The 101,860-nt window shown below is 37.4% G+C and overlaps 3 protein-coding genes and 1 long non-coding RNA gene across 4 annotated transcripts; 2 read left to right on the plus strand and 2 right to left on the minus strand.

Annotated features, from left to right (window-relative positions):
- The first annotated feature begins 259 nt into the window (after positions 1-259).
- On the plus strand, positions 260-26,995 carry LOC149835345 (hydroxyproline O-galactosyltransferase HPGT3-like). Its single transcript, XM_090010505.1, has 12 exons — positions 260-659; positions 755-818; positions 1,113-1,162; positions 1,268-1,458; positions 3,431-3,491; positions 3,671-3,743; positions 11,123-11,246; positions 11,352-11,439; positions 25,279-25,329; positions 25,491-25,562; positions 26,434-26,546; positions 26,730-26,995. Exons 1-12 carry the CDS (start codon positions 514-516, stop codon positions 26,750-26,752), a joined length of 1,056 nt encoding a protein of 351 aa, XP_089866631.1. The 5' UTR covers positions 260-513; the 3' UTR covers positions 26,753-26,995.
- Positions 26,996-29,211: 2,216 nt separating this feature from the next.
- LOC149835346 (glycerol kinase-like) lies at positions 29,212-32,120 on the minus strand. The gene is made up of 4 exons (XM_090008417.1): positions 31,832-32,120; positions 31,233-31,454; positions 30,105-31,095; positions 29,212-29,624 (listed from the first exon to the last, which is right to left on the minus strand). Exons 1-4 carry the CDS (start codon positions 31,975-31,977, stop codon positions 29,379-29,381), a joined length of 1,605 nt encoding a protein of 534 aa, XP_089864543.1. The 5' UTR covers positions 31,978-32,120; the 3' UTR covers positions 29,212-29,378.
- A 4,781-nt stretch (positions 32,121-36,901) lies between these two features.
- Positions 36,902-64,729, minus strand: LOC149835347 (uncharacterized). Its single transcript, XR_016432616.1, has 3 exons — positions 64,504-64,729; positions 63,966-64,386; positions 36,902-37,241 (listed from the first exon to the last, which is right to left on the minus strand). It is a non-coding gene; the product is annotated as an uncharacterized LOC149835347 (long non-coding RNA).
- A 22,791-nt stretch (positions 64,730-87,520) lies between these two features.
- On the plus strand, positions 87,521-93,854 carry LOC149835348 (pyrophosphate-energized vacuolar membrane proton pump-like). The gene is made up of 8 exons (XM_090008418.1): positions 87,521-87,939; positions 89,995-90,569; positions 90,704-91,083; positions 91,186-91,272; positions 91,393-91,723; positions 92,384-92,794; positions 92,893-92,952; positions 93,381-93,854. The coding sequence occupies exons 1-8, from the start codon at positions 87,687-87,689 to the stop codon at positions 93,582-93,584; spliced, it is 2,301 nt and encodes a 766-aa protein (XP_089864544.1). The 5' UTR covers positions 87,521-87,686; the 3' UTR covers positions 93,585-93,854.
- Positions 93,855-101,860: the final 8,006 nt, after the last annotated feature.

Raw genomic sequence — 101,860 nt, forward strand, 5'->3', positions numbered from 1 at the left:
TTTGGGATCTCATTTGGATCTGAATCTTCATTTAGATAGTTCCAGACCCCATCGGTTTGCATCCCTAGATAGAAGTATCTGGTTTGAATCCCACGGCGTTATCTAAAGTTTACCTATAACAAAAAAAAGAAAAAGCTCCACTTCCTTTGGGTCCTTACTTGACCCGACCCGACCCATTTATCAGTTTTGAAAGCCGCTGAATCAACTTCCGCTGTCACATCGCGAGCAGAGTCTTAAGAACTAAGAACGAAATAAACAAATTTTTGTTTTTTTTTCTCCAATCCGTTCCTCTTTCGCTCTTTCTTGCGGATCGTGGAAGAGGAAAAAAAAAAACACCAAAAAAAAGATCGCCTTCGATTTGGGCCTCTTTGCCCTCGCTTCCAATAGCTAGGAATCTTGGGAAAATCCAGGAACTAGGGTTCTGTCGTGTGACGCAGATGATCGATCGAACTTCGGTTCGATCGTTCTTCTTCTTCTTCTTCTTCTGAAAGATCATCTATCAACAAAACAGCGATGGAGGGCAATGCGATGAGTCTGGGGAGTTCGTTGAAGCACGAGAGGAGGTGGCGATCCCACGCCAGATCCTCCTCTCAGAGCAGCATATCAGTCATCCTCATGGCCTTCTTCTCCTGCCTCGCCTCCCTCTACATCGCCGGACGGTCTCTTCCTTCTCCCACGTCCCCGCTTCGTTACGTTTCATGTCGAGTGCTATCGGCCTAACTCGTTCGTTCGTTTGATTGATGTCGTTTGCCAGGTTATGGCAGGACGCCGAGAACAGGATCCTCTTGGTTACCCTTCTTCAGAAGAACAGCGCACAGGTCTCCCTCTTCGTCTTCGTATCTTCCTTAGCTTCCTTGGTTCTTGCTTCTCGTTACCATCGTTGACTCACTCTTAAACGATTTTTTCTAGCGAAAACATCCATCCACGCACAAAAATGGGAGTTTTCGAGGGATCGAAGCTTAAAATGTTTTAGTTCTTTTGACTAGTTCTGGAAATGCTGTTGTCAGGATTGTGTCATTGTGTTTTCGGAATCGTCGTCTTCATGATTTTATGTTTGGTCTTTGTAATTTGACTAGTGATCAGACTCGCATTTTGGGTGTTTTGGATATTAGGTCCCGAAAGTTCTTTCTGTGGAAGATAAACTACTGAGCCTCGGATGCAAGTAAGTTTTATTGGAATGTGGATGCAAAATTCATGTGGGAGAATTTCTTTGTTAGATGCTTTTGGTTTTGACATGTGGTTGATGCATTGGTTTTATGGTTTTCAGGGATTTGGCAAGAAGGATTGTGGAAGCCGAGATGGATTTGACGCTGGCGAGGAGTCAAGGGTACCTTAAGAATCAGTTGGCCAGGGATGGTTCTTCGTCTGGTCGAAAGTATCTTGCTGTTATAGGAATCTATACTGGGTTCAGTAGTCGCCTGAGCAGAAACCGGATTCGGAATACTTGGTTGCCAAAAGGTCAGAACGGTTGAGTAATTGGGTTTCCCTTTCATGATTCACTAATAATTGTGATGTATATGTAGGTTGTAGAACACTTTCTGCTATCATGAGTTTCATCATGGTTACATTCGGTGTGAAATTGTTTTGTCTCTTATGTGGTTCTTGCACAGTTAGTTTTGGTGGAATGTGTTCTCCTGAACCGCCGGTATACTGCCATATGATCGATGAGTTTGCTTGTGATTGGTTCTATTTGGAAATCGTGGTGAGATGTGGGAACTGAGAAGTGTTCAGTTTAACTTATTTGACTAGCAACATTCAAGCAAAGTTATGCGGAGGAAAATATGCATTCCACATTTATATAATTGAGCATATTGTCTTTTATAATGGCAGGTGATGTTGTCAGCATGATGGATAATCATGAGGAAATTTTTTTCTCCTCTGAATCGCAGTGTGTTTTCTTATTGTTTTAGGAGAACACACACACACACATACATGCACAGAGATGAGCATGCACGACGTTGCCACTGCTCGTCGGTGGTGGCTTTTGTGAGACGTTGCCCAAGTTCACAACCTCCATTTCTTGCTTGTTAATGGGCGTCTACTCTAGAACCATGTTCGATCATCGCATGAACGCCTCGAACAGCTGTTCCAGCATACCAAACGGCTGATCGGATGCCTATTGCATGCAATGCTTCAATTGATGTCAACATTAACCACTTTTAGGAACATCACCTCTGCCGGTAAATCCATCACCGAATCTTTGGCCTCGACCATAATTTCTTGAAATTTTTTCTCTTGATCGCCTCCTGACATCGTCACAAGAACAGAATCTTGCTATGATACCAATTGATGAAAACAAGAAGGGCTTGATTTATGAAGTGTCACTCTGATACCAATTGATATAAACCAAGAGGGCTCGATTTACGATAAAACTCTATATTACCCTACTCATATACACGAAAACCAAAGAAAACCAGAAAACTGGGAAAGAACTGGAAAAACAGGAAATAACTCAATTAAGATTCTCAAATCAACTTCAACTCTCAAGTGTCAACTGGCCTTTACAGAAACCACATAACAATTATTTATAGCAAAACATGAAACTCTACCCTACGTAGGATCTTAGATAAGATCTGAATACAAAAACAAACCCAAAACAAAAATATAAATCCTAAATACTCTGGATCCAATTGGATCCTGGATCACTTGTGAACCCGGCTTGCACGCAACTCTGCTCCTGCATCACTTAGCCAACAAAGCCAGTCAAGCCCCGCTTTCTAATTTGGCGGGCCATCCTAGGGTCCAAAAACTGAGCCCAAGGCCAGCTCATATTGGATTGGACTCTAGTGCCCAGGATTTTGACATTCGGCTGGCCCGTGGAGGTTACAAATACCTTAGACCCTGTTTGGATGACATGGGGCAAAACCAGCTTTCTAAGAAACCTGGTTTGTCTCAAAACCAGTAGTTTGCCAAAAACCTGATATACCAAAGTGTTTGGATAATCAAAAACCTTGTTTTGGTCTCAAAAAATAAATAAAAAAATAAAGCAGGTCATTTTTTGGCGGCCACCGACCAAAAAATGGCCAGGTCAGTGTTGTCTTCACCAGGTGACACTGACCTGACCATTTTCCAGACAGTGGCTGGTCGGAAAATGGCCAGCTAAATAAAAAAAAGACCATGCAGAATCATGATCCATATTTAACTTTGGAAAACCGTTTCACTAGATATTGGAATCAAGAAGTCTTTTCTTCTCATGCAGATATGTTTCCATGTTAGATTGATTGGAAGCGGAAGGTTCCTGTTTCCCATGCGAATGATCCTTGGATCAGCATGATATAATTAGACGAATTTGTTACCACTCCATAGCTGGCTTAGAAACCTTGCTGATTCTTAAGTGATATTTTTATTTAAGTTTTTTAGTTGTTAAAAATGATCACATTATTATTTTTTAATCGAATAAAATGTTGAATGTCATTTTTCATGATCTCAGGTGATGCCTTGAGGGAACTTGAGGAAAAGGGTGTCATCATTCGGTTTGTGATTGGAAGAAGGTCTGGTTCCTGAATTCATGAATTTGAACCCAAAATGGTTGTAGTGATGAATTGTTCTTCTTGAATTTTGTCAATGTATAGTTTGTGACTTCTGCAATTTCTTTTATACATCACGGAGGGAATCCTCTTTAATGTCCTTGATCGAATGAGTATACCATTTTTTCATTGATAACTGGCAGTGCAAATCGTGGTGATAGCCTAGACCGTAACATTGATGAGGAGTCTCGTCGAACAAAGGATTTCTTGATTCTAGTAAGCTATTTACTCTTTTTAATAATCTTTTCCTTTATACTATATGTTATGTGGCTTTGTGCACAATCACTTCATGGTGTTAAGAAATTTATTATGTATTGCTGATTGGCAAATGCTTGTCCTCCTGAACTCTGTATGATTTTAGGAGTTTGGAGCTGTCAACTTAGGGTTGATTTTTAGCTTAAAGTTTGAGGAGTACATTGAATCCCTATATTACTTGGCAAGCATAAAACTAGGCTACAATTAAACATCTTGAATCCCTCATGAATGATATAATTGTACTATGAAGTTAACGCAGAATCCTAAATGTTCTTTGAAACCATTCTTTCTTCTCTTGAGGTTTTTTTTCTGAGCAAAAGAGAAAATTTTCCTCGAGTTTGAATAGTCAAGTTTGTTAAAATGTATCTCCAAAAACATGTTGTAAGTATAAATATATATACTTATATACTTAGAGATACATATACATATAATATATTATATGTATATGTATCTCTACATATATAAATATATATATTTATTCATATTTTTATTTTCCTACCCTAAAAGGGTATTCTTGTAATCTTGCGCATATTCCATTTTGGAATATGTTGTAATTTATTTTTGTATTTTATATTTCTTTATTTTTTGTTTTTTTATTTTTAATATTTTTTCATAAAGTGCATTGGGGGTCCCCCAATAGAGTCGTTGGGCCCCCCCCTTTGCACTCCTTTCATTTTGTATAAATAGAGGTGTTCCCCCTTGTAAATTCTCAAGCTTGAGAGTCTCAAGCATTTGCTCCTTCTATAAAATACATGCATCATTGCATGCTCATTATTTTTATGCTTTTTGCGTATTTTGTTCAAGTGTTGTGAGAGTGCTTTCCTGCACTTCTTTTATAAAGTATTTATGCTTGTATGCGTATTGTCTCTTCATAGACAATTTCACATGGTATCAGAGCTCGGTTGGTGATTGAGGATCGTGGGATTCTTCTTTTTTCGAGTGCCTCGAAAATCGTGCCTTCGGATTCTTAGAAGTTGAAGTGGTGGATCTTGCTTTTCAAATATTTTGGAAGGATCTTGTGCAAGCTAGAAGTTGAAGCATTGTGTTGGTACGCCCTTCTTTCCTTTTCTTAACTCCTTAATGGGTGAAAAAGAGTCTCACTTGGCTCTTGGCTTCAAGTTGAATGTGTCCAACTATCATATTTGGGCCGAGAACATGGAGGCTCACATAAAAGGTAAAGGATTATGGGGTTATGTGCAAGGCACAATTCCGGAACCGGAACCCAAAATAACCATAATGGACGAAAGTGAAATCAAGATTCTTGAGGGAGAAGAAAGGATCAAAGTTCTTGAAGAATACTCCAAAAAGCACGACGAATGGGAAATGAAGAACTTCAAGATTCTTTCATGGTTCTTCGCATCCGTTGAAACAAAGATTAATGCTAATATTGTCAAATTCAAAAGAGCATCGGAAGCTTGGCGTTATCTCGAGAAAATGTATACATCAAGAGATCTATCCCACAAGTATTACCTTCAAAAGAAGGCTCTCTCCCTTACTCAAGGTGAAATGTCTATTAGGGAATATTTTGCCGACCTCTCCTCCATTTGGGATGAACTTTCCATGCTTGAACCAAAATGGAGTGGCGAGGCAATTGAACTCCACCACAAGCAACTTGAAGAAGATCGGTTCTTCAATTTTGTGAAAGGGTTAAGACCGGAATTTGAGCAAATAAGGTCATCACTTCTATCCTCATTTACTCCTCCTTCTCTTGAAGATGTTCTCACCAAATTAAGTGGTGAGGAGACTCGTATGAGTCTATGTAAACAAGGATCAAATGTTCTTGCGGTTCCTTGTAATTATGAAGAAAATAATGAGGTCAATGCCGTATCAAGGCCCGAAAATAATGTAAAGACCTATCGTCCTCCTCATTTCAAATCACAAAATCAAGGAAATGATGGTGGACAAAGAGGAAAGAGAGACTATAGCAAGATCATTTGTCATTTTTGTAAAGAACCGGGGCATATCAAGCCTATATGTCCCAAATGGAAGAAACTTCTCGCCATGGCTACCACCGGTGTACCACAAAAGGAAGAGACATCATCAAGTGGGTCACTCTCTTTAAATCAAATAGTGGAAGCCCTTCAACCTCTCCTCAAGGGAGCTACCTCCGGTGCCGCCGTGTCCTCTTCTTCCTTTCCAGGTAAAGTCTCTTGGCTTTTGGACTCAGGTGCATCTTTTCATATGTCCCAAACATGTTTTCGCTTTCGACTATTCAAAAAATGTTTCTCCATCCTTTGTTTCCACTGCGGATGGAACCTCTCTTGAAATTAAAGAAATAGGTAATTTTGAAACTCAAGATTTTTTCATTCCAAAAATTAGATTCATACCTAAACTAAACTTAAACCTTCTCTCTGTTTCTCAACTCTCGGACCATGGTTGCGATATTAAATTTTCGTGTGATAAATGCTTAATACAGGATCGCCGGTCTGGGAAATTGATTGGGGAAGGCTTTAGAAAAGGAGACTTATACTATATGGAATCTCTTTAAGTTCCAAAATCTTTTTGTAATGTTGCCCGAAACAAAGATATAAATATGTGGCACAAAAGACTTGGTCATCCTAATATCACCAAGTTATCTTATTTACATTTTGCGAAGGACCTATGTAAAAGTTCATTTTCTTGTAATGATTGTATTCTCGGAAAAATGCAAAGTTTACCTTTTGAGCAAAGAACTATGTCCTCATCTAAAACCTTTGAAATTGTTCATTCCGATGTTTGGGGACCCACACCTGTTGTCTTAAAAGGAGGTTTTTCTTATTATGTTATTTTTGTGGATGATTTCTCTAGATATTCATGGATCTTTTTTCTTAAGTTCAAACATGAAGTTTTTTCGTGCTTTAAAACCTTCCATTCAATGATCAAGAATCAATTCAACAGTAATATAAAGATTTTTAGAAGTGATTCTGGAGGAAAATATCTCTCCAACCAATTTAAAATATATCTTGAAGATCACAGAATCATTCACCAAAGATCTTGTCCTAAAACCCCTCAACAGAATGGGTTGGCCGAAAGAAAACATAGGCATATCATTGAGACCACTAGAACCCTTCTTATTTCTCAAAACATCCCTAAAAATTTTTGGGCTGAAGCAGCTCTTGCTTCTGTTTATCTGATAAATCTCTTACCTTCTAGGATATTAGGGAAAATATCCCCTTTTGAGATTTTATATAAGCTCGAATCTGATTATAATAGGTTACGAGTCTTCGGGTGTAAGTGTTTCATACTTACGGATAAAAATGACAAGCTCTCTCCCAAAGCTATCCTCTGCGCTTTTCTTGGATATTCTGAAACTCAAAAAGGATTTCGTTGTTATGATCTTCGAGATGATAAGTTATATGTCTCTAGAAATGTAACCTTTTTGGAAAATGAAAGTGGATTTGAAAAAAATGTTTCTCAACAAGAAAATTTTGATTACTCCTTCCTTTTTGACTTATTGTCTAGTAATGATGATATATCTAGTGATGATGATGTATCATCAAACCATGATGTGGAAATTGATGGTGATGTTGAAGAACATAACTCACTCAATGAACAAGAAAACAGAATTTCAAGTGATCCAATAACCTACTCACGCAGAAACCAAGACACCTTTAGAAGTGCTATTGATCAATATAGTGAACTTGTTCCTGCTCTCGATCATCGAAGATCTGAGAGGAATAGGAGACCTCCAACTCGTTTTGTCTCTTTTGATTTCTTTTCACCCCGATATAGGGCTTGTCTTAGTGCCATTCATTCTTATTTTGAACCAAGAAATTTTGAAGAAGCTAAAAAATGTATAGAATGGCAAGAAGCTATGCAAAATGAACTTAATGCTCTTAAAAAGGCTGAAACTTGGGATTTCCAAACTCTACCCATAGGAAAGAAAACTATAGGTTGTCGATGGGTTTTTAAGGTTAAAACTAAAAGCGACGGATCCCTTGAAAGGTATAAAGCTTGCTTAGTTGCAAAAGGGTATGGGCAAGAGTATAAAATTGATTATGAAGAAACTTTTGCTCCTGTAGCCCGAATGGTTACAGTTAGATGTCTTATCACTATTGCATCTATTAAAAATTGGAATATTTTTCAAATGGATGTGAAAAATGCTTTTTTAAATGGTGATCTTAATGAAGAAGTGTATATGGATGCTCTGCCAGGCATGAAGATTCCTAAAGATAAAGTTCTTCGTCTTCGAAAGGCCCTCTATGGTTTGAAACAGGCCCCCAAAGCCTGATATGACAAATTTACCAGTGTAATGCTGGAAAATGGTTTCTCCTCATGTTATACTGACACTGCTCTATTTACTAGAAAATCTAAGGCAGGGATTGTGATATTATTACTATATGTTGATGACATGTTAATTACAGGTAATGATGTTCAAGGAGTCAAGGGTATTAAGTCCGTCTTGACTTCAAAATTTGATATGTCAGGCTTGGATTTTCTGACATATTTTCTTGGAATTGAGGTTGCTTATTCGCTACGTGGTTATTTTGTATCTCAGTCTAAACTTGCTTGCGAGATTATTGACAGGTCAGGAATTTCTGATGACAAAGTATGCGAAACTCCTGAAGTTGTGGGAGCAAAAATGAAGATTGACTACAGTGTTCCTCTAACCGAACCTACTCCTTACAGGCAGTTGGTAGGTTCTTTAATGTATCTTAGCATTACCCGACCTGATTTGTCACATGCTATACACATCGCCAGTCAGTTTCAGCACGCTCCTACAACCGTTCATATGAGTGCTGTGCTTCGCATCATCAGATATTTGAAGGGAACTGTGAATAAGGGAGTATTTCTATCTTCTTCTTTTGAATTGAAATTACTTGCTTATACTGACTCAGATTGGGGAGGTGACCCTAGTAACCGTCACTCCACCACTGGCTTTTGTGTTTTCTTAGGTGAGTCCTTGATCTCATGGCGATGTAAAAAACAACAGAAGGTCTCTCTGTCATCCACCGAATCCGAATATAGAGCCATGACATCCACTACCATGAAAATTGTATGGTTTCGACGCCTTTTGGAAGATATGGGAGTACTTATCAAAGAACCAACAAAGCTATGCTGTGACAATAAAAGCGCAATTTATATTGCCAAGAATCACACCTTTCACGAGCGAACAAAGCATATAGAAATGGACTGCCACTATGTCAGAGAAAAATATTTGAAGAAGATCATTGATCTACCATACGTGACGTCTGAGTATCAACTTGCAGACTTCTTCACAAAAGCACTATGTTCGCCCAGATTTCATTTCCTTCTTGACAAACTTGCGGTTATCGCACCGTAAGTTTGAGGGGGGGTGTTAAAATGTATCTCCAAAAACATGTTGTAAGTATAAATATATATACTTATATACTTAGAGATACATATACATATAATATATTATATGTATATGTATCTCTACATATATAAATATATATATTTATTCATATTTTTATTTTCCTACCCTAAAAGGGTATTCTTGTAATCTTGCGCATATTCCATTTTGGAATATGTTGTAATTTATTTTTGTATTTTACATTTCTTTATTTTTTGTTTTTTTATTTTTAATATTTTTTCATAAAGTGCATTGGGGGTCCCCCAATAGAGTCGTTGGGGGCCCCCAACGGTCACAAATGTGACCGTTGGGGGTTCCCCAACGACTCCTTTGGGAGCCCCCCTTTGCACTCCTTTCATTTTGTATAAATAGGGGTGTTCCCCCTTGTAAATTCTCAAGCTTGAGAGTCTCAAGCATTTGCTCCTTCTATAAAATACATGCATTATTGCATGTTCATTATTTTTATGCTTTTTGCGTATTTTGTTCAAGTGTTGTGAGAGTGCTTTCGTGCACTTCTTTTATAAAGTATTTATGCTTGTATGTGTATTGTCTCTTCATAGACAATTTCACAAAGTTCTCGTTTTCATGAGTCCTAACTTCAAGGCTTTTCCCCTTTGATTTGTCACCTGCGCATTATCGTTGATGTGAAACTCTAGTGCTAGTTCCCATGAAAATGTTCCAAGATTGCAAGTGATGTAACTCATGTGTTGATTGACATGCGTGCTTGATTGCTATGCATGCCGGGTATTGTATGCATTTGTTTGTGTGCCAGATAACTCTAATGCAAAACTTAATGCTGATTCACATGAGAACATATACTTTTATAAGTGTAGAGAGAGATTGTAACAGCACATGAATGCATGACGATATGAATCTTGAAAGGAAGAACTGAAGAATACTAGTAAGAGAGTGAGAGAGGAAAGGAGAGGAGACGATGGAAAAGAATAGTTCAAGAAGAAGAAAGTCATTGGTTCTTTATTAATCTTAAACTACACATTATACATATATTATTATAAGATAGAACAACAAGAAACTCAAATTCCTAGAATTTAAAATCTAATGCAGTTACAATGACTACATAAGGAAACAAAGACCAGGATGCCCAATATGAGCAACATTTCCCCTCAAGTTGTGGCACACTGCAAAGAGGTTGATGATGCCAAATTGCTCAATGTATTAGAGGCTAGCTTTTTATCTTCCACTTTGTTTTAGATGTTGGAAAAAATAATTCCTTTTAGACAAAGAAATATAAATTCATTAAGAAAAAAAAATGGAAAGATGATGTGAGAGGACATTGGATGATTTTATCACTTGGAAAAAGCAGTTACTTCAAGATGATGATAGAAAGGGAAGACACCAATCTGCAAATGGTTGAGCAAGATATGGTGCATGTAGCTGTTCCCAATATGATATTCCTTGTCAACATGAGGAACAAATAACATCCTTATCTGCTTATAGATAAATTTTCTTATCTATTTGATTTGTTTTTGTCCTCTTGTGATGTATGAAAATATGGCCATTGCCTTGCATATCACAAAATTAAAGTCATATGCCACTCTTTGACGAGAAAATTGAATTTGCGTAAACATATGATTTGATGTGATTTTATCATGTTCAAACATAACACATTATTTTCTCTATATACTTGAGACATAGACATTGGTTCCACTTTCTCTTTGTATATAGATTGCAATGTTTCATTTCTTCTAGAGTGATGTTGGTACTGATTGTCTCCTTTCTAACTCTTTCCATCATGGAAGTAAAACTCCCTCTTGTCCATTTGTTCATGTGGGATATCTGCATGTCACACTATTTATCAGTGCTTTATTCAATGCTTTCCCATAATCCTTGAATGCAAGTTAGGTGAATATTTGTTTACTTGTAGAGGCTACTTGTTTCCGTATCACGGACTTCAGATGCTTCTTTCTTCATGTTTTATATGCAAAATATTATATCAAATTTATTATGTGATTCTTTTGATTTATGCTTTAATGTCGTTCCTGGAACCTGGACTGTTATAGTGATCAACTGCTCTTCTTTCCTTTAGGAAGGCCATGAGGAAGCTGAAGAAGAATTGCCTAAAAAAGCTAAATTCTTCTTTAGTTCGGCAGTTGAAATGTGGGATGCTGATTTCTATGTTAAGCTTGATGACAATGTTAATATTGACCTTGGTAAAGTATTTCAGTAATTTAACCTATTATAATTTACTACCTCCAACTCTTGATTTGTCCATCCTTTTGAGTAAATCATTAAGATTTCTTGCCTTTCTCCATCAGATGGACTGATTGGGATTCTTCAAAGTTTTCGTGGTCAGGATAGTGCTTATGTAGGGTGCATGAAGTCTGGGGATGTCATAAGCGAAGAGTAATTCACTTCTTAACTAAGCTTGATTCATCTGATGCCAACCTTTTGTTTTCTTTATTATGCCAATTTCTTTTCCTTTACATAGGCTCGTATTAAATCTATATTTTTGGCTTACTATGTTTGTCATGTAATGCTAATTGCAGCTGTACTATTGCTTCCCTATTGTTCTCAAGCAGAATATATTAATGTTTTTCCTGGTTTCATCCAATACTTCTGAAGTTTGATATTTTATTCAAAGTTCACACTGTTGGATAGTTGGAATCTTTACGCTACTTGAAAGTTTTGTGAATTTTATAATCAGAATCTAACTAACCTATCTTTGTCCAACGTATATGCATTATGATATTGAATCAAATGGTGATTAGATCTTTAATGGCAGAGAAATACAAAAAAAGAAAAACAGAAAACATGATACCTGTAAATACAGTTTGTTGCAATAAACATCTCATTCTATGAGGTACACTTCAGCAAAAGCTAGATGGAAGTGGAGATGAGTGATGGCCTCGAAGGGCAAAAAGTTTGCAAGTTTGCATCTTGTTAGAAAGATGAAAGACTTAAGGAATCATTATCAACATGGTGCACTGGTTGCTCCAATTTCATTTTCTTGAGAATGTGGAGGTTGATAATATGCGTCTTGATTAAAGGTTCACATGCATCTTCTGTGACTTTTTTGTCAACATCTTCACTTTCTATTCACTTAGTGGTGTTTTTTCTCTTTGAGGTTCTTATGGTATTTAGTTCATGTACTTCTCTATCCTCTTCCCTAGTTTTGCAAGTTTCTCAATATACTCATGTTTTACCTTAGAGAGGTTTTAAAAGGGGTTATAATTTACTTGTGAAAAAATAAGCTTTACATGAGTCAAATTTCCTGATTTTATAGGATAAAATTAATAATTTTATTTGACATGCTTATCATAAAAATAGCAACCGTAGATATGGAAAATTTCTACTATTCCATGTTCATAGAGTAAGCATCACCAAGTCACATATGATCTTGGAAATCTTTTGGAACATGGGGAACCAAGTGCTGCACCACACCTCAACCAACACAAAATACAAACACTTCGTTCTCCACCTCTAAATGATCCATCTATTTCTGTTGAATAGTGTAATATAGTAGCATCTTGTGTATCACTAGCTATTTGTGCTACCCTCCCTTTAGTGTAAGTGTACATATCTTTATTCTTTTGGGGTATTTATGTAATCTGTCAATAAGTTATACTTTCAATTTTGAAGGTAATGAAGCATCTTCTTCATTCCTTTCTTTGTGTGTGTGTCTCTCTCTCTTTCATCTTCTTCCTCTTTGTATGCAACTCTAATATGGTATCGGGGCCTTGAAGAAGGAGATTAGAGAGTGCTGGTGAAGGTGAATGGGGCTCTATTGTGGTTCTCACAGAAGCTTGTTCAGGGGTATGCGTCAAGGAAACAAGTTAGTTGAGGAATTCTATTCTGACATGCAAAGAGTTTGGAATGCACTTGCACTCATGGAGGGCCAAACCAAATGCGATTTGTGTACAAAGTCTGAGAAGTGCACCTCATGCCAAACTTGTCTGGGTCCTTAATCAACACAAGGAAACAACTAGGGTTATTGAGTTTCTTATGGCACTTTGATCAGAGTTTGACGAGGTGAGGAGTGCCATACTACATCGCCCATTTTTTCCTTCGGTCACCAATGTCTTAGCTGAATTGATTGCAGAAGAGACTAAGATAAGGACTCTTAGAACCTATTCATCTAGTGACAACGTTATGGCAGTTCCTCGGTAGGCTTATGGCGGATTTGGTGTTGGAGGTAGTGGAAGAGCTAGAGGAAGAGGTGACAAGCTCTATTCAGCAGCACTACTGTAAGGGCTTTGGCCACATTAAAAGCTCTTGCTCAACTCTCAATAAAAAGAAAGGTGGAGCTTATGCAGTTGCTTCTGATGGTTAGGGCACTAAGCCCAAGGATGATCACATTGATATTGGTGTTCAACCTATTGGTTCTTAAGTTGAGAGATCTTCAACAGAGTCAGGTGGTGGTCAGCTTCAGCTGTTAGAAAAGATTTAGCAAATGGAACAATAGATTCTTCCGTTGCAACTCCTTGCTCAGTCAACTGTTGCCCTTCTTCCTTTGCTCCTTCCTCTTCTTCTGGTATTGCTTTTGCAGGTATCTCAGATTTTACTTTCGGGTGTTTGATAGACTAAGGTTCCTCGTGTTATATGACAGTTCATGAGTCTATTTTGATCATTTGTCAACCTTTCAGTGGTGCTTTTCGCATTGCAGATGTTTTTTCGATGTTGGTTTCCAAATTAGGTTGCATTTCTTTTAACTCTTATCCTAGTTGCAAATCAAACATTTATTAAGCCTACCATGTACCTTCTTTAGCCATGAATATTATTTATGTTGGCCAAGTCACCAAGTATAATTGCAATGTCACCTTTTCTCCTGTTGACTGTGTTGTGCAATGTTAGCTATCCGGGAAGAGAATTAGGATTGGCCATAGAAGAGATTTGTATTGCTTGAATTGGTTGGACATGAGCAAACAGAGGAATTATGGAGCCAGTCTAAGTGGAGTTGTAGTAAATGAGCTAGTTTTGTGGCATCAGAGACTAAGGCATATTTTCAACTCTAGGTTGCAACATTTGGTTACCTTAGCGAGTTTGGGTAAATAAGAGTTAGTAGTGTCCAAATATGTTCAAGAGTGTAAAACTTGTAGGTTGTCCAAGGGTCATGCCTTGCCATTTGGGTTGAGAGCAGTGTTATTAAAAATGCGCCTCAAGGCGCAAAAAGCATGCCTCGCCTCAAGGCGAGGGGCTTTATGCCTTGAGGTGCATGTACAAAGCGCAATAGCCCTGAGGCGTGTGCCTCATACGCCTTGAGGCGCACGCCTCAAGCCGAGGCATACACACCTTGAATTTTTTAGTCAAATGAGGGTCAAAGTCCTCATTTGACTAAAAATTAGGGTTTTTTTATGCAATTTTAACTAAGCTGCTAGTAAAAAGGGCATTTACTACCCTGTTCAAGCCCGCTGACCGTAAGTACGTCTGGCAAAGCCAACACGGCTAGGTCTCTGATCCTAGGGGTGGTTTCTATATGTAAATATAAAAAAAAGGGCATGATAAATGCACAAGCAGTGCCAGGTAGGGGTGTCAATGGGTTGGTGCAGAGTTACCAGTCGAGGAAGCGGGAGCGGGAAGCGATACGGAAAGCGGAAAGCGGAAAGCGAGGCACTTTCAAAAATTTAGGAAGCGGGGAAGCATGGGACCACTTAGAAGAAAATTATGAACAGTCTCGGAAGTGACCTAGGAAGCGAACTGGAAGCGACCTAGGAAGCGAAGAATATGGGAAAAATGGGGAAGCGAGGGGGAAGCGTGCTTACCATAAAAGGGAAGCACGCTTCCCAAAAAAGGGGGACGCTTCCCCCACGCGTTTCGGAAGTGTGATGTTTCGCGCTTTTGAAGCACGTATCGGGGAAGCGCGCTTCCCCATACACCTAGGCACTTCCGGTAACTCTGGGTTGGTGTTACGAAAACCGCGAGCAAGAAACAACCGAAGGAAACAAAACACAACAAGAATACACCGATTTACGTGGAAAAACCTTTCTTCAAATCCGAGAGGGAGTAAAAAACCATGGCCGCCCAGAGGAAAAAACTTTATTGCTCTTTCTCGACAGATACAAGAGAGAAAGAAAAGAAAGAATTTATACAAGGCAAGGGCGAAAACCCTAAAACTAAACAAATCAGGTATGATCCATAAGACACCGAGTCTCAAACATAAGACCAAGAGAAAAAAATCTTCTGGGGGGCGCTGCCCCCCTAAGACCCCCGCCAGGCCCCCCGAACCCCCCTTACTGCAAGGGCAAAAACTCTGAATCAGGCTCCACAACTCATCAATTGGATCTATGTTAAAATGAGTGGGTCCAAACCTGAATCCGACTAAGTAATGTAGGTATCAAATCAAGATTCGGGTTTAACTGGATTTTTATAAGAAAAACTATACCCAGATTCGATAAAAATTACATAAACTAGACCCATTCCATGCCTGGCAAAATAATATTTTTAATTATTTTACATTGAAAATTCGAGAATCTTAACCGAAACTCCGATCAGACCTGGTTTGGTATAAAATTTTATAAACCATACCTAACCCATATAATAATCGAACCTGATAGGTCCAACCTGAATAATTAATCAGAATCCCTTCTTTGCAACCAAACCCTAGCCCTATAAGATCCAATGTGTGTCAGGATCGGGTCATACGACTCATACCCAATCCATTGACACCCTTAGTAGCAGGTTCACCAATTTGCAGTCTAATAGACACTCAAAGCAACCACGTTAATGAAGTCATTGAGATTAGTTGCTTCGTTTCACAGAAAATTAATATAACCGTGTCAACTTGTTCAATGTATTCAATTTCGTAGGAGCAATAATCTCTTCTAGAATGTGACGTTAAACCCTTTGAGTGGCAAAATCAAGTCATGCAATTACATGCAGTCACAACCCTATATATATGGAAATGAAAACATGCATTTTCTAATATATATATATATATATATATATATTAACATTTGGTTGTTAATGCTAAAATGCATTTTCTAATTATGACATGATATTGTTAATGCTAATATGCATTTCGTTGTTAATGTTAATTTTTTATTTAATGAATGCTCATGTTTTATTTCTTAGATACTTACATAGATCGAGTTGTTGCATTAATATTATTTTTACATGTTAATCTCATATTTTTCCAGTATTTATTTGAGATTTTTTATTTCTTGTTGGTTGTTGCTTCATTAATAAAGAATTTTTTATTTATTTATAATTTTAGATATTTTTTTATAGTTTTTTTAAGTTAAAAAAAAACTTTGAGGCTTACGCTTTACGCCTCGAGGCTTACGCCTCGCCTCAGATTTTGGTGGAGCGTCTCGCTACGCCGCGATGCTTTTCACAACACTAGTTGAGAGATAGAGAGTCTGAGAGTCCTTTTCAGCTTGTACATTAAGATGTGTGGGGTCCTTCACCCTTTTTGTCTAAGGATGGGTCTTTATATTTTATCACTTTTATAGATGATTGTACGAGGTTTACTTGGATTTATTTTATGAAGAATATGAGTGAACTTTTTGTTATTTTCAAGAAATTTTGTGTAATGATTGAGATTTAGTTTTCTGTTAAAATTAAAGTGCATATTGATTCAAGTGGAGAGTATGTTAGTGGTGTGTTTGAAAACTTTTTATAGGAAAAAGGAATTGAACATCAGAAAAATTGTTCATATACCCCTGAGCAAAATGGTGTAGCAGAAAGGAAAAACATTCACATTTTATAGACTACAAAAGCACGCCTTTTTGGTGGATCTGTGCCTAGAGATTTTTCGGCAAATGCAATGTGGATGACAATATATCAGATTAATCAGATGCTATCAGGGATGCTTAAAGGTATATCTCTATTCCAAAAGTTGTATGGAACTACTCCAAACTATGAGGTGAGGAAAGTCTTTTGTTGTACTTGTTTTGTACTATTGCCTGGCAGATATAGGGACAAGCTCTCACCAAGATTTGTGAAGTGTTGTTTATTGGGTTTCTCATGGACAAAAAGGGTATAAATGCTATGATCCAATTAAGTGAAGGGTTTGGGTATCAAGGCATGTTATCTTTCATCAGGGCACACCTTTGATAAAGGAGAGCATGAAGGAAAGGACGTTATCGACTTTTCTTTCTTGGTTCCATTTTTAGAAGTAGTAGTCAAGAAGGGGGAGAAACTTGTTGATAGGAGTAATAGTTTTGGGCAGACTTATGTTAGGATGTAGGAAAATGTAGTGGAAATACCTTTCTTGGATTAGATGGAGTTAGAGGAGATAGGGAACTTAGAGGCCAATTCTGATTCTCCCCTAGCTGATCCAGACCACATGAGTTTAGAGTCAACATCACCTCCCTCATCTCCTCAAGTACGTAGAAGTTCCAGAGTATTCCCCCCCCCCCTCCCCCCCCACTTGTTTTGTATCCTATGATTTTTTCTCTTTTCAGCATTGTGCTTATTTAGCTCTAATCTTCTCTTATGTCGACCCTAACTCTTATGCAGAGGCCTCCTATAAATAGGAGCGACAACATGCTATGGTTGAGGAGTTCATTGCACTAGGGAGGATGCATACTTGAGATCTTGTAGAACTTCTATCGAGAAAAATGTTGTTGGGTGCAAATAGGTCTATAAGATCAAGACTAATGCAGATGGGTCCATTGAAAGGTATAAAGCCATATTGGTAGCCAAGGGATATAGCTAGCAATTCGATATTGATTTTGCTGAAATGTTTGCTCCCGCTGCTCACATGACTACTGTTAAAATGCATGTATATATATATATATATATGTAAAATACCCGATAAGAGTATTCTTGTCTTTTTACATAGTTCTTTTATACAAACGACTATTTACTAATCACCGAGGACATGGCGTTGGATAGAAATGATTGGAGGAAAAGGATTCATGTGGAAGACCCAAAATGAATTTCTTTTTTGGTTCATATCGCCGACCCCAATTGTTTTGGGATGAAGGCGTAGTTGTTGTTGTTGTTGTATAACTTTTGTATTTTCTTTTCTTTTTTTAATTCTTTTTATTCACGCATAAGGGGGCCCCACATAGAGTCGTTGGGACCCCCAATGGTCACAAATGTGACCGTAGGAGGCTCCCAATGTCTCTATGGGGAGACCCCAATGGCTCTCCTTTTTTTTACTTCTTTTTGTGTATAAATAGGGGTGACTCCCCCTTGTATTCTTTAAGCCTTAGAGCTCCTCTCTAATAAACTTATTATTTTTTATGTATTGCCTTTTAAAGGCTTGTTGTATAGTCTCATAAGTGGACTTCTCTCTTATCTCTCTCTCTCTCTTGTAGTTGTCCATTGTAGGACGTTGTGAATGCATTAAGCATTCTTTATGTTTCTGCATACTTCATTACATGGTATCAAAGCCGTACGATTCTTGAAAGTTGAAATCACGACATTCCTCTTCATTCTTCCTCTCATACTTTGTTGGTGCAATGAAATTCAAAATCGACCTATCCTTCAAGCTCAATGGCAAGAACTATATGATGTGGGCATCCGCAATGGAGAATAATCTCAAATGAAAGAAACTTTGGGGTTATGTAATGGGTTCTATTCGAGAACCCCAACTAAAGCTCACCATGATCGAAGGAGATCAAGAAAAGGCTCTTGAGAGAGATGCCCGCCTCAAAGCAATTGAAAAACATCAAAGAAAAGTGGAGGGTTGGGAGAGCAATCACGCAAAAATCCTTGTGTGGTTTATGAATAACATTGAACTCAAGGTATGTGCAAATATAGCTAAATTTCGTCGAGCCAATGAGGTTTGGTTCTTTATGAAGGGTATGTATACCCAAAAAGACCTTGCAAGAGCCTATTTTTTGCAAGAAAAAGTAAGAACCACTAAGCAAGGGGATTTGAGCATTCAAGACAATTATAGTGATCTAAATCTTTTATTGGATGACTTGGCTTTTTTGGAGCCTAAGTGGTGGCTATGGAGGATGTTGAACTTAGACAAAAGCAAATGGAATAAGAAAGACTGTTTCAATTTTTATATGGGCTTCGTCTCGAATTTGAACAAGTAAGATCCTCACTCCTTCATAGTTCATTTTTCTTTTTTTTTTGGAGATACCATTGCTGAAATTACTTAAGAAGAAACTCGGCTTGGTATGAGAAAAAATGTAGATGAAGTCCTTACTGTGTCTAAACTCGGCAACAATGTCAAAACATACAAACCATCATATTTTGGAAAACAAGGAAACTATAATGGAGGTAGAAAGATGATTGTGTGTCATCATTGCTATGAGCCAGGTCATATTAAACCCGCTTGCTCAAAATTAAGTGGAACTTTCAAGCGTAAGGTGGCTTCCGTTGAAGAATCCACCACCAAAAAGGAAGATGAAGGCAAGAGCGAGGATCTCAAAGAAACTCTTGGACAAATATCCATGGCTTTTCAACAAATACTCAAGGCTACCTCCTCTACATCGGGTGTCGCCATTGCCCCTATATCACCACCTTGTACGTATTCTTGGATTTTAGATTCTGAAGCATCTTTTCATATGACTTCTCATGAAAATGCTTTAACCGATGTATGCACCAATTCAAAAATATTTTGTGTCTCTATGGCTGATGAAACTTTTCTAAAAATAAAAGGTATAGGAACACTAGATTCTAAAAATTTTCAAAACTTTTTCGTTCCAAAAGTAAGAGTGGTTCCAAAATTAAACCTAAATCTTTTTTCAGTTTTTTAAATTGCCGACCATGAATATAAAATATCTTTCTTATCTAATGGTTGCTTTGTGCAGGATCTCCAGTCCGAGAAGCGGATTGAGCAAGGCCATAGGAAGGGAGACCTCTACTATATGGATTATTTAACTCTTCCTACAAACTCTTTTTGTACTTATGTCCAAGATAAAAGCATTGAAACTTTGTATAAAAGACTTGGACATGCAAGTTACTCTAAAATGTATCTTTTTTCTGTTGGAAACAAATTTTGTAAACAAAAAGATATAAATTGCAAAGATTGCATTTTTGAAAAAATGAAGTCTATTCTATTTCCAAGTAGAACATTCATCTCAACAAGACCTAAGGTGGTTATTCTTATTATGTAACATTCATTGATGACTTTACTAGATATGTGTAGATTTATTTCCTTAATCTTAAATCGGAAATCTTTTCTTTCTTTAAAGAATTTTGCATGAAAGTTCAAAATCAATTTCAAAGTAGCATATCCATTCTTAGATCCGATTCGGGTGTAAAATACCTATCCAATGATTTTCAAGATTACTTAAAGCAAAATGAAATTTGTTATCAAAGATCATGTCCTAGAACTCCATAACAAAACGAGCTAACAAAAAGAAAACATAGGCATATTATAGAAACCGCTAGAACATTGCTTATTTCTAAAAATATTCCTAAGAATTTTTTGACCAAAGCTGTTTTAACTTCCACCTATTTAATAAATCGTATGCCATCATCAAATTTGAAAAATCTCTCTTCTTATGAAAACTTTTTTAATTTACACCCGATTTCAATCGCCTTCGTATTTTTTGTTACAAGTGCTTTGTCCTCTTTCATAAAAGAGATAAGTTGTCTCCAAAAGCGATTGAATGTGTTTTTCTTGGATATGACGAAAATAAAAAAGGATATAGATGCTTTGATTACAAAAATAATAAACTTTATCTTCTTAGAAGATGAAAATGGTTTTGAAAAACTTGATAAGAAAGATGAAATTGACTATATGTTCTTATATGATCTTTCCCTAACGGAAGATATGTATGATGATTCTTTGAATCATTTTGAAATAATAGATGATACACATCATGAAGTATCTAATATTGAAACATCACCAAGTAAGGATGACATCATTGATAAAAATCTCAATGTTTATACCCGACGTGAACAAGGATAAACCTATTAGTGATTTAGAGAAATATTCTCAAAATAATGAATCTATAGAAGAAACCTCTCTTAGGCGATCTTCTAGAGAATCCATTCCACCAAATAGATTTGTGTCATATGAATTACTTACACCGAATTATAAGGTTTGCCTAATAACTTTGCATTCATATAATGAGCCTGCACATTATAATCAAGCAAAAAATACACCTCATTGAATTGAATCCATGAAGAGTGAACTAGATGCTCTAAAAAAGGTTAACACTTGAGAAATAGTTAAACTTCCTAAAAAAAAACTTATTGGATGCCGGTGGGTTTTTAAAGTTAAAACTAAGAGTGATGTATATTTAGAACAATAAAAAGCAAGATTGATAGCTAAAGGATATTCACAAAAATATGATATTGATTATGAGGAAACATTTGCGTCCGTAGCAAGAATGACTAATGTTAGAACCTTAATAACTGTAGCATCAACTAAAAAATGACCTATATATCAATTAGATGTGAAAAATGCTTTTCTTAATGAAAAACTAAATGAAGAAGTCTATATGGATCCTCTGCCGGGATTTTACGTTGAACAAGGTCAAACTCTTAAACTTTTAAAAGCATTTTATGGTCTTAAGCAAGCCCCCAAGGCTTGGTATAATAGATTTAGTGATGTCATGATTAAGCTGGGTTTTCGTTCATGTTATACTGACACTGCTCTCTTTGTGAAAAATGTAGGAACTAGTATTGTTGTTCTTTACTTTATGTCAATGATATGATTATTACAGGCAATAATCAAGTTGATATTTGTAATATTAAAAACATGTTAAAAGATAACTTTGATATGTCTTACTTAGGATTCTTAAGATATTTCTTAGGAATTGAAGTTGCATACTCTCCTCGAGGATATATATACTCTCACAAATGAAGCTTGATGCAGATATATGTTTTAAATCTGGAATTTCAGATGACAAGAAGGTAGAGACTCTTGAAGTAATCAATGCTAAATTAAGACTGGGGGATGGGGTTCTTTTAAAAGATCTCACTTCCTACAGACAACTCATTGGTTCTCTCACTTATTTGTCCATTACCAGACCAGATATTGCGCATGTCGTTCACTCTTCCAGCCAGTTTCAGCATGCTCCTACAACTGTGCATGAGTGTTGTGCTATAAATTGTCAGATACATAAAAAATATTATCACTAAAGGGCTATTTTTATCCTCATCCTCATTAAATTTACTTGCTTATACTGATGTTGATTGGGGAGGTAACCCTAATGATAGAATCTCATCTACTGGTTTTTGTGTCTTTTTAAGAGATTATTTAATTGCCTAGAGATGCAAGAAGCAACAGAAAGTCTCGTTGTCTTCCATTGAAGCTGAATACAGGGATATGACAACCACCACAATGGCACTTGTGTGGATATGAAGTCTTCTCAAAGATATGGGTGTAGACATCTATGGACCTTCGAAGCTGTGCTGCGACAACAAAAGTGCAATTTATATTGCCAGCAATCACACCTTTCATGAGCGCACTAAAAATATAGAGATGGACTGTCACTATGTTCGTGATGAATATCTGAGAGGCACAATTACCCTACCATATGTCACATCACAGTATCAATTAGCAGACTTCTTCACTAAAGCTCTCCTTACTCCCCGTTTTATTTTTTTCTTAGCAAACTTTCGGTCATCTCCCCGTAAAGTTTGACGGGAGGTGTTAATATATATATATATATATATATATATATATATATATATATATGTGTGTGTGTGTGTGTGTGTGTGTGTGTGTAAAATACCCAATAGGGGTATTCTTGTTTTTTACATAATTGTTTATAGAAACACCTATTTATTAATTAGGATATTTTTATTTATTATAACTTTTGTATATTTTTTTTAAATCCTTTTTATTCACACATAAGGGAGTCCAACATAGAGTCGTTGGGACCCCCAACGGATTTGTGACCGATGGGGGCTCCCAACGTCTCTATGGGGAGCCCCCAATGACTCCTTTTTTTTGACTTCTTTTTGTGTATAAATAGGGGTGACTCCCCCTTGTATTCTTCAAGCCTTAGAGCTCTTCTCTAATAAACTTATTATTTTTTATGTGTTGCCTTTTAAAGGCTTGTTGTATTGTTTCATAAGTGGACTTCTCTCTTATCTCTCTCTCTTGTATTTGTCCATTGTAGGACATTGTGAATGCATTAAGCATTCTTTATATTTTCGCATACTTCATTACAACTACCATAAGAATATTACTTGTTGTGGTTGCAATAAGCAATAGAGTCTTTGGCAGTTGGATGTCAAGAATGCATTCTTGAATGAGGATTTGGAAGAGAAAGTGTATTATGGAGCTTTTGCCTGCTTATTCAGATTCTCAAGGCAGGGTATGCACGTTAAGACGAGTTCTGTATGAACTCAAGCAGACACCTCGTGCTTGGTTTGAGAAGTTCATCACTGTAGTGAAATCTCTTGGATTTGAGCAAAGTCATCATGATCCTACTTTGTTTGTGGCTTCTTCTGCCCAAGGAAAGTGTATATTGCTCATGTATGTAAATGGCATGATTATCAAAGGAGATGATGTGCAGAAAATAATTGATATCAAGAGCAGACTAGCTGGTATCTTTGAGATGAAAGACGTAGGATATTTGAAGTATTTTCTAGGACTTGAGGTTGCCTACTCTAGAAGAGGGCTCTTTTTGTCACAACACAAATATGCAGCAGATCTTGTATCTAAAGCAATGTTGGTAGGTTACTGCAGAAAGGTTTTCACTCCTATGGAAACAAATATCAAGTTGAGAAGTTCAGATGGTGAGAAGCTTGCAAATCTTGTGATATATAGGCAACTAGTGGACAACTTGATAAATTTGACCATCATTAGGCCAAACATTACTCATGCAATACATGTGGTCAATCAGTTCATGAGCTCACCTACATCAGTGCATATAGTTGTTGTGCTTAGGATTATCCGATATATGAGAGGCACTATGTGTTTCAGGATGTTTTCTCTTCTTTATCCTCCACAAATATTAGAGCCTTGTGTGATTCGAACATTGGAGGATCGACCAAAGATCACCTCTCTACTACTGGTTTTTGCATGTTTATTGGGAGCTCTTCGATATCATGGAAGAGTAAGAAGCAACAACGGGTTGCATTGTCTACTGTAGAGGCAGAATATAGGACTATGACTCAGGCTACCATTGAGGTAATATGGATTAGATGGCTCTTGAAGGAGCTTGGAGTGACTGTTTCTGAGAAGACACCCTTATATTGTGACAATATGAGTTCTATTCATATTCCCAAGAATCTCGAGTTTCATAAGAAATGAAACATATTGAGATTGATTGTCACTTTACCAGAAGAGCCTATGACGATGTAGTCATAGCTCTAGAGCATTTTGGGACAAAAAGAGAAAATTGTAGATGTTTTCACTAAGAGTTTAGCCTCATTATACTTTCAATCCTTCATTTCTAAACTTGGGATGATTCCTCCTGCATCATCTCAAGTTTGAAGGGGAGTGTTGAATAATGTAATATAGTAGTAAGTGTACATATCTTTATTCTTTGGGGGTATTTATGTATTCTGTCAATAGGTTATAGTCATTTGTTTTTGTCGTTTAGTGGGATAGGGGGGGTCGACCCTTTTATGTTGTATCATTCTTTCAGTTTTGAAGCTAATGAAGCATCTTCATTTTTTCTTTATTTCTTTCTCTCTCTCTCTCTATCATCTTCTTCCTCTTTATATGCAACTCTGATAGTTTCCACAGTTTTTGGTTGCAGTGAGATTGCATAACTTGATAGATCACAATATCATTGGTTGATCTCAAAAAAGAAGTTTTAGGGCTTACACTTCCCAACAGCATTTTACACCTGATGTGTTAATAGATAGCAAATGTCAGTGCTATAGAGGAGAGAGGGGCTCTAGGTCTTTCGTTTTTATATGAAAACCATTAAATGGGTACTTACAAGAAAGTTATAAATGTGACAATATAATCACAATGTGCCATGAGTAAGTGACTGACACAAAATTACAGTTATGACCTTGCATGCGTATCTTAGCAGTTAGTGCTTGAGCTCAAGGCACTGTGCATTTGTGTGTGTGCATGTTTGTGCGTGCACGTGTCATGGACATAAATATCAGCTTTTTCTCATGGATTTGTAGCAGTATCATCGGTATTAAAACTATTTTTCCATTATGTGTGTTGGGGGGGTTGGGGGGAGCTATTTCCCAGAGCCTAGGGAAAATCTGTGCTAGTGTCTGATAGAGAATCCATTCCCAGTATGTACGCAACATAGCCTCTGAAATGGTTAATCTTTGTAATGGTTTCATAATTGGTGTGTACGCAACATAGCTTCTGAAATGGTTAATCTTTGTAATGGTTTCATAATTGGTATTATGTTGATTAGCCTTTTTTTTCCTGCTTTTATTGTGTTTGTTTTTGGTCTACAGGGGAAAACAGTGGTATGAACCTAACTGGTGGAAATTTGGTGATGAGAAGTCGTGAGTATCTGATTACTAATTAAACTTTTGATTTCTTTTGAATGTCTTTAATGTTATTTAATCTTTAGCAATGTCTCTTATTTATGTTTCATTTTCTTGTCCATTCTTGTGGCTATTTGCTACTGATCTTGCTGTTTGGTGGCATAATTTGTTAAATGCAGGTATTTTCGTCATGCCTCTGGGTCAGTATATTTTCTCTCGAAAAATTTGGCCCGTTATATCAACATAAACAGGTCTGGTATTGAGGCTCTTAGTCTTGTCTATGTTTGGTTTCTTATGTTTTAGTTTGCATGTGGATCAAAAAGGATTTAGTGGAAATAGCATGAATTTTGGAGTTGTAGAGAAAAATATAATATGAAAATAAAGCATTTTTTTTCATTTAGCGTATCATTAGTGAACCAATGTATATGACAGGTCTTAAATAACTTCTCAATTTTTTCATAACAAGACCTTAATTAACTTAATTTTACTGAAAACTAAAAGTAGTTTGGTTTTCTCTATCGATCATTGTCCATTTTCTCAAGCAATTGTTTAGACTGTTCAAAGTTCAAACCATGAAAGCTATGCGCTTCCAAAACCTTAAGGGAAGTAAACATTGGAAAAGATGGAAGATGGCTAACCTTCATATGGCGATCAAACTTCCACGATATTTGAATTGTATTCCTCTACTAGAATAACCTGAACTTGGGATGAGTTATTTTCATGGTAAAACTAAAAAGATGTATTTAGATAAAACACATTCCTGTCACTTTCACTATCTACCTGCTTCCTACTTTCTGCTTCCAGTGCTTCTTAAATGTGTCATTGCATCTTCTAGACACTTGGTTTTCTAATTAATTCTTTCCCCCACTTGCTCTGGCAACTATGCGTCACAGGCTACACTACACAGATTATACTAGTAGATCCGTGTTCATTTGGCTCATAAAGCAGCTGTCTAAGTAGCATTTCATGTTACATCAGTACTTGTTCTTGACCAAACAACTTCATAAAACAGCTTTGTGCTTTGCAATTATGGAACTATAATACTTGTGGGTTGATGCCCGTCTGAAACACACAAATTTTCCTTACTGTAACTAACCAGTTCTGCTTAATTTCTCTTGGCAGTGCTTCATTGCAGATGTATGCTCATGAGGATATTTCAGTAGGCTCATGGATGATGGGCCTGACAGCAAATTTTGTTGACGATACTCATCTCTGCTGCAGCAATTCATCACAAGGTCTCTCTCTCTCTCTCTCTCTCTCTCTCTCTTGTTCAATGTGCAATTATTCTTGCCCATTGATGGATGTTGGTCCTGATCCACCTTTAAAATTATGGCAATCCATAGGTTTGAGATTCTATTCTTTACCAAGTAATAAGAAAAAGTTCTATAGTTATGACTGGTTTATGGTTTGTGCTGCAGACAAGATATGCTCATTGGTTTAAAGGCGTGTTGATGGGCTCTTTTTGAGTCTTGTGAGTTCATCCACTGCGCTACTATTGTGAATATTCACATTGCTCACACAGGCAGGTACACTTATCGAAAAAAGCAGAACGACCTGGTAACGGAGCGTGCATAATATTCTGTCTAACATGTGAAAGTGAAAACCATTACATACAATTCATGTAGCGGTTACTGTTTTTTTTAACAGATTCAATTAATGAAAACCATATACAATTTGCCTAGCAGTTTTAGTTTCTTGTATTCTTGTCTTGTTATTGATTCATTATTACAAGGCTTATTTACTGAAAACAAAGTGGCATAAAAGTTGGAATTCATATCATATACTGGGAATAAAGATTTAGTTGTAAAGTAATAAACATCGATTGATTGCAAGTTTGACCGTTACGAGTAGGAAGGTATTTTGTTGGAAACTCATAAAAATAATTGTCCACCATATTTTACAGTAAATGTTCCTGTTTAAGCATTTTTTTTTCGCACTTTGTTTTGCTTACAAAAGCAGTGTCTCTTGTTCACCACATCAAAATAAATTTAGAAACGGGACATAACCAAGATATAACACGGGATAATATTTAGTATGCAAGTGAAGGACCTCAAAGCCTAATTAACAGTGTACCTAAATTTATGAGAATTACAATGTAGTTCACTAGTCTTAAGGAGAGAAAGTGTCGTAGCTATTGAATTTTCTTATTTGGGACCGATATGGGTTGGCCTTTAGAATTTATCCCATAAGATTTTCCCCACCTGGGGTTTACCTCGCATGTGTTCCCCATCATCAAAAAAAGATTTCCTCTAACCCCTAACAAACTATGGTCGCCATCCCAGTCTACAGTTAATTTTCGGGAAATTTTCAAATATCCACCAAACCTTTTGGTCTAATTCATTTGCACACCAACCTTTTGAGGATTTTCAATTATCCCCCAGACGTTTTACTTGGGTTAAGCAATTTACATCTAAATTAGTTACTGTCAAGGGGCTTTGTTGGTTATTTATTAAAATGATCGATTTGTCCATATAATTTTTTAGACAAACCTTTCTCGGATAAAAGATCCTTGTTACTAGGAAATTTGCCCGCATTTAACCACGTCTCTAATTTTCCCTAATCCATTGGTCTCTCTCTCTCTCTCTCTCTCTCTCTCTCTCTCTCCACAGCTTTATTTTTTGGGCCTTACCTTAAGAGATAGATTGTTCATGGTGGTCCTATTGCGGGGATTGAACAATAGAACCACCTTTCTCTTGGTTTTGTGCAGAACATGGCCAATCGACGAGCAATATTTGTCCCAATCGATGGTAATGTGAAAGAGTTGTTCATGGTGATTGTTTGACAGCAACAAGCCATCTCTCAATGATCATTAAGATGATCCCATTAATCTTACTCTTACTACTTAAAGACGAATGAGAGGTAGGAATGTGTCAAAATATTGTGCTTCATAATCTTTCAGAAAATGACATAAAAGCCATGTGGGTTCATGTGTTATTTTTTATTTGTTTGAAATGTTAACTTCCCCCGTCACCCACAGGACGGGAGAGTAATTCTGTCCATTTTAGCCATTTTAGTGAAGTATGCTCACGTGGCAAATCTCTCTCTCTCTCCCCGCCCTTTTAGAAACGGCAGGTTTCTTTTTACGTTTATAGGGATTCGGGAATAAATGGCAGGTTGTTAGTTTTTAGTTGTTGCAAATTCTGCCACTCATCTTCGGGCCTGTTTAGGTCATGCGATCACTTATATTTCCTTCAGATTTAACTCACCAATCTTTTTCACTCATTTTTTCGCAAATAGTTGATTTTTCTGGTTTTTCTCCTCTGCATTTCCAAGAATTAGGGTTTCCAAGAAGTGTTGGGATTTGTGAACAGATTTTCGGTGTTTTGATCGGGAGAAGCGGTCCCTGCGCACATGGATTCGGTCGGGCAGGCATTGGGTGGCCTAGGTGGCACTTGAAAAAGTTGCCTTGTTTGCAGGTTGGACGAATCTGTTGGTACAATTATTTGGCTCGTAATATTGTTTGTTTTATTTGGCGAATTTGGTGATTCCTTTTGGGATGTGAAGATTCTTTGTAGTGATCTTGGGCCTCTTGGCATAACGTTACAATTTTTGGATTTCTTGAGTGGATTTTCCCTTCATAACTTTTATTCCTACATCGATGTTGCAGCAAGATTGCTTAAAGAGGAATTGTAACTTAAATTTTTCCGGATGTGCATGGGAATGCATAATATTTTTTTAACAATCAGAATGTAGATTGCTTCTGTTTTATTATTTGTTTACTTATTTGATTGCAATCACGTCTGTTTTACAGTTTTGCTTGCACTCCTGCATTTACTAGCTGCATATATGTGAGGAACAGATTATTTTTATTTTTCTACTCATTGAATGATTTATATCTCTCAGTCCTTTTTTAAGATAAATTTCTTATTTATAGAAGGCAATCCTTTAGACTAGATACCGTTTTGTTTTAAAAGATCTTGTTCCATTGACGTACCAAGTTTTTCATTTTTTTCAGAGAGAGAGAGAGAGAGAGAGAGCAGTCACCATGAACCAAAGGCTAAATATAAAGTTTTTATTTGTAAGACGATATCTTGGAATCACAAGAAATGAAGCCAAATAGAATTCACTTAGAATGAAAGGTCGGCAAGGCCGAATGCTCTTGACACAGCCTTGCACCATGAATCAAACCGCTTTCTTCTGTGCTCCTCCTCCAAGAGAGGGTAAAAAATTGCAGGTTTTTCCCTCTTGTCAATACCAGAAAATATGTCATCTTCCGTCCAAATTCCCACTGCTAATCCAGCTGCATAAGCTGCCCCGAGTGCAGTAGTCTCTATGTCTGCTGGCCTCAATACTGGACTCCCCAACAAATCTGCCTGTGTACACTCGAGCATGATGTTTGTCAAAGTGTTAGCTCAACATCCTAAAGCCAATTAAATTAGAATAAATGAAAGCCTAGTGGGATTTATATCAACCTATGCAGTTGAGATGAACGTTTCACTCAAAGTAATTGCAGAACAAAAAAAAAATGGATGGCATTCACTGCAATTACCTACATTGTCTGCACAAGTTTTACCAGAAAGTATAATGCAATTACTTCGGAAATTGGATTCAAACAGACAGGTGACTCCATAAACTTCAGAGTTCAGTTCAGACCCTCAAATATGGATAATTAATAAGTCATAAAGTTCGTGCATTAATTTAAGCATTGATCTTATCGATTTCAAAGACTAGAGCTCATATTTAGTAAAACTAGGCTCTGAATATACAGGCAGACAGATGTAAGTCCTAAGTTTTAGGAGCCTTCAAATGCAACATGCACATTTATATCCAGAAATTCAGAAGAAGCAAGTTACCTGAATCTGCATGAGTAGATTATTTACAGTAGCTCCGCCATCAACCCTCAGCAAAAACTCACCCTTCTCGTTTTTTGCTTCCCCTTCCCCTGCATCCTTGTGCATTGAGTTGAGCACATCCTTCACCTGAAAACACATGCTCTCAAGCACTGCACGTGCTATATGTGCTTTGGTGGTAAATCTCGTTATGCCTATACACACACCACGTGCATCGTCACGCCACCATGGTGCAAACAAGCCATTGAATGCAGGAACAAAGTATACACCACCCGTGTTCTCAACCGAGTCCGCCAACAGCTCGATGTCAGCAGCAGTCCTAATGATTCCAAGGCCGTCTCTCAGCCACTGAACTGCTGCACCAGCAATAGCAATTGATCCCTCCAGTGCATAATTTGTTGGAGAATTAGGCCCCAACTTGAAGGCTACAGTACTAAGCAGCCCATGTGAAGATGGCACAATATCCTCACCGGTGTTCAAAAGAATGAAAGCACCTGTGCCATAGGTGCTCTTAGCCTCCCCTTTCCTACATGCTTGTCCCAGCATGGCTGCATGCTGATCACCCAGGCAACCGGCAATTGGCACACCAGAGATTGGCCAACCATTAGCAATTTCTCCAATCACCTCAGCATTGCTGATAATACGCGGCAAGATCTCTCGAGGAATGCCGAGGATCTCGAGGGTCGGGAGGTGCCAATCTAATGTTTTGAGATCCATCAAAAGGGTTCTAGCAGCATTAGAACAGTCAGTAACATGGACGCCGTGAACTTTATTCTGATGCTTGTCTTCACCTTCACACCCACCAGTTAGATTCCAAATTAACCAAGAATCAATGGTACCAAACAGAGCATCCCCTGTTTTCACTGCAGTTTTGACTGTGTCGACAGATTCGAGCAGCCACAACAGCTTAACTGCACTAAAGTAAGTACTTATGGGCAAACCAGCTGTCTCCACAAAGTGGGTCCTTCCCCCTGGTAATTGCTCTTCTAACCTTCTGCAAGACATTAAACAAAAGATAATTAATCTACCATTAGACAAAACAGAGTACTGAAAAGAGAGAGAGAGAGAGAGAGAGAGAGAGAGAGAGAGAGAGAGAGAGAGAGAGAGAGAGAGAGAGAGAGAGAGAGAGACCTACAAATTGAGCTCGTCCTAACATCCATCCAGACGATTGCTTTATAAAGAGGCAATCCAGATGACCTACTCCAAACAACAGTAGTCTCTCTTTGATTAGTCAAGCCAATGGCCTTGAGTCCCTTATCAACATTGTACCCATCCGCGGTAGCCTTGTCTACTGCTTTCTCCATACAAAACCTCACAGTTTCAAGTATCTCCATCGGATCATGCTCCACCCATCTTTTAATAGATTGAAGAAAAAAAACATTAAAAAGTAACTGATCAAACACACATCCAGAAAACAAGAAGAATACACCATCAACCTTCGAAATAATTCGGGGATCCTCAGATAAACATTTTTCATCATAATTTCATAAAAAGTCTGTTTCGAGGGTACCCACAAAGAGATTAAGAGAATTTCATCATCCAGACCCATGAAATGACAATATTACTGCAAGAAACAGCACCCACCCTTTTGTGGGTAAGAGTGAATTCACCCCTAAAACAACCATTTGAAACACTGCAACTCTTAACAATTAGTCCCTGATACAAGAAGCTAAGAGGACAACAAGAGCCCAAAAAGAGGAAAGAAAGATGGAGATGAATTATCAACCTACCCTGCTTCAGGATAAATCTGAGTGAACTCCACTTGGTGAGAAGCGATGGGCTTCCCATGGCGATCGTATATGAAGAACCTCGTGCTTGTCGTCCCTTGATCAATAGAACCAATGAATACCTCTTCTTCTCTTCTCTCTTCAGCCATCGTCTCTTAGCACTCAGAGAAACAAGTGTTTCTCTCTCCTTGATTATTGGAAGAGAAGGATGAGGAGGAGGAGAAACTATGCTGCTATAAAGATCCAGGCAGACTTCCTTCTTGGAGCATATTTGGCTGCAGATGGATTATATTGAATTTCAACGTTCACTTATGGAACAGTTTTTCTTTGGTCTCATCCAACCCTTTTTCTAGTTTCCCATTTGGTAGAAATTGTGTTGTCGTCCTTATCTAAAAAATAATAATTAAAATTTATTGATCCCGGAATGGGATAGGGTCATAGGATGCAGCAGTAGGAACCTTCCCACCGCAGCAATTCCCACATTCACAGTTGACCATTGGCTTTGTTCCTCGTTATTTCCTTGGGTGATTTCAAATGCCCAACAAACTTTTGGTCCTAATTAAAATATCCATCCAAGTCTCATTTTTCAAGTATTCCCCGAACTTGTAGCCTGATTTAAGCAAATAATCTTATGAGTTGACCCCCATTAGAGTTATATGTCAAAGTGACTATTTATCCACGCAAAAATAGCTAAACAGCATTTCAGTTTGGACCTTTTTACTCATCCTTGTCCTGACTTTTTTCATCTCGAGCAATAAAAATGATAAAAGAAAATGTTAACTTTGCTTGGAGGCTCAACAATATTGAAAATATACTATGTTTTAAGGATAGAAAAATAAATTTATATGCAACATAAGAAAAAAATGTAAATACATTGCCATAGGGGTAAAATGACAATTTCAACTTTACAATCAACATTGACCCAAGATTAATATAATGGTGGTAGAGAAATGGGGATATTTGCTTAAGACTGGCAAAATTTTGGAGGGTTGTTCTGATAAATGTGAAAACTGTGGTACAGGCATTTGAAAATTACCCTATTTTTTTTAAAGGCGCCCTATTTATTTCGCTAAGAATGTTGCCAGCCCAGATTTACTTTTAGTAATAACCAAAATGAGAGAGTTCCCTACGTGTTTACTACTCCGGGATTTATTGCTGTGATTATCTTATTGCCTATTTTATTTACTTGCTCTCATTATTTTATTTCATGTTTTATTATTATCATTATTTACATTGACATAAATGTTAAAAACTACAATGATAATCCCAAACTTATGGTATTTCCTGCCTGCCAACTACTTCACCAAAATTCCCAATACTTCGAAAACACGTGTCCATCGTTGGTTGGTCAAACGTGGCTAACTCAACGGCCATCTTAAATTTTAGTTTTTTGAGATAAGAACGGTATCTTTGTGGCGTCGTTTACAAGCTCCAATTTGAATCGAACAGTCTCTTATATTTAGGGCGCTGTTATATTTGGGGCTTGTTTGATGCACCTTCCGAACGGGTTTTTGGGACGGCGTATGAAACAGTCATTGAACTCGATGAACGCACGTCTGTTGCGTTCAGGAACGGTATTTCACCGTTCCACCCTTGTTACGAAAAAAAACAAGGAACAAAAGGTTTAATTCAACCCCAGACATTTCTCACTCGCTGCCTCTCTCCCTTAACCCAGATCTCTCCTTTTGTTCTCGCTGTCTTCCGACTCCGAAACTCCACCTTCGGCAAGCGACGACCACCATCCCTCCGGCAAGTGACGACCACCATCCCTCCGGCGTCTTTACGGAGGAACATTGACAAACACGTATCTCTCTTTCTCTCTGATTATTGTAGGATTAGATTTTAACAAGGGATATTAGTGTATGCTAACAATGGACAATAAGAAGTAACACAGCTTCAATAGACACTCCAAACAAAAATTAGATTTGGTACAGTTGTCAAAACGTGTGTTATGTTCCTTCGTTCCGTCCAATCCAAAAACATCAAACAAGCCCTTCGATTGCACTTTTTCCTGCCTTGAGGTCAATCTCCAATTTCTAGATGGGTGGGACCCACGTAAGAGTAAATTGGTCTTTTGAGTTTATCACTAAGAGTCTCCTCTTAAGTTGGGGATTGGAATCAAATCTTGTAGAAATAAAAGTGGATCTTTAAGGTCATTTCATCATCAATATTAAATTCTTTTGAAACCCATATAGAAGTTTTTTCTTAAACCAGATATGACAAAATATTCATCATCTTTCTATGAATAATTAAAAAAAAAAAACCATGTGGTCAGCCGAGTCCCTTGTCAAGCTGAAGACTCGGATCGAATCTCACTGGCACATAGCGGCTGCTGCTGCTGCTGCTGCTGCTGCTTTAACAAGGTTTGGTCAAGTAAGGCTGCATGGTCGTATCCTCAACCCGGACTTTTCCCAAATATTAGCAGAAACCACACCAAGATGGACCACCCATGTGGCTGGGGCTGGGGAAAGAGAAAATCCAGCAGGCAGAGAACCCTGAAATGAATTTGACTAAGTAAGAAAATTGTAACCAATGAGACATGTTGCTTGTTGCTCCCCGAAGCCCGAGATCCTGTATCCTTTAAAACTGAATCGAAGGGCAACTGTGAAGCAGATACACCTGCGGTATCTCAGGGAAGCAGGAGTTGAGGCACAGCCAAGTAGGTGGGGGTCGCGGGGGGAGGACCCCTGTGACTCAGTCAACAAAAGAAAGCATGAGTTTTGGACACAAGGCATTTTTGGAAAAGATTAAATAAGATTTAATCTTATCTAAAAAGTTTTTACCCTATGAAAACATGCCAACTCACACATGTGAGACGCCCAAAACACACCAAACGGGGAAACTTGCATGTCATGGTAATTTCTATATTTGTTTCATCTACTAACCAAACACCTCCCAAGAATTCCATTCTACGTTTTCTGTGAGAATGGATCCACACGTCAGAGCAAAACTTGACCGGATTTTCAGCCTCTCAAAACACCATATTAGCCCAAATCAACTCTCGAAAAGAAAAATCCCACAAGGGCTCCACACACCTGGCTAGGCGGGTCCAATAAGACTTTCAAGTTGAAGAATACCCAGAGTGTTTATCCTTTGCCGCAAGGCCTTAGGGCTGAGAAACGAGTCAAGCCCGGGCTCAGCTCATGTTCACCTCAAAGAGCCTGTTCAAACGCATAAAACAGGCTCAGCAAGCTGAATATGAACAATAGGTACTAGCCTTGGCTTGACCTGTATGAGCTCAGTTGAGTAGTAAAAGATACATTTTCAATATACTTTACATCATATAAGATGAACTATTTGGTTTGCAAAAAAAAAAGTTTAATGGTAAAATCTTATTACTTCCGGCTCTGAAACGATGCACTTTTTTTGTAAACGTAATTCTTCCAAAATCAATGTATTGTTTTTGTAAACAAGCTAGCTCGCTTAACTTTGGCTCATTATGAGCTTGAACTTGTGTTGGCTCGCCACAAGAATGCGTCAAGTTTGAACACTTCAGGCTAGGCTAGTTTGGCTTGTTTACCAGCACTACCAGGCCTAAGCAAAATGAAAAACTATTTTCGGTGAGGAGGGAGCACTCATAGGGCACGTTTGGAAGAGAGAAAAACTCTCGTAGGAAAATAAAGTTTGGCCTATAAGAGTTTTTTATATGAGAAGTTAAAAAAAAAGGTTTTTCATTTGTTTGTGTAGCATGAGAAAAACAGAGTGGGAAAATGTAAAAAAATGAGAGAGAAGGATGGTGGTGGTGGTGAGATGGGTGGTGGGGAGTGTAAAAATAAGTTTTCTCTTGGTAGGAAACATTCTTCCACCCCCCTCCTCCCCATGGAAAAATGTTTTCTATCAAAAAGTATACTTTTTAGAAAAAAGTCTCATTTGGAAGAGTCAGAAAATCTGTACGAATTTTCTATTTTGCATCACTTTTCCTACATCTTTCTCACTTTCAAACATGCCCATAGAGTTTTACAGTGGATGCAGCCTCAAAGTCTATGGTGGAGGCGACACAGTCTGTAATGAGACGTCCAAACTAGAGCTTTGATTTTCCCACGCCAAGTTGAAAAAACTCCCCAAAAAAAAGAATCAAGGTTCACTTTACGTGTACCATTGCCTTGGACATGAGAAACTACATGATAATTTCTCATAGAACTACAGCAGAGTAATGTGTAAAGTAGTTCTAATGCAACTACAGGAACTACCATATCTCATCTCCATCGTTAATTAATTGGCATTTTGAATGAGAGCTACAACATAATCAGCCGTTCATAATGCGTGTAGAAAACAGTCGCTTAAGACAGATTAAAATATGACCAAAAAGCTTTCTAAATCCCTAACCCAAAAGTTTCAAGCCTAAAGGCTGAGAAAGGCAAAAATTGCAGTGTCATTGGTTTTTCATCTGTTATAATATTGAAAAATGCATAATTCAAGCCCGCGAGTGCTCTGCTCATCTGGTAGGAGACACTTGTGAATGCCACCAAAGTTGACAGATGTTAAGAGTTTGAAACCCAAATGTGTCCTTTGCCATGATGTCAAATCTGTTTGCACGCGAGGTGGTTTTTCTCCGGTTATCCCCCAAAAAAAAGGAACATATTCAAACAGGAGCACCCAGAGAAAAAATAGGAGAGCTATTTTATTATTAAACTGGAGAAGACAGTTTCCTTGCTTGGCCTAACCCCAGTAAGTCAATCGTGTCTAAACATGCAAAACATGGTTTATATTTTACGGTAATGCAATCTGAAATATAATGGGGCTGCAACCATACAGCAAAACAAAAAGAGAGAAAGAAAACATCTACATTGTTAGCACTTCAGCTCTCTGGATTTGGCACTGTTCTTTCTGGAGAAATACTACATCAATCATGTGAAATGAACTGTCAACTGAAAACGTATATACCTGAGTTAACGGAAGCTTCTTAGGTAGGTGGGAAAAGCGCTTCCCGGAAACTTGCTTCGGAAGGGCGATACTCCTTGCTTCCAAAACTTTATGAGAATCTTGATTCCCCCACGCTTCTTTTATGCTTCCCACACACATGGCATATGTTTACTATATGTTTTTCTTACGTTTATTTTCATGTTTTTCATGTATTTCCTCTCACGCTTTCACTCACTTGTCATGTACTTTCTCTAAATTAGTAACCATCATTGTTAGATTTTAACAAAAATTTAACTCTTTAATTGAAAATTCATGAAATATAAGAATAATCACTTTTATTTTAGGTTTTATTTGCTTCTTGTTCGATTCCTATTCAGTTACCATATTGCTTCATTTTTTATTTATATTTCGCTTTCAAATTGATACTTCGCTTCCTGCTTCTTATAAATTTCAAAATGCCTCGCTTCTCGCTTCCCATATCGTTAACCGCTTCCGCTTCCTAGTTTGGCAACCATGGTATATACAGAGCTCCAATGGGATTGATGATGATCTGCAGGAACACAATAAGCAACAAAACTTGTCATAGGAATTATTTGGAAGGGAGACTTAAAACAGAGATAAAGGATTTACATCACATATCTGTAAGTAAAAATTAGAGAAGCACCATGGTCACAAATGCATCACATAACATCACCATACGCATAACTGTTACGGTAATTGGTGTTTTATCAATGCACAGTCCGGGCGTGTATTGATGTCTATAATTATAGTTCAAGAACGATAGTAGAAAATTGCAACAAAAACTAATTTGTTAAACAGCGTAGCTGTTTTAGTAAGATAAAATTAGTTTAAGAGTACATTTCAAACAAGAAGAAAGCATAAATGAAAAGCTTATATCAGTCTCTAGAATTCATGATTGAAAATAGAAAAATTGGAAGCAATCTAATTTGAACAATCAGGATAATACAATAACATGGCTGCTTGTACAAGAAAATTGAATCAATCTAAAGAATCTCTCAAACAAATCAACGAAAGAGCTCTTAAAAACACCTCATGAGTGCTCGCAAGTTGCATCAAGAATATCAATTTCCCTGGAAGTAAAGCAAGTTAATGTTCTGGGTATGTGCACTAACAGCTATTTGGAGTCAATCAATAAGTAACATGCGCTTTAGAACAATCACAAATTAGGGCCCTCTCTGACGAGGGATTTTCTTCCTTGATAGAAAAAAAGAGAGCATATAAGTGGATCGGGAAAATGAATACTCAAGACTAGATAATAGTCACCAGTTTGAGCTTCAGCTGAGGTTACAAAACTTGTCACCATCACACAATATTTTAATAAATAATTGCTTTTAATATCTTGAATTAATATTTTTATATACGAAAAACCTAACCATGATGCATCTGTGGCAATATGCTACCTGACCTGGTTACATTTTTTGACAATATCATTGTGACTGGTGGGTGTACACTACCATTTTTGACAATTTCCTTCCTTTTTCATCTCTTATATTCTCTCTTCACCCTTTCTCTTTTTCCCTTCCGCTTTCATTATTTCTATTTACTTTTCTCCTTATTTCTCCTCCCTCTTGTCTTTCTTCCTTTTGTTGTTTCCTGAGGAAATAAGCTGATAAAACACCTAAACCAAACTTAAGAAACATTGTTTTAGTGCTGAAATGTTTTTTCCACAAATACCACCTTTAGAATAGTTTAGCACAAATTGGAGTGAGAATCTTCCAGAATCAAATCACTTCCTGGTCTCTAGAATTACTACATAGTACACACAACACAAACCCTAAATCCTAAAACAATTGAACTGGATTGTCCATAGTAAAAGTTGGTTAATTCACTATGTGGACTGACCACATCAATTGTGGTCAACAAACTTATTTGCATACTAACCAATCGCCAAATCTAAAAAGTTAATCAAAGTATGTGACCAAACTTCTTGGTGACACTATCACAAGTCACAGATTCCGCTTTTAAGAATTAATTTTAACCTACATTTAGATTTGTGTTGAGATGAGAACCTCTTTAGGTGGTTTGATCATGCCCTGAGGAACCAACTTTTCAGGCTGTTTAGCATCAAGTTTGCTGTCTTGAATTGGCAGAATTGGTTAGCAAACAAGCACATAGAATCGCCATTTTCAGTTGCATGCATGCGTGCATCAACACATACAACCCACTTCCCAACGAGCAGCATCCTACGGTTCTTAGGACAGAGTCGACAAACACACTATCAAAGCAAGAAGAAGGGCTCAAAGAGGAAGATGACAGGAAGCACAAGAAAACTTCATTGATTCTAAACAAGAGAGAGTTACAACAATGTGGGAGCCAACTCCCCTACTCCTCACTAACAGACAAATTGTTGACTTTACAACAAAGAATGGAAAAGTACAAGAATACCCCTATAAAATAATAAAATGTACAAGAGAGAAGGATAGCACACAGGATAGTGATACATGTATTACATTTCTCAACACATACCATGATTCATGTCATTAATAACCAATTGACGATAAAGAAACAGCATTTGAAGCACCTACGAAGAAGTGGAAAAGGAGCAGATCTTATTTTGTTCTTCTGCAATAGCAAAGGTAAAGTTTAACTTCCTATTTCACTTCAGCATGTTAATCCAGGCAGGTAATGCATAATAAATGGAAACCAATGGATCTGTCACAAGTACTGTTACTGTATTATCTAGTTTTAAAAGACCATACATATGCATAGCCAGTTAACTACACGTATAGATACACATACAAAGGGACATGGGTTTTTGTAGAATTTGAAAGGCAAAGTATCATGTGAGGATAGGAAACAGAGAAAGATATTTGAACCCTCTTTATGAATAACCCATACAATAAACTAGCAATATAGATCTAAGGGTTCTGGAAAACCAATATCTCAAAAGCTTTTTTACCAGCATCACTTTAGTAATGAACTTAAATTTAGGAAACCACATTGGAATTCAATAAATCCACAGTAAAAAGGGTAAAAGGAAAAACAATTCTAAAAACTACCACCTCATTGTTAAGACATGATATGGCTCTGGATCCACATCTGGTCCAGATCCATACGTTATGCTTTGTATATTTTGTACACGTTCTGTTCTGTCTTGTATTTTGTATTCTTATTCAGGGACATAGGTCACATATTTTGATGTGACTCTTCTGCAGCCTCTTTGTCTCCTCTCTATCTTCCTGCTGGAAAAGATTGATGCGGCTGGAACTCGAACTCTAACATGGTATCAGAGCAAGGTTGAATCGATCTGCGCTCATTGGGATTGGCCTGAAGGTTAGCTATGTGCCCTTTCTTCTCTTCCTCTGTTCTTCTTCTTTCTTTCTCTCCTCTTCTGTTTCCACGTCAAATCGAGTTATATCAGATCTGGGTTTCCCTAATCTCAATCCCTCTCTCTCTCTATTCTTCTCATTTTCTTCATTACTTTTAAGAAAGATCTGATCACGTCAGATTTGATATATCGTTCTTCTTGAGATTTAATCTGCTCTCTGTCCTCGCCGATTTCTTTTAGATCTGATCTCCTTTGATCTAGATCTGCGTCACTTACCCTGTTTAATTAAAAGGTCATCCCAAAATCAGATCATGTTAGACCTGATCTGTTTTTCTTGATTATCTTGGTTGATTAATACCTATTTTTCTGACTCTTTTAAACCCACATTCACATCTCGTCTCTGATCTGATTTTCTTTTCAGATTGTTTTCATTCTTCACTTTTATTCCTCTTTTATTCCTTTTCTCTAGATCGTTATATCATCTCTCAGTTTCTCTCAAAAATAATCTTTTTCCTGTACCTTATTGCTGTTGGGTCGATTTTTTTTTCTTGTTTTGACGTCACTTTCTTGGGAATCGCACCATACATTATTTTGGCATTTTGGACTTCTATAAAAATCTGTGCTGCGGTTCTGGTGCATAACCAGGACTAATATTTTCCAAAAAAAAAAAAGGGTCGATCCCTCCTCAGCACGATTGGATCTTCATTGCTTCTTTGTTGTCTTACTGTTTTATTGGCATCTGAAAGTTTTTTTTCTCTTGAAATCCATAATTAAAGTCATGGATTCGTCTTCCACTCATTCAGGTCTTTCCTCTAGTTTTTCGAGTTAACTCGTGTCCGAAAAACTTAATCATTCAATTTTTCTGACTTGAAAAAGACAAATAATTCCTTTCATACGAAACCAAGATCTTTTTGGGCATCTAGAGGGATCAACTCCAACCCCGCCTCAATTTATCAAGCAGGAAGCGCAAGATGATAAAGGGGTTGTCTCATCTAGGGTTGTTCAAGATCATGATTTCATGGCATGGATGAAAAAAGACCAAGCATTAGTCGCATACATCACTTCTACCTTATCTCAGGAGGTATTGATTGTGATCCCAGATGATTGTTCAGCCGCAGAACTATGGAATATGTTGGCTCAGACTTATTCTCAAATGTCGAAAGCAAGGGTTTTATATCTCAAGCAGGAATTTCAGTCATTAAAGAAGGGAACCATGTCCGTCGTGAAATATCTGAACAAGGTAAAGAGCATCTCAGTGGCTCTTGTTGGATGTGCGGTCTACGACAAAGATAAAGTGCAGCAAGTTTTGAATGGATTGGGGGCAGACTATCATGTTCTTGCCACGTCCCTAACATGCTTACCCGTTTTACCCACTTTTGAAGATTTACGGGTCAAACTTTTACACTATGAGATCAGTTTGAAGAGCCTCTTTAATGATGATAATGGCCAGTCAGACTCACAAAATGTTTTGGCTACCGGGGCGACTCGTTTACAGGAGGAACCTTACAGATAATGAAGCTCATAAAATCCTTATTTATACAGATGCGGACTGGGCAGGGGATCCAGATGAGAGGAGGTCAATTTCAGGTTATTGTATATTTCTTGGCGGCAACATTGTGTCTTGGAGTAGTAGAAAACAAAAGGAGATTGTTAGATCAAGTACTGAGGTTGAATATCGTTCAATGGCAGCTGCCACAGCAGAAGCTACATGGGTTAGACACTTGTTAAGAGAACTGGGAGAATCTATCTCGAGATCATTGTTACTATGTAACAATCAGAGTGCCATAAATATTTCCTTTAATCCCATTCATCATAGTCGCACTAAACATATTGAGATAGATCAACATTTCGTCAGGCAAAAGGTTGAATAGAAAGAAATTGAGCCATACTATGTTCGCATTGAAAATCAAGTAGCTGATTTATTTACAAAGGGGCTGACCAAACATAATTTTTGGTTCTTAAAGGGCAAGTTACCCATGATTCAAGATCATGTACAACTTGAGAGAGGCTGTTAAGACATGATATGGTTCTGGATCCACATCTGGTCGAGATCCATACGTTATGCTTTGTATATTTTGTACATGTTCTGTTCTGTCTTGTATTTTGTCTTCTCTCTATCTTCCTGCTGGAAAAGATTGATGCGGCTGGAACTCGAACTCTGACAGTTATCTCCCTTTTAATCAATCATTTCTAATCCCATTAAAAACCATTTAATCTAAATAATCAAACGGCTTAAAACAACAAGTAAGTGCTCCAAGAGCACCCTGTCATTATTTTATAGAGATAAACACTAAGTGACCAAGAGTCGCACAAAATAAAGCAAACAAGAAGCGGTTAGAAATGGTAGCCTTAAACTCGATCCTTTTGAGTCCATCCCAGACCACTAGGATTTGACACTTATATAAGAAAATTTGTGTGAAAACCTTCCACAAATAAGGATGCCAATAGAATAGGTTAGGGTTTCTGCTAATCCAATTAGTTGGGTTTGGCAAAGCAGGTGCCATCCAATTAATAATCAGATTCAGATTCAGTAAGAAGCTTTGCATCCCATCTGAATCCAATGGATAATCTGACCTGATTACATATAAAACATATTCGATTAAATAATTGCATCCAGATTGGGCATTACCCTTTTCCATCCAACTCCAAATCTGAATCTAAACCTAAATAGGACAGATCCAAGTACATTGGACTCAGTCGAGACCCAAACCAAGTCTGACCCATTTACATCCCTATCCACAAGGTTAGAAGTGAAGGGGATTGGTGCCAGACTGGAAGGAAACCTCCACTTTTAAGTATCCAGTGTTCGAAAAAATGTTTTGACTCTTCCATGACCCAGTGGTTTGACTTGACCCAACCCAAGTTGAGATAAGGTCAGGTATGGGCTTGAAATAAAGATCTCCAGTAAGTTTTGGGTGAGATGCAGACTTAGGTACTCCCAACCAAACCTGTACCCAACATAACGTGACCTGATACCCAATATGAACATGTAAAGTTGTCTAAGTACATCTACAATTTTACATACTATATAAGAAACAATGTATAATCTTTATGGAAAGGAAGAAACAATATTATATATCAAGTTATTATCATAGAATTATAAGATAATAGAATGCTAACTGACTGTTAATATAATCACAAATTAGAAAAGTTATTTATTAGTTTTTTCTTCTAAATAAGAGATTTTCATACCTACTGGCATAATAACACAATCTAATAGGCTCGACCCAATCTGAACCAGATTTTTGTCCTGAACCCAACTAACATTGGCCACAGATCTAGCTTTCTAAAACACACTCTAAAGCACAAATAAGTTAACTTCAATCCTACCTGAATAAAACCATTGCCAGCCTAGTTGTAGCTGGCAACCCTGGGGGTATATTGGCAATCCATGTGGAAGAGTATGGTCAAGATGATACACAAAATCATATATACACGGATACACCTTGTAACGAAACAAGAGACAAGTACAAGAGAATGCATCCAAGGGCTTACAAGAGCATAAACACAAACTGCTACTTATGGATAAAATACAAAACCAGACAAAACACAAGACACTAAGGGCCACAACATAAAAATATAGAAGCTTTATTAGTGAGAAAATGCTTGGAAAAGCATTGCATTTACAATGGGGAAGTCCCCTGTATATAGGCACAAAAGAGAGCAAAAGGGGGCAGTCCAACTAGGCGTTGGACTAGCCCCCAACGGTCAGAAATATGACTGTTGGGATCAGCCCAACGACTCGTTGTTCCAACAGACATGATATAAAAAATAAAAAATTACAAAAACAACCCCTACTAGGATGGCCCTATAAAAAAAGAGAAAAAAACAAAAATACCTTTGATATATATACAAAAATTCATATTTTAACACTCCTCAAACTTACGGTGTAAACACCGAAAGTTTGTCAAGAAGAAAGTGAAATCGAGGTGACGGAAGCGCCTTGGTAAAGAAATCAGTTAGTTGATACTCGGAGGTAACGTAGGGCAAAGTGAGTCTTCTTTAAAAATTCTTCACATACATAGTGACAATCCATTTCGACATGTTTAGTCTTTTCATGAAATGTATAGTTATTAGCTATGTATATGACACTCTTATTGTCACAACATAATCTAGAGGGTGTCTGAACATGCACCCTCATATCCTTAAGCAATTTTCATAGCCAAACAATCTCTGAAGTTGTAGTAGTCATCACACGGTACTCAGCTTCAGTAGATAATGATACTTTTTGCACTTTCATGATATCAGAGAATCACCTAAAAAGACATAAAAAACAATAGTTGATCGTCTATCATTTGGGTCACCTCCCCAATCTGAGCCAGAATAATCAATTAACTCAATAGAGGAAGAAGAAGACAAAAAAATATCCCTAAAAGTAAAATTTTATAAATATTTAACTATCTGCATCTACTTTGAAATTATTGATCTTGGATTTTTCAATTTTTTTAGGAATCAAGGTTGCTTATTCTCCTCGAAGGTACTTATTTACTAAAACTAAGTTTGCTAATGATATTATTGATGGGTTCGAGATTAATGATGAGAAAATGGCGGATACTCCAAAAGCTATAAATGCTAAAATTAATACAGATGATGGAACACCTCTACAAGATCTAACTCCGACCTGATATTGCAGATGCAGTTCATATTGCAAGCCAGTTTCAACACTCTTCCACCATAGTTAACATAAGTACTGTTTTTAGAATAACTTTAATACGATTAACTCCCTGTTTGTCTTCACCTGTGATGATCATATCATCAACATAAAGGAGGATGACTATCCCTTCATCGAATTTCTTAATAAATATAGCAATATCAGTATAGCAAGATTTAAATCCAAGAGTAAGCATAACAAAGCTAAATTTATCATACCAGGCTTTAGGTGCCCGTTTTAAACCATATAAGGTTTTTCTTAATTGAAGTACCTTTCTAGGAAGAACCTCATATCTAGGAGGTGAATCCACATAGATTTCTTCTTTTAAATCCTCATTAAAGAAAGTATTTGTTACATTCATTTGGTAAATAACGTAACCCTTAATAATAACTACAACTATAAGAGTCCTAACAAAAGTCATCCTAGTTATAGGTGCAAAAGTTTCATCATAGTCTATACCATATTCTTGAGTCTTAAGTATAACCTTTTTCAACTAATCTAGCCTTATACATTTCTAAGGTCTCATCAATCTTAGTTTTAACTCTAGAAACCCACATGAAACCTATAGTTTTTTTCCTTTAGGCAAATAAGTTACTTTTCAATTCTTAGATTTTTCAAGTGCCCTTAATTCATCATTCATGGCTTCTATCCATTCTGAGTAATTTTTAGCTTGGTTATAACTTATAAGTCGCTGGTTTAAAATAGAATAGGATTTTAGCTATGCAAGCTTTATATTGGGGAGAAAAAGATTCATATGAAACAAATACGTCAAGAAGTCTGGAGATCATATCTTCTAGCTTCCCCTACATGTTGTCTTTCTAAGTTGGAGAAATTTTCCAATGCACTAGGTTGTCTATCATTTCCTCGTCTACTATATTGAATTACTATAGGTTCAATTTGATCAAAATTTTCACCATACGGGATACTGGATTGAGGTTCTTCATTACTAACATTATCAATCAAACAATCATTATTGTACTTAAGCAATAACTCAATCAAGAAAGAGTATTCAATACTTTTCTTAAGCACACTTTGATAAAAAAAACTTTCTTTTCTAGGAAATAAACATTTCTAGAAACATATAGTTTGTCTTTTTCAAAACCATAACACCTAAAATCCTTTTGGTTTTCTTCATACCCAAAAATACACAAGGTATGGCTTTTGGAGGAAGTTTGTTATTTTTGCTAGTAAGCAAAAATAACATTTGCATCCAAAAGGACTTAATCTAGAATAGTCGGGAGAGATTTTAAAAAGCTTTTCATATGGAGAAATGTTTTGGAGTTTGGTGGAAGGAAGTCTATTGATAAGATACACGACAATAAATAAAGCTTTGGCCCAAAACTCTTTTGGAACATGTTTTGAAATTAAGAGGGTTCTAGTAGTTTCAACTATGTGCCTATGTTTCCTTTCAGCCAAACCATTTTGTTGAGGTGTATAAGAACAAGATCTTTGATGTAAAATCTCATTTGATTTAAGATATTTTTTTAAATCATTTGACGTAAATTCTCTCCCATTAAGTGGAGCAGAAGATAGAAATATCAGTTTTAAAATGATTTTTGACATGGTTATGAATTTTTTTGTGTTGAGAATAGGTGGTTTTAAGTGAAGTCCTTTTATATTAGATGCTATTTGTAATTTTGCTTTTATAATGGGGCTTGGTTGTAATTATGCTTTTAAGCCTCTCTCTATTTAACATAGAGAGAGGCCCTAATAACGATTATCGAGTTCTCTCTTCCTGTGCAGTCGTCTCTCTCTCTCTCTATCTAGGGTTCGGTGCATCTTCTACATGGTATCAAAGCCTAGCCGACGATCGTGGGAGCGTGATCGATTGTGATCAAAGCACAGTCGATCGTGGAAGTTTTCTTGATCGTGATCAAACTTCGATCCAATGAAAATATTTTTCCAATCAGTTCAGCGATTATAATTTTTTTTTAAGATCTGATGACAGATTTGGGCGTGTTGCTGGTCGTGGATGCTTGTTGTGGGTTTCGTAGCTCCTCGATGCTGTTTTTTTTTTCTCGTGACTACCTGCTGTCGAGTTTTTTTTTTCGCTGTGAGTTCCTGCCATGATTCTCTGTTGCCGAGTCTTATTTCATTCCCGGTTGATTCTGCTGTTGGTAAGTGTTGACGAATGTTGGTTAGTGGTGATTCTGTTGTTGGTTATTTCATTCCCTGGTGATTCTGCAAATGTTTGGGCCCTGTTTTTTTTTATCGCGTGAGATCTTGATATCGTGGACATGGGTACAGTTTGCACTGAACTACGTTAGCTCCTGTGTGTTAATCTCTTTGCTTTCTGATCTGCCGTGAATGTGTGAAAGATATCAGTGCTTTTATTTCAGCCGTGATACCCTGATATTTGGGCCCTGAGTTTTTTTTATCGTGATTTCATGCCGCGCTTCCTGGTTTTTTGGAGAAACAACAATCAAACTCGTAGTGGTGTTGCTCGTGAGCAGCCCCTGTTATGAAACGACAATTTGGTTGTATATGTCTGGGGAGCAGCCCCTGTTATGAAACAGGTTCTGTGTATGCAGAGTTATGTTGGTCGTGATTCACTGACGTGCTGAATTTATTTTTTCATGTTTGTGGGCTGTTGTTCGCTATTGTCGTGGAAACTGCAGGCTAGATTCCCTGCTGTGCTGGGAAAGTACTCTTGTTGTGGGCTGCTATTCCTTATTGTTGTGGTTTTTTGTTCGTGTGTGAACAACTGCTGATTGTCATATCGGTTGGTGTGTGAGTGTAACACGCTTTTCCCTGTGTTGATTGGAGTGTGTCCAGTTTTTTGTTTGTTGAACCAGAAGTATGGCTGAAACTTCGAAATGTGATTCAAAATTGAAAAATATTGGAGAATATAAGGCATTTGCCAATCCATTTTCGTACGGCTCGTCTGTAAGGTTGAATGAAACTAACTATGCCAGGTGGTCCAGAACATTTATGATGTCGGTATCTGGACATCGTAGAAAACATGTCTTGTTGGAAGACGAATCCACTGAAAAGGTGGGAAAATATGTTACCTGGGATGAAGATAATGACATAGTTATGTCATGGATTATGAATAGTGTCGAACCCCATATTGCAGATGGTTTAATTTACTATAATACAACCAAACAGATGTGGGACAATCTTTGAGATACGTACTCACAAGAGACTAAGGTGAGTCGTATCCTGCAAGTTGAACAAGAAATATATAATTTACAGCAGGGAGATCAAACCTTGGCCCAGTACTATGCCTCCGTAAAACCTGCCTTTGAAAGACTTAATGCTCACAGACCCCTCTGTTGTTCGAAACAAAAGGATCATCAAGAAAAAACTATGGTTGCTCGGTTTCTTACAGGTTTATCTTCAGAATTCTCTGTTGCAAAAGTCCAAATGTTGATTGGTTCAGATGTACCTACTCTTGCTGAGGCATATAATCGTCTGAGTAGACTTGCGATCTCTCTTCCACATTCTCAGCCCGTGACTCAGTCATCTGCTTTAGTTGTCTCATCTGGTTATGGGCGTGGAAATCTTCAGAACATCAGAGGACGAGGTCGCGGACGAGGTATGGGAGGCAGAGGAAAGCTTCAATATACATTCTGTGGAAAATCTGGATATTTAAAAGATCGTTGTTGGGATAAGCATGGCCGGCCAACCTCCTCTTCATCAAAGTCATATGCTCCTAAATCAAATGTTACTACTCTCGAGGCAACAAAGGCACATGAAAATATCTCTGCAAGTGACAGTAGTATCACCCTCAGTCGTGCTGAATATGATGAGCTGATAGTTCTTCGTCCTTTGAATTTCACTCCTCCTGTAGCTGGTGTTGCCTATTCAACCGGAAATCATCTTCATCCGACTGACAGTAAGTGGATTATTGACTCTGGTGCATCCAGACATTTGTGTGGAAATTCACTTGTTTTTTCAGATCTAAAGGATATTAAGGCTCAACTTGGAGTCTCATTAGCCGATGGGAGCTCCTCCCCGGTTGTCGATCAGGGAAATATTTCTATATCCTCCTCATTACAGTTGAAAAATGCTCTTCATGCTCCAAAATTTCCTCAAAGTTTACTCTCTGTTAGTTGCCTTATAAAAGAACAAAATTGTAGAGTAATATTTGATCCAATGGGTTGTCATTTTCAGGATTTGCTGACGGGGAAGAAGATTGGTGGAGGCTATGAAGAAAATGGAATTTACTACCTACATCATCCAATGGGTACTGTTCATGCTGCAGTGGAACATTCATTCAGTCCTGTTCAGTGGCATCGTCGTCTTGGTCATCCTTCATTGTCAAAGCTCTGTTCGGTCTTTCCTCAGATTCCTTCCACCACATCATTTCAGTGTGAAGCATGTCAGCTGGGCAAGCATCATCGAAGTTCGTTCCCTTCGAGTCAGAGTCAGTCTAGTAATAAAGTCTTTGAACTTCTTCATGCAGATGTATGGGGTCCTAGTAAGATTCCTACTAGGACTCAGTGTCTATACTATCTAGTTATTGTTGATGATTTCTCTAAGTGCTTTTAATAAAGGAACGATCTGACGTTCCAAGTATTATCAAATCTTTAATTCTTGAAATAAAAGCTCAGTTTGAATCTATTGTCAAGATTGTTCGCACTGATAATGCTCTCGAGTTTAAATCAAAAGGTCTGTTACAATTTTACCAAGATAATGGCATCCAACCCCAAACTTCTTGTGCCTATTCATCTCAACAAAATGGGGTGGCTGAGCGAAAACATCGTCACCTGCTTGATGTTGCCAGGACCATTATGATTCAATCCAATGTTCCTGCGTTATACTGGGGTGATGCGATTATAACTGCTTGCTATCTGATCAACCGCATGCCTTCATCTTCTGTGGGTGATCAAATTCCAATTCATATCCTAAAACCCAATACCCCCCCTCTTCTCCCTCTCGCCCAAAGTATTTGGATGTGTTTGTTTTGTACACAAACTTGGCCGTGACTGTGATAAATTAGCTGCTCAAGCTACAAAATGCATATTTATAGGTTATCCCAAAAATCAAAAGGGATATCGATGTTATGATCCTACTTCTCGCCGAGAGTATGTCAGTGCGGATGTATCTTTCTTGGAATCCACTCCATATTACTCTAGTACCGGTTCCCCGCTGCAGGTTGATCCAGCTGAGTCTTGTCCATTACCTATACTTCCTTTTCCTTTGGAATCCGTGCACTCATTCCCGAAACAAACTTCATCCTCTTCCAGATTTCATAATCCTCCATTGGTATATGTGCGTAGAGATCCACCTCCGCAAGTGCCTTCATCTTCTTCTTCCCCTGAGGTAAGTTCTACTGACAATAGTGATCTTCATGATAATGATAACAGGCCTATTGCTCTACGAAAGGGGATACAACAATGTACCTTATATCCCATATCTCATTTTGTCTCCGATGCCAGAATTGGAAATCAGATGAAATCTTTTATTTCAGCCTTATCTGCTGAAACTATTCCTCTGAACTATCAGCAGGCAGAGCTTGATACTCGCTGGAAGCTGGCTATGCAAGAAGAAATAGATGCTTTAATATCTCAGCATACATGGGATCTAGTTGATTCCCCAGCAGATGCAGACATTGTTGGATGTAAATGGGTATATACCATAAAGTACAAATCTGATGGTTCTATTGAAAGGTACAAGGCCAGATTAGTAGCCAAAGGGTATACTCAGACATATGGTATTGATTTCTTTGAAACTTTTTCTCCTGTTGCATGGATGGGTATCATTCGTCTTGTTCTCTCAGTAACTGTTCAACATGGTTGGAGCTTGTACCAATTAGATGTGAAAAATGCATTTCTATATGGGGACTTATCTGAGACCGTTTACATGCAACAACCTCCAGGATTCGAGGTTGAGGGGGAGTGTCAGAAGGTGTGTAGATTGAACAAGGCGATTTATGGCTTGAAACAAAGTCCTCGTGCAAGGTTTCAAAAGTTGTTTGAAGTGATGTCACGCTTTGGCTTTAATAAGTCAGCAGCAGATCATACACTATTTATAAAGAAAACTAGCTCTGACATAGTTGTTATGGTGGTATATGTGGATGACATCATTCTTACATGAGATGATGTGAAAGCTATTGAAGCCACAAAGGCTCATCTTCAAAAACACTTTGTTACAAAAGACCTTGGTTCACTCAGGTATTTTCTGGGTATAGAAGTTGTCAGGAGCCGTGAAGGGATGGTTTTGTCTCAATGGAAGTATGTTCTTGACTTATTAAAGGAAACGAGAATGTTGGGAGCTAAACCAGCAAATATTCTCATGGACCATAAAGTTCAGTTGTCTGAAGAAGGGTCAAAACTGGTTGATAGCAAAAGCTATCGCTCCCTAGTAGGGAAGCTACTGTATGTAACTGTGACCAGGCCGGATATTGCTTTAGCAGTAAGCAAAGTTAGTCAGTTTATGGACAAACCAACTGAGGTACACTGGAATGCAGCTATTATGATTCTCAGATATCTAAAATCTTCTCCTGGAAAGGGGTTATTGTTCAGGAAAGGTGGAACTCTGGAGATAGTGGCCTATTCTGATGCTGACTATGCAGGATCTGTAGTGGATACAAAATCTACCACAGGATTCTGTGTGTTCCTGGGAGACAACTTGATCTCTTGGAGAAGTAAGAAACAAAATGTGGTTTCTAGGTTGAGTGCGGAATCAGAATATCGGGCTATGGCCCAAATAGCTGCTGAATTGATGTGGGTTTGTACTGTTCTTCATGATCTTCAGGTGAAGGTTTCCACTCCCATGACCATGATGTGCGATAACAAAGCTGCAACATATATAGCGAACAATCCTGTATTTCATGAGAGAACAAAGCACATTGAGGTTGATTGCCACTATGTAAGGGATATGGTTCAAGCTGGTCATATCACTACCAAATATCTAAAGTCGGAAGACCAAGTTGCAGATATGTTTACAAAACCTCTTGCTAGACCAAATTTCTCAAAATGTTGTGACAAGCTGAGCATGATTGATATCTATGCTCCAGCTTGAGGGGGAGTGTTGAGAATAGGTGGTTTTAAGTGAAGTCCTTTTATATTAGATGCTATTTGTAATTTTGCTTTTATAATGGGGCTTGGTTGTAATTATGCTTTTAAGCCTCTCTCTATTTAACATAGAGAGAGGCCCTAATAACGATTATCGAGTTCTCTCTTCCTGTGCAGTCGTCTCTCTCTCTCTCTCTCTCTCTCTCTCTCTCTCTCTCTCTCTCTCTCTTCTCTCTCTCTCTATCTAGGGTTCGGTGCATCTTCTACATTTTGAATATTTCAAAAACTTCATATTCGTGCCTAAGAAAATAAATCCAAGTGAATCTACAGTAATCATCAACAAATATCACATAGTAAGTTTAACCACCTTTTGAAAGAATAGGAGTGGAACCCCATACATCTGAGTGCAATAATTCAAAAGGTTTTAATGAGAAAAATGTTTGACATTGCTTAATATCTTCGGAACAATGCCACTTTGGTTCAAGAATATCCAAATTTTCTCAAAGTTCAGACAACTCATTTTAGTATTCCCTAATGCTTTTGTTGCCTTGGGTCATGATTCAAACTTTGTCTTGTAAGTTGCACACGTGTGCAATATCCTTAAGGGAATACATATTTTTGAGGTATTCCGAAACATTGTTAACATACTCAAATTTCGCAAGGTTAGAGCATTTTTTAATATCTACACTATTGATAAGCCAAGACATAATCTTGGCATGTCTCATTCTCCACTCTTTCTATTTTTTTTTCATAATTAGCTATGGCCTTAGTTTTTTCACCATCCAAAAGAGGAATTTCCTTCTTGTTCTCTACCTTAGTGAGAACTCGTTTAGGTTTCGGGTCGGATCCATCTACTAATCCCCACAACCATTTTCCCAAGTATGATACTTTATAATTGAAGACCACATTACAGAGTTGGTATCGTTAAGTTTAATGGGGATGATGGTGACACTTTCTTTGTCATCCATTCTTACAAGAGGGAAGAGAGATAGAGAGAGGGAGAAATAGATGAGATGAGAAAGAGAGATAGATGTAGAGGAGCGGGAGCACAAACACCACACCACGAACTTTAAATAAGATCAATGAGCACCCGAACCAAAGAACCAAGTCAATCTTTAAGAGAGCAATACACAATCACATTACACTCGAATGTGAATCACCAATGAGTAAGCACCACCAAGCTCTGATACCATGTAAAGAACCAAAGAGCCCTTGATCACAAGCAAACGTCTACCAAGAACCAAAATGGAAAAGCACAAAAGTGGTCTCTATGGACATACTCACAAGTCCCACAAAGGGGGCACAAACAAAGAAGGCTCAAGTATAAAAATAAAATTTTATTGTGCTCACATAAATGCAAGAAGCATTGTCACAAATAAGGGGATTCACCCCCTTTATATGCAAACAAGAGAGGCCCCATACAGTCATTGGAGCTAGTCCAACTGATATATTTGTAGCCGTTGGACTAGACCCAACGGCTAGTCAAACCTAGTCAACTCTAGGTTGACTAAATAAAAGAAATAAAATTTAAAAAATAAAAATATTTACAAGGTATAAAATATATATATACAATACATATATATACATATGTATATACATATACAATACGTATACATAATAGATATGCACACACACACACATATATATATATATATATACATTATATGTATATACAATTTAACAGAAAAGGGAAAAAGACAGAGAAAGAAAGAGGGAGAGAATAGAAGATAGAAGTTGATGAAGATCCACCAAAAAGCGTGTATAACCTTCAACACGACTCGATCTTGAATCCACAAGTCTCCAAGAGTGTCAAGCTCTGATACCATCTAATGAAACAAGAGACAAGTACAAGAGAATGCCTCCAAGGGCTTACAAGAGCATAAACACCAAGTGCCACTTATGGGCACTAAAGGCCACAACATAAAAATATAAAAGCTTTATTAGTGAGAAAATGCTTAGAGAAATATTGCATTTAAAATGGGGAAGTCCCCTATATATAGGCACAAAAGAGATCAAAAGGGGGCAGTCCAACTAGTCGTTGGACTAGCCTCCAACGGTCAGAAATATGACCGTTGGGATCAGCTCGATGACTAGTTGGGCTGTCCCAACAGTCATATGATATAAAAAATACAAAAAACAGAAAAGAAAAATAAAAAATAAAAATTACAGAAACAACCCCTACTAGGCTGACCCTATTACAAAAAGGAAAAGACAAAAATACCTTGATATATATCCAATTATCCATACAAAAATCCATATTTTAACACACCCATAGTACAAGCAGGATGTTTTCTATGTTTTTAAAGAGTGCAGTAGGCATGTGGATCTTTCTTTCCAATTCATAAGAGGTGCACCTGAGTGCTATTGCTAGAGGCATAGTCATTCTTTCTGGTGTATAGTTCTTTTTCTACTTCAAGAAAAAATCTCAATTCTCACAACCAAGACTGTTCTATAGCAGGAGGCAGATCATATGAAGTCAAGGTAAGTGTTTCTATATTCAGTGCAATATTGATGTCTTGTCCTTTTTCTATAAGAAAGAAAAAGAAAAAATACATTTTTTACCAATAAAAAAGAAGTTTTAAGTAGGTTCTATGTGGGTGCACATGGTTTAGGTGTAATGAAGTCAAGGTAAGTGTTTCTATATTCAGTGCAATATTGATGTCATGTCCTTTTTCTATAAGAAAGAAAAAGAAAAAATACATTTTTTTACCAATAAAAAAGAAGTTTTAAGTAGGTTCTATGTGGGTGCACATGGTTTAGGTGTGCACACCCTAAGTGCACTGATGAAAGCCATAGCTTTCTGGCAATCTGACCACATGGATGTGTCTCGATGGTCATTTGCTAGGAACCACCATTCAGACCTTCAACCATATTTTTTCAATGAAAAAACATGATGTTTTAAGTCTTGAAAGTTATGGGTTATTGATTTTTCAAACCTTCAAAAACCTTGTTTACATGTCAGAATCAAATGATCCAAAAGTTGATTCCCACTAAATCGGCCATTTAGAGCACAAATGTATGGCCAAATTTTAAAAAAAAAATGGTGGAAAATTGCACACCCACTCCTTTCCATATGTGTTTGTGTATCGCTTGGAGATGGCTTGTTGGGTCTTGATATATCAAAGTTTGTTTAGGTGACTGTTCTTTGGAACTTCTTATGGATCTCTAACTACTAACTTCTTTGTTACCAAGCATTCCTGAGCTGGCCTGAGGGTGATGTTTGATCCAGATGGAAAATTGGAAATGAGTTAGCAAGGTAAATAGGAGTTACTGGAGAAACTATAATATTGGTTGACGATAATGATCTTCTAACCTCTTTTTCTCACAAAGCTCAAGTGCAGATGTTGCTCCCTTTTAAGATCCTTTTGGAGGATCTAGGGAGTTATTGGAGAAGATATTAACTATCTACTGATGATAAGGAACTTCTGACCTATTTTCCTCACAAAGCTTGAGTGCAGAGATTGCTCCCATTTGGTATCCTTCTAAAGGAGCTAGGGAGTCTGGTTAGAGTCCTGTTGAGAAGATCTTTTTTGGGGGGTGTTTGGTTTTGAAGGGAGCTTGGCTGCAACAAAAGGACCAGGCTCCAAATCCTTGGCTGGAATATTATTAGCTCCAATTGACCATCCTATCCTGAGTAGAAAAGCTATTTGACCTTATATATATATATATATATGAAAGTGGGACCATCCAACCAAAGGAAGGTTCAAAATCTACAACCAACAACGATTGGATGACTCCCCTTCTCCAATGTTTGAGCATCTCATCGATCGGACCTCATATATTAGTTCTTTATAATTTATTTAGTAAAAAATATGCTTTACACGAAGACTTTACGACATATAGGCATGTTTTTCAAAACGTGAAAAATGGATGCTCACAATGCATTTAAAACTTTACAATACAAAGTATTGTGGGCCGTTGATGTTTAGTGCTTTCAAAAACATATCTAATCATTGAAAATTCATAATCCAAAACATGTCACTCACTAAATGAACGATAAAAATCCAATATGTAAAGTCTGATCGATGAAAAACTGATCATTAGAGAAGGAACACTGTCAATTATCATTGGTTGTAGATTTTGTACCTTCCTTTAGTTGGATGGTTCCCCTTCCCTATATATATATATATATATATATATATATATATATATATATATATATATAGAGAGAGAGAGAGAGAGAGAGAGAGATGTCACCTCATCAATCATCTCCAAAATAGTATAATCTGAAATGAAATGGAGATCTTCGAAACACGAGCTTAGATTAACAAGGGCAAGTGTCAAGAATGACACTAAAGCATAACCCTTAAAAAGGGTATAACTGGAAAGAAAATAAAAATAAAAATGTATTCTTTATTGATATGAAAAACCAATTGCTTAAGAAGCATTGGAATAAAATACAAGAGGGGTTGCACCCCTTTATATACACAGCTGAAAGAGGACTCAATAGAGCTGTTGGACACAGTCCAACAGCTCTATTTAGAGTTGTTGGATTGTGTCAGTCCAACAGCTCTATTAAGAGTTGTTAGACTGTGTCAGTCCAACAGCTCTATTGCTAGTCAAGTCTGGACAGGACTTGACTAGCAACAGTCATTCTAGTTCAAACTGAACTAGATGACATAAAGACAAAAAATAAAAATAAAGGAAAAAAATTACAGAAAAGAAAGAAATGAAAAATGTATTTATATATATATAATAATATAATATTATTATATATACATATATGTACAGTTTTATATTTTAACACTCCCCCTCAAACTTACGGTACAATGAGCGAAAGTGAAATCGGGGAGCAGCGAGAGGCTTTGTAAAGAAGTCTGCTAACTGATATTCTGAAGTGACATATGGCAGATCAATTATCCCGTGTAGATATTCCTCTCTGACGTAGTGACAATCCATTTCGATGTGTTTGGTGCGTTCGTGAAATGTTCTGTTACTGGTAATGTAGATCGCACTTTTGTTGTCACAACACATTTGTGAAGTCTTTGTTGCTTCAGCTCCCATGTCAGCAAGCAGTCGTCAGAGCCAAACTACTTCCATGGTCGTGGTTGCCATGGCTCTGTATTCAGCTTCGGTGGATGAGAGAGATACCTTCTGCTGCTTTTTACACCTCCACGAGATCAATGATTCCCCTAAAAAGACACAAAAGCCAGTGGTTGAGTGTCTGTTATTGGGATCACCTCCCCAATCAGCATCAGTATATGCAATTAAATCAAGAGAAGAGGAGGAAGATAAGAAAAGTCCTCGTGAAAGAGAGGACTTGATGTATCTGATAATACGCATGACTGCTCCCATATGAATAGAAGTAGGAGCATGTTGAAATTGACTTGCTGTATGAACAACATGTGCTATATCTGGTCGGGTAATGGATAGATAGGAAAGTGCCTCGACAAGCTGTCTGTAAGGAATAGGGTCTGCAAGAAGTTCTCCATCATCAATCTTCATTTTAACATTAACAACTTCTGGAGTGTCAACTTTCTTATCATCAGTAATACCAGACCTGAAAACAATATCAAAAGCAAATTTAGTCTGAGATAATAAATATCCTCTAGGAGAATAAGCAACTTCAATGACTAAAAAATATCTCAACAAGCCCAAATCAGTCATTTCAAAATGAGATTTAAGAAGTGTTTTGATTGTTTCAACTCCCTGTTTATCGCTTCTGGTGATGATCATATCATCCACATAGAGAAGAAGCATAATGATCCCTGCATCAGAATTCTTAATAAACAAAGCAGTGTCAGTTAAACAGAATTGAAAACCAATATCAATCATAACACGACTAAACCTATCATACCAAGCTTTTGGTGCTTGTTTAAGTCCATAAAGAGTTTTTTCTAAGCGAAGGACTTTACCCTTAGGAATACTTAGACCAGGTGGGGGTTCCATATATACTTCTTCAACTAGCTTTCTATTTAAAAAAACATTTTTGACATCTATTTGAAAAATAGACCATTTTTTGATAGAAGCTAAGGCAATTAAGGTTCAGACAGTAGTCATACGAGCCACCGAAGCAAAGGTTTCTTCATAATCAATCTCATATTCTTGGGCATAACCTTTGGCTACTAAACAGGCTTTATATCTTTCAAGAGTACCATCACTCTTGGTTTTAATTTTATAAACCCATCGACATCCTATAGTTTTCTTCCCTGGAGGAAGATCTTGAATATTCCATGTAGAAGCCTTTTCAAGTGCATCTAATTCAGCTTTCATGGCTTCTACCCATTTGATATCATTTTTTGCTTGAAAATATGTGGATGGTTCTTCATATGAGTGAATTAATGCAATAACTGCCCTATATGTGGGTGAGAAAGACTCATATGATACAAACTTTCCTGGAGGCCTCGAGATTCGGGATGATTGTCTAGTTGGAATGTTAGAATATTTCTCAAGTGCACATGGAGGATTAGACTCTTGTCGCCTGGAATATTGAATACTAGTATCTCTATGAACTTCTTCATTTTCAACATTAAGATCAATAATTCTTTGATCATCATCAAAGTTAGAGTCAAGGTCATATTCATCAGATGTTGATGTTAGATCTAGCAAAAAGGAGTACTCAGTGACGTCTTTTAATTTTCTAAAATCAAAGAAGCTCTTCTTTTCAAGAAAGGAAACATTTTTAGACACATATAGTTTATTATTTTTGAAGTCAAAACATCTATAACCTTTCTGGTTTTCAGCATATCCTAAAAAGGCACAGGGAATCGCACGAGAGAAAAGTTTATCATTTTTGTCAGTAAATATGAAACATTTGCACCCAAATATTCTTAGTCTAGAGTAGTCCGGAGAAATGTTCATAAGTTTTTCAATGGGAGTGATATTTTGTAACGAAGAAGATGGCATCCTATTAATGAGATAGGTGGCAGTTAAGGCAGCTTCTGCCCAAAAGTCTTTCGGGACTTGATTTGCTATTAATAAAGTCCTAGTGGTTTCTATAATATGGCGATGTTTTCGTTCTGCCAGTCCATTTTGTTGAGGTGTATAAGGACAAGATCTTTGATGTGTGATGCCATGCAATTTAAGATAATTTTGAAAATCTGTGGATAAAAACTCTCCCCCTGAATCTGTGCGAAAAATAGTAATATCATTTTGAAACTTGTTTTTAACCATATTATGAAAAGTTTGAAAGTATGAAAATACTTCAGACTTATGTTTGAGAAAGTACATCCACGTATGTCGGGAGAAATCATCGACAAAAATAATATAGTAAACAAATCCTCCTTTAGAAATTACTGGTGCAGGACCCCAAACATCCGAGTGTATTAATTCAAGTGGTCTTGAAGAGAAAAAGGTTCTGTTCTGAAATGGTAATCTTTTCATTTTGCCGAGAATACAATCTTTACAATCAAATGATTCAGAGTTACAAAATTTCCCTAGATTTGGAAAATGTTAGATTTTGGCTATATGTGGGTGACCAAGTCTCTTATGCCACAGTTCCAACTCTATTTTTTGAATATTATAACAAAAAGCTTTCTTCGGCATTTCCAAAAAATCCATGTAATAGAGTCCTCCTTCTCTATGGCCTTCCCCAATCAGCTTGCCTGACTGGCGATCCTGTACCCAACAACCATGAGAAGAAAAAGAAATATTACACCCATAATCAGAAATTTGAGATACAGATAAAAGATTTAAATTTAATTTGGGAACATGTCTAATTTCTGGAATAAAATTTTTTTTTGTTTTATAAATTTTTTCAAAATTTCCTATTCCTTCTATTTCAAGAGAAGTCCCATCAACAGTAAAGACCTTTGACACACTTGTTTTATTTTTAACACATTTGGATAGACTTTGATTATTTGGGGTCATATGAAAAGATGCACCAGAGTCAAGAAGCCAAGAAATTTTACCTAGATCAGAAAAAGATGAGGCTGCTGCGCCGGTTGAAGCTTCAAGTGAGGAAGAGGCACCTTTGATGAGAGGCTGAAGAATCTCCATTAGTTGGGCCAGAGAAACTGGTGCATCCTGATCTTTAGGCTCCGATCCAGCAATTGCAGCTCTTTTTTCTCTCAGCTCCTTAAGTTTGGGACATTGTGGCCTGTAGTGTCCCGGTTCATGACAGTGATGGCAAATAACTTTCTTCTTATCATAGTCACCATTTTGTCAGTTAAAGTGAGGAGGCCTATATGATCGAACATGATTCCCTAGTCTAGACACGGCTAAAACGGAATCATCTTCAATTTTTAAAGAACCTTTCCGGAGACGATTTTCTTCCATTGTTAACTTTTCAATAGTTTCAACAATAGAAGGAATTTTTCCCCGGTGAAGTAGGGTCAATTTAGTGGTTTCAAATTCCGGCCTTAATCCAGTGATAAACTGGTAAAAATGTTCAGCATCGAGTTGTTTCTGACGAAGCTCGATGTCTTCGGCACAATGCCACTTTGGTTCTAAAAGGGAAAGTTCTTCCCAAAGTTCGGACAACCAATTGTAATATTCACGAATAGCTTTGTCTCCTTGTGTCATCATTCGAACTTTTTCTTGGAGGTTGCACACGTGTGCAATATCTTTAAAGGAATACATATTCTTAAGGTATTCCCATGCCTTATCGGCATGATCAAATTTGGCAAGACTTGAGCATTTTTTAATGTCAACGCTATTGATAAGCCATGACATTATCTTCGCATGAGATATTCTCCATTCTTTCCATTTCTTCTCGTATGAGGCAATAGCCTTGATTTTCTCTTCTTCCGATAGAGGGACCTCTTTATCTCCCTCCTTTTTAGTAAGAGATAGCTTAGGTTCCGAATCGGAACCATCCACAATCCCCCATAAGCCTTTTCCCCATATATGGTGCTTCATGATTGAAGCCCATGTTACATAGTTCGTATCGCTTAGTTTCATAGGCATGATGGTGACTTTATCATTGTCATCCATCGATTACAAGGAGAGAAAGAATAAGGATAGAAGAGAAACACGAAGGAAAATGAAAAAGAAAGAAAAAAAAAACAATACAACAAGATGTGAAATCTTCTCCAATGAAGTGATAAAACACTTCTCTTCAAGTGGCGAACACTTTTGCAAATGGGCACGGAAACCGAGGCAGCTTTTCCTCAAGATTTAGTACTTCCGCGGCTTTGATACCATGAAATGAAATGGGGATCTTCGAAACACGAGCTTAGATTAACAAGGGAAAGTGTCAAGAATGACACTAAAGCATAACCCTTAAAAAGGGTATAACTGGAAAGAAAATAAAAATAAAAATGTATTCTTTATTGATATGAAAAACCAATTGCTTAATAAGCATTGGAATAAAATACAAGAGGGGCTGCACCCCTTTATATACACAGCTGAAAGAGGACTCAATAGAGCTGTTGGACACAGTCCAACAGCTCTATTTAGAGCTGTTGGAATGTGTCAGTCCAACAGCTCTATTAAGAGTTGTTGGACTGTGACAGTCCAACAGCTCTATTGCTAGTCAAGTCTGGACAGGACTTGACTAGCAACCGTCATTCTAGTTCAAACTGAACTAGATGACATAAAGACAAAAAATAAAAATAAAGGAAAAAATTACAGAAAAGAAAGAAATGAAAAATGTATTTATATATATATATATAATAATATAATATTATTATATATACATATATGTACAGTTTTACATTTTAACACAATCTAGTCGAGATATTTGTCACAATCACGTAACCCAGCAAGATCTTGAATTTCTTATATATTAAATTGGTATCTTGTAAAGTTAGGAACTCCAAAATCCAGAAAGGAACTTATGATCTTGGCACATTTGACATTATTGTAATAGTTTTATGATAATTGTGAAAATATTATGAAACTAAACATGTAAACTCCAAGCATTCTGGGATTTTAAAACCCCAAACTTTTGGGATAATAAAAATGCCAAAAGATAAATTGTTAGGAATTTCTGTTTGTAAATTTTGTAATTAATATTCCTAAGAAAAAGAAATGGCATTTCATCAATTTTACATGACTGATACAAATGACCACAATATTGTTCTTTTCATCCTCAGAAAGAATGCCTAGACAAAGATAAAGAATTAAATGACTTTCTTAATGAACCATTTATATCTGGAAAAATGTACCCAAAATGATCCTCGGTTTTGAATCAAATGGTCAAAAAAGAGGTGACACTTTGGAAATTCCAAACACCATGAATCTAACAGCAATTCAGAAATAAGGAGGATGGAGATTTTGCTAATCTCCACATCTCTCTCCAATTATCTTGAGTCTCCGAAAAATGATCATTGGTTTTGAATCAAATGGTCAAAAAAGAGGTGACACTTGGGAAATTCCAAACACCATGCATCTAACAGCAATTCAGAAATAAGGATGGGGATTTTGCTAATCTCCACATCTCTCTCCAATTATCTTGAGTCTCCGAAAAATGTGGCCTGGGAAATTTGAAATCCACTAGGCTTCCAATAATCTCTAACAGTTTAGAACCAAAAGGGCCCTGGGAAAAAATGGAAGACAATGTACTAAATATTTTTAGATTGAAATGTAGAATCTTAGAAAATTTTGGGGTTACTAGTGTGTGCAAAGAAAGCATGAGAAAGTTACTACTACTAACTGTTGGAAACATATACCGCATGTCTATAACTCCAGCACAGATCAACTCAACAGACTCCCAGAGAAGAGTGATATCAAGGAAATCACATGGTTTCCATTTTTAAGTTTCACCTAGTAAATTATTCCCTCAAAGATTGTTCTTGAACATCAAGTACAAAAATTTGTTCATTTAAACCATGTACAAGTGATCAGCTCCAACTTTTGTACATATAAACTTTATTCAGCATACCATCTGAAGCTGAAATGTGCACTTTATGAATCAAACAGCAGATTATTGCTCCGGTTAATCCCCTTACTCACAACATTTAAGGTAAACTATAAATAGAAAAGCATCATTCAAGACCAATGTAAGGTGATTAGATTAAATCAACCTATTTTTATTGCCAATTTCATACAACTCTTCATAATGTGCATTATTTTCCTAGCCTATATCTTGTTCAACTTTCCATTTGTTTTCCTATTACTTCCTTAATTTGTGTAGCTTTAAATTATTTAGTGAGGATTACGTGTAGTGAGACATTGACACATCACATTCCCTCATGACTTCTATGCACATGAAAAGCATTTTGCAGCTTCCAGCTCATCCTGTGCAGGACCCTGTTTATGCGATACTATGCATAACCAAGAGATCGAGTAAGATACAGGTTACAATTCAAGCATGCCTTTTCTGAATTCTCACAGATATTTTTCTCATTCACTCGTATCTCTGTCTTCTAAATCTATATGCTCTCTTGTCGATTGTCCAGAACACTTTTTTGGCATCATTTTTCTTCAAACTTGACTCCATTATATAAGTCCAGTACAAGGTAGCAATAATAAATTTTTTTTTGCTTTATAAGTTTTATAGGACGACTATTAGGCCCGCTTTACTATATGGTACGGAATGTTGGGCTGCCAAGAGACATGATATTCAAAAAATGAGTGTAGCTGAGATGCGTATGCTTAGATGGATGTGTGAAAATACAATAAAAGATAAGATTCAGAACGAGGAGATACGTAAAAAGGTAGGCGTTGCACCCATTGAAAATAAGATGAGAGAGAATCGTTTACGGTGGTTTGGACATATTCGGCGAAGGCCTAATGATGCTCCAGTTAGAAGGATGGAGAAATGGGAAAATATATTAGTTAAAAGAGGTCGGGGTAGGCCTAGGAAGACTTGGATGGAGATGATAGGAAAGGATATGAATGCTTTGAACCTCACCGAGGACATGGCATTGGATAGAAATGATTGGAGGAGAAGGATTCATGTGGAAGACCCAGAATGATTTTCTTTGTTGGTTCATATCGCCAACCCCAATTGTTTTGGGATGAAGGCGTAGTTGTTGTTGTTGTTGTTATAAGGAGAAAATTGAGGCTTAGGTCCTGATGAAGACAATGCTGAAGAGCTGTGTGCAGGGAGAGGACGAAATTACAAGTCTTTCCTTTCAGCACATGCATGGGAGCTGAGGTCTGCAATAGAGAAAGGAGGTAACCACTTCAAGCAGGAGCTTCATTTGGTAGTAAGGGATATACATTCACAAATTAAAATTAAAATATATGCTAAAGATGGAACAGTAGAGCTTCTTGTAAGAGTGTCTATGTATGGCTTAGGACCTCTGCAAGATTTTCATCCTATTACTTTGGTATGCATACATGAAAGTAGCAGGACTCTACTCTCAAAGCAAAAAGAAAAATACTAATCAGCTGTGCAGTGGGCACTAAAGGCATATAAATCCAAAAAATATAGTTTCACTATTACAACACAAAAGAAATAAAAAGACTAACGTGTATTGACGAAAAGAAAAAGTAAATGTCCAAATAAAGGGCACAACTTCAGCTACATGCTATATAAATTACCATATTAAATTTGAGGACACAATTGATTGTCATAGCCTGTCAAGCGCTTCAATATTTTCTTCCTTCTTCTCTAAACAGACTCCATCATCCTTGCAGGATAATCACATTTTATCTTGGTAGTCAAACCATTACATAGCATCGGTTTTCTTCAAGCAGCATAATGGACAGAGAGGATCCAGCTTATATGCCTCAGAGGTTTTCTCCTCTAAACAGTCTGCATGATAGAGATGACCACAAACTAAAATAGCTACAACAGAAACATCACTGGAGGTCAGCAACTCCTGGCCAAGTGGTGACTTGCTCATTAGAAGCTTCTGGCATAACCCACAAGTGCTCATCGCCATGCTGGATGGAGGTGGATCAACTACGAAGTTGGTAGCCTTGATTCTTTCAGGTCTATAAGAAGATCCATGCTTATCCACTGTACAAAATTTGGAAGTATGAAAAGGGTTCAACCACAACAATAAATCTAGAAAAACCTTCTACAAGGTAAAATTTTATAAATAACAGAAAAGGTTCAATCCCAAATAAAGAATACCTTGATGAAATGCAGACATTGGGATGGAGCTGTTTCTGGTATGCATTAGAGAAAGCCTATCATCAAGCAAGGGACGAGTACTCTTGTGCAGCGAGTTTATACCATAACTACTGTCCGACATTCGTCTTGATAACCACCATCCATGATCATGGTGTGAATGCCTTGTGAAGATTGGATAGTTGCCTCTTTGATGATAATGTGAAGGATAATAATTTGGAAGCATTATATGATTGCTAATCTGATTTTTGATAAAAGGAAGATGTCCTAATATATCAGAGTCAACTGATGAAGAAAATGTTACAAATCTCTGCATACAAAAACAACATATTAACATAAAAAGGCCCTAGACCCTAGCAATTTCCTAGTACAATAAATGGATTATGCAAGCATATCTTAAAAATATTGTTTCCAAGAATTTCTATGCAGGGAAATAACTTGGGGTTTGCGGGAGAAAAGACAGTTTGAAAAAAAACTGAAACATATATTAGCTAATTATATTGAAATTTTTGAAAAATAAGTTAATGTCTAACTTTTTATTTCATTTTTCAGAAAATATTGGGAAAAATCACATGGTAATATTGCAATCATATTGTGATGATTTTCATTTGGTGATAATCTAAAATATCACAAGATTTTGCACATTTATTTTTAAAATTGACTGCAAAAGTATTAAAGATGTTTCCAGGGCATTGAAGATATTCGTGAGAAAGGAAAACACCAGCAAAGAAACAAACCTCTTGTGATGGCATGCCCATTCTCAAAGAGCTCAGCAATAAATCTACAGTTTTCAGTACACACAGTCAGTTTATTATGATTTGATACAATCCTCTCAATCTGTTAATGATCACGTTGAGTTTATTGGACTCGAAAAGTAAAGAAGTACATGAATCATATCATTAAGATAGATAAGCAAAGACTTGACAGTCAAAATGATGTCATACAAAGAATTATGATCTTGAAAGATAATTAGCAGGTAGACCTAGGAAGACTCATCTTGCATTAGCAACTCTATTAACCTATTCTTACAACAGGTTACATGAAACTAGCACGCTAGCATATCTCACATTTTCCACGTTGTACTCACTTCCAAAGAAACAACATAAAAAACATTGAACAACAATAAAACAGAAGCGTCAATAAATAAACAAATAAATATGAGAACATTCACTACAGCTTCTGGTTGATAATATTTTGAAGTTTGGTGTCTTTCCAACTACGGAGTGATATAATTGCCAACACAAATGACAAATTCACCAGTGATATTAATACCAAAGTGTTTGACCAGGTTTGTTCAAAATTGCAGCCATGTAACTGTATAGAAAATGAATATGCATGTGCAACTCAAAATATACAAGATAATTCACAAGTCAATATAAAGGGCCCACTTTCAATAACGAAATTATTGTACTTCTTTTTAATCTTCTAGCCCAAATCAAAACTTGTAAATCACATGGCTCAAATTGAAGATAAATGGAAACTGTAGGTCTGGATCAACATCAGGAATAAATATATTTTCAAAATGAAACTGTTGCTTTCCAATGGAAATATATTTTCAATTTTATAACGAACAAAACATCTAATCCAAAACAAAGCAATTTTCCAATGGAAAAAAATATCATAATACTCCTTAATAACTAAAGAGAGACCAATATATCAGAAAAAAAAAAGGACAAGCAATATTCAGCAAGTAGGCCTATATATTTCCAAGTTAAAATCTTAACTTTCTGATAATCTAACCCTTGTTTTTTATAACTATAGTTTAAGAAAATCATCTCTTCATGTGCTATAAAGGAAGGAAAGGAATGCATAGGCGCTACAAAATTGTTATACCAAATAAAAGATTAGCATAGTGAAACCAAATAGATTCCTCTAAAGAGATTTTGAGGCAAAGTTTTTTCATCAATGTTCATCATGAGAATAACGAGCAGAAATAATTGCAAGTGGCTCTTCCATATCTTGTCCAGCTGGGATGTCTCAACAATTTTAATGATTCAGTTCAGATTCACTTCCTTTGTTTCCTTGGTCAAATCATCATTTGTTTCCACTCATGGCCCTATTCTTGATAACTCCAAAGTTTTATAGCATGTTTGAGGCACACTCTCCACTGCCTTTCAGTACACCAATCGTGTAATGCTTTTCTCCAAATAGCTGTATTCCCTTTCTATATCTTACATCTTTCTTCATCATGTAATAATTTTCTGCAAGTAGCTGCATTCCCTTTCCATATCTTACATCTTTCTTCATCATGAAATGCTTTCTCCAAGTAGCATACAGAGCGATGAACTCAGATGAACCATCCGAGTGACAAATTTTCTCGGTCAACCTATCAGCTCACCAATCACCATCCTAGCTGAGGTTTAGGGTGCCATATGATCAATCCAAATGCTTGATGCATGCAATTCCCTCCAAGACTTCCTTGCTGATTTCCAGTTATTTCACTTGAGACTCGATCATGCACATGATTAGCCGTATAGGCACAATGCACTTGATCTACTTCTATCCCTCAACTCTGTAAGATGGGATCCCTTGTACAAATAACTGCAGAGAATGAATAGAAGTGTACCCACTTAGTACCTTCATCGATGCTTGTTTTTAAACGAGATGGCGGGCATTCTTACATAACACAAATCCACATATCTATTATTCAAGAATTCACATTTCTGACTATACTACACAATGAAACAGATTTACGTGGAGACGAGAAATCAATGTAATGAATGGTGTACCCCAAGCTTCACCCAGATGGTATGCCCCTGCAATTTACAGAAAGAGACCACTTCGAAAGATGGGCAGTATTATGTTTCTTGAATGAGCATTCCTCTTTGCTTTAAGAGTGGGAACAAGACCACCAAACAATACAACAAAAGTAATCCAAAATTTTCTCGTGCAAAAACAGGGGAATTTCACCCATTTTTACTTCGAATCTGAACCCTCGATTTGCTAGTGCTGCCAAAACCATGAAATACCAAAATTTTGGTGCATCTCCTGCACCTGAAGGCGCACCTCATTATGTAGAGGGTAGCATCTAACACCCCCGTCTTCAAGTTCTGAAAACAGCCATCCAAATGCAATACATGCAGACGCCTCTTGTGATCTCATGAGAAAACAAGAATTCTTGGGTTTCCTTCACTTTAGAGATAGAGAGGGAGAGATATATACCTGAACCTACAGGAGGAGAGGAGGAAGGGGGGCGGAGCGGCGAGGGGAGACGATCGGAAGGGGAGGAGAAGTAGGATATAGGCATCGGAGGAGGGGCGTGGTGGAGGGAAGGACGGAGGGGAGAGCCGAGGCCAAAGGGAGGGGAGGCCGCCACGCTCGGCCCTTCCCCACACCCCTCCGCGTCTCCTGGCCCGCCGGCCCTACAGCACGCTGACCCCGTCTTTCACCTCAGAATCTCTCCCTCTCTCTGTCTCTCTCTCTCTCTCTCTCACCTCCTCCACCACCACCATCACCACTCGGAGGAGGAGGAGGAGAAGCGTTTTTGGGTATTTCTGGGAGGGCGGGAAAGCCGTTGCCAGCGTCCACGTCACGACTGTCGAGCACTGTGCTGGACCCTCCAAATATGGCCAAGTCCACGTTGATGGCGCGCGTCGGCTGCGGGCCCCGCGTGCCAGCCGGTGCATTTGCATTCGTTCACTTCACCTATACCAACGGGCGTCGGATATGGATCGGATCATGCTCCAGTGGACGCTAGATCCGACTTTAGAAATGCGAGTCCGGTTAAGGTTACGGATACGATCCTGATAGAGTTCCGGATCTGGTTATTACACGGTACTTGATCCATTGAAAATGGGTAAGACATTTTGATTTTTCATATAGAAAATATGGAGCGACTTGGGTTAGACCTGATTCTGACTTGAGAGTGACTGTATTTGTTTACCCGGTTCCAACCCGGGCCAAAAAAATATGGGTCGGATCTTTTTTGGATTCAAGTAAGAACTGTAACCGATTTGCATTCTTAACGCCTACTCAAATGCGATTTTTTTTCCAACTAAATCCCAATGTCACAAATCTCGGTAAAATCTTTCTTGATAATTTGAGAATGTTGGTTTTCCCACAAAATGAGAAGACTCAATCATCCAACTCATTTTACAGTCTAGGTAAGAGCTAATGAAACCACAGTTTGTGCAAGACATTTTCCATTAGTGTCTCGATTAAGGATGGCAGTGAACCAGGGTATAATGGGTCCCCACCCTGCCCCGCCCCATTTGAACCGGGGATGAAGGGCATGAATCCATCCCCGTGCCGGGATAGGAGGCGGAGTTCTCCCACCCCACCCTGATCCCCACCTTGCCCTGCCTCACCTCATTCCCAATCCTTCTAAGGAATGACAATAGATCAAGGGAAAACGGCGCCCCGCCCCGCCTCACCCCCGTTTGGACCGGGGATGGAGGCAGGGGTGGAGGTTAAAATTCATCCCCGTGCGAGGATGGAGGCAACGGAGATTCGGATTTTGAGACGGGGTGGGGGTGGAGACCTTGTCCCCAGTCCCGCCCTGTCCACTGCCATCCTTAGTCTCAATCTACCTAGGGATTGCCTGATTGTGTATAATCCAGTCTCCTACTCAGATTTAATGTCCTTTGTGAGTATTTGGATGTACCCACATACCAAAAAACCTAGATAGGTGTGGATATTATATTGTGGATCTGAGCCCACACAGCATAATATCATGCATTGTCTCTTCCATTTATGTAGAGAAAACTAGTATGAGTAGGTCAATTTGACCAACTGACCCCTTCGTCCCAAGTTCGACTCTCACTGGGTGTGCAGGTGTCTTTCATTGGTGGGCTCGATTAGGACTTGGATGCCAGTGACCCCACCCGAAAATTACATGTTTTGCAAGGAAACTTTTTCATTAAAAAAAAAAAACTTCGATTCTCACTTAGAGATCTTTCAAGATGAAAGTTTGCAAAATGAAAAAAAAAATCATGATTTTTTTGGTGCTAATTGACTAATTTATTTCTACATAAATGAACTCATCTTTTTTTAGAAGAGAAATAAAACTTAATCTTTATTAAAAGCTGTAAGAGCTGCAAAGTCAGGGCAACGAGTTATCAACCCCTTGGTTGGGCACTTAGCAAAGAGAGGACGAAATCCAATCAAGATCCATACTAGGGCACCTTATAGCCACCATATGAAAAGCATCAGATAGGATGGGGTGTCAACGGGTCGGGTTTGGTTCAGATACAGGTGTAACCAGACTTAGGTTAGATTTTCAAGTATGGTATCGAGTCCGGACCCAGGTCACTATAAGAAAAATCATACTTGAACCCGATAAGAACTACATGAACCAAACCCGATAAAACAATATTTTTTATCATTTTTACAATGAAAATTTGCGGGTCTTAATCAAAATATAAAATTTTACAAACTATACCCGGGTTCATGTATTAATCAGACCTTCGGGTCCGGACCTGAGTCTTAATCTGAACCTTATAGGGTTTGGTTCAGGTCCGGTCCTGGTAAACCAGGCCCCTTGACACCTCTATCCAGCATGAAGTAAACAACCAACACCTCACACATACTAAGGGTAGAAGATCATGCACGAAGAATAAGTCATAAATGGAAAGGTCCTTCTGAATATATAGAACTTGAAAATAAGGGTAGAAGCATAGCAAAATGTGGGGTGGATTCAACTACCGAGCCACACATGCAACAAGCGCTGACAACGTAGAAACCTCGCCTTCACAGGTTTTCCCAAGTTAACACCTTACCCATAATGACCAGCCAGGCAAAACCGATTCACCCAGTGATAAGTAGAAAGAGGTCACCTTGAAAGATCTCTTGAGATGGGTGTCTTTCACGGGTGGGCTCCATAAGGACTTATGGGTGACATTAAGAAAAAAATAACCTTAACCGACAAACATCACAGATACTTAAGTTACCTTGCATAAAAATGTAATAACATCACATAAAAAATCTGTAATTTTTTTTTAACTCGAACTGACAAACATCGTAAATACTTGAGTTACCTAGCATAAAAAATCTATGAATTTTTTTAGCTCTAACTGACAAACATCACAAATACTTGAGTTACCTCACATAAAAAATGTAATGTCGCATAAAAAAATTTGAATTTTTTTTTAACTCAAATTGACAAACATCGTAAATACTTGAGTTACCTTGCATAAAAAATGTAATAACGTCGCATAAAAAATTTGCAAATTTTTTTTTAACTCTAACCAACAAACATCACAAATAATAGAGTTACCTCGCATAAAAAATATATAATTTTTTTCTTAACTCGAACCGATAAGCATAGCAAATACTTGAGTTACCTCGCATAAAAAATGTAACAACGTTACATAAAAAAATCTATAGATTTTTTTTAACTCGAACCGACAAACCTCGCAAATACTTGAGTTACCTCGCATAAAAAAATGAAATTCGCATAAAATAAGTGAGATAGAACTTTTTTTTTTAACTCTTGAACCTCTAAACATCGCAAACACCTGAGTTACTTCACATAAAAAATTCTTAAATTTCCATAAAAAAATTATGAAATTTCTTTAAAACTCGAACCGACAAACTGTGCTAAAAAATGTAATAACTTCACAAAAAAAACTATGAATTTTCTTTTAAACTCGAACCTCAAAACCTTATAAATACTTGAGTTACTTTGCATAAAAAAATTATAATTTTTCTTTTAAACTCGAAACACAAAACATCGCAAATACTTGAGTTACTTCGCATAAAAAATATAATAACTTTGCATAATAAATATGTCAACTTTCTTTTAAACTCAAACTGACAAACTATGCAAATACCTAAGTTACTTCGCATAAAAATGTAATAACTTTGCATAAAAATCTATGATTTTTTTTAAACTCGAACTTCAAAACATTGCAAATACTTGAGTTACTTCAGATAAAAAATATAATAACTTCGCATAAAAAAACTATGACTTTTTTTTACTCGAACCTCAAAACATCTAAATACTTGAGTCGCTTCACATAAAAAATGTAATAAATTTGTAAACTTTCTTTTAAGCTGGAACCGGCAAACTATGCAAATACCTGAGTTACTTCGCATACAAAATGTAATAACTTTGCATAAAAAATCTGCGAATTTTTTTTAAACTCGAACCTCACAACCTCACAAATACTTGAGTTATTTCGCATAAAAATATAATAACTTCGAATAAAAAATGTGAATTTTTTTTTTAATTCGAACCTCAAAACCTCACAAATACTTAAGTTACTTAGCATAAAAAATGTAATAACTTCAAATAATAAATCTGTGAACTTTCTTTTAAACTCAAACTGACAAACTATGCAAATACTTGAGTTACTTCACATAAAAAATGTAATAACTTTGCATAAAAAATCTTTGATTTTTTTTTAAACTCTAACCTCAAAACCTCACAAATACTTTACTTCACATGAAAAATATAATAACTTTGCATAAACAAACTGCAAATTTTTTTCTAAACTCAAACCTAAAAACCTCATAAATACTTGAGTTACTTTGCATAAAAATGTAATAACTTCGCATAATAAATCTGTAAACTTTCTTTTAATCTCGAAACTGACAAAGTACGCAAATACCTAAGTTACTTCACATAAAAAACATAATAAGTTTGCATAAAAAAATTATAATTTTTTTTAAACTCGAACCTCAAATACTTGAGTTACTTCGCTAACTTCGCATAAAAAAACTGTAAAATTTCTTTGAAACTTGAATCTCAAAACCTTGCAAATACTTGATTTACTTCGCATAAAAATATAATAACTTCGCATAATAAATCTGTAAACTTTTTTTTAAACTCTAACCGATAAACTGTGTAAATACCCGAGTTACTTCACATAAAAAATGTAATAACTTCACATAAAAAACTTGCATTTTTTTTTAAACTCCAACTTCAAAACCTCGCAAATGCTTGAGTTACTTCATATAAAAAATGTAATAACTTCGCATAAACAAACTGTAAAATTTCTTTTTAACTCAAACCTCAAACCGATACATGTGAGGGCTAAAAACTTGGTATACAAACTAGTTAAACTTTTAAACACATAATCAATTACAACTTCATTTCAATGGTTTACAAAACAATCGAAAATAGAAATCACTGTGTTAAATCCCTCAATCGTGCTTGTAGTTGCTCGTTCACCTTAGCATAGTTTTCTATGATCGCAGCTTGATATTGTATAATGATCGAAGACATTGCAGCAAGTGTTTCCTTCAACACACTGATTTTGGCTTCCTTTGCAACAAGTGTATTATTCAGTTTTATGATCTTTGCCAGCACAAGAGCTAACTAAATATCTGCTCTACTTGAATTTTTTTTACACTTTTGGTCACACTCCTCCTTCTCCTCCTCTTCCTTCTCCTCTTCCTCTTTCTTCTCATCCTCGTCTTCCTTGTTTCTTCTTTCGAAGAGACTACCTACATCATTATGAGAAGCTACAGGATCGTCATCATCGACAACTAGCATGGAGGACAAGTAGATGTCTTGGCCACCCTCACACCAGTCAACAAGTTCTAATTGGAATAAGGTGAGGTAATCCTTTGACTTATCCTTGATTGTCATCGGGACAATTTTGCTAATTACGCTAGGGCGATTGGTTCGTTGTTGAATATAGCCAAATTGCCTGACCACTCGGTTGGACATTTGGCGCTCCACTTTATTCATGTTATGCAACCAAATGTCCTTCCTCACCATGTCCTTTGCTTGCACAATGACATCTCAGTTCCCCTCCTCTTCACCAGCATCTTAATAAGAGCACCACTTTATCTATGTAATGAAGTTTCATTCATGGTTAGTCCTATATTATAATACTTCAAAATATGTATGACATATTAACAAAAAAATATACTTATATCTGTCCTGGTTAGCTTTTGCAATTTCTTGAAGTACTTGTCACAACTCATATGATGATGAGACTTCATTCCATGAGGTGCATCTTTGTTGATATTTCATCTCCATATTGCTAGACGTGAAAATTTAGACAACCTGACCTCTCAGGGGCCTTCCAACAGATATGCACTCCCATAACCAAAGCTATAGGGATTCATACAAGGATTAACACATAACAACATGATAAATTACATAAAAAAATATAAAACATGATCAACATAGCAAATTATATAAAAAATATTTGAGCATAAATCAATAATTTAAGTATAATAAAAGAGTAACTACCTCCAACAAGACCAACATACTGGTCAAGTTTACTTTTTTGACATTTATGCTATTCAAAGAGGCACAAAGGTGTGCAAGTGCAGCTACCCCCCATATGTATTCGTCGATGCGATCGAAGATTACCACCAGATTACCATAGGAATTATGGACCGACTTCCCATCAATATCAATAAATAGGCATGTAGCGAAGAAGTAGAGCAATAATGCTCTTAGATCCTTCTCTCAGGTACTATCGACCTTCCCTCCAGTACACAGTAGTTTATACTTCATTCTCCTCATCATTGTGGGGTCATGGTAATTCCTCAACCATGCTAACTTCAACCCTTCTCCTTTGAAGGTACCATCCATTGCTCTCAAAACCATAGTAGCCAATTGCTTGTGATTTTTCTACTATTGACCACTCACTGGCACCCCGTGACACTTAAATCCGGTGATTCATGCCACATCCTTCAACGTGATGGTCATCTCCATATCTCTAAGTCGAAAGGTATTGGTTTTTATATCTCAAAACTTCACCACTACCTCTAAAAGTGGGTAATTGATATTTTATGGTGAAATCTCAAAAAAACTTCAAAAATGCATACCATCAAGTATTTTCTTCCTATCCTCCGAGAGAACTTAGAACCAATAGAAGTTGTGCATGCAACCGTCATCGGCTTGTGACTCCTGTCCTAGAGCATCAGACCTTCTTCCACTTTTTAAAGAAATCCGCAGAGCTTACACTTTCTTCTCGGCATCTGCCCCTTGCTATGAATTCTCTGGCCCTTGCTGAGTTGCCTTCTCTCCTTATTGAGAAGTGTCTTCTCATTGCACAACTACCTCCAATCCTGGCTGAGAAGCATTTGGCCGTTGTGCAACTTGGTCCTCCCCTTGCTGAGCTACCTTCTCCCTTTGTTAAGAAGAGTCCTTCCGTTGCACAAGTGCTTTCAACCTTGGCTAAGACGCATTTGACTGTTGTGCAACTCGGTGCTCCCATTATTAAGGTTCACCCTCTACTCTTCTATTATTCACATTCGCAACAAGGGGAGGAGGCAACTCAAGTACATCTCCAATAACCTCCAAGTGAGCGTATGGCTCAAACAAATGCTCCTTCACTGAGTTCTCCTCCACCTCCCCCTCCTTAGATGCTTCGAGAATAGGAGACATCATTATGACAACAACCCCTTCATCTATTTTTTGGTTGGTATTTATGACTACTTCTTACAGAGTGACAAAAAATTTATCTTCTATTTTTTGTAGTAAACGTCTATAAACTTTTGTTTCGGCCATTGTTGAGGCAAAGATGATGAGGGTGTGGTCCTCTCTCTCTAAGTTTCAAGACGTTCACATACTTTCCGGTATAATGGTTGAAGGATGACATAGTTAACAGACACAAGGTTCTTATTCGTCATAACATCAAAAAAGGTCACCGAGACGTCATAAATAACTTTCGAATTATTTTGGTAGGAACCACAAAGAAAACCCTAGATTATACAAGAATAACGCTTGAATGCAAGCACTAGAATATGTGATGTCTTGACTACTATTATTTATATAACATGAAGGAGCCCAAGAGTCTGTTCAAGTTTAAAAGACAATTCACATACTTTTTATGTGAATTACCTATATTTTTATGCGAAGTAAGTCAGGTATGTGCGATGTTTGGAGATTAGAGTTTAAAAGAAAGTTCGCTCATACATATTTTATGCGAATTTAGTAATTTTTTTATGTAAGGTAACTCAACTATTTGCAAGGTTTGGAAGTTCGAGTTTAAAAGAAATTTCATAGTTTTTTATGTGCATTTTTGAATTTTTTATGCAAAGTAACTTAGGTATTTGCGCACTTTGTCGGTTTGAGTTTAAAAGAAAGCTTGCAAATACTTGAGTTACTTTGCATACAATTTTTTTAAATTTGCATAAAAAATCTATGAAATTTTTTTAAACTCGAATCAACAAACTATGCAAATACCTGAGTTACTTCATATAAAAAATGTAATAACTTTGTGTAAAAAAACTAAGAAATTTCTTTTAAACTTGAACCTCAAAACTCTGCAAATACTCGAGTTACTTCACATAAAAAAAATCAAAAAAATATGAAATTTCTTTCAAATTTGAATCGACAAACTGCTCAAATATCAAACTTACTTCTCATAAAAAACTATGATTTTTTTTTTTAAACATCAACCTCAAAACATCGCATATGGAGGAAATTCACACAAAAACGATAGGTATGAGGTCTAAAAAGATTATAAAAATAGTAGTATTTGCAATTTTGAACAACAGATGGATTTGAAAGTTTTTAAGACATTTCAGGAAACATGTCATTTTTGTCTTACAGTACAATCATTTTTCGAACATTAATATTGTGTAATACTTCTGAAGCAAGAACGACAATCCTTAAAAGACCATTGTGATGAGTTAACCACATCAGGCATAACAACCTGCATCTTATTTACCCTGACTTTGGACAACACACTATAAGTCACCCCAAGAATACATATGGGCCTAAAAGATGTGATATCATGAGCACCATGCAATTTAGTGATAAGCACAATCTCTGATCAGGTTAATGCCTTAAAAAGATTGGCATTGTGGTCAAATTCGGTGAAGCACAACTGCAAGTCATAATTTATATTAGTTCTCTTAAAACTTTGACCTACACGTATGGATGAGCCAAAGCTCATGTTTTTAACATTACTTCATTGTATCAAAATCACACACACACACACAAAAAGGAAACCCCTAGTTGGAACTAGGGGTGGGCATCGGCCCGGCCCCCTAATGGACCGGGTTGGCACGGTCAACAGCCCGGCTCATCAATGATGGGCCGGGCCAAAGCTCATTAGGAAAAACCCTGTCCCTACGGCCCGCCTGTTAGGCCCACGGGCCTAATCGGGCTGGGTTGGGCCTAGCCTGACCGATTATATAATATATATAACATAACGTATATTATTTATATAATGTATTATATTATATAGTATGTTATATATAATGTATTATAATATATATTATGTTATATATAATGTATATATATATATATATATATATATATAAAATAGCGGGCTGGACAGGACCGACCATGTAGGCCTGCGGCCTGGCTCGTGTCGGCCCAGTTTGGGCCGACCTAGGGCCAAATATACTGGCCCAGGCATGGCCCAGTGCCTACCTCTAGTTGAAACTTGTAAGAGGAGATTGTTTTGACCAAATCTGACCCATGGATGTGTTAGGTATGGTTAACATAGTAGGATTTGTCTCTTGAATCATATTTTTCTAACCTAATCATGTTTTTTTATAGCTAAAAATTTGTTACATTGTAGGTTACTGGTTTTTCAACCCTAAAAAATCCAACAAACATATTAAAACAACATGATCGAAAAGCTGGTTTCTACTAAACATGTAGATCACATATGAGAAAAAAACTGTTTTTAAACCGGTTATATTAACGTTAACTACAAACACCCTCGAAAGCAATATGACTTTTGAAAACACATTTTCACTATTTCAGTAAATGATTTTTTTTGTTTTAAAGCAAAACAAAATTAAGCACGTTTTTACAAACAAAAAAGAAGTTTAACTCAACAAATTTTTTTTTTCATAGCAGAGTTGGGGGAATCAAGGCTCACTCCTTTTACAAGTCATTTAACCACCTAGTGGGTTTCGAACTTGAAATGTCCCAACACATGACAGTGACGTGCACTAACTGCTTCTATAGACGAGCATAGCCCTTTTAGTAAATCCTATAAATTTGACTTTTAGAAAAAGTGATCTTTGGATCCTAAAAAGCAAGCAATTAATAAGTCAAAAAAATATCTTCCCTTTTGAGGTTGTTTTTGTTATTCTAATCAGTTGAAAACAACTAATACAAATATAATTAGATTAGAGTTTAACTGAAATGTTTTCCCTTCCCTAAAAAAAAGAACGTTAAATAGATTCATATACATATGTGCATGTGTGGGAAATTATTAGCTAACCCAGCTAAATTATGCTTTCTAATAAAAATCATCCAGTTTTGCATCTTTTGAGTTTCTTAGTATTTAAATTTGAGTGTTTCAATTAAACTTTAAAGTGTAGATCCTAATACATAAACCATGCTGAACACATCCATGTGGTCCAGTTGATCAAAATGAACCTTGCACATGCGTTTTTTTCCTACTGAATGCAGTTCAGTTGAGTGTGGTCAATCTTTACATGTTTGCGTGTTTGCGCCATATATAGTGAAAAATATTGTGAGATTTATAAAAATCTCGCAATAATATCACGAGAAATTGCCTGAAAGTTTAAAACAGCAATTTCTCGCAAGATTTTTCAAAATATCATGAGATTTATGGAAAAACCATAAATACCATAATTTAAACGTGATATTTACATTTTAAACAGTTATTTATAGTGAAAAAACTATGTATTTTTTAAAATAATTTTTATTAATATTTTATTATAAAATTTATTTTTAAAATTTTAAAATTATTTTTTATTGCCAAGATTTTGCTGAAAAAAATGCGAGATTTATGAAAAAAATTTCAAATTCTTGTGAGTTTTTGAAAAATGAAATTTTGCCATTTTTAACGTTTGTCACCATGTTACTATAACTTTGTGCGCATTTTAGATTTTTTTTTTTTTATCATGACCACCACCATCATTGCTATCATGATCATTGACAACATTGGTGACAAACCTCCAAATTGTAACCTTAAAAGGGCGTTTTGTTTGTCACCGAAACAGTGTGATTTCTGTGGGGGCGCACCATTGTGATGCAAACACGGGCTCCTCTTTTTCGTCTTATCGTCCCCGCTTTATGCAGTAATGGGGCGGTCAGACTCCTGTTAATTTCCCGGAAGAGAACTCCACGCAAAGGCTGCCATGAAGCTCTCTTCCACGGCAATCAAACACACCCTAAAGTGTAATGATACATCAATGATATTGGAACCCACCCCAGCAATCTTTATAGGCAAAAAAAAAAGGATCATATTTTTTGGATTTTCTTGGGATGTTAGTGTTTTAGTAGTATTCACAGGTTAATACATCTCAGATCTAATCCATATTGACATACCAAGTATCTGTTAATAAGAAGTATTTTTTATGATCCCCATGACATGATTCTGAGCTGTTGGAATAGGTTCGGTTTTCAACCGTGGATCATGAAATCTTTGTGATCTTCTCTATCTAATAAATGAAGGAGCTCATTTTGAAATCATACACCCTGCTCCCACCCGGATTGCCAAAAAAAACAATCACAAGAAATAATAACAAAAATGAGTTCTACATATTGAGTTAAACTCTGTATCGTTCTTCAACCATTAAATGAAGAAATTTCCACACACACATCATTGGTTTTATCTTTCATAATGTGATATCATAGCCATGGTGCGTAAGAAACAATATCCTAAAGAATGCCAGTAAACAGAAGCATGCATTCGGCAACTACTTACAGAAAGCAGATTAGGTAAAATACTATTTCACCAAGCTATTTTAAAACACCAACTAGAACTCTATATATACCTGCCCTGTTTGCATATGAAGTAGGTAATGGCTTTAATTACAAAAAGACAGGGTGTCACTTTCATGCTGATTGTTTTACTTTAAACGTTTTGCTCCATCCGCTCTCAGTATCTAGCAACTTCATGCTGATTGGTAGGTGTCTGCCTAATCCCAGCTTTATGCCTTTCAAATTGGCGAATGCAGGATTTAACTCAGGACAAGGTGGGATTGGGGCCTAAACTGTTTGACGGTCTGTCTAGGTTTAAATCCCATGAGAAAAGGGGTAGAGGTGGGGGTAAGTTTATGCAATCAATGTTTCATGCTAAATGCAGGTATCAAAGAACCAACTCTCTCTCTCTCTCTCTCTCTCTCTCACACACACACACACACACACACACACATGCATTATGTTTCCAAGATTAATCTTCTTAGTTTATTTTGAAATCTAACACGAGTTGTGTATTGGTGAATGTTGTATGTTATTATATAGATACAGACACCAACCAGAATTTGATGCGTGCATTTTCAAAATATTCAAAAAAATGATACAAGTGAAATTTTTTTTTTAATTATATTCAAATGAGTAAAAATATTAAAAAAAAATTGTTATTCAAAATATAATAAAAAATACGAAAAAATCCATAAATGCGATAGCGTGTTACAAAGTGTGTCCAGTGTTGATCCATAATGGCATCTCCTGAAACATAGGTACTATGACAGTTCCAATCAAAGATTTAGCAACTACACTCGGTTGCAGGGTCTAAGATTGCAATAGCAGACACTTTGAAGAGGCAACGTGTTTATTTCTTTAACAAATTCACCCTCAAAATCATTTTTAAAAAAACCACCTTCTTCAAAATATTATTCAAACAGGCCTAACTTTGTGCAAGGTGAAATTTATTGAGAGAGTGAATCCACAAAGAGCAGATTACAGGCAAACCATCCAAGCAAGCAGCGGGGATATATATATATATATATATATATATACAGAGAGAGAGAGAGAGAGAGAGAGAGAGAGAGAGAGAGAGAGAGAGTTGGGGGAACTTATAAGTCAGGTCTGGGTAGGCACTGCCACCTTGCCCCCAACATTTCATAGGGTCAGGGTAACCTTAATGTGGCTTGGCCTGCCGCAACTCCATCTCCAATACCACATTTTGGCAATTCCATATTTTTGCTACATCACATTTTCGCAAAATGATAAAATTAAATGGTGTTCCTAAAGGCTTTCAAACAAAGCCTTCGATTCACTCGTTCATCACTGTGACATGTTGTCACATATTGTTACGGACACTTTTTTGATAGGCAAGTTGGGGTTAAGCAGACCCCACCAGTTATACAACATATATACCATTGGGTTTTGAACTTGCAACGTCCCAACACATGGTGACATGCACTACCAGCTCCTACCAAACAAGCTGAGCACCCCCCAACACTGGTATTACTCTAATGAAGTAAGGTGGACACTATGTCCAATGGATATGTTAAACTTGGTTGCCGTGAGCACTTTGAGGGGAGTGTTTGGTGTTTAGGTGACACTCATAACCAGGTTATTAAGAAAAAAAAAACTGATTTTCAGCAATTATAATAGTTTATCACATAAACCTAGGTTGAAGTGTTGTTTGGGTGATACTAATTAATGAACTCGTGACGGGTCAAGGAGTTATTTTAAGCTCTGACCCAATGGCTCCACAAAAGTTGGTTCCTCAAACGTAGATTCATGTATGCTGCAGACCCAGCAAGCATGTGCTTAGGTGAAGCTTGTGCCGCAAATCGCGCATTGGAGAATTATTAATCATGCGTTTGCCTCACTGTGATCATGTTTATGTGTAAATAATCATGTGGAATATTTTCCCCTCGTCCCCAACAGGAGGAATACTTTTACTAATTGGGAAACAATATTTTGTTTAATGGTTAAGAGAAAGGCCAGAGATTCATTACATTCATAAACAATGTAATACCGTGCCACAGAATTAAGATGCAGCCAATTTCTCCTTTAAGTTTATGCTTTCTCCTTTTGGCGTGCACAAAGGAGAAGCCAATGAACATATGAACACTTGGTGTCCCTGACCATGTGCCATTTTTTTACTCAGAGAAACCGCCCTAGGATCATGGACCTAATCGCGCTGGCTCTACCTGTCATACTTATGATTGTTGTCCTGACAGCATAAAACTCCGAGAGCTTACGCGTCGCCCCCACGCCATGTGCCCTTCACCACTACCAATTGCACATGAATAGCACGACAACAACCAGGGAAGATTCTTAACATGTGTTGTCTTCATAATCTTAATTACCTGTAAGTGATAGAGAGTTTTCTCTTGTCCCAGATAATTTTCCATTTTTTTTTAATAATCCTCATGTAGCAAATTTTCAATAAAAAATCACTTAAACAATTCAAGGATTTTCATAGGAAAATCACCATAGGGGGTTATGAGGTTCAGGGTTTTGATTACCTGGATCTTACAATAGGTCCCACCATTGCATCCGATCCACAAACCCAAGTAAACAAATGCAATCCTAGAAAATCTTACTAGTTGACTTACAGAATATAGAAATTCACCCTCCATCGCTTGTCACTCTTGAGGCTCAAGAAACGATAGAGGGACATCAGGTACAGCGGTGCACTAATGTAGCATCACATTGTACTTGATCCTTCCTCTATCAACAATAATGCATCAGATTCATTTTGAAGTTAAATGTGTTTGTGTGAGAATGGTACTGAAAGGAAAGATCTCTTTGTAAGTTCTTCTGTTGCACCTTTTTAAGATTGTCCTTCTCTTTTAAACTCTTTGTATGCTGACCACTCATCGATCTTTGACATTGTATGGCTTGTTCTAATGTTCTAATGAAATATTTTCCTTATTTAAGAAAAAAAAAACTAGTTAGTACATGGTTAGCATGACCAGAAATGCGACCCAGTACATGAACTATGTAGTGCTTTCTACCACTTAGATTCAGTAGAACCTCTTCTGCATATTGTACCGCAGAGAAGAGCCATGGATTCACCTCTTGCTCTTTGGGGGTGACGATATTTTGAAATGGATTACTAGAAAAGGCCAATTTGAGGTTCATTTATCATCTACACTTTTTTTTTTTTGATATTTACACAGAGAAACCACCCTCAAGATCAGAGACCTAGATGCGCTGATTTTGTACTTACTATCACTGTCCTGGCAGCTTAAAATTCTGCGGCTTACCTTTACCCGCAAAAAAGTCATCACACTTTGGCTTGTTCGAGGAGTGACGCTCATAAAATTTATACCTAAACTGATAGACTAGCAACCTAAGGCTCATCCCACAACGTCAAACCCCTTTGGGGGACCCTATCCCCTTTACTTAAAATCAGATGAGAACATCCAAGATGGCAAAGTGCCAATCTTGTGAGTCCTGACTTTCAGAGATACCTATTTCCCTATGGTTATGATTGTCTCAAAAGTAAATAATTGAGACAACTCAGACGGTGTAGAAATGCCTGCAGATTTGGAAATAGGATTCATGTGCACAAGAGTACCATTTAAAAGCATATAATTGCATCAGCAGGTTAACAGCCAAATGACCAGGGGGGAAGCAGCAGATCAGGTCATGCTGAACATTAGCGTTTTTGCTCATGCCGACATCGTGACCATCCAATTTGCATTTTAAAAAGCTCAAAAGTCGGCAAAACTACGTGGCATTCATCCAAAATGCAAACATACGACCACGATGTCGGCATGAACAAAAACACTCGTGTTCAGCATGACCTGGTCTGCTTCCGGTGAGGGTTGGTGTAATGGGGTAGGGGTCTTTGCCTGTAATGTGGGCAGTCAGGGGCGTAGCTAGGATTCATGTGAGGGGGGGGGGGGGCAAACAGGGGTGTAGCAAAAAAAAATTATTTGTGCAATAGTCGGGGGTTCGGGGGGCAGCGCCCCCGAAATTTTTTTTTTTTGAGATAAAATAAAAAATGGCTACAATTATTAATAAAATTCTATTTCATATGGACAAATCAAACTATTTGCTGCAGTCAGGGCTGGGTTAGGACTGGACTGGGCTACAAAAATAGATAAAAATCTATTTCATATGGAATCAGGGCTGGGCTTTTAAAAAAAAAAAATTAACTGTTTCGGGAGGCAGGACTGGGCTACGCTCTTGCGGGCAGTCAAGGTAAGGTTATTAGATTATGGATATCGCGCTTCTGTGCAAGTCAATGCGTAGCATAGGCCCTGAGGGTGGGGGTCTTAGTTTCGGAGATTTACGTTACCGGCACGACGACCGTAAGTATATAAGGATGAGCCAGCACGATCAAGTTTTCGTGCCGAGTGCGGTTTCTTCGGTTATAAATCTAAAAAAAAAAAAAAGGTTGACAGCAAAAAATCGATGGTGGACAAGGGATACATGGCACAAAAAAAAAAAAAAATAGAGACTAAGCCGTTGGTTTTTTCACAGGCCAAGCGTCAAATGGTAGACTTGGCTGTATCACATAGATGGGGCCACACAATATAAGGTTTGTCGGATGGGTCTGGATCTAGGCATGTGGGAGCCCGACCTTTAGGTGTAAGACATGTGACCCACCTGGACTGGCATTAGGGCTGACATCAGCATAGTGTCTTTTATTCAGTCGGTGGCATGCCTTTGCCACCTGTATATGCATAGTGACAAAAGTAAAAATATCGGCAGTAAAAAACTCGCAAGAATTTGTTTTTTGTTTTAAATCTCGTGTTTTTTGACAAAAAACTCAGCAATAAAAAAATGTATAAATATCAAAAACATTTTTTTATAACAAAATATAAATAAAAAATATTTAAAAATAAAAACCACATGATTTTCAAGATAAATAGCTGTAAAAATATAAATATTATATTTAAATCATGATATTTATATTTTGATGAAAAATCATGATATTTTAAATATATCATGAGAAATTACTGTTTAAAACTTTCAAGTAATTTCTCGTGTGCCCCAAAGGGATTGGCGTATTGGGGTGGAGCCCTGGCTGCTAGATGGGCAGTCAAGGTTCAATTTCCTGTGGACATCACCCCCTCTCCACAAGCCAATCCTTAGCATAGGCCCGGGCACAGGGGTTTCTAGCTTCGGAGTTTTATGCAGCCGGCAAGATGACCATAGGTATGGCAAGCTGAGCCAGCACATGTGCAGCTTCTTCGAGTTATAAAATTAAAAAAAGTATAATTCTTATTGATATTATCACAATATCTCTCATAAATCTCTTGATATTTGCCATTGTGCTCTAAATGGCATTAGAGAGAACATTCACCGTTCAACATTACCAAAATACATCCAACAAAATATTGGATGAAAAAAACATAAGAGTAAGACAGCCACAATCTAGATGGTGACTGGGCACAGTTTAGAGTATAAGCCGATCAACCCCCCTCTCTACTATGTAATTGAAGAGCCAATTACACATCAGACATGACCATTGGCGAAGCCTTCCGAAATCGAATTTGATGCCCCAAAAGAAAATGTTGTTTCTTTTGGTCCAGATCACCCACCGTGCTTAAAACAACCATACAGAGAGCACCGGACCAAATAGCGGGCCAAACACCAAAATCCCAAACAAGAATTAGACAACATGTTCACCTGCCCGCAATCCAAATCACTGTTTCCATTGATCCCTTTGTAATCACAAGACAAATTCATCTTACTTCATGCTTAAATAGTATCCAACCATCCCTATTAGTAAAACTATTGTTGACGTTAGCAATTTTCCAAAAGTCCCTAAAGTTGGATTCCATAGAGACTATTCTTTTTGTTCTTAGTGCTACTTTTAGGTGGCATCCTATGCCAAAAAGTTTACAATATATCAAGCCTTTAAAAAAAAAAAGTTTAATACGTTTAAGCATGAAGTAAGTTGTCAGTGCACTTCTTCTTGTGGTGAGACGTTGCAGGTTCAAAACCCAATGCTACCTTGAATTATTAATTAGTAGGTCTGCCTAACCTTAGCTTGCATTAAAAAACAAAGTTTATTATCTTAAAAAAATTGCTAGAATGTCTCACCCACTGCAAGCAAGATAACAAACACTCTCTCTCAAGTCAAAGGCTAATTTGGTAAATGCTAAAGAGCCACTTGATGTTCATGGGTTGCACTATCAAAAAATTGGTTCAATGTTTTTTTAGCTTACCTTCAGAGGCCTCGCTTCAGCTTGATTGACCGGGCTTTTGGGTCTGGGTCTGGGATTTTTTGTCGACCCAGTCACAGGAGTTCTTCTCCTGTGACCCCCATCTACTTGGTTGCACCTCAACTTTTGCTTTCCCAAGGATACAGCAGATGTATCGGCTCCGCAGTTGCCCTTCGATCCAGTTTTTAGGGATACAGGATCTCGGGTCACGGGTTGCAACAAGCAACAATCCACAAACAATTAACACTGTGAAGGCCTAAAAACCATGGGCACGCAACACAAAGGTTTGTGATGCCTGCGGTGAGAAACGAGTCAGACACAGAGTTGGAATTTTTAATACAGATGCACAGAGTTGCATGTTGGGCCCCATATCGTCAAAACACTTGAACATTTATATTTTTTAAAGAAGACAAGCCAGCTTGTGATCTGATCGCCAAGCTCGGGCTCAGCTCGGCTGGTGACAAGCTTACCAGCTGAGCTCGAGTTGGGGTGTACCCTTAACAAGCCGAGCCCGAACAGCCTAAGCTCAGTTCGTTTACCAGCCCTACCCACGGGTGTTCGTCCTGTGCGGTGAGACAAACAACCAAAGCTTGTTTGTTTCATGCCAGCTTAGTAAAAAAAAATGTTCATCTGGCACCCCTTCCCCCATTTTCATCAAGAGTGAAACAAACATTCAAGCAAGAAAGTGCTACCCTAACACAAAAAGGGACTTTAGTTTTTCTCACTACTTTTCTCTTTTTAAGTATAAATTCTTCCGCATCTTTTCTCCCACTAGAGTTCCACAAGAAAGTTGAGTTGGCACGTTTGGATCAAGAGAGAAAAAAACTCTCATAAAAAAAGAAAGTTTTACCTACTAGAGTTTTTTTATATAAGAAGTTTTTCAAAAGAAAGTTTTTGTTTGTATAACATGAGAAAAACAGTAAGAAAATATAAAAAAATGAGAGAGAGGAGGAGGTGGGTGATGGTGACGGTGGTGGTGAGATGATGGGTGACGGACAATATAAAAATAAATTTTCCCTTGGTAGGAAACATTCCTTTAAGTAGAGGAATATTTTTAGATAGAGGAATATTTCTTATCAAAAAATGTATTTTTTAAAAAGTCTCTATCGTTTTAAAGGGTAAACAAAAATTGTACAAAATTTTCATTTTTCATCACTTTTCCTATCTCTTTCTTACTTCCAAACATGGATTCTTTCTCGAAAAGGCCTCTTTCCTTGTACGGTGCTAAAACAAACGAGTTTTTTTTTTTGCTAGGCAAGCTGGGTCAATGTAACAAATATAGCGAGATTTATAAAAATCTTGCGATAATATCGCAAGAAATTGCCTGAAAGTTTAAAATGACAATTTCTTACGAGATTTTTAAACAACAACAAATATCACAACATTTACCATTTTAGCATATACTTATCATGAGATTTTTATTTATAAATAAATTTTATTTATATTTTCTTATAAAAAATAATTTTTATTATTCTTAATTAATTCTTTATTACCGAGATTTTGCTAAAAAAATACAAGATTTATGAAAAATTTCAAAATCTCCAGAGTTTTTTAGATTTTGCCGTTTTTAGCTTTCGTCACTATGGCTGGGGTTAGGTAGACTCCTACCAGATATCCTTAAGCCCCATGTGTCAAAGGGATTGGAACCTGAGCGTTCAGCTTGGCCCAGGACCCCGCTTACCACATGCGATAACCAAACGGTTTTTTCTTGTCTAAAGAATGACTAAGACCTTGTGAGTCATTCTAACCAAAGCGAAGGTTAATCTTTTACCACTTCACGTTACGTCGCTATAAATAATTGCACAGTAAGTCTGAATGGTTTTGGGGTGTCCACTCTTTCCTTTTCATTCAAGGCTGCCACGACGTTGCTCATCAATGCAATACCAACAAAAAACCCATCATGAAAAAAAAAAAAAAACCCAAACGAGAAAAATAAAACGTAAAAGATAAATAATAAAAAAAAGGAAAGGGTAATCTAACAATGATCCACTTCCTATGGGTTGCACGTCCCCCCATTCAACAAAGAGGCTTTGACACGTCACCATTCTGTCTCATTATCCCATTAAATTAACAAGGGAAGAAATAAATACAGGTTAGTGGTTATGCCTTTTGGTCAGATAGTACGGTGATGTCAACAGTAGATAACGTTTTTCCAACAGTGAAATCTAGAAAAATGAAAAGGATCTAAGCAAGGTGGAAGCCTAGAAGGATCTCAAAAGAAAAAAAATAAAAATTCAATCCGGACGCCAAAGGCCGTCTAAAACGCGCCCTATAGAAAACGAATAAAGCCCGCGAGGCCCCCCTCTTCCTCCGGCTACAAAAGCGAAAGCAGGGTTGCTTCGAAGTTTCACTCTCAAGTACAGACTCTCTCTGGTTCTTCTCTCTTCTGTTTGGGATTTTCATTCCGGTGGGTAGTTGAGGAGGAATCCGGCGACGTTGAAGGGGAGAGGGGAGGCGCTTGAGCAAGGAGGGAGGAAATGGATGGTGGGACTATTCTTTCGGATACGGTGACGGAGATATTGATCCCGGCGGCGTGTGTCGTGGGGGTCGCGTACGCTCTGGTGCAGTGGTACCTGGTGTCGAGGGTTAAGATGTCGGCGGAGCCATCCTCCTCCACCAGCAACAACAAGAAGAACGGGCTCTCCGAGCACCTCGTCGAGGAGGAGGATGGCCTCAGCGACCACAACGTCGTCAGCAAGTGCGCCGAAATCCAGTGCGCCATCTCCGAAGGTATACGCCTCTCCCTCTCTCTAGACGTTTTGGGTACTCTTTCTTTTTCTCTTTTTTTTGTTGTTGTTGTTTTACATTGCTTTGGCCTCCTTTTTAATGGAGTGGGAGAGAGAACGATCGTAGGTGTTCGTTCTTTTTTATTTGATCTCGTTGGTGTTGATTGGAAACGTTGGTTTAGTTTTTCTTCTTGAGAGTTGTTTTGTTTTTTTTGGTATGTTTGGTAACACTGTTATGAATATCAACTCTTTTTGTGGTTGTTGGGGGAGATGATATTGATTTTTTTTATAGCATTTCTCGTTTAAGGTTTTAAGAGAAAAAGTGTGTTGGATTTGCTGCGTGGCTTTGAGTCACGACTTCACTCTATCTGTAGTTCAGTCATCACTGTCTACTATTTTTTTTGAAGTATTTGTAAATAATAATACTGTTGTGAATATTAGTATATGGGTATGTCGGTCGATTGATATTTGTTATTTCCACCTCTTGTTTATTAGTTTAATCTCATTCTTCATCACATACTTATTATATTATTTGATTTTGCGCACCAATATTGGCCAAGTTCCTCTTCTAATCACCATCTTCTTCAGCATCATAGTGATGTGTTTGTAATTCGTAGTTGGTGATGTGGTGATCATCAACTCATCATCAGTGTGGGGTTTGTTTGTCATGATCAATGTGTCACTGTGGTTGTTGGAATTGCTGTTTGCCTCATTGGGGGAGAGCGATTATGCGTCCACCGACAACCCCCAATTACCTATTTTTGTTGAAGTTGATGGGATCTGTAATGACTCCAGTGGGGTACCACAGGTGGTTCATCTGCCGTTGCGTTCTAAGAATCGACGGCCGGTGAGCTGTATATGTCCCCGTTTCCGGAGTGCTCGCCATCGTTCTGAGCAAAGCTTTCTTTTTGTTCGGGTGACCATGCGTGGTATCCTGTTACAAGCGAAGTGGGTCTCAGTGTCCATCTCTTCTGTACCTAGTGTTGACCCATTCCTTCTATCGTCTCCTCTTCCGGTGCCTCTAAATTTGATCTTTGGTATTCCTAAAACGTGAGTCATGTCATCTTTCTTCCATCCCATTCTATTTTAATTTAAGTTTCCTTTCTTTGTTTCCAGAAATCAGAAAAGAATTGATCATGAATATGATGTCAATTTCACTTTTAAAGATATATTTTATTTGCTTAATATTGGTAAATGACACCAATACACCATCGGTGCTCTGTTCTGTCTTTCCTATTCTCCTAGCTTAGGAACTGAGATATCTTCACTTTTCACCTTTCAGTTATTACTTTCAAGTGCTGTTATAATTTATGAATGTGGCCCCTCCTTGCTCAGAGATAACTTTTAATTTGTTGGGGCCCTTTACTCCGTACCTCTTTCTTTATCTTCTTTGTGAACTATTGTAGGAAGAAGAGAAAGGAAAAATAGCTGATCGTGTAGTCATTCGTGTTATTTTTTTACCATTAATTATTTTCTTTCCCCGATTAATGAATGCACATCTGGTTCAGTAGAGTCGTGTTATCCTAGCTGAGATGTCTTCCATTCAAATCCCACTGAGGTCATAACCCCAGCTTGTTTATCAATAGGAGAGAAAGAAGACTACGAAAAAAATAGTTTATGTACAATTCAACGTGGTGATAAACATGCCTCTCTAGAGGCATTCTTGTAAATAACCAAGGTGCTGGTTTTATCTCATCCATCTCTTGCATGATGCCTATGCCTCCTGTTTCTTACCACCATATACCTGGCACTCTGCAGACTTCTGGATCAGTCCCCATCATGATTTGTGATCTAAGTTAGGTCATTAATTTACTGAAGACTTGTTTCTTGATTGCTGGAGTCCGTTCTTTTTCTCTACTGATGATTATGGTTACTGATGCAGTGTTTGTCAGTCATATTGTTGGCAATGATGAATGAACACTTTCACTGATTCCATCTTTTTTCTTGATCTCCTTACCACATGTCCCCCTTTTGTCTTTGCCGTGATTGTGCATGCAAGCGAGAACCACCCAACCCCATTTCTGAGCAACTGAAACAAATATTTCTGTGTTTATTGCAGGTGCCACTTCATTCCTTTTCACTGAATATCGATATGTGGGGTTTTTCATGGTTGCCTTTGCTATCTTGATCTTTCTGTTCCTTGGATCTGTGGAGGGATTCAGTACAAAAAGCCGACCATGTACCTACAGCAAAGAAAAGATGTGCAAACCTGCTCTTGCGAATGCCATTTTCAGCACAGTCTCCTTCGTGCTAGGTGCCGTCACGTCTGTGGTGTCTGGTTTCCTTGGAATGAAAATTGCAACGTACGCAAATGCACGAACAACTCTTGAGGCAAGGAAAGGTGTTGGAAAAGCTTTTATTACTGCATTCAGGTCTGGTGCAGTTATGGGATTTCTTGTTGCTGCAAATGGTCTGCTTGTGCTCTATATTGCCATCAACCTCTTCAAGCTGTATTATGGTGATGACTGGGAAGGTCTTTTTGAATCCATCACTGGTTATGGGCTTGGTGGTTCTTCCATGGCTCTCTTTGGAAGAGTTGGTGGAGGCATTTACACTAAAGCTGCAGATGTTGGTGCAGATCTTGTAGGAAAACTTGAGAGGAACATTCCTGAGGATGACCCACGTAATCCTGCTGTAAGACTTTTTGACCCTTTGGTCATTGGCATTATCGTTCTTATTGCTGCGACCACCATCTTTTTTGCTAATGCTCTCTGTGTGTATTTTTCTTTCTTGTGTCTTTCTAATGCGAAAACATCTGTTTGTTTCAGGTGATTGCGGATAATGTGGGTGACAATGTTGGAGATATTGCTGGAATGGGGTCTGATCTTTTTGGTTCATATGCTGAGTCTACCTGTGCAGCACTTGTTGTGGGCTCTATTTCTTCATTTGGAATCTACCATGAGCTGACCCCTATGCTTTTCCCCTTGCTTGTTAGCTCCATGGGTATTTTGGTGTGCTTGATTACCACGCTTTTTGCGACTGACTTCTTTGAGATCAAGACAGTGAAGGAAATTGAACCAGCACTAAAGAGGCAGCTTGTCATCTCCACGGCTTTGATGACTGCTGGAGTTGCCATTATTTGCTGGCTTGCTCTCCCACCATCCTTCACAATTTTCAATTTCGGAGTTCAGAAGACTGTGAAGAACTGGCAAGTGATACTTTGTTTTACTATTAACAGAAGACAGTAGGATGGTACATTTATGTTATTAATTGTTCATTTGTTCTGACTTGAATCCTTTATGTGTGGCAGGCAACTTTTCTTCTGTGTTGCCATCGGTTTATGGTCTGGTCTTGTTATTGGATTCGTAACTGAATATTTCACCAGCAATGCATATGGGTAATTGTTATTGTTTATTATTTATTATTATTGTTCTTGTTGTATGGATGCTGTATTTTGATTCTTACATCTTCGCAGAAACTGAAGCATTAATTTTGTATTATCCTATTTCATATGCAGTCCCGTGCAGGATGTTGCAGATGCTTGCAGGACTGGTGCTGCAACCAATGTTATTTTTGGCCTGGCCTTGGGATACAAGTCCGTTATTATCCCAATTTTTGCTATTGCTGTGAGCATCTATGTTAGTTTCAGCCTTGGTGCGATGTACGGGATTGCCATGGCTGCCCTTGGAATGCTCAGCACAATTGCCACTGGGCTGGCCATTGATGCTTATGGCCCTGTTTGTGACAATGCTGGTGGTATTGCTGAGATGGCCGGAATGAGCCACAAGATCCGTGAGAGAACTGACGCCCTTGATGCTGCTGGAAACACCACAGCTGCAATTGGCAAGGTATGATCCTAACTGGTGCTTCCCTGTTATGTAATGATTTTGAACGGTCTACCTTTTTCCATGCAACAATTGATGCAAAAAACTAATTTAACTTTCTTTGAGTGAGGTAGAATTATTGGTAGCTGTTGAGCAACTTTGTTTTCATTATGCCATACCAGTCAAAATCTGTGCTTAAAACATGAAGTGAGGTGCTTTGGTAGCTTCACTGGTCATATTTGTTTAACTTCATTCCATTATCATATTGACATACTGTGAACATCCTTCGACTTTAAAGGACATTGGAAGAAGTTTTTATATGCATTGGACATTACTGTTACTCGTAGCCCTGTAAGTTGTAAAGCTGTCACATGGATCATCATGTAAAATTTATTACATTGAGGACTTTAATGTACATTTCACTTGACATTCTTTTACATTTTTAAATGTTTGTATTTGGACCATGACATGCAACATCTTCTATGTTCTGCAGCCAGTTATTACTAATTTTTTATTAGGGTGCTTTTTGAGGAATGTATTGAACTATTTGAAGTTGGGAAAACATTATTCTGGTTATTTCTTCGATTGTAGAGTGCACCATTCATGGTTCTTGGTTTGGCCCCAAATTTATATAAATTACCTTCTTGGTGCGTGCTTGACTGTTAGCTGCTGTTTGCACTATAGGGTTTTGCAATTGGATCGGCCGCTCTGGTCTCACTGGCACTCTTTGGAGCTTTTGTTAGCCGGGCTGGAATTTCTATTGTAAATGTCTTGTCCCCCAAGGTTTTCATTGGGCTGATTGTGGGTGCAATGCTTCCTTACTGGTTCTCAGCCATGACAATGAAGAGCGTCGGCAGTGCAGCACTGAAGATGGTGGAGGAAGTGCGTAGGCAGTTCAATACCATTCCTGGTCTCATGGAGGGCCTTGCAAAGCCAGACTACGCCACCTGTGTCAAGATATCCACAGATGCATCAATCAGGGAGATGATTCCTCCTGGTGCTCTCGTTATGCTCACTCCCCTCATTGTGGGGACGCTCTTTGGTGTGGAAACTCTGTCTGGAGTGCTCGCTGGTGCTCTTGTTTCTGGGGTACAAGTAAGTATTCAGTTTATAAGTTGATATTTGCTTTGTTCTGTTGCTTTTCAGATTCTTTCTCTTGCGCTGTTGTTCATTTCTTTATCTTTCTGGGACAGATTGCCATATCAGCATCAAACACTGGTGGTGCATGGGACAATGCCAAGAAATATATCGAGGTACTGATACGAAATATCTCTTTGTTCCTTGGTTGATTAGGACTTTGTTCAAGCTTTTTGGTTTTACCATTACCCATTACCCAAAGACAACTTAAACGGAACAATGCAAAAGGAGAGTTTCCTTTTTTATGATGCTTTGTATGCGCTCTTTTTTTATTTTCCCTTAAATCTTCTTTTAATGTTTGTTTCTTATAAGATAATCTAGCCAAAAATTTTTGTTATTAAAAATCTGTCCTTGATGTCATGGCTGTTATAATCTGTCAGTAACATCTGAAGCTTGTAAGGCTTGAATTTTTTGGGTTTGTCAAGAGTGGTTCAGATGATTGTTTTGGTTCTCCATTTATTGTACTGTCGGTCTCGAAATCATTTAGTAGGTTTCCACCAACAATGGTTTACTAACTTGGACTGCACTCTGTATTCTACAACAGGCCGGCGTCTCTGACCACGCTAAGTCCCTTGGGCCGAAAGGATCAGATCCACACAAGGCTGCCGTGATAGGTGACACCATTGGAGACCCGCTCAAGGACACATCTGGTCCATCCCTCAACATTTTGATCAAGCTGATGGCAGTTGAATCGCTGGTCTTCGCACCGTTCTTTGCCACTCATGGAGGTATCCTCTTCAAGATCTAAAAAAGACACGAGCAAGGGCAATGGTCTCCCCGGTCCCATAGTTTCCCTACCTTTTTTTCCCCACTTCGTAGTGATATATTTTACCTGATCTGGTCGATATTCCCTCGGATCACCCACTGTTCTTAAAAGAGAGGATGGTTTGTCGCTTTCCGTCGTTTTCCTTTTTTTTTTGCTTTGGCTACTAGGCTTAGTAGTACGTCGTCATGTGTAAGGAAGGATCAGCAATTTTCCAGGGAATACAGGTAAGAGACTTTTTCGTGGATTTTGGAATATCTGAGCTCTACTTTCTTTTTTGGCCGTTCGTATTTTTTTTTTCTCTGCAGAACTGTTATGCATGGGGGTTCCGCATGTCTGGCAGGATCCGTTAGTTCACGTCACCTTGTGTTGGGACGTTGAGAGTTCGAATCACAGTGGTATATGGTTGTATGACTGGTATATGGTTGTCTGCCTAACCCCCAGCTTTCTCCATCCAAAAAATGAGTTGTCCGTTGCAAGATGTGGATGTGATGTGCGTGAGTCATGTGACTTCCATGCTCTGCATCTTTCGTCGACTTGTGATGGACGGTTCTCACTGTGCATGAGAAAATGAGGGGACGTGTGCGGTGGGTGGGCCTGTGGGTTTGTTTTTATCAACGCGATGATGTTGGTGACTAGGCTTTTGGCATTTCGGTGTGCCGAAAAGTCACCATTGCTTAAAAGGTGGCGCACTTCATTTTTCTTCTAAAAGACAAAAGACTAATGGAATGGGACGGGGGGTCCTTTGTCTGACATTTGATTCCTGAAGTTGCTGTTTCTAAACCTTCCTGTTTGGGAATAATTTCCTACCGTTTATTTTTAGGGCACTTTTATGTGATTTTTTTGCTTGATATGATGGCATGCATATCTAGTTGGATGGTGGAGCGACGCTGATAGGTTGCATGGCCTTTGGGCTTTTCTCCCGTAAAATAGCGTTATTATAATGAGATGAGATCAACCACCGAGGTCGTATCAGCGGGGTTCTGTGTCAAGCTGAAGGCCCAGGTTCGAATCCCTCTGCTACATGGGGCTTAAGAGATGTCTGGTAGGGGTCTGCCTAAGCCTAGCTTGCCTTTGAAAAAAAAATTTAATGAGATGGGATCGGGTCTAATTGTGCCATTACCGTCTTTATTTTTTCCCGCTGTATGGATGACATCTGAATGGTTTAAAAGCCTTGTTTTCACTGTTTGATGGGTGTCGTTCATTTTTTAAGATGAACAGCATCCAAAGCGCCTCTGATCCAATCTTCTTTTCTTATAATTACTGTAAGTTATGCATGTCTTTTTATTATCGTCAAAAAAGTGTGATTTCATTTTTTTTTTCAAAAAATAGTTTAGAGGGTAAATCATTAACTTTGTTTTTATTAACTCAACTTAAATTGACAGAAGTGTGTTTTTTTTTTTATCAACTAGACGAGGAGTTAGGTGTGTTTTCAACAATATCAATACAATAGGTGCATCGTTAGCAACATTCGCCAAAGCGAGGAAAGCCCTGGGTGGATCCCTACGACCATCCTGCCTTATCTGGCTCACCTTTAAAAGCTATGGGCACACTTGTGCGGCATGTGCCGAATTTTATTTGTCACCGGCCAAAAGTGGCACGTGTGTAGCAGCGGGGCTTATGGTGACATGCGTTTTTTAAGTGAAAATCTCATGTCTTTGCTATGACATGAGGCAATGACGTGAGGCAATACAACATTGTTCGTAAGCAAGCCTTAATGTACGTGTTACTTTTCAAGTGCATCTGCTCAGTTGCCATGGGGGGTTTCTCAGGTCAACCGTAGCTCGTTTCAACTTCATGTCTGTAAATGTGAGACTTTCATGCAGATTTCACGTGTCACGGTCAAGTATTATTTTGCACAATCATACGTAGGGGACACATCTATGAAGTCAAAACACAGAAAGTAGCTACTTCATTCAGAGGTGCCAATGCGGGCCCACTTGAACTTCGAGGCCACATATCTCTATGCACGTTGAAAATTACCGTTCATATATGAGAAAAAACTATGGTGCAGTCATTTTGGCAAAATACGAAGTCTACATTCAAGAACACCATTGAGGACAAAATCATTGTATTCTTATAGTGCATATCCCATGCACGCTTAACCCAACAAAATTATCTTAAACAGTAGTGTCAAACGAGTCAGAAGTAGGGCAATGTCAAAGCCTTTGGCGTATAAGCATCCAAGCCAATGAGGGACAAGTGTGTCACCTTTATGTGACAAGCGCATGAGCAATCGAGGGTCGTAGAGTCTGCTACGTGTTCAAATAAGTATCACGAACATTAGAACGAGTATCGAGTTTAAGAGATGCACTGAACGAGGGGCATATTGTATTTTGAGACATGCAGGCCCTGCAGAGCACAACACGCCCCCCCACGAGAAACCCCTCGTTATGATGAAAAAAGTCTTTCAACCTCTAGCCGAAGACAATTACTAGTATAACTTAGTGAAACTCTCTAATAAAGAGGAATCATCGTTGCTCAACATGTATTCCTCGAGCCACTCGCAAAGGTGCGAGATTGGGTGAAAAGACGGGTGACAAGAGCGGGCCTCACACATGCCTGAGATGTCCATGAAGAATTTACATACTCGTGAGCACCCTTGAGCACTCTGACATGCTACTCACAGAATATAAGGGTTGCCCACTGCAAACCGCATGGTGGTGCACTTCACTTCCATTAGGCTTACATATATTTCTCCATTAAGGTAAGTTGTATGCCACATGACCCAAACAACCCGCCAAACTCCCTTTTTGTGTGAGACAGTAAGTATGGAAAAAAAGGTTGTAACAACTTGTATTAGAGTATACCATACTAGTATAGTCTCATAGCTGTCCCAAGCTATCGTCAGTGTCTGCTTGTCAGTTTTGGTTGTCGTTAGAGTTACCAAGACTGTTATCGAAACATAAACTATATTGGTTCACATCTCTGTTGGGTATTTATTTTTGGATGATATCATTTGTGCGAACACTTCAAGTTCTCTGCATTGTCCTTCACCAGTCAATTCGTGACAAACTGATTGAAACACAACACACAAGTGTGAGTTGTGATAAAGTTTACACTAAAAAATCTATCATCTATGTCAAAGGTACTTACAATATTGTTGGAGGTAGACTTTTGCATGATCCTTCTTTTTATTTTGTTTTTATTGATTGTTTCATATTTAGTCCTTATTTTCAATAATATCATGTTGTGAGACCTCTCTTATTTTCAGAACAGAGGTTGTATTTCTATAAATTTCAGAATAGACCTATTCTCTGAAAAATATCAAAGACATGGATGAAGTTTGAGGTTTTTCTCAGAACTACTCTTAAACTTTTTTAAAATTATAGAAAACCACTTCAAATTTTTTGTTTAATTCAAAAAGTTTTAAAATTTTATTTTTAATGTTTTGGTTTGTTGATTTTACCCATAACTATTTTTGACTTTTCTGATTTTACAGAAAAGTGCTTCTGGTTTGCGAAATACCTCCTAGAGTGTTATCCAAACACATTTGAATATGAATTGGGTTAAGTTGTGCAAGTAGTTTTTTATAAACTTTGTTGGATCCAATAAAACTTTTTAGACACAGTTTTGATTTGCTTTGGATTTCTACCTTGGTATGAGAGAGTAGTTTTTAGCATGCATATATAATTTTTTAGATCTTGAAATATTGTGTTTGTATATTTTTTTTATATATACTTTAATATTATGTTCATATTTTAGATCATGTTAATATATGGATCCGGTATGATTTGTATTGATTCAGTTTTTTTATGGTGTATCAAGTTTAACTGAATTAGGATCTATTAGATCTAATGTTTACATTAAGATTGGATCTGATCAACATTGGATTAGATATTTTGGATCTAGATTTGATCCAGGTTTTGTCTTAGATCTGGACAAGTATAATGCCCGAATAAAGGATATGGATCTAGATTTGATCAAGTTCTTATGATGGATCCAAAAAAGTATAATCCCCGAATATGGGATATGGATCCATATTTAATCCAAAGTTTATAGTGGATATGGATAGTAACAAGCCAAATATTGAACCTAATAATATATTTTTTTTGCGGGTCCTAGTATGACTTAGATCCAGATAAGTGTAATATTGGATGTGTGATGTGGATCCATTTGCATTTGGAACATATGGTTATGGATATGAACTTAGATTGTGGTTAAATTCTGTGTGATCTATGATTTTATTTAAGCTTGTATGGAGATCCATTTATTAATTTGAATTGTGTTGGACTTAAAAATAACATCTCAAGTTGGTTTGGAATATGGACTCATTCAAATTCAATGAATTTAGATATATATTTTTATTTGAGTGGATCCGATAATGGATCTAAACTTATATGTTAACAAACTTGTGATTTGATTAAAGTTATGAAATTAACTTATCATGTTTAGCATATCCAAATGATAATGTGATAACTCTCATTGGATATAGTGTATATCCAAATTAGATTTGAATATGAGGATTTATGCTTTACATCATGACAAAAAATCAATATAGCACGTGAATATCCTTATGATGGTGATATATCATGAAGGGAAAGTTCATCATGTGCACGCAAAACCTCAATATGTCATGACTTAATGTGTGTATTGCTTAAATGCAATGCAATGAAAAAGTGAAAGCTATAATTTTACACATGTACGTGAATATACTTATTTGATGATAAATAATATCATAAGTTATACTCCTATATAGTTTATAAATGTAAAAAATGATATTTTTCATGCTTTAGAAGCTTATGCATGCAATATAACATGGTGTTAGCAACATTTATGATTATTTGGACTTGGATATATTGATTCAAGATATTCAGGTGGTACTAATGAGAATTTAAAAATATTGCATGTGATAAGGTACATGAATAGTGAGAGTACAAAGTATGATGAAAGTTTAAAAAATGAGAATATTTGTTATATTTGGCAAATCATGGATCCATAAATTAATAAATTTTATAGTACTCTACTAGTGTGAATGTGAATATGATGATGTCCTATGGTATGTTCATGGAAGAGCCGTAAGAACCCCATGACTATGTGAGACCCACAATACGATGTATTCATTTTTTTTGAACTATGAACTACATGACTCAGTATGCAGTGAATGATAATATTAAAAATAAATTATTGCACATTAAGGGTTATGATAAAAACCATGACATGAAAGAAAAATAACCTAGTTTGTGAATAGACTCATGATAGGGATATATCATAAAGGAAAAATTCAACTAGTGTATGTAAAACCTTTTAATGTCATGAATAAACTCATACTATATGTAAAAAAAATATCATGGTTCATATTATGATGAAAAAATTACATGACTATATAAGAAATAACCCATAGTATGTATGAAAAATATCATACTTGAAAATGAAGAAATATTTACATAGTTATAGTTATGTGGGAAATAACCCATAACATGTGTGAAAACCTCATACTTAAATAAAAATGATTAAAAGTTCATATGATTATGCGAGAAATAACCCATAACATGTGAAAAAATATCATCAATATAACCCAATGAATCGTACATGTTTATTTGGTGCAAGTTTTATCTTGAAGTGTTATATGCGATACATGATGCACCAATTGTGATATAATATAAATGTTCAAGTGAGAGATGTTAGATCCTGGTACGAATCCAATGTGACCTGAGTCTCACACATGAAACCCATAAGTGAAATATGAATCCATGTATTGGATTTGAAATATGAATCTAGTTATTGAATTGAGAGTAGTGGGCAAGGAATCCAATGACATACTTAGTGAGCCATTAAATTATGAACCACTGAGATAGTGGTGGGTCACTCAGCACATTGGATTCCCAACATATTTAGAAATCTAATTGGATAGTTATGGCAAAGTAATGAACATCCGGGAAAGGATAAGTAAACCAGCCTCTACCTCTTGTAGATGAGAGTTCGATAATTTTTATCGAGGAATCTCCTATGAAGCAAGCCGTTAATCACAACCCAATTCTCTTCTCCTCTATCACATAGAGCTCTCTCACTGTGCACACCATGGTCACGGTCCGAGCATGATACGATAGACCTGTCTAGGATGAAACACCAAATACAAAAAGGGTGTTGCTGAGGAAGACCCAGTTGATCCTATCACATGCTTTTTACAAGATCTTCAAACAAACTGATGCTTTAATGCTAACCTCCGAGGAGTCAACTAGTTCATGGGCCAATAAGATGCTCTCTTGAATGTTCCAACCCTGCAAAAAAGCAATCTGATTGGAAAAGATAACTCTCGACAAAATAGGTCTCATGTGATTGACCATCACTTTGGAGAGGATCTTAAATATGAAATTGCATAAAGAAATCAGTAAAAAATTGGCTATGTTAGTTGCACCCTCCATCTTCGGGATCAGTACTATATCCATAGCATTGATGCGCAAAAGATCTAAACTTTGATGATGAAGTCCCGAACCGCATTGGACACATCATTTCCCAAGAGTTCTAGATCCACAGGTGCTGCAAGGTCGTGGCTGGATGTACTCCCCAGCAGGTAAGGTGATCCTCAAAGGATTTACCAACGGGAGGCTTGTTAATGTGCAGTATGTGATGGCAGGGTTTTCCCAATGATAACGATGATGAAACTGGAATGTCAAGCATCCCTCAGTTCTAACTTAGTGGAATAGATTTCAAGCTACTTTGGACTAAACAGAAGAGTTGGATGATTTTTTTTGAAAAAAAAAAACATTACAATAACACGGCATCGATTAACTTCCACCCATAACCACCCAAGCTCGATTCAAGGCAGAAAAAAAGAGGAAAAAAAAAAAACAAAAAAATTGAGAGAGAGAGAGAGAGAGAGAGAGAGAGAGAGAGAGAGAGAGAGAGAGAGAGAGAGAGAGAGAGGTGGCATCAGCTCGGGCAGTCTTCGCTCAATGGGCTTAAGAGCTGCGGATGGGCCAGGCTTGACAAGACGTGGTCTGGGAATAGCTAGTTGGACTGTCCAACAAAACCAGGCTGGGCAGGCAGGCCCGGCCTAACCTGTTGCCCAGACCTACAGACCATCCTTTATCTAACCCAAAACTTTTCTTTCTGAAACCCTTTTCAGAAATTTCGTCAACATCTTTTTCCACCAGAAAATTTCGATGCACATAAAAGGATCTCACTAACAAAAATACTTACACACTATCTCACATGAAACGCCGTTTAGGCAGCGTGTCCCTTGTCACAGGATCGTACAGGCTATGAAACATATTTTCCATCGTTTTATTATGTTAAATATTTTTCAATAATTTTATTGATTAAAAAATCAGTATTCTCATGTCTTTTTTTCAGCCGGTGGGAGCGAGGAAGTGTTTGATGTGTCTGCGGTTTCTCTCATCAATTACGAACCAAAGACTCGAACTCGTATCATGTGTGGGTTCATCTGCGAGACTATGGAAAAGATATCTTAGTGACAAGTCTCAGCAAAATTGAAGAGAAAATCTCGAGATTTGTAATCACAACAAAATCTAAAAAAAGATCGGTGTATACCGTAGTAAATATTTAAATAATACAAAAATTTGCAAAAACATTTTAACATGTTAGTATTACAATAAGATCACACCACAGCTATGGTTACCCATATGGTCAAGGCAGGATCGAATTCTGCTAGCGCATTGGGGCTGCCATTGCTGTATCTTGGTTGGGGTATGTAAAGCTTGATGGATGTGTTATCAACCAAAAGTTTTAGCTCACAAGAAGGCGAGCTCATTGAGTGACCAGCTTCTCAGTGAGGGTTTTTCTTACCATAACAAAAAAGAAAAGAAAACTACAGAGTCTATTTTGCTTTAGTCTATTTTGCTTTAGTTGAGTCTTGATATAAGTGTCAAGTCACTTGGAACTTTCTCCGAGCCACTTATGTAATTTGGTTCAAGTTGAACAATACCTTCAAGGGTTAGCCCATAGATCTGAACTATAATGAGCCTTCGGGCAAAAAATGTGAATGAATAAAAATGCGAAGAGCTTTTTTTTGTTCACCTTTGTTGTAATTGCTTTCGAGTGATTGCGATTTTTCTTTTTTTCTATTCTCTCACTTTTCAGTTATCAAAGCTTAGCTTCTGCATCGGCAAGTGAGTGATCGAAAGGCTTGCGACAGTAAGAAAAGACCGTCGCGTCGCATTGGACTATTGAAGAAGTAAACCCATGACAGGTGGTACCAAAGCCCGTTTTTTATTTGAAAAAAGGACTCAGGAGTCTGTGTCGAAAGACACACCAGCAAGCTGCAATTTATGAGCAAAACATCGCAGTGCATCATTATA

Source organism: Nuphar pumila, chromosome 6 (genome assembly GCF_984573655.1).
Source record: "Nuphar pumila chromosome 6, dmNupPumi1.hap1.1, whole genome shotgun sequence".
Taxonomy (NCBI): domain Eukaryota; kingdom Viridiplantae; phylum Streptophyta; class Magnoliopsida; order Nymphaeales; family Nymphaeaceae; genus Nuphar; species Nuphar pumila.

Excerpts from the sequence above, each read along its gene's own strand:
- LOC149835348 (XM_090008418.1), top strand. The coding sequence starts at position 87,687 with ATGGATGGTGGGACTATTCTTTCGGATACGGTGACGGAGATATTGATC. Across the intron at positions 91,273-91,392 it reads TTCACCAGCAATGCATATGG|TCCCGTGCAGGATGTTGCAG; the intron begins GTAATTGTTATT and ends TTTCATATGCAG. Across the intron at positions 92,795-92,892 it reads CTCTTGTTTCTGGGGTACAA|ATTGCCATATCAGCATCAAA; the intron begins GTAAGTATTCAG and ends TTTCTGGGACAG.
- LOC149835345 (XM_090010505.1), top strand. The coding sequence starts at position 514 with ATGGAGGGCAATGCGATGAGTCTGGGGAGTTCGTTGAAGCACGAGAGG. Across the intron at positions 1,459-3,430 it reads GAATACTTGGTTGCCAAAAG|GTGATGCCTTGAGGGAACTT; the intron begins GTCAGAACGGTT and ends TCATGATCTCAG. Across the intron at positions 11,440-25,278 it reads GGGGATGTCATAAGCGAAGA|GGGAAAACAGTGGTATGAAC; the intron begins GTAATTCACTTC and ends TTTGGTCTACAG.
- LOC149835346 (XM_090008417.1), bottom strand. The coding sequence starts at position 31,977 with ATGGCTGAAGAGAGAAGAGAAGAAGAGGTATTCATTGGTTCTATTGAT. Across the intron at positions 31,455-31,831 it reads CAGATTTATCCTGAAGCAGG|ATGGGTGGAGCATGATCCGA; the intron begins GTAGGTTGATAA and ends ATCTATTAAAAG. Across the intron at positions 29,625-30,104 it reads ATCTACTCATGCAGATTCAG|GCAGATTTGTTGGGGAGTCC; the intron begins GTAACTTGCTTC and ends GAGTGTACACAG.